This window comes from Castanea sativa, chromosome 11 (genome assembly GCF_040712315.1).
Source record: "Castanea sativa cultivar Marrone di Chiusa Pesio chromosome 11, ASM4071231v1".
NCBI lineage: Eukaryota > Viridiplantae > Streptophyta > Magnoliopsida > Fagales > Fagaceae > Castanea > Castanea sativa.
In genome coordinates this window covers 15868141-16012319 of record NC_134023.1, presented here as the reverse complement: position 1 = coordinate 16012319, position 144179 = coordinate 15868141, and the positions used below count along the sequence as shown (strand labels likewise).

The following is a 144179-nucleotide window of genomic DNA, read 5'->3' as shown; positions in this document are numbered from 1 at the left end:
TAATAGATATATTTAAATTTTTAGCTTTATTCAATTCCATTATGAAAAATATAAACTAACAAGAGAACTCTATCAATCCAAATTCAAGCGATATTATCACTAGCCAACATGATTCAAAGATTATGTGTAGTAATGAATAATATAACCCTTCTTCTACCCTTATAGATCATATAAATATTAATAATATAACTTGAAATAGTTGTTCTTGTCAAACTATTGCAAAGTTATCCATAGTTATAGAGTCAAATAAGAATTTTAATCACACTAGAACTAATTTGAATAATTACTTTAGCAAAGCGCTATGGTTTGTGAGTGATTGATCATTACAATTTGAAGGTGAGCTAACAAATTGTAGCTAATATATTATTTTTTATAAAATATTTATAAACATAACCTAATCTAATCTATAATATTTATAAAAATGAAAACATTTGACTTTGGGTTGACCTCAAAATATTTTGTCATATAAGATTTTATGTGCTCACAATTTTACATGTAAATATTTAATATATATTTTTCAATTAGACTTAAATTTTATTTTATTTTAAACTCTCAATTAAATGATAAAATAGATAGTTCAAAGTATAAATACACAATAACAATAAATTCCATAATTATCAAATTTCAAATTTATATACAAAATAAAATTCATAGAGAGAAAACCAAAATTTTCATACAATATTTAAATAAATACTTTATAAACATAAACATAAACATTTACGTATTCTTATACATATACATTAGAATTTTTTATAGGCTAAATTAAAATTACATACTCTAATTTTGCTAGTTTTCAATTTAGTTTTGTAACTTTAATTTCTTCAAATTCTATCTATTCTATTATGTTTTATTGTTCTTTCCTCTGTACGTAGTGTTCCTTTTTTTTTATATTACATACTCTAATTTTGCCTAATTTTCAATTTAGTTTTGTAACTTTAATTTCTTCAAATTCTATCTATTCTATTATTTTTTATTGGTCTTTCCTCTCTACACAGTGTTCCTTTTTTTTATAATAATAATAATAATAATAATAATAATAATAATAATAATAATAATAATAATAATAATAATAATAATAATTCGATAGTTTGGGGAGGAGAGATTTAATAGTATGCCTTATTTTAAAAAAAACTCATTTTTTTCAACTTTGTTTTGATATGCAATATTTGACAAATTTGGAAGAGAATTTTCCATATTATCATGATAGTAAAATTGGGATACTTTTTCTTTTCCCACATGAAGTTCTTATAAGATAAAACTTAATTATTAGATAAATGAAAACTTAATAAATTCACAATCATGTAATTTTTAACTAACCTAGCCACCTAATCATTTTCTATATATTTTTAGTTGCAGCTTGGAATAAAATACATGGAAGAAAATTATCAATTGGAAATTTGGGATTAACATATACTAGAGTCCTTATTGAATTCAATCAATCCTATATTGCTTTAAAATTAATTGAAATTTTTGGTAAAAAAAATAATAATAGGAGTTATTTTTCAACAAATGTTTAATTTTAAAAAAAAAATTTAAAAAGTGCATATATCCACATATATAATATCAGTTACCATTCATCATCATGGCGTATATCTTTAAAATTGTCAAAAATACATCTTAACCATGAAATAATCTTTGTAACTTTGCCTATTTCAACACAAATTGAAAGAATCCTTCCAAATATAACCATTATAAAATGATGGACTCCAGAGTTATCGAGCTTATAAGCAAATGATGTAAATATAGGGTTAGGCTAAAATGATTGAATTTGTGGATGAATAGCCTTCTTATAGAAAGAGGAAGGAATGTTTAAGATAATCTATCTACATCTATATCTATATAATATAAAACAGAAAGACATTTGACTTTTTGTTGACATTCTCATGGCAAAACAAATGAAGTGTTTGGTGCGTAATTTATGAATGAGAAATTTTCAGTTCATAAAACTCAATCATCCCTAAATTTTCAGTTCACTACCAATGCATATTTTGTTGGGAAATTGCCTCAATTCCAATTGTGACTAGGAATGTTAATTGGATTTCCTAGTTGAAGAAGGAAATATTAATTTAGGTTTCCTTGGTGTGGAAAGAAAGACTATTCTTTGGAATTTTTTTCTTAAATAATATTAAATATCAAAAAATTTAGTTAGTTGTCTCGTTTCAAAAGAAAGTTGAAAACTAGCATCTCGAGGATCTAAAACTTGAGTTTCAAGATAAAACTCGAGTTGTTAAGGCTCAATTTGTAAGTGACTAGGTCTGAGCTGGAAAAAAATCCACGTGGAACTCGAGTTTTTAAGACTCGAGTTCCACCATTTTACCAAAACTCAGAAATATCACCAGTAAAGAGATTTCCTTGCAAGTACAGGTTGCGCAAGCAACGAGGTCAGAAGGAAGTGAACTAGTGAGAGCGTTTAGACGAAGACTGAAAGTGCGGAGATGAGTGAGGTTTCTGAAAATGCCGTTGGGAAGTTGGCCTAAGAGGGCCACACCAGGAAGACGGAGCACTGTGACTTGGTTTTGCTCACAATGGTGGGCGACTCTTTGTTCTTCTTCGGCGCTGTAGATCATCCACCAGATCTTCTCCAACTAGATCTTCAGAGCTCCAAATCGTTTCAGATCGTCCTCTGTTCTTCGGAGCTCCAGATCGTTTCAGATCTTATTTTCCAGATCGTGTCTTCTTCTTCCTTTGGATTTGTTTCCATTGTTCTTTAGATGCTTCTCGAGTCTAAGAAACTTGAGTTCCACATGGATAAATTCTTCCATCTCAGCACTAGAACTCGAGTTTTTGAGAGTTGATTTTGTCACTGAACTCGAGTTTCAAAGACTCAAGATGCTAGTTTCCTATATGCTTTCAAAACCTTACTAACTAACCATATTCCATCCCCTCACTCTGCTGGTCTGCAAATTCCCTCCTATTCTTTGGTGAGAAAGAAAAGTTTATTCCTTATTAAAGAAATAATGTATTCATTGTGCTAAAAGGAATAGGAAAAGAAGTCTTATAAATAGAAAATGCTTTGGCTGAAGGGTCCTCCCAATGGGGAGAGAGAGCATAGAATGTGAAACCCAGAGAGAAAAATTAGATTTTTGCTTGGGAGATAGCTAAAGAGGAGAGAGCAAATTGTTGCTTCTTTTTTGCTTTAAATTTGGATGAAGTTTGCTCCTCGAGACATTGCTAGTACTATTGTTGGTGATTTACCAGTCCCTTAATAATATTCATTATGATTTGATTCTAAAAAAAAAAAGTGCAAGAAGGCTCTCAAATTATAACCAATAGAGTTAAATCTTTACTTGTAGGAGTATTAATAAATTATTCATATAAGAAAATTGTTCTATTTAGCTGCTTAAATTATTTGACTATTAGCAATTAATTTGCAATTACCTCTTGTTATTAACAGGTAAGATTGCCATCAAGAATTCATTTTTAAATGCAAAAATTAAAATTAAACGTGTAATGCTGTTGGTATATTTAGGATCAATTGGATTTAAATAAATATTTGAGTAGCATATTAGCGTCAAGAGGCTGGCCACAAGGTATCACACCAGCAATACCCCTTCGTGGCATGTTATTTTATTTTTATAAGTTATAATTCAATTTAGCCTCTTAACTTTTATTTCAAATGTCAACTTGGTTATTAAGGATTAATTTTTGTTCACGATGTGTCTAAATGAGATAGTATTGTCCTTTCATCTAAATGAAGTGTTTAAACTTTTTTTATTTTATTTTTTTTCCTAAAAAAAAACTTTTTTATTTTTTTTATAATACTTATTAAAGAACAAAGTTTAGCTACAAAGCTAATAATAGCCTAAGACTATAACTTTACTTAATAAAATAAATGTCACTACATATTTTGAAAATTTAATCGTTGAATTGCATGTTCTACATAATCTTAATACACATGCCAAATTTTGTGTCAATCGAATATTATTTACTATAAGCTTATATATTATGCATAATTTTCAATTACAAAAACTTGCAATTTAAACAATTTATTAATGACATAATTATTGATCTTTAATTTTTTAGAAAGTTTGCAAACATGGATGATATAAAAAGAAAATGTGATCCAATAGTGGATTTCTCAAAATTCACCTCCAATAAAAAGATATTGAGTAAGATTATAACCTTAGACTATAACCAATTTTGTAGTTAAACTCTGTCTCTTATCAAATAGAGAATTGCTATGTCTACAACATTTTCACAACAAATCTTAAGTAGCAGATTGTTATCGACTATTATTATTAGGCAAAAAAGTAATGAAAATATTTTGTTTAAATAAAAAATGTAATGAAAATATTGTAGAGCTAGTATTTCTCTATCAAATAACAAGATCTATTGAATGGTATATTTTATGAATATTTTCAATAAAAAGGCCGAAATTGCATCATTTTAAATGAATACGAAAGTTCATACTTTTTCTCTTTATGGGCCTAATTTCCGAACAGTAAACCTTAAACTCATAAAACGCATTAAGATCCCATCACCTACACATTTCCGACACAGTAAACCTTAAACTCAAAAACACGTATGAAGAGCCCATCATGGCCCACCCGTATAATAAGGAAACATCACCAATACAAGCCCATAAGGGCTCAATGATAATAAATTAATAATAGGCAAAATATCATTTTCATCCTTATATTTTAGGGTCATTGTCAATTTGTTGCATGCATTGTCATTTTGGTTGCATTTAATTCCGTCTTTGTTATTTTCATTTTCTAGTTAATTTGGCCTTTATATTTTGATTGCAGTCAAATTAGTCTTTGCTATTTTCAATTTGCTCTTAATTTGGTCCCTATTTTCAAATGGTAGTAATTCTAGATCCAAATAAGGATTTGTTTTAATTTTTGAATTAATATTTGTGTCTTCGTGAGTTCCAATTAACTCAACTAGTAAAGTCTATAATAGTTATATAAGAGATTTGAGGTTCAATCCCTGCCTACACAAAAAACTGATTGGTGTCTTGGTCTAATGATAATGAACTATCATCAAGAGAAGGCGTCATAAATTGAAACTCTAAAAAAAAAAAAAAAAAATATTTGTGTTTTCGAGAATTGGAGATTAATAAATTTGATTATTTTTTATTTGTTGGAGAAAGTGTATGAAATTTGAGATAATCATAGATGGTGTACATAACCCCAAAAGAGCATCAGATGCACTCTTAGAGTCACATTCAAAGATCACTTCCCTTATACCCACATCCCAAGCAAACAAAACCCTAACCTCCTAGCTTTTGGTTCGATTCCCAAAGGTCTCAGCGCCTGGTAAATTTGTTTGCTTAAAGCTGCTATTACCTCTCCTTCATAGTCTTAGATAACAACACCCACCCCAGCTTGGCAAGATTGACTAAAAACCGCCCATCCACATTCACCTTGTAGCTAGGTGCAATCGGAGCTGCCGAGAATTCCTGCATGTCTTCCTTTGGCAGGGAAATAAAGTGGTTTGCTTTTTGAAATTCATCCAGCAACACCTGAGCTTTTTGCACTACCAGATTTGCAGATTGTCGTGGGTTTCCATGTCGAGCTGCATTTCGATTATGCCACATTCTCCATGCAATCATAAATAGCATCTCTAAAAAGTCATTCCCCACATGCTAGATAAAAATGAGATGCCAGACCAGATCAACAAATTCATTGTACCTGACTTCTTGTGCTTTGAAGATAATGCCAGGCTGGACCCATATTTCATGAGCTACTTATCAAAAAAGATAAGGTTTAGCTACAAAACTAGTAATAACCTAATATTATAATTTTACTTAATAAAATAAATGTCACTGTATATTTTGAAAATCTAACCGTTGAATTGCATGTTTTACATGCTCTTAATACACATGCTAAAGTTTGTGTCAATTGAATATTATTTACTATATGATTTATAAGCATATATATTATGCATAATTTTCATTTACAAAAATTTGCAATTCAAACAATTTATTGATACTATAGTTATTAATCTTTAATTTTTTAGAAATTTTACAAGCATGGAAGGTATAAAAAAAAGATGTAATTCAATTGTGGATTTCTCAAAATTCACCTCCAATAAAAAAAAAATATTGAGTAAGGTTGTAACCTTAAGTTACAACTAATTTTGTATCTAAACTATGTCTCTTATCAAATAAAAAATTTGTTATGTTCACAATATTTTTACAACAATTTATTACCGATTGTTATTACTGGGCAAAAAAATAATTTCAGTAGTGGATTTAAGTTATAACCAATAACAACTTACTACTTAAGATTTGTTATAAAAATATTGTTTTATGTTTATTTTTTTTTACTAAAAAAATATTATGAAAATATTGTGGACGCTAGTATTTCCCTGTCAAATAACAAGATATATTGAATGGTACATTTTATGAATACTTTCAATAGAAATTTAATAAAAAAAAATGTTAGTTAATGGATTTGGACAGAAGGTCCAAATTGAATCATTTTAAATGAATACGAATGTTCATACCTTTTCTCTTTATGGGCCTAATTTCCGAACAGTAAACCTTAAACTCATAAAACGCACTAAGATACCATCACCTACACATTTCCGAACAGCAAACCTTAAACTCATAAAAACACGTATTAAGAGCCCATCATGGCCCACCCGTATAATAAAGAAATATAACCAATACAAGTCCATAAGAGCTCAACAATAATAAATTAATAGTAGGCAAAATACCATTTTTCATCCTTATATTTTAGGGCTATTGTCAATTTGGTGCCTGCATTATCATTTTGGTTGCATTTAATTTAGTCTTTGTTATTTTTATTTTCTAGTTAATTTGGCTCCTATATTTTGGTTGCAGTCAAATTAGTCTATGTTATTTTCAATTTGTTCTTAATTTGGTTCTTACTATTTTCAAATTATTGTAATTTTAGAGCCAAATAAGGATTTGTTTTAGTTTCTGAATTGATATTTGTGTCTTCTAGAATTGGAGATTAATAAATTTGATTTTTTTTTTTTTTTGGTATTTGGAGAAAGTGCATGAAAATGCACACAAAAATAAAAGTAATTTGATGATAATGACCAAATTGATTGGAAGTTCAATATAATATGTACGATTGCTACCAAAATATTTTCTCCTTAATAATAATATCATGGTTATTGTACAAACCTTCCACACACGCTAATATGCTTCTAGGGTTGGCGTTTGGAAGAGCTAGCCGGAAACCTTCTATGCTTAAAATCCTCTAGGATATATTCTATTATTATACCTTTTTCTGGATAAGTGAATATATGCTATTGTGCTACCAAGAGAAGCTAAGAAAAAATTCGAATAACTCATTTCCACTTCATAAAGCTTGATTAAGGATCAAGTGTGCCACTCATTTGTGATTATCACATCACTAAGTTATCTCTTCCCCCCCCCCCCTCTCTCTCTCTCTCTCATTGATAATAGAGAGATCTAGGGTTTTCAACTTAGAGGTATAGATGGATTTGATAAAAGAGGACTGCCTCTTAAGTTGATTCAAAGAGAAAGGTAGAGAGTCTAATACACTAACTTGTTTAACAAAATTAAAAATGCATTACCAATATGGTGAGACATGAAAATTTAGCTGTTCAAGTAAACTTTATTATTAATTTAAAAGTAAGGATAAAGAATATAATGAAATAAAACCAAAACAAAAACCATTAATACAATTCCTATCAACAACAAAAACAACAACAACAACAAAAAACCATTAATACAATGATGAATAACCCATTTCATGATATTCATTCATCAAGCAGTGGGTCCATCGATTCCAAAGATCGAGTTAGGACAAAGATCAACAATAAGAATGACATATAATTGCACCATGGAAGAAAGAAAATTTGAACCATTACAAGTTCTCAGATGCAGTCACAACCTAACATGAATATCCTTTAAGCTTTCTTTCTTTCTGACCAGACCGAACCTTGAGATATAGGTTATAGTTGCATGGGCCTCTTCAAGAAAGATAGAGCTCAGCCAATTCTTCCAAGGACTCAGAGCTAAGATTTGGGTCCGCATTCTCTAACATCCACAAAAGATGGTCAAATAAAACAACTTCGCACTTGACCACCAAAATATTATTCTTCTCCTCTCCTGCTTTTTGCTTATTGGTCTTGTCTATTAGAGCATTTATAAGAGGATGGCTTAAATACTTGGAGCTAATGACGTACCTCTTTCTTGTGCTTCCCACGAATATAGTTTCATGGTGCTCATGATCATGATCATGATCTTGCATGTGGTCACCACCACCCCATAATTCATCTCTTGAGGATTTGGACCTTAGGCTACTATATGATGAAGATCTCCCTAGTTGCCTTGACAAGCTCTTGCACTTCCTTAGTATCATATTGATCTTCTTCATTTTTTTTTAGAGAGGGAGAGAGAGAGAGAGAGAGAGAATTAGATAGGAGGAGACTTAATTTACACTCACAAAGTGTGGAGTACTTAAAAGGGTAAGAGGGAGTGGGTGCAAGGTCGTTGTTTTCCGGTGCTAGAAAAAATTGTGGGGTCTATTTTACAACCGGACAATTGTTTAAGTGACAAAAACAAGTCATCTTTTTAATTTGATGAATTCATGGTGGGGGCTTTTACACGCACAAACTGACATACATAAGCTACTGTAACTAGTCAGGCACCCATAGTACGAGCCCATTGTTTTTTCTATCTCCCAAGTCAATTAAGGCTCGGATTGGTGAGTCCAATCGGTGCCTGCTTGACTCAGTACTTGACCCAGTCACAGGAGAGAAACCAAGAATGCAAAGGGTTTGGTAGAGTGACACTATAAACATTAATAACTCAATTAAGAGGCAGTTTCGTTTTGGATATACAACTTCCTATTTTTTGGGTAAATGTATAAGAAGTTTAGTGATTACTCTCTATTATCTATACTATTATTTAAAGAGCTTCTTTTATTTGAATTTTTTATTTTTTGGTTAAAAAATGTCCCTATAGTCTCATGTAGAGACAAAATTAAAGGACAATTCAGTAAAAATGCATAGCTAACTCCTACTAAAATATTGCCTAAAAAATAGGGTCACTCACCTCATTATTTTTAAATTGATTTATTTACTTATAAATTAGATTTCTAAAATAAAAATTATATATATAATAATTAAATATAGTTTTTTTCTACAAAATAAGACCACTAAAAAAAAAGCCTCATCGCACGTGCGAAGTGCGTGTGACGAGGCTTGTCATTGTTTTATGACGTTTAGAAAACACATCTATTTTATTTATATCATTCATTATTATATGTATAAACACAATAAGATTCGAAAAATATATGACGTATAATATTCTATTATAATTAATTTTCACCGTCAAGTCAAAACACCAGTAACTTTATTTTCAATGTAAACGAAATTTGAATCTAATTCTTTTAATTCGATGATGTTGAGAAATTTTACCAATCAAGTAAATTAGACCCACATGTTTAGCAATAAAATAGTACGCATGTGAAAATGACATTTCTTGCATCACTTTGAAAAATATTTGGTTCATTGTATTAGATACTAGAATTTGTATTGTACTAGATTTTGTAATACCTATATTGCAAGGACACTTATCAGTTTTTAACTTACAAGCAATTAAGAACTTGACTTAATAGCCACAAGATGTACCCCGCTATTGACACTTATCAGTCAATTGACACAGCTATATTTCAGAGAAAATAAATTCAAGGCTGCCTTTTTCAAAACTAAAATATGCCGGAAACAGTCTTCATTCTAGATTGTTTTTTTCGGTTCTTACAGTAAAACATAATTTAAAGTTTTTAATGTAACCCAGCTGTACCACGTTAATGAGAACTTATGAGAATCCTCTACTTGCTCTGCCTTTCCATGCTTTGACAACAACTTTGCTTAAATCACAAAGACTTTTTGTAGACTTTTAAAGATAAGTTTTTTTTTTTTTGAGAAAGTTTTAAAGATAAGTTATTCTTATCTAAAATAGGGAAAAAGTTTTACCACATAGTAGAAATTTATGTTATGTGATTTGAAATTCAACTTTTGAATTTTTTATAATGACATGACATATATAGTCTAGCAAGTTCTATATCCTGCAATATATACAAAAGATTTGCTCAGTCTATCTTGTAGAGAGGGATTTAAAACACATCATTCTGCGATGATGATCGATGAGATAATAAAAAGTATATATTGTAAAGGGTGCAACTTGTATTTGTATTACAGAGCATGTACTATCAGTGAGAGAAGGCCACGAGAGAATGGTGTCCCACAGGCATGGAAGCTTGACTAAATGCTTCGTCTTCAATGGTCCAGTGAAAAATTCTATGCACGTGGAGATTTTGTCACAAAGCCAAACCCTTCCACATGGCTTCTCCTTAATTTTGGTTTTGGTATCCAATAAGAGTTTTATAAATTTAGGAAAAACCACAGACAGCGGTTTGCGCCGATTGCGCACAAAAGGCATGTCTGAAAATACATATACATACATACAAATACAATACAATACAATACAACCTAGGCATGGGGAGTCCCTAATTCCCTATTCACATTTTAATATATTTATGTAATGGATAAGATCATGTCATATCCAACATGTAAAAGATATTGGATAAGAATAGGCTGTATGTTTGGTTTACCTTTTTTTTTTTTTTATAAACTTTTTCTTAAAATCAATTTGATAATTATAAAGAGTGAGTGGATTTGAATTTGAACATTTTTTGTTGAAAATACTATTATGTTTTAGTTAAGTTACAAGCCACTTGACTTTTTAAGTTTATTAGTCTATATACAACATTTTAAAGCTTTTTTTTAATAAAAATTTATAAATCAGAAAATAAACCAAAAGCTAGATTTTTTATTTATATATAAAGTTTTAACCTATAGCATTAGTTTCTGATAATTGTGTTATTTATCATCAAACCAATATACCAATTGGTTTTTAGTATAGGTGAAGATTGAATTCTAAATCTCTTATTCAACTATCTAAAATTTTACCAATTGAACTAACTAGAACCTCCAAAATCTAGATTCTAAAATGTTTGGATGCAGCGTTTTTTTATATGTTTTTATTTTGGCTTATTCATATGTAGTTTTTTTTTTTAATTATGGTTTTAAAATACAACTAAATAACTAATTATACTTTTAAGTAAATTTAAAGTATCAACACAAAGGTGATGCAAAAACAAGAAGAGAAATTGTTTTAGAGCTAGCGGGTGACTAAAACAGCAGCTGAAAATGAGAGTGCTGTAATTCCAGGTGGAGCAGTGTAAATACACATAAGATTGAGAAAAACTATATATAGTACTAAGCAAGATGAATATTAATTGATGCAACTCAAGGTTAAAAGATACAAATCATCAGAATAATGAAAATTTAATGAGCATTTGGATTTTGTGGAAAGTTAGGGATAGGGAGAAAGTGATGCAACAACTGATGTTTTTTTTACTCTTCATTCTTCATTTTTCTTTTGAATTAAGAATGCTATGGATAAGGTTGACCAATTGCTGTGGCTAACTTTGGCTGACAAGCCTGGCATAACAAAGCAATAAGAGCTCTTGATGGGGAAAAGGACCAACACTAAGAAAAAGCACAAATCAAGCTCCAAAAGTTAAAAAGAATGTGATGGTTTAAAAGTGGTTTGTGAAGGCAAATGAAAATTGACATTGCATAGGGGTTTCCAAAGTTTTAGAAACAGAAAAACCTTTCTTCTTCTTCTTCTTTTTTTCGCTGCATAAACAAAAAAACAATATGTTTCGTAGGGCCATTGGTTAGATGCACTTTTAGAATGAAGTTGACTGGTTCCAATAACATCTACTGTATACCTTATCGCAAATATCTTAACCTTGTAGAAGAGTGTATAAAATTTTTAAAGACTACAATAGAATTAGTCCATGAATCAAAGAATTTAACACAACTGAAATATATAAATATATATATATTAGAACAAATTTTTACACTTTCTATTTTATTTTATGAAATAGTACATGTACACATACATGCACGTTGGCACTACAAAAAAAAAAGGAGGCTTTAGCCGTGTTTCCCATGGGAAGCCTTGATAGTCAAGTTGGGAAAATTAGTGATCAATTTCCAAGGAAATATGGAGTAAGGAATAAGTTTTAAAATGTTATAGTAGATTTTGCAATAGCTTGTGATGTGAGATATCAATAAAAACTTGGTTCAACAAAAAAAAAAATTTTAATTACCTTTAAAAATTGAATCAAAATTTAGATATATATTTTATCACACAATATATGTTAAAAGCATTAGATATTTGTATTATAAGATGCAAAACAAAGAATAGACAAGAAATTTAAAATGTAGAAAAATTTCCACTCCCTCCTTCTCCATCCCCAATGTCTTCTATCTAAATTATCTTTAAAAAAAAGGTAGAAAAAATTTGAAGAGAGAAAAGTGTGTGTGTGTGTCTATATATATATGAGTTGAGTTCAAGTTACATCTAGTGTAACTTTAAGCAATGTTACACTACCCAATAACTTGTTATTGAGTTCATATTTTGGAAATCTTACCATTAGATTGCATGTTCTATATGTTTTTAACATGTATGCTAATTTTCATGCTAATCGGATGTTATTTACCATTTCATCCATAAACTCATTTTATGTATTATTTTAAATTACAAAAACTCGAATTTAAACAATTGATTGATAACATAATTATTGATATTCGATCACTTCGAAATTTTGCATATATGTAGATAATTTAATCTAACGGTGGATTTGTCAAAATTTGCATCCTATTAAAAAATATTGAATAGTGTAATATTACTTAGAATATATATAACTAAAGATCTCATGTGGTAAAACATGAGATTTCTCCTTTTTATTTTTATTTTTTTCAACTTCCACCTCTCTCTCTCTCTCTCTCTCTCTCTCTCTCTCTCTCTCTCTCTCTCTCTCTCTCTCTCTCTCTCTCTCTCTCTCTCTCTCTCTCTCCAATTGAGTAAAATACCGTAAAGTCTCACTTTAATTCAACCTCCCTCTCTTGACTCTTTCACTTTCCTAGCAATTCCATCAGCTATTCAAACCCTTCAAAATCACTGTGCACTCTTGATGTGGTGGTCACTCTACAAGTATAAATGCTTGTGAGTTATGGGGAGTAAGGGCCGAGGTTCAAGTCTCCAGGAGGAAGTTTCACACACATATACACTTAAATTATGCTAGAGTAAAAATTCTATCTTATGTCAAAAAAAAAAAAAAAAACCCTTCAAATGCCCACTATTTGAAATTTCCTTCAAGTTCTAACATAGTTATATTTTAGCATATCTCTAGCGTACATTAAATAGCTTTTACAATATGCTCCTTCTCTCTATATCTCTCTACTTGTTTCTTTCAAAGCTTATCAATTGCGATCACGACAAGAAGAATAGGGCTACACTCAAACCAGTGTAGGTATACCAGTTCCTTTAGATTCAGCTATGCTAGAATCTTAATTTCCATCCATGGTATCCGTGGAGACAATGATGTGAAAGGTTACGCTACTATGCCATTTTTTTTTAGATAAACTCAATCAGGATCTTGCGTGCATCAAATAAATTTATAATTAATATTATTTAGAGATATCGAAAATATAAAATCATTATAATTTTCTAGTATTTTGTTGATTAATCTAATAGATACAATTTCTTTTAGTTGTCTTGTGTTACTTTAAACAAAAATTAAATTAGTAATTTTGAATTTTAAAAAAAAAATTTAAGTAAAAAATTAATATTTAAAAATATAAAAAGCCTCAATTTAGATTCCTTTCTCTTCGAATTTCATCGAGTCAACCCTATTTTTAGCAAAACATTGGAAAGAGTACGATAATTTATAACATATCCCAAATTAGTATGGATTGGAAGCTCTTCGTAATTTTAGTTGTTGTCTTTGTCAACTTCTTTAATCAATGGACTCTTGATAATCAAATATGTATATGACTGATTTTAGGATCCTTGTATGACATCCTATTTTCCTAATTATCTTTGCTAACATATTTGTTTTCCTTGTATTTTTGACACTCATTGGAAACTAACAAGAACTGTGTTAAATTTGTCTTGTAATTGATTCTACGTTAAACTTTAATAATGAATATTAATTATAGTTTGAAAAAAAGTTTAAAAATTATTTGTTTAAAAATTAAAACATTAACATAAACATAATAATTTATTTGGATTGAATGAAACAAATTGTTTATTTATATTACCTCCTTGATTTCTATATATGTTGCTCTGTGTGTGTGTATAGTAAATGTAACCAAAAAAAAAAAGAAAAGAAAAGGAAGGATCAAATAAATTTATAATTAAAATTCTTTAGAAATATCAAAAATATAATTTCATTATAATTTTCTATTATTTGGTTGATTAATTTAATAGATATGGTTTCTTTTAGTTGTATTGTATTACTTTACATAAAAATTAAATTAGTAATTTCGTGTTTAAAAAAAATAAATTTTAAGTAAAAAAATATTATTTAAGTAATATTTAAAAATTTAAAAAACCTCAATTTAGATTCCTTAGTCCTCAAATTTTATCGAGTCGCCCTTGTATTTAGCAAGACATTTGAAAGAGTACAATAATTTATAGTAAATCCCAAATCAATACAAATTAAATTTCTCCGCAGACTTTGTCAACTGCTTTAATCAACAGACTCTAAATTGATAATCTAATGTGTATATTACTGATTTTAGGTTCCTTGTACAACGTCCTATTTTTCCTACATATATTTGCTAACATATTTTTTTCCATATACTTTTGACAGTCATTCGAGACTAACTAAAAATGTGTTAAATTTGTCTTGTAATTGATTGTATGTTAATCTTTAATAATAAATATTAATTATAGTTTGCAAAATAAATTTAATAATTATTTGTTTAAAAAAGTAAAACATAAACATAAATATAATACGTTAATTGAATTGAACGAAACAAACTGTTTATTTATGTTACCTCCTTGAATTCTATGTTGCTCTATTTGTGTGTGTATATATATATATAGTAAATGTAACAAACACAAATTTTAGAAAAAGCAAGCACCAAATAAATTTATAATTAAAATTATTTAGAGATATCAAAAATATAATTTCATTATAATTTTTTAGTATTTGGTTGATTGATCTAATAGATACGGTTTCTTTTAGTTGTATTGTGTTACTTTACACAAAAATTAAATTAGTATTTTTGTGTTTTAAAGAAATAAATTTTAAGTAAAAAATATTATTTAGGTAATATTTAAAGATTTTAAAAGCCTTAATTTAGATTACTTAGTTCTCAAATTTCATCGAGTCACCCCTGTATTTAGCAAGACGATGATCTATAACAAATCCCCAATTGGTATAAATTGGAAGTTCTCAGCGGACTTTATTAACTGCTTTGATCAACGGACTCTTAAGTAATAATCTAATATGTATATGACTAATTTTAGGCTCCATGTATGACATCTTATTTTTCTTAGTTATCTTTGCTAATGTATTTTTTTCCTTGTACTTTTGGTAGTTGATTAATATTTTCCAATGATAAGTGTCCAAAATTTCTATTATGACCAATTTTTAAATTATAACAATCTCATATATAAATTTTTTTAATTTCAAATTTTATTTATTTTCAAATTACATATAGAATATAAAATATTTTTTAATGGGTTGGAAAGTAAATAACATCCAAATTAAACAAAATTTGATATGCATGTTAAGTATGAATAGAATGTGTAATACAACAATGCAATTTTCAAAACATTAGCTAAATAAAAATATTACAATTAAATGATATAATAAAAAAAGTATAAATGGCCATTCCCGATGAGTCAATTTAGATGATCCATAACTAATCCAATTTAATAGATTTGAGTAATTACTCCCATATGTTTCCTAATTATTTGAGTTAAGCTTTTGGAACTATTAATGACTTAGGTTAGGTAGTATTATTTTTATTTTTATTTTTGAGAAGGGACTTTTGGAACTTAGGTAGTATAATTAAAGAGAATAATATGTCCACAACATATTCACAATACTTTTACAACAAATCATAAGTGACAAGTTGTTATTAGTTATTACGGATTAACAAAAAATTAATTTAAGTTGTGGTTCAAATTAAAACCAATAACAACTTACCACCTATGATTTGTTGTAAAAATGTAATAAACGTAGCACTTCTCGTAATTAAATAGTTTGGTTTGTTACCTCAGGGTTTTCTTTTTCTTTTTTTCTTTTTTTTGCTAATAAATAGTGAGAGGGGGATTCAAACCCTAGACATCAGACATTACAAAGCGTGGCAAGTTATAACTCCAACCTTAGTGTGTTGTCCAAATTGAATAAAGTATACTATGGGCTTTCTTATTGAGTAGTGGCAGAGCCACTTGAGGGTAGAGATATTTTTAAAATTCTTAAGTAGATATTGGTATATACATATTGGTTCCAAGACTTGTTTTGATCATTGAGTATATATATTTATGGTCTTCAAATCTTAATTAATTAAGATATATATAATATTAATGTTAAATTATATGATTTTTATATGAGAATTTAAGTTTACTCATTCTTTTCTTCTTCTTTTTAAAGTTTCAACCTATAGAGTCCACTTTTGATGATATGTCTTTATCATTAGACTAAAACATCAATCGGTTTTTGATATAGACGGGAATTGAATCACATATCTCTTATTCAACCATCAGAGATTTTACCAATTGAGCTAACTAGAATCCACTTCCTCATAATCATTTGAATAGAAGTATAATCATATTTGTGATGAGTTGTATATATCAATTACTTAAACTAATTTAACTTCATGAAATTATACTAATGCAATTAAATTCTTAATTTATATCTTGAGTTGCGTTTACAATACTATTTTATACTTATCATACATAGTAGGAATATATGTATATAAAGAAAATTTTACTTAATCATCATTTTTTTTTTCGATTCCCTTAAGGACAAATTCCTAGTTCTGCCAAAATCCTATCACCTCTCAAAAATCCAAAAAATGATTCGGAAACTTTTATTGACACCAAGAAGCAAATTAAAGTATAACTAGGTAACCAACTTGTTAATGATCAGCTCAGGCTTGATTTTATTAAGAAGGTTTTTTTTAATAATTTTATTTTGTTAAGAAGGTTGTTGATTTTGACTTTCTGCCCATGTACCAAGTACCAACTATTAGCTTAACTCTAGCTTGGCTTTATTCAACAATGCCAAAGCTTAACTGTCTAGATTCTCTATCAAAAAATTTAAAAAAAAAACCTAGATTATTATTTCTTTCTTTCTTTTGGGTAAACGAGAAACTCATGTACTCCTTCAAAAGGCCAGAACTAAAGTAAGCCGGTAGAACTTATATAAAAGGTGTCTAATTCTTTATTTTATTTTATGTTTGAACAAAATTTGGCTACAAATTAACTTGGTTGTAATCAATAACTACAATCTCATTCAATATCTTTTTATTAAATGTAAATTTTGATAAATCCACAATTGGATTATATTTTCTTTTTATATCATCTATACTTGCAAAATCTTTAAAAGATCAAAAATCAATAGTTATATTAACAATCAAATGTTTAAATTTCAACTTTTTGTAATATAAAATTATGCATAAAAAAATGTGTATAGATTGAATAATAAACATCCAATTGACACAAAATTTGATATTTACTTCAAAAATATAAAGAACATGCAATTCAATGGTTAAATTTCAAAATATTAGTTATATTAATTTTTTTTTAGTAAGAATTATTGTCATTAGCTAACTAAGTTTGTAGTCAAACTTTACCCTTTTATATTTCTTATTGATACAATAGTTTATCAAATCTATGGTGTTCACTCCATCATGATTGATTTTTATCATTAAATCAAAACACTAATTAATTTTTTGCTTATAATAAAATGAAAGCTTAGATCTCATATTCAACGGTAAGATACATTAATAGTTGAAGACTTGAAGTAACTGATTATCTAATTCTCAAATAAAATATTCATCCATAAGTGGGTTATGACTTATTATGAAGGATTACAAAATTTTCTGCTTATTTGCAACCATTTTTAACAAGAGCATCTACTGCTCAGTTAGTTTCTAGTTGTTAGTTCTAGCTTGAGTAGTTGTGGGTTGTGGCTGGCTTATATCGTTGGCAATTCGAACAAAATCCAGTAAATTACGATTCGCATATCGGTATATGCTAATATTGGGATATCACTTGGAAAATACTAAAAATATTAAAAACTTATTACATTATTTTTACAAACTAATTTGACAACCAAATACAATCAGCGACGGAGTCAGGACTTGGAGTTAGGGGAAGACTCTGTTGCTGGTTGTGAGTAGCGATTTCAGCCACTGGCTTTGTTGCTACTTAATCGCTGAGATTTTTTTTTTTTGGTCTTTGTCTCTTTGATATTGATGCTTGTGTCTATTCCTGGGTAAAGACAAATTGATTGATGGACAAAATTTAGATACAAAATTGATTATAAACTAAGACTACAACATTACTTAATGTCTTTTTATTAAAGGTGAATTTTGACAAATCCACCGTCAGTTTACATCTTCTTCTTACATCCTTATGCTTGCAAAATTTCTAGAAAATTAAAGATCAATAGCTATGTCATCATTAAATTTTTTAAATTGCATGTTTTTGTAGTTTAAAATTATGCATAAAATATAAACTTATAGATCATATAGTAAATAATAGTGATTAACACAAAATTTGACATGTGTTTTATGAGCGTAAAAAACACGCAATTCAACAATTAGATTTTCAAAATATGTAGTAATATTTATTTTATTGAGTAAACTTAGGCTACAACCAATTTTGTAACTAAACTTTCTCCTTGATTGGTTGGGCTTATTTTTATTTTTATTTTTTTGTTTTATTATTGATAATTTTTGTTGCTGGACTATTTTTTTGGACTTATATATTTTGCTTTTCAGATTTTGGATCTATACATATTTTTTTATGGTCTTCAAAATGAGAAGAATGCTAAAATTTAAAACTTTTTAACAAATTGCTGATTTGGTAACTAGTTATTGCTAATTAAAAAACTGGTATAAATTGTGGGTCTCAATACAAACCAATAAATACTCACTACCTCAACAGCTTGTAAAAATGTTATAAAAAAGTTTGTGGCTACAACTTTTTTTTTGTTGAGAAAGACGTGGCTATAACTTTACTCTTAAAAGAATTAATAATATTGTTAAAAAGGGGTAAAGTGTAATTTTTATATAACAAAATTGCTAAAATTAGTATCTATGTGTGTGTGTGTGTGTATATATATATATATATATATATTGTTTTTTATAGTTGGGGGCCATTGCAAATTGCAACCCCTCCCCCACCCCCAAAGTAAGGGAGTGGCTCCATCCCATAATATAATAATACCTTAATTATTATTTTTTTGTTGATGTCATATCTGTTTATAAACATTTTATAGTAAAATTTGTAGTTTCTTGGAATGAATTAAATATATAAATAAGGTTTACATTATGATTATTCTTTATCATCAAGCTAAGACACCAATTGGTTTTGAATGTAGGTAATCCTTCCAAATCTTTTAGTTAACAAAACTTTACCAATTGAGTTAATTGGAACCCAGCGTTGTAAAAGTTTTATTAGCTCATGGCTGGATTAATATTTGAAACAGAGACTATGATAATAAAGCTAGCTAATCAACATGAAGTGATATTGGGCATTATAATTGCTTGGTTATATAACCTTATTATCATGCATGACAAAAGTAACACTGTCACTATCGATCCGACTTGATGCCCAATGTGCCGAGATGAGTAAACGTCACAACAACGGTTCTTGCTAAGGTTGGAGAAACCCGGGAAACAAGCTCAGCCACAGCACCTTCTGTTTGTGTCATTGTCCTATCAATCAAAACTCAAGAGTTTGTCCATTTTCTTCTGGATGGATAAGATTTGTACAAATTATTATTATTGGTATTAAGAGGATTCACACTACCTAAATACCACTACTAAGACTTATACAAATACCTTAATAACAAGTTTATCAAAAAAAAAAAAAACCTTAATAACAAGAAATTTTTTATTTTTTTTCTTTCTGGTCTGGAAATCTTAGGTTCTGATTTTTATTTATATATTTTGTCAAATGATAGGATATAAATTAATGGCATCCTCATTCTAAGATGGAGTTATAAATCTTTACAATGCTAAAATAGACTTGATAATTTTTTTTTTTGTTTTTTTGAGGGCAAATAGAAATGATAAGTTGATAACTAAGATTAGTGCGGAGCTTTATTTTGAAGAAATTTTATGTTCACAACATTTTTACAATACTTTCATAACAAATCTTAAATGACTAGTTATTACGGATTATTATTAATGGGCAAAAAAGTAATTTCAGTGAGAGTTCAAATTAGAACTAGTAACAATTTATCATTTAAGATTTACTGTAAAAATGTTATGAAAATGATATGATCATAGCAATTCTCTTTATTTTGATTGGTTATGATTGGATAGATTGATAGATATTGCCCATTTTTACAAGGGGTATGTTTTCCCTTTCTATGAAGGAGCAGAATAAGATCATTTAATTGGAGCCAGAGATGGACATGAAGTGTTTGATTAAAAAAAGGAAAGAAGAGGGAGCAATAATCTGGCACAAGCAAAAATTTAGAAAAAAAATTTGGAAAGAAATTTGTCATAAGAACCAATAGGACAGTGTGGTATAAGAATAAAAGTTTTTTTTTTTTTGTTTTGGTGAAAGTAAGAATAAAAGCTTCAGAACCATTTAAAGAAGCTTCTGTCATCTATTTGAATTCTTAGATCATGGATATAAATTTTTAAAGAAGCTTCTGTCATCTATTTGAATTTTTAAAGAAGCTTTTTTATTTGAATTCAGAACCAGTTTGTGATGCACCATAGGATTCCCATGTTGTGAATTTGGCAGCTGATTAATATTTTCCAATGAGTTATTTAAATGGAAAATTTAAGTGTCCAAACATTCTATTATGACCAATTTTTAAATTTATAATGATCTCATATATAAATTTTTAATTTCAAATTTTATTTATTTTTAAAATTACATATAGAATTTAAAATGTGTTTACAGGTAAGAAAGTAAATAGCATCTAAATTAAATAAAAATTGGCATGCATATTAAGTAAATAGAATGTGTAATAAAATAGTGTAATTTTCAAAATATTAACTCAATAAAAAATTAAAATTAATTGCTGTAATATTAACTTTAAAAAAAAAGATGTAATATTAACAAAAAGAATGTGTTAAAGTTATTACCAATTTTACAAAAAAAAAAAAAAAATTACAAATTGACATGGTAATAACTGTAATTGGTGTTACATCAACAATATAATAAATAAACTATTTAACTACTTTTTTTTTTATAAATAATATTGTGTTTAAAAATAGACACGTTAATTTGTAATATTCTTAGTATTCCTCTCAGCAAAACATTACACTAGGTGCAACTTAAACTTAACTCTCTCTCTCTCTCTCAAAAAATGTATATATATATATATATATTGAAACACTTAGTATGAACTTAACCAAGTAGGATTTTAAGTGAATTCCTGCTATAATTTTATTTTAATCCTCCTGTATTAAGTTAAGGGCGGAGAATCGAACCTCGGACTTTTTCATCGAAAAAAAAAAAAATTTGCCACCTAATTTAAGGTCATTGGCAATTGCATTGAATGTTAGACGTTACAATTGACCATTAGAATGTAATATTTTAAAAGTGAAGTGACATTATATTAATCTTTAATTTCATTTCACACAACCATCCGATAGAATTTACATTATATACATTACACATGTCTTGCTTTTTATTTATTTGAAATAATTTTTAAGATGAATTTTTAAGACTATTGAATTATATTTAATAGGCCTTGGCCACTCTCCCTCCTTCAAATTACTTAACACAGAAAAAATCTTTGTATCTTTTCATTTTAAAACCAATCAAAAGAAATCATTAACTAGGTCTATTAACAAAGCAAGTAGTTCAAATGATAGTATTGTTTTGTATTGTATTGTACCTGCCCTTTTGGTGTAGGCCTAAAGTGTTTGTTATCCTAGATTATTTGCACCTGACTTTCATTTATGAATTCCAGTATTCACCCAAAAATAAAATAATCAAAAGGACTAATGCCTAAGGTTAAGGATTGATTGGATGCATTAATTAGAAAGAACATGCAGCTTTTTCAAAGGACAGTGAAGGTCAGGAAGTGATTGAAATTTGATACATCAAACTCATGTAGCCCACCAAGTTGTGTTATGAAGTGTGATGGAAAATATTTCCAAATTTTGGGGACCCCTTTGCATCAGTGTGAAAACCTGTTCCATCATTATCAAATAAATAAGCACAAGGGGACCCCTCCACCAGCAGAGCCTGCTAGGACATGGTATGCTTTTAGGAAAATCAAATGAGGTTTGTATCAACTTTGCTTCCAAGTGAAAACAGCTAGGATTCTCACTTGCTTAGAAGGAAATGCATCATCAATCACATCAATGAAGAGTTAAAACAGGGCAAAGATAAGACCCCTGACCAATGAGAAAACATCAAACACAAACCATATCCAATCAGTAAAGAAAATGACATCTGATCTTCAGCCTGTTCCATATTAGAATCCTCTTATCTAACTCTAATCATATTTTGGTTTGCGGTTTACAGTCAAAAAACATGGTTTCTTCAAGGAGAGTGAAGCATAGTATTATTGAGAGTGTGATTAGTGTCCCTATAGCATGCTTAATCATAGACAATTGTGTAATTATTGGGATATATTGTCAAATCACTTAGAATCTTCCCAGAAGAATGAGCACAACTGCTAGTGGATGAACAAGAAGCAATGAGAAGAAAAAAAAAATACAGCATCAAAGTACACCAGAAATCAAAAGGAATTCTCGCAAACAGAAGAAAGAGGTTCGAATTTATTCTCACAGAAGAAATTATTGAAATAGAAACTAATTATGCCCCTCAAGGTTGATAAAAACCAAAGATACACTGACTTCACTTTGATTTTCCTTTTTCTAGTTTCCTTTTCTTTTTATCTAATATGATCAATTTCCTAATTGTGAAACCTTGAAATAAAATCAATTCAAATATTTACTCTACATGAACTAGTATCGAGTTTCTTGCATGCAGGTGAAAGAATACTCCCCCATATTCAGCATTTTGATCATCGTATGAATTCTCGGACCGCCAAAATTTTTAATGAGCTATAACCTGGATCACTCGCCAGCTTGTTGGGTTGAGGAATAACCAAATAATTTGAGCCACAATAATACAGTCGTTATACATTGAAACGAAACAGCATTACATCTCCTTCTTGTACAATGTAATCTTTACCCTCAGATCGCAACTGCAATATCAAAACAATACAGTTAATCACAATGGTATTGGAGAGTTCTTTTTTTCTTTCCTCTAATGTGTGTGCATGCCATGTTCTACAAATTGCAAAGCCCTTGTCACCAGTAACCCTCATATGCTCACTGTACATACATACCATATGTCATGCATGTTTTCAATCAATGAAGTTTTAAAATTTTTTTTTTTTTTAATGTTGCTACGTATAAAGTCATATCTTTTTATTATAAAATGTTTGAGGAAGATCTCTGAATTGGAAGGCTGAAGGAACAGATTTGTATCTCCAGTCACCCGGATTTGGAGACATTGATGTGCACGAGAGGAACAAATAACCCAGCAATGAAAACGCCAAGAAATCATTGAAGCCCTCTATTTTTGGTCCAAAGGCAGGTCCCATCCACAGCAACCATCACCTTCCCCCTCCCCCACCCAAAAGAAAAAAAGAAAAAAAAAGAGCTTTGGCAGCTAGGGTGAAGACAAGACTCAATCCTGACTCTTTGATACAACAACAGAAAAACTAGAGGCTTTAGCAACCAGGCAAGCCAGCACCTTCAAAATTATTGAAGTTTTACAACAGCAACTTTAATGCCAAGAAGAGGGAAAAGCAGGAGAAATATTTAAATATAAATAATCAACAAAATCTACAGAAGACTGTGAAAGTCTCAATGCAGCCTTCCACACAAGCATCTTTTCTGACTTTCGAGTTCTGAACATAATCCTTGGCTTTCTGTTTCAACACTAACTTCTATTCCATCTACTAATGCACACATCTAGTACAAACAATGGGTCAATAAGTGAGGAGTCAAAATTTTTTGTTCAGTTGGTGCATAAAAGTAGCAGTAACAATTCCAAAGAAATCAACCACTGCCCCCTGATATAAAAGTGTTGGGCTATGTGGAACTTAGTTTATGTTTGATCCGGATTACAGCCCGATCCAATATAAAAGTATTACGATTTTTAATGGGAGATTTTCTAAGGCTTAATCCATAGAGCGGAAACTTGGGCTGATAGGCCCAAGCCAGAAAATTTTGGCCCATTTTCAGCCCATTGTGAATCTGTTGTGTGAGATATAAAGACCGTTGCTTCAAATTAGCGTTTGGGGTGTTGAGTTGGAGAGAAAATTTTAATGCCAGACTTTGTATAATTCCCTTAAAATAGTGAAGTCATTGCAACTCCGTTGACGTAGGCAAATTGTCGAACCAACTTTTTGCCACGCCACCCTCCTTTTTCCTTCTGCAATCACTTCTATGGTCAAGCTGTTTCCTGCCCAGTCAAGCTTTCCCAGTTCACGGTTTTTTCCAAAAGCATGTTCAGACCCCTTTGATTTGAAATTCAGCTGGGATTTCCTTTGAATTCCTACCGGTTTTGTTATACCCACATTAAATGCCTCTGTACTGCTCTGAGAACCTGCGACTCTACCTTCTAGAGTCATCAAACCAGCCAAGCTCACCGGGTTCTGTTTCACAATTGGGTTTTGCTTCTCAAATTGATTTTTTCTTCTGACCTGCACCTCATGCCCATGCACCGCATCGGCAAAGGATGTAGAAGATTTAATCCCTGAGTTATTCTTAAGATGCTGAGCCACAAATTTGGACTGCCCAATCCCACTATTCGCATAGTTATCAGGTTCCAACATCTTCCTCAACTCTAACCCAAACAGCCTCCATCCATTCTTAGCTCTGCCTACTGGAATAATAAAACTCCCTACTCCAATAAAGAGGCATCGGTGGCCTCTTCTCTTGAACGGTTGGGGATTGAGGAGCGGAGAAGCTGGAATGTTCGTTTTATTCGGAGACCTAATGATTGGGAGATGGGTGGAGTGGATGATTTTCTCCGAACATTGGGTTCTAATCTCCCTCCCACCGAAAATGTAGATCGTATGCGATGGAAGTTAACAAAGAACGGGGTCTTTGATATTCGTTCGTTTTACAATAAGTTGAGAAGCTCTGCGCCTATTATCTTCCCTTGGAAAGGGGTTTGGAAGGTTAAGGCTCCTCGGCGTGTTTCTTTCTTTGTGTGGACTGCTGTTTGGGATAGGATCCTTACAGGGGATAATTTGAGGGGAAGAGGGTTGGATTTTGTCGATTGGTGTATCATGTGTCGTAGTAATGGGGAGACGGCGGATCATTTGTTATTACATTGTGGAAAGGCTTCTCGACTGTGGAGTTTGGTTTTTAGATCTTTTGGGTTCTCCTGGGTCTTGCCTAGATCGATTGCGGATACTCTATTCAGTTGGTGGAATTGGCCTGGAAAGCATTCGTCTAGCATTTGGAATTTAGCTCCTTTATGCTTGACGTGGTGTCTCTGGAAGGAGCGCAATAGGAGGACGTTCGAGGACATGGAAAGCTCAGACGACCAGCTTTTGGCCTCTCTTAGTGGCACTCTGTTTGATTGGTCTAAGGCTTGGGGACTCACCTCTAGTGATTCTCTCCCTATGTTTCTTAGTTCTCTTCTGTGTTCTTAGTTTATTTTCCTCTTTTCTCTTTTTCTCTTTCTCTTCCCTGTGTACTTTTCTCTCTGCCTTATGTCTTTTGCATAAGGTAGTGTTCTTGAATGCATATATTTTTACCTATCAAAAAAAAGTTTGATTGCATTTTGTGTGTTATTTTTTGTTTCTATTTTTTGCATCTCACATATCTGGGAATTCGTGTACATTCCCTACATATTTAACAACTATAGGGGTCATAGATCTTTCATAATATTAACATGACTACTAGATTCATTACAAAATTCACTTTTCCTCCTAGGTAGATTACTTGTTGAACACACTGGAATTCACAACTAGTCCAAACATACGAAATTATCAACACAAAATGTTTTCACAAACTTGTCTAATTTCTAACTTTTCCTAGATATGGAAATTCTGTAATATTTTCCAAGGCACATACATCCAGAGTGCAGATGTATATAAACTTGATCAAGCAGAAGATATAGTTCTCCCTCAAGTATAGCTCTCAGCCAAAAACTATTGATCCTTGCATGATCTCATTCTCACATGTTAGCATGAAGAAGTGCATCAAGGGAATAGAACTTGTGATTTTGTACAGTACTGAAGCTAATGTGGTTCCATGTGTCTTTAAATTCTTCTTATCCATTAGCAAGTAATTCATTTTGAATTGAGAATTGACAGACTAAAACCCATCATTAACAGATGATATCCAATTTATTCAATACTAGACATGATGAGTACCAGAAGCTCAGAAAGAAGTTTTCTTTTTGTCTTATCTTATGAATTTATTAACCAACAAATAAGGTAAATGTTCATATTAAAGCAACCAACTCACAAGTCCCTTCTCCCTTGCAGCAGCAAGTGAACCAGCAGCAACAAAATCATTATAAGCCACCTGATAAATCAATCAGGTCGTCATTATACATACTACCAGATATTGGGCAAAAATAATACGCCAGGAAAGGATGATAGTTTTTGACCCTAGAACATTTGCAGATACTTCAATAAACAATTGAATTCATATTCCATTTGCCCGTGGATAAGCAGTCAAATTCTAGAGTGCCTACTAGTTAACTGAGAAAAAATTGCCATATTAATTAATGTTTTTTTTATCATAGCTATTGTTAGAAAAATAAGAAAGAGAAATATATGTGCAGTTTGCAACACACTTTTGGTAGATCCATAATTGAAGATGGAGTAATCAAATATTGTTCAGTTAAAGTGAAAAGCTTTAGTATTAGTCTGAAAGAGAGATTTCTTTCCATTTAAACTACAGTACCTCCATAGACATAGCTGTGTATGATTTCATTTCATGAAGATATTTTTGTGGAATGGGACAACTTTCCTGCTAAAGACATGATAGAACATTGCGCTTACCCAATTTCTGTACTAGCACTCTTCTAGGTAATAACAATGCAAGTCTTTGTGTGGGTGGCAGTGGCATAGCACTTTGTACAATTTTCTATATGAACTTGTTTCTAGTTTTCTATTTTTAGGATACGTAGTGATCTTGTTACCAGTTTTGTACCTCTTGTACATGTCGAAGAAAAAATATCAACAAAAACATAACGCAATAGTTTCCACTCATAAACAAACTTGTTTGTATCACAAATGAGAGTGTCAGGCTAAAAACACTATAGGGCAGCCTTGAAACAAAAGCTATGGACATCAAGTCTGACAGAAAAATCTGGTGCATGATCTTTAAATCAGCACCAAAACACAAGGAAAATAATGATCTTTGAGGTTGGCGTAAGTTACTAAGATTCTATAATAAGTGAGAAAAGGCTAAGCTTTTGTTTGAATTTGGGACTGGACTATTTGTGAAAGGCTACATCACAGCAAGGATAGAGTAACTTTTTCTCTTCTTTTAGAAAGAACAGAACATCACACTAGGTAACCTTGACATCACACCACATTAAAGAACTATAAGGAACCAAAAGAACTGCCCATTCTGGTCAATTACAAGAATACATCATATGTAAAGAAAATGATCTTAGGCAGCAAGCAAACAAAAGCTAAGACTTGGACCAGTCAAGAGCCACTGAACTTGACCAAAACTAGTAACCACGCCCGTTAAATGAAAGCCAAACATCGGCTACCTAGCATCTGGGTCAAATTGAAAAGGCTAAAACACCCTTTACCACAAAATTTCAAAATCACGTTTACAGTTATAATCCTGCAGTTATTACCTTACTCAAAAGACTCTTGATTTTTATAAAGTAGAGAAATCCATCCCTGAAATCATACTAATGGTCAATAAAGTTTAATTCTCTCTTCTTTTCATGGTCCTCTGCAACCTGAATCACTATATACCTAAAGTTCTGCAGCTGATTGTATTTGACCCTGAAGATAAGTTCCATGTCACTAAAACAAAAAAGATATGATATTTCTAGAATCAAGATTACATGCCCACTAAATTTCCCTTTGGAAATTTACTGAAATTTAAGTGCTAAAATTTTAAGAGAGATGCCAAAGAATTCTCATGTTTGTTTAAGTTGACCGTATATTATTATTTCATACAATTCTTTTTTTAACAAAAAAAAAAAAAAGCAACAGAAACATGTTTAAAGATAGGTAGTTAAAACTTCTACTTCTGATACTTACCGTCTCAGCTCGAATAAAACCTTTCTCAAAGTCTGAGTGGATAACTCCAGCAGCTTGAGGTGCAGTCATTCCTAAATAAATAAAGAACGAAAATCAGACGACAGTCTGACCATGACAGCACAGATATGAATATAGAGTTCAATATACTTTGTTTAAGCAATCTCAGGTTTATCCAATTGCAACATAGGACCTTGGTGTAGAGACACTTTTCTTAAGGATACATATCCTGAATTTTATAACATAGCAAGGAATAGAGATGCAAAGGTGCCAGATTATTTAGAATGGACAAATGGTGGCATTCATTTAAACCCACTTTTACTCTGATCTTGACATCATTGGAAGCTTGAGTCTATGGAAGAGGATCTATACATTGTTTGTATTAATTCAATGGAAGAGGATAAGATGACTTGGCTTCCATAAACAAGCCAGGGTTTTCAAGTCAAAACTTATTATAAAGCCTTGAATTGGAAAGAAGGTTGGGGGGGGTGTAAAAAATCATTTCCTTGGAGAAGCATATTGAGAACTAAAGCTTCACCAAGAGTGGCTTTTCTCATATGGACAGTGGCCATGGAAAGATCCTTACAAGAGATAGTGATAATGAACTCGTTTTGATTGGATGCATGCTCTAGCCAGCATCCCACCTATGTCTTTCGTCAATTTTATTGACTTTCTTGTGTTGCAATCTGTTTTCTTTGGAAAGGGCTTTGACGCATCCTTTGTGTTATTCCCTTTTTTTTCTAATAACACCTGTAGTTATATTTAAAAATAAATAAATAAATAATAAAAGAGTATGTGCAAGGCAGATGGGATTTCAATGGATCACTTACTTTTACATTGTACCATTGCTCATGAACAGTGGGACTTGGAGTTTTATTTGTTTGGGATTCAAAGGGTGACACTGAGAATGATGATTAGGATTTTGGAGTGTTGAAATTTTGACAGTCATTCCTATATGTTTGATGTAGTATATTTGGAGAAAAAGTACGGTGTATTGTGATGTCCCAGTTTGTGTGGATATGAACTATGAAGGCATTGTGTGGGCTTGTGTTGAGTCCCACATCAAAAAGGTACTTAGTCAATTTGGACTAAATAAGCAATTGGGAGAAGCTCCAACTGTAACTGGTACTTTTGGAGTATATCATGGATATGGCTAGTGTTTTCCTTAGATCATGAAAAATACGTTTGAGAAAAGATTAAAAAAGGTAAAGAGATTGAAGCATCTAGTCCTAAGGACTCTCCATGAGTGGACTAAGGCCTCTCCACAAGTTTTCTTGATTTCTAGGCATGCTGAACTTTAGAAATTACCTTTTTTTCTGTACTTTATACATTTGGTTTAGGGAAAAACTTAGGTATGGTACTACATTACATTAGGTTCTCCAATTAAATTCAAATACTTGGTTGCATTATCCAATAAAACACAAACAATGTCATCATTTTCAAGGAAAATTAAATTCAATACAAATATATGGTTGAATTTAATTGGGGAACCTAATGCACTACACCTTAAGGTATTGTATCTAAGTTTTACCCTCTGGTCTATACTCTTGCGTACATCTTGTGTACTATGGTAGCACCTTTTGCATTTTATTAATGAAACTCATTATTACTTATCAAAAAATATAGAATGTCTCCCATATGAAGAAAGAAAGCCACCAAAAGGGGAAAAAAATCTCTGAGAGAACTACTTATCAAAATATATATATATATATATATCTTTGAGAGAACTATTGGTCATAGTAATTCTCTTTTGATGAGTTTTCTTTCATGTCTGACCAATTCTTGAGACAAATGTTTGTGCTTGTTTGGAGTTAGTCAAGGGCCACTAAAAGGAATTTATCATCATTGTACAACATTTTGACAATAGCAGAACAAAAGCTAACCTGAAAGTATGGTCCATGCTTTTGTTTCCTGCACAAAACAATTATTAAAAAACAAATTGTTAATATATAAAATGAATATAACATTCAAAAAACTCTTCCCAAGCTTATCTTCGTACCTTCTCGCCAGAAGTGAAGTATGTACGCATCCCTAAAAGGCTATAAGTTGCCCTAATTAGGTTTCCAAGACCACTTTCACTGACACCAAGAGATTTTAAATACTCTATCCTTTCTTCATATGGAAGTTCAGTAAGCTCTGACTCAACCTGCAAGTAAAAAAGTCACTAGTTTACTTGCCTGATGACATAGTTAAGATAAGGAAGACCAAGATCTGCACAGGGTTTATCAAAACAATTAAAAAGACAAACATTTTATCTCACGCTCCTTTTGTTGGTAGTAAAATGTTTTCTGAAAAAACATCTCTCATTTTCAAGTGTTTGTTTTATTGTAAAATCTGCTCAAACCTGAAAATGATTTCAGTTGACCAAAAAGTCCTTTGTAAAAATTTGTAAAATGTTTTTTACCAAATTTTTTCCACTAAAATATTTTCCAAATTATTGAGTTTGCACACGCCCCCTTCCCCACCCACCCACCCACCCACAACCTTCTCTCTTTCCAATCTTAGCTAGCCGAGTCCCTGCCTAATGGAGAGGAAGTCATCAGTGGCTGCACTGGCCATGATCAAGTTCCATGGGTCTGCCACGATCGAGAGCCTGCCCCACATGGTGAAGCTTTCTTCGATCTGCTGCCCACTGTGAACACAAACGCACCGCCGATCAATCGATCTACCGCCCATCGCAATGCAAACACCCAAGCCGATCTAGGTTAGTGCCAACAACAACGTTGATCTTTCATGCTTCCCGATCTGGGTTCACAACAGATCTTTTTTTGGCTTCCCGATTTGCATTTTTGAGTGGTTGGTGGGATGGATTTGGTCTTGTATGTGTCGATTTGGTGGTTTGTGCTTATATTTTGTGGGTTGTGAGATCACAGAAAAGCTTTTTATTTTACAACAAAACAAATGCCAAAAATGATTTTCAGAGCATTTTCAAGAACACCCCCAAACACCAAAAAAATGTTTTCAGTTGAAAACATTTTACATTTGAAATTTTTTTTAATACAAAACAAATGAAGCATTAGAAGAAGATGCATTCAATCTCCATGCCCTAGCTCATGCATGCACAAGCCCACCCACATGCTCAGATGCCCAAGCTGAGAGAACTATTACTAGTTAAAATTGTAAACGTTTCTGTTCAAAAGTAGTCAGCAGACCTGTGCTGAGATTGACACCAGTCCAGATTGTAATTCTGATGCAACATTCATCACTTCTTTGACATGAGCATTATTTTCAGGCTCAGCTAGATCAGTCTCAGCAACATTGGCAACATAGATGATTGGTTTCATTGTTAACAAGCAAAGATGCTTTATAGCATCCTTTTCAAACTCTGTCAAAGTTACTGATCGTGCTGGTTTTCCATCCATAAGTGCCTGCTGAATCTTTTCCAAGGCAGACTTCTCTGCTTCTTCCTAGGAAAAAAAGATCGCAACACTTTAGGTTAACATATTTCAAAATACAGAAGGAGAGAAAGGAAAAGAATTTGGTGGGGGTTAGGAGAGGTTGAAAATGATAACAAGCTACTTATACTTGTATTTTAACTAGGAAGAATGGAAAATCATCTTACCTTTACTTTAGATTGTGAATCCTTCACCTTGCCTTTCTTGAGTTTCTCCATTCTTTTCTCAATCTGCACTTCTTGTAAAGGATACAATTTAGTTCTATCAGTTCAGCTCACCCTTCTGAGCTATTAACATATGATTAATGACAACTAAGAGCCCATAAAGATGATCAGAACAAGGAATGTCTGTTCACTAAACAAAAGGAAAAACTTTCAAGCAATGTTCTTGAAGGCAAAAGGCAATTGAGGGATTAATACCGCATCCAAGTATACAAACCCTGGAGTTGTTGCACCAAGCAATGCATCAGAAAATGAAACTTTTGATAGCAGAAAACAGTTATGTGGTAATAGGAGAACTATTAGAAACAATGTTCAATCCATTATAATGAACTGACTTAAACTATTAGTTATTAGAACAAAAATTTCTCTGACAATTTCATCTGTGATCTGCAACCAAGTAAAGAGGATTTATGGGATGAGCACTGACATAAAAGGCTTTATTAGTACTTTTAGTGAAAAGTTGTAATATATGCCTGCTGTGTTTAATTCAAACTAAGGTTAACCAGGTAAATATTAATAGTGAAGGAAAGTATTATTCCAAGTTGGGAAATGACTGACAATTATGTGTGGAGTGGCTTGGGGAGGATTTGGGTTTATTGGAAAGGAGCTAATAATTAGAAAATTGAAAATCTGAGTGTCTGATAAGGAAGAAGTTATGAAGGGAGGTTTACGCATAGGAAGAAGTTATGGTTGGATATCATTACCTTCAAGTGACAAGTTGGAACTATGCCGTGGGTTCTTACTGGGGATTTTTATAGCATTAGAGATCCTAGTGAAAAAATAGGTCATAACTATAACTGTTAAGATGAAGACTTCAAAAAGTGTCTTTGTAAGGCTGACTAACATACTATCCTTTTATGATGAGGCTTTACCATGGCACAATATAACAAGAAGATGCATCACTAGGATTCATACAAGATTAAGAGAGATCCATACATGCAGGGAGTTTTAAAAAAGGAGGGCCATTAGGACTAAAAGCATCATCGTTCAACACCTATTAAAAAGACGGAACCAATGTGGAGCTATAAATTCTGCTGAATTTTAACTTAATGTAACGGTAAAAGTAAAATAGACCAAGCCAAGTTGCCCAAACTGTAGGTGCATTTTATAAACAAGTGTTTGGCCTTCCCAAAAGAGGCAAGAAAAAAATAAGTTTAACAATTCCTATATTCTTGTAGGTCTTTGAGACAGCTATCTTTTTTTCCATAATCTACAAGCTTTGGACAGCTAGTAAGAAAAGTCAAAACAAAGTCAGGACCACTTATAAGCTAAAATTAGCTCAAGTTCCACAAATATCAAAGAATCTTGGAGATCTCCTGCACGATATGCAAACTGTATGATCATAACAGTAAAATCATGCAAACGAATAATATTTCTAAGGGGAAAAAAGGAAGAAGAATCCAAAAAAACATGACGTGTAGCGATTTGAATGTAAAAAGAGGAAGTGGTAGTTCTATCAGAAGAGGAGAAGTTAGAGAAGGCAAGGCTTCAAACAGAATTTAAAAAAACCAGCCTTTTGGAAGAGATTAGTTGGAGGCAAAAATCAAGAACACTCTACTTGAAGGAAGGGGACAGCAACACAAAGTTCTTTCATCAAATGGCTAACTCACATAGAAGAAACAATGTAATTACTAATCTCAAGGTTGATGGGGTCTGGACTTCTGATCAAAAAAGTATAGAGGATTGCATTATTTAGTTTTGATGATGTAGAAGTTTTTGGGGTAGTTAAAGACTTTGAAGGGGATAAAGCTCCTAGCCCAAATGGCTTCTCTATGGCTTTTTTCCAAACTTGCTGCGATGTTATCAAATTAGATCTCATGGAGATTTTTCAAGTTTTTTTTGAGAGAGGTCAGTTCAAGAAAAGTTTAAATGCAACATTTATCTCTTTGATTTCCAAAAAGTCAGATGCAATAGAAGTGAAAGATTTTCGGCCTATTAGTCTAATGGGGGGGTTTACAAAATTATTGCTAAAGTATTGGCTAATAGGTTGAAAGAGGTGATCGGGGATGTTATTTCGGAGTCTCAACATGCTTTCGTCAAGAATAGGTAGATTCTAGACTCATGTCACATTGCAAATGAATGTTTGGACAGTAGGCTGAGATCAAGAATTCCGGGGGTGTTATGCAAGTTGGATGTGGAGAAGGCTATGATCATGTGAACTAGGGTTTCCTAATGTATATGCTTGAGCGGCTTGGGTTCCCCGAAAAATGGAGAAAATGGATTTTTTACTGTATATGCATGGTCAAATTCTCAATTCTAATTAATGGAGCTCCATGTGGTTTCTTTGAGAATTATAGAGGCTTACGACAAGGTGATCCTTTGTCTTCATTATTATTTGTTGTTGTTATGGAGGCAGTTAGCAAAATGATGGATAAGGCGATGACGGAAGGTCGATTGTCTAGATTTAGTGTGGGTACCTCCACAGGTGATCACTTACAGGTATCTCATCTTCTCTTTGTAGATGATATGTTGGTTATGTGCGATGTTGATACCGACCAGATGCTGTTTTTGCACTTGATTGTGTCATGGTTTGAGATTCTATTGGGATTGAAGATTAATTTGGATAAGTTTAAACTAGTTCCTGTGAGAGTGGTTCCAAATTTTGAGATGCTAGTAGATGCGTTGGGTTGTAAGCAGGGCTCACTTCCTATGAAATATTTAGGCCTTCCATTGGGTGCAAAATGGAAAGACAGAGCAGTTTGGAATCTCATCATTGAGAAGGTGGAAAGGAGGTTAGCAGGATGGAAAAGATTGTATCTATACAAAGGAGAGAGACTTACTCTCATAAAAAGTACTTTATCCAATTTACCTACTTATCTCCTTTCCCTTTTTCCAATTCCAGCAGATATAGCATACCGTATAGAACAACTTCAACGAAATTTTCTTTGGGGTGGTCTGGGAGATGATTCTAAACGTCACTTGGTGAATTGGTCCAAGTTATGCTCTCCTATCCAATCTGGGGGTCTAGCAATTCGAAACTTGAGATACTTTAACGAAGCACTATTGGGAAAATGGTTGTGGAGATTTGGGTATGAGAGAGAAGCGCTATGGAGAAGGGTTATAAGGGCTAAATATGGAGTTGAGGAGGGAGATTGGTGCTCTAATTCGGTTCTAGGCTTTTATGGGGTGAGCTTATGGAAAACTATCAGTAGTGGTTGGTCTACTTTTTCTCGCTACATTCAGTTTCAAATTGGAGATGGGACTAGAGTGAAATTTTGGCATGATGTTTGGTGTGGGGATCCCTTTGAGTATGCGTTTTCCAGATTTATTCAGAATCAGTAATGATAAGGAGGCTTATGTGGCTGATCTCATGCAGTTTCCTAATGGGGTTCTTTTTTGGGACTTCGAATTCCTGCGAGAAATCCATGATAGGGAATCAGATTCTTTGTTTGTTTTTTGGAATGTTATATATGGAGTCTCATTGAGAGGTATTGGTGGGGATAAGATGTGTTGGACACCTGCTAAGAGCAAAGGTTTTGCGGTAAGCAGTTACTATCAGGCTTTGTTGGGTGTATGTACTCAATCCTTCCCTTGGAGAAGTATTTGGAAGCAAAAGGTTCCCTCTTGAGTAGTATTTTTTGTTTGGACTGCAGCTTTAGGAACGATCTTGACTACTGATTATTTACGTAAGAAGAAGGTGTTAATTCTAGATTGGTGTTATATGTGCAAAAGTAATGGAGAATCGGTAGACCATCTTTTACTACATTGTCCTATTGTTTATGAATTGTGGTCTATGGTGTTCACATTGTTTGGTATCCACTGGGCGATGCCAAAGACTATAGTTGAGCTCCTTGCTTGTTGGCAAGGAAACTTTGGTCATCATCGTAATGGTGTTATTTGGTTGGTTGTCCCTCATTGTTTGATGTGGTGCATTTGGCAGGAGAGAAACAACCGGTGTTTTGAAGATTCTAAAAGGACTATAGCTGGTCTAAAACTTTTTTTCTTTAAAACTCTATCGGACTAGATGTCTATCATAGGAAGTCATTCTATTTCTTCGATCTATGATTTGATGGATGCTTGTAGTTTATGTATTTGATTATGTTAGTCCTCGGCTGTATTCTTCCTGTATACTCGGGTGACTCATTATTAAGTACTTGAATAAAAATTCTTTTACTTATCAAAAAAAAAAACATGATGTGTACAACAAGGAAGCATATCATATAAGCAAACTGTGTATATACATTTTAGCTGGTACCAGACAAATCATAGTAATACCAGGAAACAAGAAATTGAGATCAAATTCAACATGATACTGCCCACAAATGATTTTAGTAAGTTTGACGAGATAGCTACTGATTTTATGTCAAAAAGGCACATGTAGAACAAGCTATAATTAGCAATTACCTGATCCAAATCTGAGAAAACAAGCTCTAAGTTGATAACTTCAATATCAGATTTTGGATTGACATTCCCATTCACATGAACAATGTCATTATCCTCAAAACAGCGTACAACCTGAAATAATAATCATTAGACCATTTATAACATAAAACAGATATGTTTTTTTTTTAATAAAATCTTTATGTTACTTATAAAAAATAAAATAAAAAACATAAAACAAATATGTAGTAACAAAAAGCACCATCTTAATAAATTAAATTACAAGTGTACTAATAGCACCACCTTACTCTAAACAAAGTTAGAATATTCTCAAAACATTCCTTGCACCGATTTCTAACATGAAAATTTTCGATGAGTAAAAATAATTGATTAAAAGTTAACGCCAAGATAAAAGAGCGACACCCTAGTCCACTGAAAAATAGAATATCCATCCTAGGGCTGTTCATGGATCCACCCAACCTGACAAAACTGATTGATTCGACCCATCCTGATAAGGCGCGGTTAGTTTCATCTATTACTTTAGCCAGGAGTGGGTCAGGAACTGTCAAATCCAATCTATATCGGTCAAATATAGAGTCAAGGCATCCGTCACCTGATAACCTGACCCAACTGTATCCCCTAGCTTCCACCATGCCTAGCAATTTCAATCTGAAATTTAACTTTGCAACCATAAATCTCATCTCACCTGCTTGCTCCAGCCAAATCTACTACCTCCACCCTAGATCTCATCTCTCCTCACCACCTTTGTCCCTCAATCTCGATATACATCATTCCATCTCATTTCACTCGAGTTCACACAGGTTAGGGTTTCTACTTTCTTTCCTTTTTTTTATTGATAAGTCATACACGCATCCAGTGGATCTTGAACCCACAACCTCACACTCCACCTAGCACTTGCAAGGGGAGGAAGTGTCAGTTGAGCTAGAGCTCATTGGCATTAGGGTTCCCAATTTCTAGATAGAAAATTTTGGGGGTTTTTTCTGTTTAGTTGTGATTTGTTGGTAGTCTTGCAGGTTTTGGTTCTGGTGAGGCAGAACTAGGTTCTGGTGTTATGCTGACTGCTGAGTTGTGTGGGTGTTTTAGCTAGGCATAGTTGGTGCTAGTGGTGGTTTTGAATGATCCATATGTAGAGAATTGAAGCAACACTGGCGGTGTATTTGGATTTTGCCTATTTCAAATTACAATAGTGAGTTGGTGTTTGATTGGGCCTATTAGCTTATGTGGGTAAAGGGTTGTTGAGGAAATGAAAGAATTTTTAGGGATTTTGGATTGAAAGATTGTGATTAGGAGGATTGATGGGTTGTTTTGTTCAAAATTATAGTTTTTTCAGGTTCTAATTTTGATTTGGTAGGTTTTACATGTGTAAAACAAACCAGCTGAATACCTAATTGGCACAACCAACCAGACCACACTGACCGTTTGACCAAAGCTGATAAGATCAACCTGTAGGCACAGTGCCTCAAATGAAGTGGCTTAGAAAATGTCTCATTGATGAGGTTGGTGCGGTGCAAAAAAAAGGCCAAAAATCCGACCACACTGCACCAATTACAACTCTACTCATGCCTATGTAGTCAAAACCAAGTTCAAACCAATTGTCTTTTTCCCACTAAGCAGAAAGTCATCGACATCAGATTTTACCTCCAAGTATCAACACCCATTTGCATCATACGGCATCTTAATAACCTAAGTAGCACAAGATTCTGAGAAACGTTCTTCTAAGATATGTCACAACCTTCGAATTGATTAGACAAGTCCAAAGCCAGACATTTTATTTCTCTTTTTTTCCCCCTTTCTTGACGCAATATGCCAGGCTCTTCATGTCTCTTTTTCTTTCTTGCAGAAGCAAATAATCTTGTGTTTTTCCTCTTTGAAAATCTATTCTAAAAAGAAAAAGGTAATTCCCTCCCAACATCAGTCCCATCCCCCCCTGGCCCCCTTTTTCCTCCTTTAACACAGTTATACCAAATTAATAGGGTACAGTTTTGCGGGCTCTCCAAGTTTTATTTTGGCACAAAAATTGAAGGCTTTGAAAACAGATTTAGGCCCTATTTGGTTGGGGTGAAAAAAGGGAAGATGGAAAAGAAGGAGAGGAAAATAGGGTGGAAAATTGAATTTTCCCTTATTTGGTTCAGGAGAGAAAACAAGAGGGAAAGAAAATGGTGTGGAAAAATTGGGCCCACAAAATTTTGTCTTCCCAATTTGGGAGGAAATCTAAGGAGAAAAGATTATGTAGATAGTAAATTACACAAATGCCCTCATCTTTACACGCAACATGTCTCCATGTTCTCCTCTTTCCTTTCCTTTTTTTTTTTGTGCCTTGTCCTCATTATATTCCACCTTATTTATTGCTATCTGATTAGACCCTTTGCTATTTGATTATTTATTTATTTTTTCCCATATATTCTCAGAGTTCTTCACAAGGAACAGTCTCCAAGTTCTTCACAGCTGTAATTTTTTTTTTTTTTTTTATTCATTTTATCCAGTTTTTGCTTGCTCTCATCTTTGGTTTTTATTTATAATTTATACATATTTTTTCACACTTATTAGACCCTTTGGTATTTTGTTATAACAAGGACTTAATAGTCAATTCATATAAACTATATTTTTCATCCTCCCACTTTTCTCTCCAACCAAACAAAAGAGTTTTTCACCATCTTACTTTTTCACTCCTCCACTCCTCCAACCAAACACACATGAGGGAAAACCAAAACTTTTCTACCCTCCCATAATTTTCCATCCTCCCACTTTTCCTCTCCTCCAACCAAACAAAGCCTTAAAAAGGTGGAACAGGGAGGAGCTTGGTGATTTGGCTTTTAGAAAGAAGAATTTGCTGACTGAACTGATGGGTTTAGATGCTAGAGAGGAGTTGGTGGGTATATCGAATGATGAACAGATTCGTCATATTCAACTCAAAGGAGACATAGAACAGTTGGCTTCTCTTGAGGAGATTTCCTAGAGACAAAAGTCTTGAGCCTTGTATGTGAAGGAGGGAGATAATAAAACTCGTTTCTTTCCTAGATTAGCAAACTCAAAAGAAATGCGAATCAAATTAAGAGGATTGAGGTGGATAGTGTTTTTTATGACGATGAGTCTGATGTGCACTCTCAGTTAGTTCTCTTCTATTAGGGGTTGTATGAGGAAACTGAGGTGGGGCGCTCTACTATGGGTGGGTTAGATTTTGCACGTATTGAAGAGGATGAGAGGTTGTCCTTAGAGAAGGAGTTCACGAAGGAGGAAGTCGTCCAGGTCTTGAGGGAGATGGAGGGTGATAAAGCCCCTGGTCTTGATGGTTTCACCATGGCTTTTTTTCACAAATGTTGGAGTGTTGTGGAAAAGGATGTCATGGATTTTTTTTGATTATTTTCACTGGCACTCCGTGTTTGAACGGTCTATGAATGCTTCATTTCTCACTTTAATTCCTAAGAAGTGTAACGCCGCTAACATTAAGGACTTTTACCCTATTAGTTTGGTGGGTAGTGTGTATAAGCTGCTGTCCAAGGTTTTGGCTAACAGGTTAAGGGCAGTTTTGGATAATCTCATCTCTAAGACTCAAAATTTGTTTGCTGGCAGAAGGCAGATTCTGGATTCAATGCTCATTGCAAATGAATGCCTGGATAGTAGGTTGAAGAGTCGAGTACCGGGTGTGGTTTGCAAGCTTGACATTGAAAAAGCTTACAACTGTGTGAATTGGTAGGCCTTGTTCTATCTGTTGGGCCGGATGGATTTTGGGTTGAAATGGAGGGGGTGGATTAAAACTTGTGTTACTTCTATCCGTTTCTCAGTACTGGTACATGGATCCCTTGAAAGTTTTTTCGAAAGCTCTCGTGGGTTGAGATAAGGAGACTCATTATCCCCGCCTTTGTTTCTCTTGATAATGGAGCTTTTAAGCAGACTTTTGAGGAAGACAGAGAAGAGTAATCTTCTTCGGGGTTTTCATGTGGGAGCAATGAATTATGTTGGTGTGCGTATTTCCCATTTGTTGTTTGTTGATGACACTACCTTATATTGTGATGTTTCTAGAGAACAAATGATGTCCATAAAGTTGTAGTTGTCTTGTTTTCAGGCTTTTATGGGTTTGAAGGTCAATGTTGGGAAAAGTGAGACTGTCCCTGTTGGGGTGGTGAATAATCTAGATACATTAGCTAATATTCTTCATTGTAGAGTAGGCAGTTTGCCTAGGAAATATTTGGGGATGCCGTTGGGAACTTCTTCTAAGACAGCTTTGATTTGAAATCCTATTTTAAAGAAAATGGAGAAGAAAATATCAGGGTGGAAGTGTCTCTATCTATCTAAGGGTGGTAGGCTCACGTTATTGAAGAGTACTCTCTCAAGTCTTCCAACGTACTTTTTATCTCTTTTTACTATTCCTAAAGCTGTGGCTGCTAGATTGGAATGTATTCAGAGGAATTTTCTTTGGCGGTCTTTTGAGGGGAGTTTCAAATATCCTTTGGTGGCTTGGAAAAAGATGTGTTTACCCATCGAATTGGATGGTCTGGGGATAAGAAGTGTAATGTCATTTAATCAAGCTTTATTAGGGAAACGGCTGTGGAGATATGGTCATGAAGTAACCCATCTTTGGCAGAGAGTTATCTCCACAAAATATGGTGAGGGTCAAGGGGGGTGGATTACTAAAGTTTGGAGGAGGACTCATGGATGTGAACTTTGTAGAAGCATCTATGAAGCACAGGTGCGTTTCCGGATTCGGGTGCGGGAACTCAACAATTTTTGAAAAAGTAGGGTGCGGCAATTAAAAAATTATTAAAAATATTTTTATTTATATTTTTAATATATTGGTAAGCATACTTTTTCACATTATATAAACATCTACCAAAGTTAAGAGCAGTAGTAGATAATAACTAAAACATGATATTCATATTACATTATTACATTACATTACAGCTTATATAAAAAATTATTACATTACGTTTATAGCTCATATATATTACTTTTTCACAGATTCACAATCACAAAGAGTAATAACTATTAACTAAATAAAAAATCAAACCCAAGTCACAACATTATTACATTACAACTTATATAAAAAAAATTAAAAAAAAAAAGTAAAAAAATCATATCACACTATCAGAGACACATTGAGTAACAGTCAGAGCATGTGAGAGCTATAAAAAACTAAGATTGAAAGCTTGGGATTAATACCTGAGCTTGAGACTTGAGAGTGGGTTGCCGGGTCAGTGAGGATGTGAGTGAGATTGTGTGAGTGTGAGATTGTGTGAGAGAGGGGAGACGGAGAGCAAAGGCAGCGAGCCATGGCATGGAGCACAAAGATGAGAAACCAGAGAGTGAGAGAGAGCTGAAGATGAGAAGTGACAGAGCTGCGGACTGAAGATGATATAGAGTCTTGTTGTTTTTGTCCAAACGGTGCGTTTTGCCCCTTTATTTTATTTCAGCCAAATGGTGTGTTTCGCACCCTTTTTTTTTTTTTTGAATTTCAGCCGAAATCGGCCGGTTTGACGCCGGTATCGATGGCTACCGCCGATACAGACGCGGATCGACCCGATTCCGCGTGCGTCGACGCGAGTCGTGAAAAAAAAAAAAAAAAACTGGACGTGCAAGCAGTGGCATCCCTCGCGCATCACCGCGTCAGGCCACGTCGAAAGCAGGTGCGGCAGGCGTTTTGCCATGTCCGTGCATCCCAGAGAAGCATTCATGAAGGGTGGGAGAGCTTTTCTAAGCATCTGTCTTTTGTAGTGGGTGAAGGCACTCGTATCCGCTTCTAGTATGATAGGTGGATTGGTGATAATACCCTAAAAAATCTCTATCTTGAGCTCTATGTTTGTTCCGCTGCCAAGGATGCTTTTATCTTTGAGGTTTTGTGGATCCCCGAAGAGGGTACTATTAGAGTGTGGGATTTGAAGTTTTATAGAGCTTTTGAAGACTGAGAGCTAGCTACATCTTATTCTCTACTTCAGTTTATCCAAACTCGTATTCCTCAGGGTGATAGGAGAGATACTTTTTGTTGACGGCTCAAACGTGATGGTAAGTTTGACGCCCGGTCTTACTACCATGCGCGATTCGAAGTACTCCGAATTCTCTGTTTCCTAGGAAGGGTGTTTGGAAACCAAAGGTTCCTAAGCGAGTGGCTTTCTTTTTGTGGACAGCTACTCATGATCTAATTCTCACTTTGGATAATTTCATGCTTAGGAGCTAGGTTGCACGGACACGCCATTTTTGGCGAAGTGTCCGTGTCTGACACGTGTCCGAGACCGAAACCGGTACGATTCGCCGAACTACGGTGTCCGAGCAGTGTCGGTTTTTTTTTTTTTTTTTCGCTTCTCCAACACGGCGCCGATGCGGCTCCGACACGGCGCTGACACAGCTCCGACATGTTCGACACGCCAGCAGTGAAAAAAAGAAAAAAAAAAAGAAAGGAAAATCACAAATTTTGACGGATGGACCTACCAATACCGTCAATTTCATGATATACCCTAAAACAAAAGTCTGAGAAGTGAGAACTCATTAGCTTGAAACCCACATCTCAACTCTCAAGCTCTCACTTCTTCTCCCTCTGACCTCTGACCGCTGTGCCACTACCCTCTATCCCTTGCCGGAGCTAGATCGGGCCGATCGGCAAGCTCCATAGACAACTCAGGTCCGATCGTCCCTGTCCCTTCCGATCTCTCTCTCTCTCGGCGTGGACAACTTAGGTCCGACCTCTTTAAGGGTTAAACTTCTCTCTGTTTTTTTTTTTTTTTTTCTTTCAGATATTTGTTTGGGTGAATGGGACGGGTTGCTAATAACGCTTATAACTTATAACGCTTTTTTTTTATTTTAATCCCACTCCCACGGTCACTGTGTGACCATGGGAGTGGGATATAAATTATATAATGTTGTTACATTATGTGCCCTATAATATAATGTTATTAGTTGTTACTGCTATAATTTTATTTATTTATTAAAGTTAAATTACTTAAATATTATAGGTGTTTTACTAAAATGAATACTGAAAGTGAAAAATCAACTGAGTCTATTTAAACTTTTGGTTTGTACTCTAAACATTTTATGTATATTGTTGTATTACTTTGAGTGTTAATTTGCTTATTTGTAATTCTTACATAATTTAAATTTTAGACGTAAACGAATTTTATGTCTAAAAATATTTAAAAATATGCCTAAATATAAAATTTAATTAATTATTTAATTGCCGTGTCCTTGTTTTTCAAAAACTACCGTATCGCCGTGTCCGTGTCCGTGTCCGTGTCCGTGCATCATAGCTTAGGAGTCACCCTTTGGTAAATCAATGTTGTATGTGTTGTTGTTGTGATGGGGAATCGGTTGACCACCTCCTCCTTCATCGTTCTGTTATACATACTTTATGGACTTTTATGCTTCAAGCTTTTGGTATACATTGAGTTATGCTAGGATCAGTGGCGGGATTGTTATTTTATTGGCATCAATGGCTTGGGAAGCATAATTCGAACATTTGGAATTTGATTCCAGGATGCTTAAGGTGGATTGTTTGGTTGGAACGAAATCGTCGCTTCTTTGAGGACAATGAGAAGACACTAGATGAGTTAAAGGTTTTATACCAGAATAGTCTTTTTGAGTGGTCTCATTGTTGGGGTTTTATAGATTATTCTTCTCTCTCTAAGTTTATGCTTTCCCTTAGATTAGTTTCTTGATTACCCTCTTTTTTATGCTGTTTGTTTTATCTTTTTCTTGTTGTTCATCATCATGAACAACTTGTACTCTTCCTTATTTACTCATTAATAATAGTTCTCTGATTACCTATCAAAAAACAATTGGTCCTAATTATGAGATTTGAAATTTATTTTATTTTGAGGGTTTTTAAAGGATACAATTGTTACCTTAATTAGGTTTGGTTTCCCTTCCTTATTCAATGTAATTTAGGACCTTGTTCAAAGGCCCTATAGGAAACATTATTTATTATTGAATTTGATGAATAATATGGAATTGATATTTTTTTTCTCTCTATCTTGGTGGTGATTCCAAGCAGCCTTAAGTGGTGAAGCCTAGGGTTGTCATGTTGTTCCCTTTTTCTTTTCTTTTCTTTTCTTGTCTTTTCTTTTCTTTTTCTTTTTCAATCGGCCTACATCACTAAATAGTTGAGGATTTCAACAAAGGGAGGGAGATGTTGGATATCTATCATTCTACAGATATTGGGTTGCATTGGATTATGCCTAAACAAGTGGTGAATTTATTTACTTTTGGAAAGAATGGTTCGGTAGGCACCATGAACAAACATATAGAATGCCTCCTTTATGCATCATGTGGTATATTTGGAGAGAACATAATATGTGTAGTTTTGAAGATTGTGGGAAAACAACTTCAGAGAAAAAGCTACTACTATTGAAGACCCTTCATGATTGGATAGCTACTACTGGCGTTTTTCTTTTTCAAAAGGTGACATGACTCTCGGGAAGGCCAAAATGATTTATCCAAGTCAGCTATCATAGAAGAAAACATCCTTCTACTAACTTTTATGTTTGTTTCTGTAAAGATCATAGACATTTGCATCAAATAGAACTTGCACCCATCTTTTAAGAACATGATGCCTGCTTTAAGCATCACTAAAGATCTTATGGCCCATAGTTTAAGAAGAAAAAAATTAAGCATATGACTTCATTAGCAAAGATGACTCGTAATAGTAGAGCATAAACATTATTTATACCTACATAAATAAAAAGGCGAGCAGCTTAGCCAAAAGATTGTCCAAGGTGAAATTATGCTAAAAAAAAAAAAAGATAAACTTCAGAAAAATTGATGTTATCCTGTATTGTAATTCAAGAACTTTGTTCCCACCTCAAGTCATTGCAAAAATTGATGTTATGCAACATGACAAATTTGTTAAATAAAAAAACGCTGAGGAAAACAAAGATGATAAATCCATAAATAAAGACGAATGTGTTATAAAAGGCAAAAACCTGAAGTATGGAGTCCACTTCACGAATGTGTGATAAAAATTTATTACCCAAACCCTGGAATGAGAAATTTAAAAAAGAATGAGTTGATGCATAACAAGCTAATTGCAGTAAAATATAAAAGACAGAAAATGGTCATACCAGAAAAAGAAAAAATCAACATAGGATATTGGATGACACCAAAAGCAAACTAGAACTGGTAAAAGACAAAGTATGTCACCTCGCCTTGACTGGCACCCTTGACAAGCCCAGCAATATCCACAAACTCAATGGATGCTGGGACTGCTCGTTTAGATTTGCTAAGATCAGAAAGAACTTGAAGCCGCTGATCTGGAACTGCAACAATCCCTACATTTGGCTCTATTGTGCAAAAAGGGAAATTAGCAGCTTGAGCCTTTCCATTCTCAACCTACACATATACAATTACTATATGGTAATATTATGTATACCTCAAAACACTTGATTATGAACATAGAAAACACAATACCCAGAACTTCAATATTAATCATCAAGCAACTTGATCAATAAAGTAACAATACAAGAACAAACAAGTAGCTAAAGTGTACAATGTAAAAGCTACAAGGCCCAACAGTTGTGAGAGATGTGTTTTTAGATCTTTTGCGATCCCTTGGGTCGTACCAGAGAGAATGATTGATCTTTCGTTTGGGTGGAGGAGCTGGATGGGAAAAGATTCGCCTGATATTTGGAAATTGGGCCCGGTATGTTTTAGCGGGTGCATAACAAGCGTACATTTGAGGATATGGAGAACACGGGGGATCAGCTCCCAGCCTCATTTGTAGGCACTTTGTTTGATTGGTCTCAAGCTTGGGGTTTCAAGACTTAGAGATTCTATTCTGGTGTTTATAGAGTCACTATTGTTTTGTACATAATAATTCTTTTGGCTACTTTGTGTGCTTTTTGCATGAAATAGTCTTTTTTTCTTCAATGAAACTATTCTTACTTACTAAAAAAAAATGCAAGAAGTCATATAAGTGACCATGAGAATGACTTCGTTAGCTTCGTGCATACGTTAGCTTGTTACAGCAAAACCCCATCAAAACATAACTCTAGTCCCGACAATAGAAATTTAGAATGTCTTGAGCATTGTTTTTGTCTTAGATCTAAGATTTCATCAATAAATCAAAATATGTAGAGATATTGTCTAGCAACAATTTCAAATTACCAAAAATCTTCTTTTTTCTCTTTTGGGTTAGCTAATAAGATTTCAAATTATCAAAAATTGTTGAAACCAACTAGAGCTAAACTGAAACTAACTAGAGCTAACATTTCCATTGCATTTTGTTACATTCTAAGTTAACTATGTTATCTATTTTGTTCAATTAACATTGTCTGTACTAAATTCTTGGACTAAAACCCTGACTCCATCACTGAACACATACACATACATGTTGATTGTAGAGAGAGAGAGAGAGGAGAAGGGGCTTACGACGGCGTTGAAGAGAGTGGATTTGCCGACATTGGGGAGGCCAACGATGCCGGCTCTAAGGCTCATGCTTATTTTGGCGGCTGAGGAAGAGAATCGCCGCCGCTGAAGAGAGTGACACTTCTCTGCGAGGAGGAGGAGAGAGTGGTTTCTTGACAGAGATGATGACTTCAATGGATTCGCCAGTGCCGGAACAAGGTGAAGGCACGCGACTCTCGCCATTGTTTTGCTAGAGAGAGAGAGAGAGAGAGAGAGAGAGAGAGAGGAGAGAGGTTTGTTTATCTATCTATCTATCTCTCTCGAAAAATAGAGGGAAAGGAGGGCCACGCTCTTGGATTTGGGGTTGCAAATTGTCTACGGTTTAAACCCTGCGCAAATGACCCTTTTCTACGGTTTAAACCCTGCGATTCCTCCCTATAAGTTTTGAGGTGGTCCGGTTTTTGTAAAGTTGCTCATTTCAAAGGAATGATAGTTCTAGAGAAAGGATAAAGTTTATCTTAGTTGTAATTTAAGGCTATAACTTTATTTAATAAAATAAATATTATTTTATATTTTAAAATTTTAATTGTTAAATTGTATGATGTTTATGCTCTTAATATATATATCAAATTTTGTGTAAATGAAATATTATTTACTATATGAACTATAAATTTATATTATTTTAAGGCATTGAATATATTGTTTCAATGTGTTAAATTGAATAATAAAAAATGTGATATAAAGTGAATTGTAAAAGGCGTGCTAAAATAATAATTATATATTAAAATGGCATATTTTTGCAATAGCTAATGCGTAAATATTCATTTTTGTAACTATCACAATCCTTTATACAAAAAATTAAAAACAAAAACTTTTTAGCACCAAGGTTAAATGATATTTTTATATAGGTTAAAATTTCACAAATTAATCATTGATTGCACGGTCACATCACAAGTTGTGAGTATGCAATTAATGATTATTTTGTGGTTTTTGTGTGTGCAAAACAATGCTTAGAACATGGTTTTTTTTTTTTTTAAACACAACTTAATTATCATAGACTTTTTTTTAGAAGCTAATTATCATAGACATGCATGTATATAATTATCCCAGATTCATTTTGATTGGTCTATAAAGATTGAAAAAGTCTAATGGTGTAATAAAATTTTACAACATTTTCATAACACTAGTTATCAACCCGCTTCAGTTCAAACTAAAATAATAAAGATTATATTGGAACTCACTACAAATCAAAACAACATTATTATTTATTTCATTTAGTTAGGGTGGGTTAACAACTTGATTAGTTGCGAACATGTTGTAAGATTTTATTATGACTGTATAAAAAGTTTAAACAATTAATTACAATTTAATTGAAAGATTAAATTGCATTAGTTTGAACATTAGATAATTTCAAGTGGATAATGCCAAAATTTTAATTATTTTAAGATTAAGCTAATAGTAATAGTGATATTGTCAGATAATGTATTTATCTTAACTAATTGCTAATTTGTGCAATGCACATGAAAGGTATTAAGTACTCCTATAATATATGATTTAATCTTGGTTTATTTATGAACAATTATATATTATGAAAGGAAGAAAAAAAATTCTTATACATGATTAAACCTAAATGTGATGTGTTGTTTGGTAATAAATTTCTTCAAGGAAAAGCTTGAAAAAGCTTTTTCAATCAAAGTAGTTTTGTTTTCCCAGAAAGCAATTTTTGGTTATGTGTGTTGGAGTTGGATTGGGTTTTGGAGTCTCACCGAGAATTAAAATATGTCTTTTGTTTTTGTTTCAATGTGATCATGTTATGGATTGATGATAAATAATGTAGTGAGGAAAGAACACGTTTGTTTTAAAAAAATGATAATGATAAATTTGAGTTTAAATTGGACTTATTAGAGAGATAGAGTTTCACTCATTGTTAAGTTTAGACTAAACAAAAAAAATTTTATTTAAATAAAATGATAATTGTATTTAAATATTGTACTGACGTGAAAAATTGTGAGAGGTTCAGAGGCTTCGGATATATATATATATATATATATATATATATATATTATTTAAATAAAATGATATTTAAATCTTGTGCTGACTTGAAAAATTGTGAGAGTTTCAAAAGTTTCGGTTTTATATATATTTTAGACACTTCGGTTATATATATATATATATATATATATATATATATATATATATATATTAATAAATAAAAGTTTTTCTTGTGGAATAACATAATCAATAAATAGTTCCAAATGGCTAAAAGTCTAAATTATCTCTAAAAAATAATTTTATATTTGTTTATTTGATTTTTTATTTATTTAAGAAGCTCACAAAATACTTAAACGAGATCATTTTAGCAGACTAACATTACAATTTGACAGATTTAAATGAGTGGACTACATTGAATAACAATAAAGTTTGATGACTAAAATGAGTAAATCGAAACTTAAAAGGCAAAATTTAATTTTGGGCAAATATAAAGGATTTTTTTTTTTTTTGGAGAAGAAAATAATTGCTGTCATATTTTTCAAATAAGTAAATCAGCGAACACAATAGACAATAAATCTTGGAACAAACTTCATCCAAACTTGTAAAGGAAAAGAAAGCTTTGCTCTTTGGTCTAAGGCATGTGCTACTGCATGAGTTTTCCATACCATTACTCCGTAAAAGAGTAAATCGCAATCTTAGAATCTCCTTCAAAAGAAGACTGATGGAATCCTGATTCATGGACAAAAACTGTAGCTCTCCTAGCTGCCAGTAACTCCAATGTCACAACTGATGGCAGCTCTTTTATTTTTTCTGGCAAGGCAGCCATGACCTCACCTGCAGAGTTACAAATGATCACTCCAAGACCAGCTTCATCTGGTTCGTCCAACATAACACCATCAAAGTTTGTCTTGATAGAATTTAAGGGAAGGGGACAACATTTTTTTCCTGCATAACTCGTCTGCCACTATGGGATTTATTGGCTTGAAGTTTAAAGCCCCGAAGATACTCCTTTGTAAAGCTTGCAATCTTGTCCAGGGGCAGTGAAGCTTCTCGGAGTCGAGTCTTGTTTCTGTGGTACCGTAGAGACCAAGCTGTCACTGCGAAGAGGGGGACTGCCTAAGGTTTTTCATGAAGCAACTTCTGCTTTATCTACCAAACCAAAATAGCGGGCAAAGAGTTGCTACATGATTTCCACAGGAAGTGCTTTATCTTACCCGGAGTTTTTAGTTTCCATATTTGCTTCCAAAATTTTTTCTGAGCAGCAGAAACTACTGGTCTGTCCGATTCAAGAGCAGAGGACTCCATGAGTGACTTGTATCCAGATTTCATTGAGTAATTTCCAGAATTTTCCTTTGGCCAAATGAGGATGTCAGGTTATGGAGTGGAACATAGGGGCAAAGATTTGATATGTTGAGCTTCGGGGAGATAAAAACATAGATCAATGAGATGAGAATTCCACCAACCCGTGTGAGAATCAATGAGAGTGTCAACACTGGCTTTGGGTGACAATAAATTTGGGGGAGAAACTACTCTACCTTCTACAGAATTTAAAAGCCAATGATCAAGAAAAATATGAATGGACTTACCATCTCTAATTCTCCAACGAGCCTCTTTTGCAATAATTTTTCTAGAGTGCAAAATATTTTTCCATGCAAATGAACCTGAGGCTGACTTTGCATCAAAAATGGAACTATTTAGAAAGTATTTTGCCTGGAATACTCTATAAAATAAGGAATCTATGTTGTGAATTAGACGCCAGACTTGCATGGCCAACATTGCTTCATTGAATTTGCATAATCTTTAAAGCCTAATCCCGCTTCCAATTTTGGTTGGCATAAGACTTCCCATTTCTTCCAATAAATCTTCCTTCTATCACCCCTTGACCCTACCAAAATTTTCGGATGAGCATCTCAATATATTGACATAGACGTATAGGCAATCTAAAGCAACTCATAGCAAAAATAGGAATAGCTTGAACCACGGACTTCAATAAAACTTCTTTTCCAGCTTGTGAAAGGAGTTTTTCCTTCCATCCTTGCAATTTTTCCTAAATCCTATCCTTTATATAATTTAGACTCACCTTTTTTCTCCTCCTTACCACTGCAGGCAACCTCAAATATTTTTTGTACTCTTTAATCTCTGAAACTCCAAAGAGATTTTTTAATAGCTCTTTTGTGATATCATACACAATCTTAATAAAAAAACGTAGTCTTATCTAAGTTGATCTTTTGTCCCGACACTTTTTCATGTTTGCCTAGATGTGATTTGTAATTTAGCAAATAATTTTTTTTTATGTAAAATGAATAAAATGATGCAATGCTAATGCTTGTTCCAAGACTATAACTGGTCCAGAGGTAAGAGGTAAGCAACTCGCACAACTTGGTTCAATGAGCGTGGACTTTTATTGAGATTGAGATTGTATACATGTTGAAGTATCTCATGTGTCCTCCCTATAGAACGGGTCTCTCTCAAGAATGTGGATTCCACACCTGTGAGACCCACATGTCAATTTAAGAGACTTGCTCCATAGAGCTGGCATGAGAACTTCACCCATGCACAAGGATAACCCATTTGAACTTCCATCAAGACCAAACACACAAGGAGAACCCACTTCAATGTTCATTGAGGCCATGAAGATAAACCAATTTGAAGCATTTTTTTATTGATTATATTTTTATAGAACAGTCTATAATATATGAACCTGTTGTGGTGGATAACTCCTAAGCATGAATTATACTGCAGAGACAAAGTTCTATCACTAGCTAAGGTAATTATTTGGATATGTTGGTAACAGGTAAGCTTGAAGGCAATTCCCACCCTTGTCGGGGAAGATGCCAACCATCTGTCCTTTCCACGAACACTATCACTAGGGTAATTATATATTTTAATCCTAATGGATTTACATAGTTTCTAACACCTTATGAGAAATGTGAGGGTTTAAAATTTCTAGCAAGCATATTAGGGTCATCTAAAGACTAAAATATTTCTCACAATGTACGGTATATGAGTGCTACAAATACTCATGAGAATAATCAAGTGCTTCCTGAATATCTTGATTGGCCTAAAAAAAAAAAAAGAAGAAGAAGGAAATTCTACTAAGATATCACCCTATTGCCAAAGTTTCAATATATATGAATGCTATTTCTAAATTAATTTTTTTTTAAAGAAACACAATTGTGTTATTTATTTTAGTTAATTTTATTCATCTGTCATAATTTTAAATTATGATTTAACAAAAAAATGAGCTTCATGATAGTCTTAGTCATATAACTTAAAAGTAATTTTTAAAGAATTTTCATGACTTGTCATATTGACAAGTAATGTTATTTGTATTTTCATCTAAAACTAGCATTATTCCTGTGCGATACATGGCTTGATGAAGAAGATTCATATGTAAGTTAAATTTTTTAAAAATTAATTAAAACTAAATTATTAAATAATAGTAATATTAAATTATAAAATAAGTAAATAATTTTAATAAAAAGTTACTTTAAGTTCTAATTTTTTAGAGTTTAGACTTTGTTAGTGTTTATCTATTTTTATATTTTAAAATTATCTTTGTGTTTTGTGTTAATTTCTTAATATGAAATGTGGTTTGAGTTTGACCATTCCTATTTATGTTATGATTAATCTATGCCCTAGCTAGCACAAACAATAATAAACAAAATAGTTCTCAATACCCATTTTTTCCTAGTGATAGTCTAATTAAAAAAATCGACACACTCATCAATTAAATACAATAACCCAAACCCAAAATCAAAACATACACAAGAGAGTTCAAAAATTGAGAATAAAAAAAATCTTACATAAAAGAACGGAGAACTTAAATAGTTGTCCACTGTTTTGCTTATTTATAGTAAATTAAAATTCCTCTAGCATAATATCATGCAAGCAAATTCACAAGCAAAGAATAATAAATAAGATAAACTTCTTAGATTAAAACATAAGCGTAGGTTACATCTTTGGGAAAAAAAAGTGAAAACGAAAAACAACATGGGTGAGTTGTGTGGGATTTAATTATACAGATATGACTTATTGGTTAAGAGAGATGGTGTTAAAAAATAATGGTTGAATATATATATATATATATATATATATATATCCTAATAAAACATTAATATAAGGGCAAATTACAACTTACCCACTTGTGGTTTAGCCGAAATTTAAGTTGCTTACTCGTGATTTGAAATTTGACACTTTAACTATCTGAAGTTATCTCAGTTAGGATTCCATTACCCACCTCTATTAAAAATGGGGCTAAATATGTATTTTTGCTCTTTTTTATGTCTTTCTCTCCTCTCAAAACATTTATAAAAAAAACATAAAAGAATAAGAGAAAACAAGATAAAAAAGCGAGGGTTTTGTAAAAATTATGAACAAAAATTATTACCACAATAGAAGCTTCTATCAAAAATCATATCCATGAAAAACAAATTCCTTCATTCATTTCTAAGCAACCAACTAAGCTATAGCATCTAAAGCTTAAATTGTTCATAATTCTCTTTTGCTTTCTCCTGTTCATAAATGCTGCAGAGTTTGGATTAGAGGCAGATGGGTGCAAGATAGTATGGTGCGAAGATGATGGCCCAACCATTCAGTTCCCATGCATTTTGGCTAAAGGACCAACAGCCAGAACACTGTGGATACCCTAAGTTTGAGTTATCTTGTACCGAGGACAACTATACCATGCTCGAGCTGCCACCTGGGATGCACGGACGCGGCACCGGAGTTGTCGCACCCGCGTCTGACGCGGCAGGACTCGCTGACGCACGAGGGACGCCGCTGCTCGCGCGTCGATGCGGCGTCCGGCCGCGTCGGCCACGTGGCATCTGCTTTTTCCCGCCGACTCGCGCCGACGCGACGTAGACTCGGTGTGATTCGCGCTGACTTGGGCGGAATCGCGCCGAATCGGTCCGTATCGGGCGTATTGGCCGTATCGGGCGAAACCGCCGAAATTTCCGATTCAGCCCGATACGGCCGATTCAGGTCGAAATTCAAAAAAAAAAAAAAGGTGCGAAACGCACCGTATGAACTTAAACCTAACCCTACTTCAGCCAAATCACCCCACTTCATTCTCACTTCACCAAAGAAAAAAAACTTCATCCGTGCTCTTCATAGCTCTCTGCCTCTCTGCCTCTCTGCTCTCAACTGTGTGCTCTGCCTCTCAGCTGTGTGCTCTGCCCTCCATCTCTGTCTTCACTCTTTGGTCTTTGCCTTCAAGCTTCAGCCCTCCATCTCTGCCTTTAGTCTCTCCGTCTCCCCTGTTCAAGCTTCGGCCCTTCACTTTCAATCTCTCTCACGCATTCTCAACTCTCTCTCACGCATTCTCAAGTCTCAACTCAGGTATTGATATTAATAAAGCTTTCACTTTCAATCTTAGTTTGATTTGTGATTTGTGAATGTGATTTGTGAATCTTAGTTTGTGAATCTGTGAACTTGTGAATTTTCTCAAAGTATTCTCAACTCAAATTCTTAGTTTGATTTAGTTAATAGTTATTATTTGTGAATTTATGAACTTGGTTTGATTTATTATTAATTTATTTAGTTAATAGTTATTAACTTATTATTTGTGATTATGTGATTTCTGAATTTGGTTTGATTTATTCTAAATTTATTTAGTTAATAGTTATTATTTGTAGGTTAAATTAAATCTATTGAATTTGCAATGGACGAAGTTACTAGCACAGAAACTTCACCTTTGTCTAATCAAGAAGTGCCAAATGATGAATCTTCTCTTTGGCAGTATGTGACTAAAGTAGAAAAACCAGCTGGTGCATCTGTTAAATCAAGGGGAAACACATACTTTAAGTGCAATTATTGTGGTGTAGTTTATATGGGATCTTATTCTAGGGTTAAGGCTCATTTGTTAAAAATTTCTAATAAAGGAATTAAACCGTGCCCTAAGGTGACACCGAGTCATAGGCTGGAAATGCAGCAAATGTATGATAAAGTTAAGAATGATAAGTTAGAGAGAGAACGGAGAAGTCAAATTCCCTTACCCCGCCTCCCTAGTGCCGTGGGCCTATACCTATTTCCCAATTTCGGAGACATGAAAGGAGTGATAGTACAAATCCGATTGATGGTAAGAGGAGGAAGGTGGCTGTGAATAATACTTTGGAGAAAGCATACCAGAATAATGCTAGACATGAGTTGGATAGTATAATTGCTAGGATGTTTTATACCGCTGGGCTTCCGTTTAACTTTGCAAGGAACCCATATTATCGTAATTCCTATGCATATGCTGCTACTCATAGCATTTCGGGTTATGTTCCTCCTAGATACAATGCTTTGAGAACAACACTTTTGCAAAAAGAAAGAACTCATGTTGAAGGACTTTTGAAACCAATTAAGGACTTTTGGCTTGAAAATGGTGTAAGTATAGTTTCTGATGGATGGTCTGATCCACAAAGGAGGTCTCTTATTAATATTATGGCTGTATCAGATGGGGGTCCAGTGTTTATAAAGGCAATTGATGGGTCAGGTGAATTCAAAGACAAACATTATATTGCTGGGGTGTTGAAGGATGCTATAAAAGAGATTGGACATGAAAAAGTTGTCCAAATTATCACTGATAATGCTAGTGTGATGAAGACTGCTGGATCTCTTATTGAAAGTGAGTATCCTAAAATATTTTGGACACCTTGCGTTGTCCACACTCTCAATCTAGCTTTGAAGAATATTTGTGCAGCAAAAAACACTGAAAAGAATGAAGTTACATATGAGGAATGTAGTTGGATTACACGTATTGGTGATGACGCATCCTTCATACGTGTTTTTATCATGAACCATTCAATGAGGTTGGCAATGTTTAATGAATTTTGTCCATTAAAACTGCTCCAAGTTGCTGATACTAGATTTGCTTTAGTTGTTGTAATGCTAAAAAGGTTGAAGTTGATAAAAAGATGCTTTCAAGCCATGGCTATTAGTGACCAATGGGCTTCTTATAGGGAGGATGATGTTGGAAAAGCTTAAAAAGTGAAAGATCTGATTCTAAGTGATCTTTGGTGGGATAATATTGATTATATCCTTGAATTCACAGCACCTATTTATGATATGCTACGAATGGCCGACACAGATAAGCCTTGTCTTCATCTTATGTATGAGATGTGAGATTCAATGATAGAGAAGATGAAAGCAGTAATATATCGGCACGAAGGCTTGAAAGATGATCAGTATTGCTCATTTTGGAGTGTGGTGTATGATATACTCATTGATCGATGGACTAAAAACTGTACACCACTACATTGCTTAGCTCATTCCTTAAATACTAAGTAAGTACATTTATTTTCTATTTTCTTTAGTTCCCCTTTCTAGTAAAACACACATTTTATTTATATTTGTTTTTTAATCTTTAACTCTAGGTATTACTCCATTGAATGGCTTTCGGAAAATCCAAAACGCGTTGCTCCACATCGAGATTATGAAATTTCTATGGAAAGGAGCAAGTGTTTAGATCGATACTTTGAAGATGGGAATGAATTAAGTGTGGTGAAGTTTGAGTTTGCAACATTTTCAGGAGGGAGGTTTCCTTCACCAGCTGCCTTGACAGATATGTGGATCTTACAACCTTTGGTTTGGTGGCAATACCATGGCACTGCATTTCCAACTCTTCAAACCCTTGCCCTTAAGCTTCTTGGACAACCTTGTTCATCCTCATGTGCTGAGAGGAATTGGAGCATATACAAATTCATTCATTCCTTAAAAAGAAACAAAATGGCTCCTGCACGTGCTGATGATTTGATATATGTGCATTCTAATCTTCAACTTTTGTCAAGGCGCAATGAGGAGTACATACATACAACAACAAAGATGCGGCACATTGGAGGAGACTCTTGGAATGAGAGCGACATACATGGAGGAGCTGGAATTCTTGAGAGTGCAACCCTTACTCTTGATGAGCCAGAGTTGGAGGCCATAGTTATTGAGAATGTTAGCACTAGTGCTACTACTAGTGAAAGTGAAGTTCGAAGTGAATCTATTGATCTTGATGATGAAGATGTTGGTGTTTGATTGTCTTGTTAATTGTCTTTTATTTAGTTTTAGTTTCAAACTTATGAGTTGTATTCTAATTTCTGAACATCATGGAATGTTTTAGTTTCAATCTTGTGGGTTGTATTTAATTTATGAACATCATGTTTTAGTTATTATCTACTGTTGCTCTTAAATTTGGTATATGTTTATATAATGTGAAAAAGTATGCTTAGTAATATATTAAAAATATAAATAAAAATATTTTTAATAATTTTTTAATCGCCGAGTCCCGCTGCACCCGCACCCACCTTTTTCAAAAATTGCTGAGTCCCGCACCCGCACTCGTGCTTCATAGGTTGCCACATTATTCAGGGAAGTTTTATGTAAATAGTATCAGTTATACAGGTAAGTGGATTGATTTAAATGATCTAGATGGTTGCATTGATCCATGACTGCTTTGAATCCCTGATCCAACTTCATCTCCTTTTGAGTACAACGTGTATAACTACACCTTCTTCAATTGTTCAACTTACATAGATTCAACTTGGAATGATTTTATACGTATCCAAGCTTGCTTAATGTGAGGAAGATGCTACCTTTGTGCCGCAATCTTTTGGTTTGATTTAAGCTTTAGATACTATGGCTTCGTTGGTTGCTTAGAAATGGATGAAGGAATTTGATTTTTCTGGAGATGATTCTTGACAAAAACTTTTATGGTGGTGGTTATGTTTGTTCATAATTTTTACAAAACTCTCACTTTTTGATCTTGTTTTCTCTTATTTTTTTTTATGTTTTTTATTTTATTATTATATATATAGAAATATATATATATATATATATATATATATAGATATATAGATAGATATATATATACATAGATATATAGATAGATATATATATACATAGATATATATATATATATATATATATATATATATAATGTTTTGAGAGGAGAGAGACATAAAAGAGAGTTAAAATATATATTTAGCCTAATTTTTAACAGAGATGGGTAACAGAACCCTAACTGAGCTAATCTCAAGTAGGTAAAGTGCCAAATTCCAAACCACGAATAAGTAACTTAAATTTCGGCCAGACCATAAGTGGGTGAGTTATAATTAGCACTTAATTTAATAAGATGCAAACCAAGGAAGTAAAAAATAAAAACAAAAATGTGGATTGTGTGAGATTTAAATTTAGAAAATTTTGATAATAAACTTTTAGTTTGAATAGAATTCCTTAGTAAAGAGCCTTGTAACTTGATATCCTACTAAAATATTAATTTAATAAGGTGAAACTTGAGGAAAAAAACAAAAATATGAGTTGATTTAAGTTTAGAAAATTTTGATAATAGACTTTTAATTTGAATAGAATCACTTAGTCAAGAGCCTTGTAATTTAATATCCTAATGAAATATTAATATAATAAGATGCAACTTGAGAAAAAAACAAAAAATAGAAATAGAAACGTGAGTTGTGTGAGGTTTTTTAAGTTCAGAAAAATTTTATAAAGTATGAATAAAATCTCTTAGTCAATAGCCTTGTAGCTTAATATCCTAATAAAATATTAATTTAATAAGATGCAACTTGAGAAAAAAATAACAAAAACAAAAACAAAAATGTGAGTTGTGTGGGATTTAAGTTCAGAAAATTTTGATAATAGACTTATATTTTGAATATAATTTTAATTTTTTGAAATTTAAATGATAAAATTTTATCTAAATTAAACTGTTATTAAATATTAGCCTCTAAGCACGCATGTTGTGTGTGCTCAAAGGCTTTTCTATTTTTTTGAGTAAAGGTTAATAAGTTGCATCATTATAATTTATAAATATATATTTTTTTTCAAACAAATAAATTTTAGGAATTCTTTTTTAGAATTCAAAATGAAATTTATTATTTAACAGTTATGACCCTATTTCTAAATGAAGTTACTCTTCATTAATGAGGGTATTTTTGAACCACAAAAAAGTCTAGTTGAAAGAGGGAAAATCCTCTTATATATAGTATAATTTACCCCTTAATTTGAGGAAATATTTACTATCAAATAATATAAATTTAATTTACTAATTAATTATTCTTAAAATGTTGATAATAGACTATTAGTTGGAGTAGAAACCTAGATGCTAAAGTTTTATTCTTGGTCAAAATAAAAAATAAAAAATTAATTTACTAATTAATTGTTCTTAAAATGTTGATAATAGACTTTTAGTTGGAGTAGAATTTAAATTTGTAAAACTGAGATGATAAAGTTTTATGCTTAGTCAAAATGTGGATTTTCTTTTTGAAAAAGAAAATATGGGTTGTTGCGTGAGATCTAAGTTTAGAAAATTTTTTATAATAGAGTTTTAGTTTGAATAGAATTTAAATTTGTTAAAATTTAAATGATACAATTTTACCTAAATTAAATAGTTATTAAATTTATTCTTTAATTTGAGGAAGTATAACATAATAAATAATATAAAATTAATTTACTAATTAGTGAGAGTAGCTACTGGTCGCAACTACAGTTTCTAAGCCTAACTTTTAGTCGAAGTAGATTTTAAATTTGTAAAACTTAGATGATAAAGTTTTATCCTTAGTCAAAATGCAGATTTTCTTTTTGAGAAAGAAAACATGGGTTGTTGCATGAGATCTAAGTTTAGAAATTTTTTATAATATAGAATTTAAATTTGTTGAAATTAAAATGATACAATTTTACCTAAATTAAGCAATTGTTAAATTTATCCTTTAATTGGAAGAAATATATCCTAATAAATAATATAAATTAATTTACTATTTAGTGAGAGTAGCAACTTGGCGGAACCACCACTTTTAAGCCCAAAATTTATATAATAATAATAATAATAATAATAATAATAATAATAATAATTTTGGAACATTTTTAATATCAATTTAACAAAGTTTGGTCAATTGTTTGTCAAGAGAGAAGATGTTTTTTTCCTTCAAAGGAGAGGAGTATGATTACTCCAAAACTTTATATTAAAGCCTTATAAGCGAATCAGGTTGGGTTACATTTAGGTTTGATCTAACTTGGTTCAAATCATACCCTATTTTCTTTTTTGTTTGGTAACATGCAGGCTATTGGGTTTGGGTTCAATTTCGTTTCAACATATAATATATTCCCAATTTTTAATGTTACGCCTAACTAAAAATCTTGGTCAACTTGAAATTGATTTTCAAGTTGACTTGAAATTGCCCTTACTATGAATTTCAAGTTGACTTGAAATTGCCCTTACTAAGCCTCACACATACTCAACGTACCCCCAACTTGAACCTTAACCCACCCCAAGTTAGTCAACCCAAACACTGAAAAAAAAATTCAAAAGCTTTTCTTTCTAAAGATTAAAATTGACTAAAAAAATTAAAATGAAGAATACCAAAAATTCCAAAAGCATATACCTTCTTTTCCTCCTCCAATCCCATGAAAGAAAACACATTTGATTAAGAAAAACCTTACATCATCCTCCTAAGATACCCTTCTAATCCCATTGTGGTCCCTTTTTCTTTGACACGTCTCCTTTCTACAAAACCAAATTAATAAATGCAACCCTTCAACAAAATATTAAAAAAAAAGAACCCATTTATTTTAAGAGAGGAAAAGTAGGGGTGGTAAAATTGGACACAACCCGCAAACCTAACATGACATGATACGAAATTGGCAGGTTATGAGTTGAGGCTTAATGGGTTCGTGTTATATTCGGGTTGATATGATGAACCCGTTTGATAAACGGATTGGGTTAGGGTTCAACCTATGGAACCCGTTTGACCCGTCTGACCCGTTTAATTAAATGAAATTTTACCAATATATCATTCAAACTATAGGTATATAAACTTATTAGTTGTTGTAGTTTATTTGATTTGACGTATTGTGATTGATTATTTATGATATTAAGATATGCTTTAGTTTTGAATGATTATTTGTGATATAATTACTCATTAGTTCTAAATTTTATATTTAAAATATTTATTTGCTTGTTTTTCCATAAATATTTTTCTTCATTTTGATAAAATCAGATAAACAGGTCGACACGACTGATCCATTTAATAAATAGGTCGTGTTAGGGTTGAGAAATCTTGACCCGTTTAATAAACATGTCGGGTTAGTGTTGACCCATATAGTCGAATACATATGAGTTGATACGACACGAACCCGACACACGAACACGAATTGCCACCCCTAAGAAAAAGGCAGTAAAGGAACCCCAAGGATGAAAAAAGAAAAAAAAAAGAAAAAGAAAAAAGAGAAACTAAAAAAGCCAACCAAATAAACAAATATACAAGCTAAAAAATTTAAAACAAAAAAGGCAAAAAAGAAAAAAAGAAGAAGAAGGAGAGTCCTTGCCTCTTCTTTTCAACTTCTTTTTTGTTCCTTTTAAGTTTTAACTTGTTGCACAAAAAGCAACCAACACCCGAATAAGTGCAGGACACAATTATTTTTAAACACTTCTATTTTGCGACCTACGTGTAAATCTTGAATGCCCACATACACAAAGTAATGGAATGCCGGCGTACCCACAAAGTAATTACTAGGAAAAATCTATTGAGGTGGCCCAAAATGATGGGTAAGAATTTTGAACACAAGACTTTTATTTATTTATTTTTGAGAATCGTGAGGTGGCCCAAAATGATGGGTAAGAATTTTGAACACAAGACTTTTATTTATTTATTTATTTTTGAGAATCGAACACAGGACTTTTATTATGGTTATAATTAGTACTCGATAAAAGTAATGTAAATGATAAACTTATTTCTAGATTTTATGCAATACCTTATAAGCTAGGTATGCACGGGATGAAAACTTAGCTAGCCAATCATATAAAAAGAGTACCCTTTAGTTTTCTAATGGTTGAGATGTAAAATTAAGTTTTTAGCTTTTCATCTCGGTCATCCAAAAAGTCTTGAATAATATACAAAACATGGGTGATTGTAGGGTATTGCATGAGGTTTATCTAGACCTTGTTCAGTTCATAACAATTTTTTCAACAAATTTGAGATAATAAATTGTTACTGGTTCTAATTTGAACCCATAACTAAAATTAATTTTTTTACTTGCCAATAACAACTCACTGCTTAAAATTTATCATGAAAAATATTGTGACGTAACATTTTCCCTGTCAACCATCCTAAAGAAAGAAAAAAAAAAAAAGTTTGTAAACCCTATCACCACTCACGACAAGAAACAACAACATCAACAACAACAACAATAACAATAACAACTGCACCCTTTTTTATTTCTTTGGCAACAATATTTCATCTCCTCTTTCTCTCTCTCTCTCAATCTCTCTCCTGTCTCCACCGTCCAACTTCTATTCTTTATTCTCCTATCAACAATATCACTATCGTTATCTCTCTAGGGTTCCTCTCTCTCTTTTAAATAACTGTAGTACTCAATTTCACTTCACAGATCTTCTCACCTTCCTCGTTAACATTAAGCATAAAACCCCATAATTTTTTTTTCACTGTAGAGGGTTTCCATTTGTACCTTTTTCAGATTCCTAGAAAAATTCTTACTTTAATTCCTTTCATTTGTAGATTTAGTTGTTCTTAAGGTTTTTCAGTTTCTGGGTTTTGATTTATAGTTCAAAAGAAAGAAAAAAGAAAGAAAGAAAGAAAGAAAGAAAAATTTTGTGGGTATGGATGGGTTTGGTGTTGGGGGTGGTATTGAAGAGCCTCCCAACCCTCAAGATCTTAATCAACATGGAGACAACAATCCTTCAGGTTTTGCTTTCATGTTTTTCAGTTTCAAGTTCTGCCTTCTTTTTTTTTTTTGGCTATCTTGGGTTTTTATTAGATCTGGTTTGGCTTAGATTAATTGTCTGTTTGGTTGTTTAATTATTTGGGTATGTTTTAAATGAGGATCTTAAAATATAGTTCTAGTCAAATGGCAGTTTAAGGTTCAGTTTGGTGGGTTTTTGAGTTTCTGGCTATGTTTTGTGTTACACCATTTGTTTTTTGTATAAACTGTTAATTCATGGTCAACTTGAATTCTATTTTTGTTGTGAAGTGAATGTGACAGTGGGTCTTGGGTTTTAACAGTTTTGTGTTTTTCTGTGTTTGTTAGCAAAACATTTTTAATATGTTTTGGGAAAATTGGAACATGTTTGTGTTGAAAAACTGGTTAAAAGAATCTCTGATTTCCCTTCTGTATATGCATATGTGGGTTGTGTATTGTTCTATAATTGTGAATCGTTAATTGCATTTGTAAATTTCTTTCTTATATTTGGAGCTTAGTTTTTTGAACAAGAGTTTGGAGAATTGACATGTCTTTTACTTGAATTTGTCTGTGATGCAGGAGGTACATTATTTGATGCATCGCAGTATGCATTTTTTGGCAAAGATGTTGTTGAGGAAGTTGAGTTGGGCGGGTTGGAAGAGGAAGAGGATATGTTGCCTGTGGCTGGGATAGAGGAGGAGGAATTTCTGTATGATCGAGAAGAGGTGAAATAATTTTCTTTTTCTTTACTTCTCTCCCCTTGAACATTTTCTTTCTTTTTGCCTTCTATTTATGGTATTGGATCATTGAATGTTACCTTGGAAACTATTCATATGGAATGTAAGTTTGTTTTGATATTTATTTGGTTTAGAGTTTACATCTGTTTTCCCCCCCTTCAATTGGGTGATGCTTAAGGGTGTTGTGGGGTCACTTCTTGTATGAAGGAATTGATTTGGTAAACCTGGAAATTCTTTTGAATGGAATTTGGCTTCCTTATGCTTAATGTGGCAACATGGAAGAAAAGGAACACTCACCTTTATTGGAGTTGGAAGTCTCATTTGTTGAGTTGAAATTCCTGTTTTTGAGATCATTTTTCTAGTGATCCCACACTTTGGAAAATAGTGATGCAAATTTACTTGTAGGGTATATATTTTCTCTCTTTTATGTAATTCATGCGTACACCTTGTGTTCATAATATTTTCTCCATGTCAATGGTAGTTATTATCTATAAAAATAAGTGTAATTCTTCATTGCAAAGGCCATCTATGATATTTTATTGTGTGGGAGTTTTACATCTAAAATAGTGTTCCTCAATGTTGTAATTCTTTAGTGAACTTTGTGGATGCATCCTGTGTACATGAGGTTTTGTCCTCTACTTTCTATAACAAAGTGTTTTTAATACTATATTCTTAGCATTTTTTATAAGTAATATTACTTTCTTTAGCATGATTTGTTCTCACTCTTCTTTTTGTTGGTGGGGTGAAAGAGTTTAGAAGTTTTGCTCATACAAATATTATTTTAATAAGACCATAGTTATTTATAGCTGGCTAGGTTTTTTAAGAGCCCATACTGAGCGAGGCACTGATGCAGCCATGAAGCCGTTGTGCTGCACCAGATTAAGTAAGTGCCTCTCTCTGCTCATGTGAGGCTGTTTTGCCTAGATGCATGTCGATCTTCAAAGATGTGTGTTCATTGAGGTGATTAGTGCAATAGAAGGCTTGCCTCTTGGCATTAGAATTTGCTTATTAATCTATGATATGCATTTTTCCCAAATGAATTTTCTATACTTCATTCAATATTTTGGGAATCACTGTATGATTTCTTCTGTATTAGCTTCAAATTTCATTCTTTGGAATTTTTGTAAATGTATGCTATGAATGAATGGGAAATAAAAACCAGTGGGGATTTTGACTTGAACATGTCTACAATGAATATATGATCAGATAAGTATAACCTTTATATTTTGCCATTGCTATTGTGACCGTTGCTGTGGGCCTGATCAACAGGATTCTGAGTTACTGTTTCTTCCAGTGGAACATAGTGACTCTGATTATGTTGAGCAGTCTTGTGGGGAGGAGTATGGGACTTTGGATTGTGCACCTTGTACCAGTGGGATCCTAAGGAAAATATGGAGGTTGTGTTGGTAGAGGATGTTGAAGAGGGTGAAACTTGTGGAGGCTGATTTAGAGCCTTCGGAATGGTTGTCCTGGAAAATGAAAGGTTTTCGTAAACTTGTGGGTTTTCCAATTGTGAAGCATGAGGCAAAATATTTAGCTCTTTTTCGACTGCTTGAGCAAGAATGGGTTGATTTAGAAAAATCTGGTATTCCTTGGTGACCTGTTAATTTGGGGAAAAAGGGGATTAGGGAGCTAAAAGGGCTGATCTCTATAGTTAATTATGATGGGCATTACACTTGAGCTAGTAGGGGAAGAGGCTATACCAGTGTGTTGGGTTCAGTTAGTGATTATGCATGAGTTTGAGATTATTATCATGGAATGTTAAGGGGTTGAATAATCCCCGTAAAAGGGTTGTTGTAAGGAATTTACAGAGAGTGGAAGTGTGATATTGTTTGCTTCCAAGAAACTAAACTGGATTCTTTGAATCTTGCTATTGTTAGGACTTAGGAGCTTATGGTGTAGCCTTTTTGGTGTGGGCTGTTTTAGATGCTGATCACACCGGAGGGGGTGTTTTGTTTGTTTGGGACAGAAGGGATTTTGAGAAGGTTGATGTCGTTGTAGGCCGATTTTCAGTTAGTGTTATTGAAGGGAGTAGTGGATGGTTTTGACTGGGCTTTCACGGGAGTGTATGGTCCTAATGAGGATGGTCACAGGGGCGCATTGTGGGAGGAGCTTGAAAGGGTGTGCTCTAGGTGGGTCATTCCTTGGTGTTTGATTGGGGATTTTAACATAATAAGATATATTGGTGAGCGACTTGGCTGTGACTCTTATAGCTCGACCATGTGTGCATTCTTAAATTTCATTGAGAATAATAATTTGGTTGACTTACCTTTGGAAGGGGCATCCTATACATGGTTTAGGGATTCTGATGCACCATCTATGTCCAGAATTGATAGGAATTTGGTATTAATCGATTGGGAAGATCTGAAGATCATTTTATGGATGTCATTCAGAGGGTTCTTCATCGTGTTGTTTCAGATTAATGTCCTCTTCTGGTGGTATTTGGTGGTTTTAGTCATGGTTAAAAACCAGACTAGTCAAAGAACTGAAAAATGGGTCTGGTTCCCGGTTGAACCAGCTGATCTGTTTTTTTATTTTAATTTTATAAAAACCATGGTTTTAGTTTTGGGGGGGGGGGGTGTGTTGTGTGTTCGAATTGGAAAATATGTGGTTTATAGCAGAGGGTTTTGTGGGGAGATTTTAACAGTGGTGGAACGGTTATCACTTCACAGGCTCTCCAAGTTTTATTCTTGCTAAAAAATTAAAGGCACTTAAAGAAGATCTGAGGAAGTGGAATAAAGAATTTGGGGATTTGGCTTTTTAGAATAAGAGCTTATTGATTGAGTTATTGGGCTTGGATGCTAGAGAAGAGTCATAGGGTCTCTTGCATGAGAAAAAAACCCATAGAACTCAGATTAAAGTTGAAATTGATCGGTTGGCATCTTTGGAGGAGATTTCTTGGAGACCAAAGTCCCATGTATTGTGGTTGAAGAAAGAGGGAGACAACAATACTTGTTTCTTTAATAGATTAGCTAACTCCTGTAGAAGGGCTAATCATGTTAGAGGCATTGAGTTGGATAATTTGTTTTATGAGGATGCGGAGAGTGCATATTCAGGTGGAGCAATTTTATCAAGAATTATACAAGCCAATTTTATCAAGAATTATATGAGGAGACGGAAACTTGGCGCCTTACTGTAGACGGGTTGGATTTTGCGTGTAATGAGGAAGAAGAGAGGCGTATGCTTGAGAGAGAGTTTACTAAAGATGAGGTTATTTAGATGTTGAAGGAGATGGAGGGTGATAAAGCTCTTGGTCTAGATGGGTTCACTATGGCTTTCTTTCAAAAAAGTTAGAGGGTGGTGGAAGGGGATGTTATGACTTGTTTTTTTGAGCATTTCCACTGACATTGTGTTTTTTTGAGCATTTCCACTGACATTGTGTTTTTGAGAAGTCTCTAAATGCCTCTTTCCTAGCCATAATCCCCAAGAAATATAATCCTCTAAACATCAAAGATTTCCGGCAGCCTATCAGCTTAGTGGGAAGCGTGTATAAGCTGTTGTCTAAGGTCTTGGCTACTAGATTGAGGGTGGTATTAGACAAACTCATTTGTAAGGCTTAAATTCTTTTGTTGGAGGTAGGTAGGTCTTAGATTGTAACTTCCATTTGGAATCCCATTTTGGAGAAGATGGAATGGAAAGTCGGAAACCCTCCGGGTGGAAGAGATTTCACTTATCAAAGGGAGGTAGACTCACTTTGTTGAAGAGTATCTTGTCAAGTCTTCCAACATGCTACTAATCTCTTTTTATTACTTAAATCTGTGGCTGATAGACTAGAAAGAATTTGGAGGAATTTCTTGTGGGGGGCTTTGGTGGCATGGAATAAGGTTTGTTCACCTATTGAGGTTGGTGGTTTAGGGGTCAGGAGGCTTTTGTGTTTTAATCAAGCATTGCTAGGGAAATGGTTATGGAGATTTGGGAAATGGTTTTGGTGGATATTGGAAGAGAGGGGGTCCAACATTTTGTTTCCTTCTATTTTCTTCAGATTAAATTAGGGAAATACCCTTACTTCCATGCCATTTCCTATTCCCTCTTTCCCTCTCCTTCCCTCTCAACCAAAAAATATGTTAGTTTTATGTGAATCACAATGGCGGCATTTGAGCTTCTAATATGCCTTTTGGTGAACATGCACTGGATTGAGGTAGAAATTATTTTAGAGAAGTTTTAATATTCATCTTTCTCTGATGAGGCATTTAGTTATACATGTGTCTTTATATGATTAACCAGTTCTTGAAAGAAGCACTTTAAAATGAATCTCGTGTATTGCAAAAAACTGATTTTTTGGTTTGCTCATTTGGCCTTGAACCATTTGCATTAGTGGTCTAGTAATTAGATATGTAATTTTTAATAACTATTGTTTTAAGTGCAAGAATTCAAGGGAACTGACTCATCTGTCCTGATTTGCAGGGTGAGGATTTACGATCTCTGTCTGATATTGATGATCTTGCTAGTACTTTCTCAAAGGTGAGATTACTGGATATTGATAATGGTCATGCTGGTGCTAAAGAGTATAACTTTTTATATTTATAAATTTTAGATATGAATTTATCAAACAAAAAAAAAAAAACTTATGATATGAAGTGTCTTAAAGACTTATATTACTGTGTATCTATTTGGAAAAAGCTGAGTTTGAAACTGTCAGAAACTGCCTCTGCCTGGAGTTTAGTCTCATGGAACCTTTGCAGGTTTCTCTGAATATAGGATGTCTGTCTCACCTTTTGCAATTTGAGATACCAAATCCCTTGTCTTCTTTTGCTAATAAGTCAATTAGTAGGTGGGATATTTAATTTCTAGTGAAGCTCTTATAGGTGAGAGCAAGCAGATTAGGAATTGGATGATATATATATTTTTAAGTCTAAGGCCACTCCTTCTAAAACTGATTACATTTCATGATCTGTAGTTATGGTTATGGTTGTGCTTGTGAACCTTTTTTTGTTTTGTTTTGGAAACAACTTATTTAGCTGAAACTGAAAACTTTTTGCCAAAAATATTGTAGATAAAGTTAAAAGGTAGCTAAAATAGTTCGCCAGGGCCCATGAATAATCCAAAAAGTGTAATGGAACCCATGAATAGTAGAAAAAATAAGTTGAATAGTAGCAAAAGAAGCTATAAATAGTAAAAAAAGCTGGCTTTAAGCTAATGCCAAACGCAACCTAAAAAAGACTTCACTTGTAGATTATCTTGTCAAATAATTTTGCCATAGCTAAGGGGGACATTTTTCTTTATTGGTTTTCTTAATCCTCCAACATGTCTTTTACACACATACGCATATCCTTGGGTCCTTGGACCACACTTTTTTTTTTTAATAATAAGTAAAAAAGATGTATATTCAAAAAGCCCTTTTATGCAAAAAGGGCTCAAAGCAAATCAAAGGTTACAAAAATGAGAAGCAAAAGAATGAAGAAGGTAATTAATTACAAAGAAGAAGAGAACTAAGGAACAAAGGGAGAAAATCACTAGATGTGAGTCTCCAAGTCTTAGACCAGTCTAAAACAAAACCACTAAATGAAGCAAGCAATTGGTCATTAGATCAGTGCTAGTCCTCAAAAGTCCGCTGATTACGCTCCCTCAAAATACCCCACATCAAACACAATGGAACTAAGTTTCAAATGTTAGACGAGTGCTTCCCCAATCAATTCCACCAACCAAAAAGTCTGAGCCGATCTTGATAGAACCCGCGAGATCCCAAAAGTTCTAAAAACAAAGCTCCACAACCAATGAGCCTTCTCACAATATAGCATCAAATGGTCCACTGTCTTCCCACAACGATGACACATAATGCATTAGTCAACAAAATCAAAACCCCTACTTTGCAAGTTATCACCTGTAAGAATCTTATCCCAAGTTGCTGTCCATACAAAGAAAGAAACACATTGGGTTACCTTAACCTTCCAAATACCTTTCCAAGGAAAGACAACAGAAGAAGAACCTTGCAACCTATGATAAAACGAGCGGATGTCAAATCCCCATTCTTTGTCAACTTCCACCTTTCCAGTGAGCTCTTGCTCAAATAGCACCTCCTTCTTATGTAAGAGCTCGGAAGAGGGTGAGGTTAAGTTCAAGACACTCGTGTAATTTTTAACAAAAAAAAGGGGGGGGGGGGGTGTGGTTTGGACCACCTTCAATAGATTAGAATCTATTGCATACCTCTTGGGCCAATGAGCTCTAGCTCAAATGGCACCTCCTCCCTATGTAAGCTATGTGGAGGGTAAGGTTATGGGTCTGAGAGTATGAGACCATGTGCATGTGTAAGTTACCAATAAAAACTTGCATACCAGTTGCTTTCCCCTGTTACCTCCAGTTCCATTGTGGTAATGAATATATGGGTTAGAATGTTATGTATACCATAGTGGTGTATGTAATATTAAGACTGTATCCGGAAATGGTTACTTTTAAGAAAAAAGTAGAGTCAATTTATATTCTTTTAGCATTTGGTTTACATGTAAACTTAGTGGTTGGATGTCTGTGTCTATAGGGTAATTTTGTATTATGTTCAAAATGATGATAATATTGCCTTCTTATAATTTGGTTTATCTTTTACCCTGCATTGTTATATGATGAGTCTTGGTATGTATAATCCTAGTGTCTTCTATTGTTTCAGTTAAACAAGGCTGTTAGTGGACCAAGAAGCACAGGAGTTATTGGTGATAGGGAATCCAGAGAAGGTGAGCTCAATAGTTGCAGAATCTTATGTTGTTTACTACTGGTAAAACTTGAATTTTTTGTCAAAGTTGGTTATTTAGGAATCCTCACATCTTTTTCATTGTTTTTGATTTATATAATTTGGCATAAGTCATAGGAACTTCTTATTTGTTCTCGCTTTCTTCTGACTTCTTTCAATCTATGTAACTTTTTGTTCTTATAATGTTGCAATAACCATTATATGGATAAGGTAGCATTTATTGGTAGCTGGATAGGTACAAATATAATTAGGGAGATCCTTGATATAATTTATTGTTGGTCTGTGCCATTAGGTGGAACACAGAACTCTGAGTAGAGCATTTAACCTCTGGTTTTGCTGAATATCATTAAATGCACTTGGAACTTGGAGGACTTATAAGTTGAAGTCACAACATTATACTTGAGTTATACAATAATATAGATTCAGTTGGTTAGAGTTAGAGTTAATTTGTGGGAGTTTTACATATCAGGAAAAAAATTGTGGGAGTTTATCCTTTTTTCTTGATAGGTAAATAGTTTGGGGGGGGGGGGGGGGTGGGGTTCGAACCTTTGACATGGGGAATCACAAAGGATGCCACTGTCCTAGGCTATCATTTGAACTCTAAAAAGTGTGGGAGTTTATTGATAATGTATTTGGATATTTGCTTGTTAAAAATAGTGGTCAATGCATTCTGCTCCCATTTTCATGCGTGTGATGAACTTTGGTGGAAGCATTGTGAACTATTGGTTGGTATCGAATGGTACCAACACATATTGGGCGCAATTTGTGGGATGGGATTGGTGGTGAACCTAAAATGCATTTAGTTAATTGGGCCAAGGTTTGTAGGCCTTTGCAGGATGGGGGGTTGGGTATAAGACAGTTGGGTAATTTTAATTCTGCCTTACTAGGTAAATGGTTGTGGAGGTATGGAACCGAGACTGATGCGTTTTGGAGGAGGGTTATAGAGGCAAAATATGGGAATATTTGGGGTGGTTGGTGTTCGAAGAAAGTGACAAGTCCCTATGGGGTAAGCTTGTGGAGATATATTAGAAGTGGCTGGTTGAACTTCTCTAAACTCCTGGTTTATGATGTGGGGGAAGGTACTAGAGTGAAATTTTGGAAGCATGTGTGGTGTGGGGATTGTACTCTCCAAGAGGCCTATACGTAGCTTTATTGTATTAGTAGGTCCAAGGACTCCTCAGTGGCTGAAGTTATGGGGTGGTCTGCTGGGAGGTTTCACTGGAATGTGCTATTTCGTCGTCCTCCACAAGATTGGGAAGAAGAAGCCTTTGATCGGTTTATGGGGCTACTCTACTCCTCGTCAGTGAGAGGGTTTGGACCAGATAAGGTTTGTTGGAAGTCTGCAAGGAATACAGGATTTGAGGTTAGAGATTATTACAGCTCCTTCTATCCTCATATTCCTGTCTCCTTTCCATGGAAAATGATATGGCAATCGAAGGCTCCTCCAAGGGTAGCCTTCTTTTCTTGGTCTGCTTCCTTAGGTAAGATCTTAACAACAGACAATCTTCGTAAAAGACGAGTGATTGTGCTTGACTGGTGCTTTATGTGTAAGAGGTGTGGGGAGTCGGTGGATCATCTTCTACTTCATTGCACCATAGCTTGGGAGCTGTGGGTCTACGGTTTTCTGCTTGTTTGGTATTCAGTGGGTTATGCCTCGTACTGTTCTTGAGGTGTTTGAGGCTTGGCAAGGAAAGTTTGCGAGACATCGTCACATTGATATTTGGAAGTTGGTACCTCACTGCTTGATTTGGTGCATTTGGCGAGAGAGGAATGCTAGAAGTTTTGAGGGTTGCGAACGCTCTTTGTTGGAGATTAAGTCTTATTTCTTACACACTCTCTTCGAATGGAGTGTGGTTTTTTCTCATTTTTCCTTTTCTTCCTTCTCTATTTTTCTTGACCGTTGTTCTCTTGTTTCATGATTTCTGCATCATTAGTACATCCCCTATGTACTCGGTTTGGCAATTCCTTTATTATTATTAATAATACTCTTACGTTATTTATCAAAAAAATTTGTCCCCAAATTCTGGTTACTAATCATGAAAGTGGAGCTTCTCTAACTCAAGTTAAAATTATTTTAAATAAAATATTGATATTACTTAATAATTATATTAGTGGAAGACTGTGGAGCATAAGCCTGAGGATCATTTACTGGTTGATGTCAATCCCCCTGTAAAGTTTGGTCATATTGTTGTCAACTTGGGATTTTCTTTAAATGGGAAAATGCATTTTCACCAAATAATTCCAATACATATTGGGAAGTTCTAGCCCAAGAAGGCTGGGAAGTAATAATGAAAATGAAACTTCCCTGACTCAAGTGGAAAGTATTAAATTATATCAAGTAAATCTGACAGGTCCTAACTATTTTGTTATTGAAGACTATTGGGAGTTTACTTATCAAAACAGGAAGACTATCATATATATATATATATATTTGAATTACGTGGAACCTCACCACTGCGGGGCCCTTGGGAGCTTGGACCCACTCTTGGGGAATAAAGCACGGATACATGATCCCACCTGCTAGACCTGTGTATCATGTAATCTAGGGGAACTAGTGGGGTTTGAACCAGGGATGTTTGGGTCTACAGCTCATCCCAAGCCTCTCACCACTATGCTGCACCTTGGTGGATAAAAGCAGGAATACTATTGGGAGATAATTCTTACATTGGTAGGATCATTCTGTAGTTAGCATGGTAAGTGATCATTGTAGTCTAATAAAAACCTGTGATACAATAGATATAAAAAACATACATTTTTTTGTGACAAACTGAAGGTAATTGTTGAATATATGTAATTTGAATATATGTAAGGTCTCTAAGAGAGAAAAATGTTATGTATTTAAAATAAAGGTACAAAAGAAAATTAAAATTATACTAGTTCAAGTGAAGTCCCAGTAGGATTGGCAAGTTGGCATCTCAACCATGTCAGTTGATTTAGGGTGTCTTAGTGTGTGTTTTTTCCTTTTTGATTTGGGGGGGGGGGGGGGGGGTTAAGGGGCAAGGCTATGCTTGTAGCAAGAAAAAAAGTGGGTTGAAATGAAGCGGTGATTATGGTGGGGGCATACAAATAAAAGTAAAAAAAGTTGGTCTAGGCTTTAATGCTTTATTTGTCATGCCAATGTCTGACCTAAAGCCTGAAGTTTCTACCAGCCTTGGCAACCTTGAGATATCTATTCAAAGCCTGCCCAAGTATGGGCTGTACCAGTAGGCTGGAGGCTGCAAGGGTCTAGTCTTGATTGGGATATCTTTACTTCTTGCCAGTACTATGCTGCCAACATGTCACTGTTGCTTCTGTCAGCACTGCTGGCTCTGTTGCTACTTTTCTGTTGCCATCCACATTTACTAACATCCTTCAATGACTGATACCTAGTACTGTGTTAATGGCTTTCCTAGTTAAGAAATTTAGTTGTAACCTGTTCTTTATCTAGTCCAGTGTTTGTGTTCTGCACAAACATAACATGATTTGAAATAAAGGCCTTCAAAATACTTTGGCTGGAAAGTTGCACTTTGACTCAAAATGAATGGTTTCGGCTTACCCATTTTGCATGTATGTGAATATGAGAAATATGCTGCCCAGAATTGGTTTTTTTCTTCTCTCAGTTTTGGGACCAATATATATGTACTATATTTTAAATATAGAAAGATGATTTAGATGGTAATAATTGGACTATAGCCAAAAAGAGCAGGAAACACGCCAATGAGCCCTCACTCAAATGGCATTTCCTCCCTTTATAATAGCAAGATGGAGGGTGAGATGGGTTCAAGAACCACTGGGTGTGTAACTTGCCAATTAAAAAAGAGCAGGGAACACATTAATAGTGCCAATGAATAGCTCCTCATGCAAAACAGTAAATGTTTTTAAAAGCTCCTGGTTAGCCTGTGAATTCCTAAGAAAGCCATTGATGAAGTGCTCTCTAAATAGAGATGCAAAAAACCCATAAAGCTCCTAGGGAGATAGACTTACACTGATGTTCCCGCATCCACTTCCACTTGCTTTATTGTCTTTTAATTTATTTATCTGGTCTTTCCAAATTGTCTAAAGCCAAAGCAAATAAGCAAAGTTTCCAAAGCATGTGCCCTAGATGAAGTGGAATCTGTACCCAATCCCAAATAGGGACGATGGCTTTGTGAGTTAAGTTTGTATGTAATTGTGTCCTCTTCTTATGTTCATTTTGTGACATTGACGCTTTTACATTCTGAATTAGCTGGAATTTTTTTGTAAGTTTATGGCTATTATTTACAATTTGTTATTTATTTTTATTTTTTCAATTAGAGCAAAGTCGTCATGATTGTACGAGAGAAATGTTTACTTATGTCCACTGCATGCAATATAAAAAATCGTATTTGTACATTGTCAGCATGCTATAATGACAATGCACGTTTGGCTCGTGTCCTACTATGTAATATTAACATTCAAAGCTTCCACACAAATGTCCAACTAACATCAGGTTTTAGTCAACTTATAAAATTGATTTCAAACCAAATGTGATTCAGTTAGATCTAGAGGTAACAAAGTGTTAATATGTGTGGCTACTGGATTGGTTTGCTGAGAATCCATAGCCGATCCAAAATTTTTGGACTAAGGCTTGGTTATTATTGTTTTTGTTGTACCAAACAGTTGGATCTAGGATTGATGAACTGGCAGTATGCTGGAACAAAACTATTGGTGCAATCTCACTGCTGCTTGAAAATGAACCATGAACAATTATTCTGCTTATTGCTGGTGGTTAAACATTTTGGCTGATATCTTATTGAAACAGATTCACCACACTAAGATGTAGCTCATCGCACTTTGTTATCTATTTAAAATTTTCCAATGAGCTTAGCTCAATTGGCATTTCCTCCTCCCACATAATGGGATGGAGGGTGAGGCCATGGGTTTAGGACCCATTGGGTTTGATTGTAACTTACCAATTTAAAAAATATATCTATTAACACGACTTAACTCCATGCCATCCATCTTTGCTGACCATTTCAAGGGGCTACAAAATTATTGGTTGAGCCAATTGGTGGGTAAATCAAGCTTTTAAATCAGAAGAATGGGACCTGTTTACTCTCCTTTTGGCAAAAATTAAAGTGTCTTCTATGTGACAATATGACTTTTTTCTTCCAAGTGGCTTTGTCAATTGAATTTTCTTTTTTTCCGTGTGACCTTTCTTTTCAGGTTCATCCGTTGCTGAATGGGCACAAGGGGATGATTTTCCTTACTGGTTGGATCCACAAGTATTTGATCCCGAAAACACTCAGGACGGCAAGCGATGGTCATCGCAGCCATCTGGACGCCTTGCAGAATCAAAGTCTTTGTACAGAACATCTTCATACCCTGAGCAGCAACAACAGCAGCACCACCAACACCACCAACATTTCTCCAGCGAGCCAATTCTAGTGCCAAAATCTTCTTTTATGTCATATCCTCCCCCTGGTGGCATGTCTCCTCAGGCTTCACCAAACCCCCACTCAGGCCACCCGAATATGCCATATCTTGTTGGTGGACCTGAGATGGCATTATCTTCGTCAAATTTGTCTCCCTTCTCTAATTCTCAGCTTCAGTTGACTGGTTTACATCATGGTTCAAATTTTGGTGGAAATATGTCTCAGTTTAGTCATGGTCTGAATAGCCGACCACCAAATCAATGGGTTAACCAGTCCAACTTTTACCCTGGAGAGCATTCCAGCCTCGTGAACAATTTGTTGCAACAACGGTTACCTCATCAGAATGGGTTAATGCCACCACAAGTAATGGCACAACCACAGCCACAGCAGCATAGGCTGCACCATCCTGTTCAGCCATCATTTGGCCATTTATTGGGGTTTCAGTCACACCTATTTAATCCTCATCTTTCTCCAGGCCCACCCTTAACGAGCAAGTTTGAAGCAATGCTTGGAATGTCTGATCTAAGAGATCAAAGACCGAAATCGGCTCAGAAGGGGAGACAGAATCTCCGGTTTTCCCAACAGGGTTTTGATACCAGTAGCCATAAGAGTGATATTGGGTGGCCGCAGTTTAGATCAAAGTATATGACATCTGATGAGATAGAGAGTATCCTTAGAATGCAGCTTGCGGCAACACACAGTAATGATCCATATGTAGATGACTATTATCACCAGGCTTGTCTTGCTAGAAAATCTGCTGGGGCAAAGCTTAGACATCATTTCTGCCCAAATCAACTGAGGGATCTTCCTCCTCGAGCCCGTGCTAATGCTGAGCCACATGCTTTTCTCCAAGTTGATGCTCTTGGGAGAGTTCCATTTTCATCAATTCGTAGGCCTCGCCCACTTCTTGAAGTTGACCCTCCAAGTTCATCTGTTGCTGGTGGCACTGAGCAAAAAGCTTTGGAGAAGCCCCTGGAGCAAGAGCCGATGCTTGCAGCTAGAGTCACAATTGAGGATGGCCTTTGTCTTCTTCTTGATGTAGATGATATTGACCGTTTCTTACAGTTCAATCAGCTTCAAGATGGTGGAGCCCAGTTGAGACGGAGGCGGCAAGTCCTGCTGGAAGGGCTGGCAGCATCGCTTCAACTGGTTGATCCACTTAGCAAAGATGGCAATACTGTTGGGCTTGCTCATAAGGATGATTTTGTGTTCTTACGATTGGTTTCTCTTCCCAAGGGGCGGAAGCTCCTTGCAAGGTATCTTCAGCTTCTACTTCCAGGTGGTGAGCTCTTGCGAATAGTTTGCATGGCGATTTTCCGTCATTTAAGGTTCTTATTTGGTGGCCTTCCATCTGATCCAGCAGCAGCAGAAACGGCAAATAATCTTGCAAAGGTTGTTTCACTGTGTGTACGTAGCATGGATCTTAGTGCTATCAGTGCCTGTCTAGCTGCAGTAGTTTGTTCCTCTGAGCAGCCCCCACTCCGTCCTCTTGGAAGCTCAGCTGGAGATGGGGCTTCCCTGATTCTTAAATCTGTTCTTGAGAGGGCAACTGAACTCTTAACTGATCCTCGTGCTGCTAGCAACTATAATATAACTAATCGGTCACTTTGGCAAGCTTCATTTGATGAATTCTTTGCCCTTCTCACTAAGTACTGCATAAATAAATATGATTCCTGGCTTATGCAAGCACAAGCCCCTATGGCTGTTATTGGGTCAGAGGCAGCAAGAGCTATTAGTAAGGAAATGCCAGTTGAGCTGTTACGTGCAAGTCTTCCTCACACTGATGAGCACCAAAAAAAGCTACTGTGGGAATTCGCACAGCGCTCTATGCCTATAGGTGGATTTAACAGTAATGGTGGGGGAAGTACTGGTGGTCAAATGAATTCTGAGTCAGTGTTGAGTTGATGGAAGCTGCTTGGATATCTAAGTAGAGCCAATGGGGGACTGAATCTTAAAGAAGGATAGTCATGCATGGGTCCAGAGATCTTGTTCTCTCATGTTTCCATGCAACACATTTTTCACATGGCAGCAGTGCATGAGGTCAAAGCATGAAGACCATCTGCTTGTGAGAGTTTAGTCCCTTATGGCTAGTGTTTAATTGTGTTTACCAGATCGTTCCATACTGGTGCTTTCAGAAAACTAGTAAGCAGGCCCTTGGTGTTTTATGTCAACTCTCTGCTGATATTTTCTCACTCACGCTTTCTCTCTCCTTTTTTTTTTTTTAAATTGACAGGAGAGCTTATTTTTATGCTCTGTTGTGGTCCAGGTGATAGTAGAGTTGTAGGAAGTTACTATGTACAGGTTTAGGTACAGGTCGATGTCCCATCTTCCTTTACTATTATAAACAAGGATGTGGGATTTGTTTTATGTTCACATCAACATGTAAGAGGGTGCATGCTATTCCTGGTTGGAAATGGCGCTCAAGTATGGAGCTGATGATTGGAATAGGTTTCTGAACTGAAGACAGCCAATGATAATGGGTGATTGGTTGATTATGGGATCTTTCTCAATTGGAAAACAAAACCTGTAATGATTCATACTTTCTCTTGGTCTTCCTTCAAACCTGTTTTTGTATTCTGTTTGGTCTCTCGTGTTTTTTTAAAAAAAATATTTTTTTAGTACTTTCTCAAGTTGTATAAATCTTTTACAGACTAGTTTTACATTCGTCAACCTTATTGGTCTGACCGTGTTCTAGGTCAGCCGATTAAGTTATGGTTTGGGTTTCGCGCTTTAGTCAATAAATTGCTTTTTATATCGGCTCTTCCAGTCTTATTGTTCTAGTTTGTGCTTATTACTGGTATGCAAAGTTATGTTTTGACAAAGGTGTTGCAGCCATCTGTTAGTATGTAATAACCAGAATAAAGCATATATTGTGTTGCTAAACTATATAATCAAGGTTGTCAAAATTGAAATCTTACGCAAGATCGTTGAAGGTAGGTAAGATTGTAGATCGTACGATTGGATTATGAATTGTAAGATCTTAGATATTTTCAGATTTAAAACAAAAAACACATTGATAATGACTTTGTATGTTGAATAATCATGTAAATTATAAACTCATCTATAAAAAAACTAAGATTTGCATCATTTAAAGTAATTTGCATGTCATACATCGCTATGTCAAAATAATAATAATAATAGTAATAATTATTATTAATAAAAAAAGAAATTTTGATAGTTTTGTCTTTGTATTCATTTCAATACAAATTTTAAAAAAAAACACCAAATATAAATACAAACCATAATTAACTCGATCCTTACAAGTTTAGATAAGGATTATAAGTTTTACATAGCATTTAGAACGACTAGTTTTTTACCCAATTTGATCCATCTAACCCATTTTCCAAGTTTTTTTATACTAACGAAACAAATATATTTAAGTTTTGACCTAATGTATTTAAAAAATTTAATAAATATTTAATTAGCAGCTAAATACCAAAATATTTATCAAAACATATGGAAAATATTTTCCAAGTTTTAAGTTACAAGTTTGAAATCCAAAATAAGTTAGCAAATGGAAACTAGCTAACTACAATATGAAATTCAAAAGCAAAATGAATATTAAGGTGAAATGAACATTTAATTATTCCCATTCTAAGGTTCTTATAACCACAATCCTAAATTCCTAATCATCATTATTCATTTCATTATCTATGTAAACATTATATATTTGTATACTAGAGCTACAAAAGACATCTAGATACAATTTCATACTCAACTATTCAAGTTATATCACTCAGCAACAATTAAAGAGCATGCTCAAAAAAATCAATTAATCAATATACAAATACAAGCATAACTGATAAAATTATATATAAAAAAATATTTTAGTAATATTAGAACACAAATTAGTATATTAATCAAATAAATTTAACAATATTATAGCTTAAAAGTCAGTAAAGCTAACATCAAATTCTTCATTTAGAAAAGATGAAGCATTCATTCATTTTGATTATAAGTGAACTAGAAACTAGAAAACATTTGCTTAGGCAGTGGCGACTCTAGGAATTTCTTCCGGGGTGTTCCTCAACAAGCATAAATTACACGATCTGATAAAAATAAAATTTTATATATTGACAACAACAACAAAAATCAAAAAACACGTAAATACATACATTTTATATATTAATAAAATTATTAATTATTGTTGTTTAATTGTTTCATTAATTTGTTTGTCTTTTATAAACTATAATTTGTTATATTATTGTTTCATTAATTATAAAATTATTAATTGTTGTTTAGCCTAACATAATTTAATTTGTTTGTCTTTTATAATGTATTGGTTAATTAAATTATTAATTATTGCTTTACCCAATTACACTGCTTTAATTATTAAATTATTAATTATTAATTTAGCCTAACATAAAATTATTATAAAATTATTACACTGCTTTACCTAATTACCCGGCCCTATGTACCTATTAGCCCATCCACCCCTCACCCCACTCAATAGACAAGTTTGTCTGATGCCCCAAATCACAAGAGTCAACTGCCAATCAAAAAATTTCACAATTACAAATCACAATAACATTACACTAAAAGACAATTAATATCTCACCGATTGACCGACACCGACATCAACACCAATACCAACACACACACACACACACACACACACACACACCAACCAACGGATAAGAATCATGAGATAAAGCCAACAAAAAAAAAGGTAAAAAAATAGGCAAAACATTAATAAAGTGTTAAAGCTTCACTGCTTCAGCCAATCACAGATTAGATAAAGTTACTCTTTAAAGAATAAAGAGAGAGAGAGATAGAGACACATTCATTTTATTTTCATTTCAGATTTTAGATAAAGAGAGAGAGAGAGTGAGAGGCTGAGAGAGAGACAGGGAGAAGAAGAGAGAGAAATACCTGTGTGATGATGTGCGAGGCTGCGAGCGATCTAAGGGGAGGCATTGCTCAACTTGCTTTGTTGCTCAGTTTTAAGTTTTTAGGTTTGCACTAAAGTTTAGTGATTTCTGATGTTTTTATGTTTGCTTTAGCTTTAGTGATTTCTGATGTACTGATTTGAGGTTTCTGATTTTTGATTCTTTTTTGAGAATCCGTGGGTTTGCTTCCTCTGTAATTTGTTGGGCTTGCCGTCCGTTGTTTGGGTTTGTTACAATTTTTTTTTATTTAGATTTTAGTTGAAATTTTTTTTGTTTGGGTTTTTTTTTGCTTGAAAGTAAAACAAATTATTTTTTCTTTTTTAATTTGAGGGTGTTCCTGATTTTGATTGAGGATGTTCATATTTTTTTTAAGGGTAAACAAATAATTTTTTTTATAATTATTATACATAAATTTTTTTTTCAAGTTAGGGTGTTCTTGAGAACACCTTGAGCATAACGTGGCGCCGCCACTGTGCTTAGGTTAACATAATTTTATAAAAATAAAATAAAAAATCATACCATCACAACATGAAAAAATAAAAACCCTTAAATCTTAATCAAAACAAAAAATTTATCTCATAAAAAAAAGCATTTTTTTTTTGTTTTTGTTTTTGGTAGGATCCCATACGATCCTACGATCCTATACGATTCTACACGATCCTACGTACGATCTTTCCATTTTTATGATCCTTGTGCAATCCTAAATGTTTTGGTAAGGTGAGATCGTAAAATCGTGCGATCCTATGATCCAGATCGTAATTTTGACAACCATGCATATTATAGTGATATTGTGTTACATGTAATATGGGAGGAAGGATACCATGTTTATATTGAGAAACCACAGGGGTTTAGTGGTTTTATTTTTGTGATTTAGTCCTGTAACTCTTGTTAACTATTAAAAATATAAAATTTAATTTTAAAAAATGATTAATATTAAAACCAAAAGATTGTTTAATACTAAAATGATTTTTTTATACTAACAAGTAATTTAAATTCAATTTTATAAAAAAGTAAAAATACAAATTATACCTTCTAAGTTTGGTCAATTTATCAAGTTGTACAAGTTTCATTTTTTGTCATTTTGGTCCTATAAGCTTGCATTTATATCACTGTTAGAGTATTTACAATGAGAATGTTAAATGCCATATGTTGCCTCTATTTAGCATTTGTCTCTCAAAAACCTCCACCATCCGGAATTGTAAAAACTTAGAATTGTAAAAATTTTTCCAATACTGCTACAGGCCTTCCTACTTTTATGATGGCATTGTAAACTTTTGAATTTGTTTTTTAATCTATTTTATTCTTTCTCTCTCCTCTATGTCAGACACATTTTCTTTCTCAACTCTCTCTCTTTCCTCATCTCAGTATTTCGTCTCCCTCTCTCTCTGTGAATTGCTCTCAACTGTCACTCTCTCTCTTTGTGTTGGTGGTTGGGCCTCCACGTCGGTGTGTGGGTCATGGGTTAGTGGATCGGTGGGTTTTGGAGTTCTAGATTCTGTGGTTTTTTTTTTTTTTTTTTTTGACCGGTGCTTAAAGGAGAGGTGGGTATAGCTAAAGTGGGTCATGGGTCGTGGCTCTCTCAAGTCCGGTGTGGGTCGTGGGTTGTAGGTCTCTCAAGTCCGGTTGTGTTGGTTGGGTTTTGAATTGATGTGGATCGTGGCGGGTCGTGGCGGGTTGTGGTGGCTCTGGGGCCGAGGATCGTGGTGGATCGGCGGCTTTCGAGTTATGGGTTTTTTTTTTTAATTTTTTTTTTAGCTGTGACCAGTCCTTAAAGGAAGATGTGGGTATGGCTGAATTGGGTATGGCATTTTGCTATTGGTTTGATTTGATTTTGGGATGGATTTTTTTTTTTGTGTGTTCATGGTGGTGGAGTTGGGGGTTGTTGTGGTAGTGGTGGAAGGGGGTGGGGTTTTTATTATGGGTCATATGTGGGTTCATGGTGGTGAAAGTGGGGGGTTGTCATGGTGATGGTGGTGGTGTGGCCATGGGTTTCGATGGCTGAGGTTTCTGGGTTTTGTTTTCTCTATGGGTTTCTGGGTTTCGATGGCCATGAGTTTGTGGTTGGGGTTTCAAGAAAACAACATTATGGATGGGTATACTTAGAGGAAGCTTCTATATGTGCTTGAAGATGACTTTGGTTTTCAACTGATAAAAATTAGTTTGGGTACTGAGTTTTGGAGATAAAAATCAGTTTGGGTATGTTCTTTGTGGTGGTGGTGGTGGTGGTGGTAGCAGGTGGTAGCAGGTGGTTGCAGAGGTGATTTGGGTTTTAGGTTTTTGTTTTTATTTGGGTTTTGGGATATATTATTTTAATTGTGTTGTATTGTAAAATAAAAGTTAGGATGCTGGAGTATTGTAAAATTGTATGATATAATTGATAAAGTAGCTTTTTGAGATGGTAAAATAGGATAAGATACAATTTTCGAATGAAGATGCTTTTAGTCAGTGAAGGAATAACCGTATTAAATAGAATTTAAGAGATTAAAATGAAAAAAAATGAAAAAAAGGATCAAAATGACAATTGGCCAAAATTCTTTGAAGGAATAAACGTATTAAATAGAATTTATAAGATTAAAACGACAAAAATGAACTTAAAAGGATCAAAATGACAATTGGCCAAACTTAAATAGTGTAATTTGTATTTTTTTTCCTAAATGTTAAGTGGATGATATTGTCCTTCAATTTCCTTAGAACCAAAGCCACAAAATCAACAAACTTTTGAGTATCTACATACTCACTTCCAAAAGCTCTTGGAGTCAAATGCCATACAGTTTGAGCCACTTCATAAGAGTAAATCACCTGGTCTACAGATTCAAAACCATCCTGGCACAAGGTGTATGTTGAAGTATTAGACACTTTCCTTTAGCATAGATTATGTCTCGTTGGCAAACCATTACAGCAAATCTATTGTGTCTCGAATCCCAAAAATTCTCACCATCTGGTAAGCACTTTTAATGGTGAAATCCCTGCAAGTTGTGCCATTCCATATCAACACATCCATATGAGCTTAGGAAGTCTAGGGAGGCATTTTGCAGAAGGAAATTTGGTGGGGATTACAGAATCACAAATAGACAAAGATTAGTTACAAAATTAGTTGTAGTCTAATACTATAACTTTATTCAATATCTTTTTATTGGAGGTGAATTTTGACAAATTTACCATTAGATTATATCTTCTTCTTATATCTTTCATGCTTGCAAAATTTCTAGAAATTAAAGATCAATAGTTATATCATCAATAAATTATTTAAATTGTATGTTTTTGTAGTTTAAAATTATGAATAAAATGTAAGCTTATAGATCATATACTAAATAATATCTGATTAACACAAAATTTGATATGAAGAGCGTAAAGAACATGTAATTCAATGGTTGAATTTTCAAAATATAGAATAGTTTTTATTTTATTGAGTAAAGTTATAGTTTTAACCTACAACTAGTTTTGTAACTAAATTTTGTCTATCACAAATTACAGGCAATTAGGGATGGCACTTGGCAACCAGTGTTTTTTCTAAATATGAATTTTCCCCACCTAAACCTACTAGCTCCCAGGATAGATGTGATTTCTGTGATAGTATAGATGTCCACATTCTTACTAAAAAACAATGAGATCATGTCACAGTTAATTTTTGCTCTGAACCCTTTTCATACTAATCTCTTGAAAAATGTGACACTCCCTATTTGTTGTGCAAAATAAGATGCCATCATCCGTGAAAAATAATTGTGATATACATTGTCCTCCCTTACTGATGGCCACACCACTTACCTCCTAAAATAGAGTATATTATATCTATTTGTCTTATAGTATTTGCATAAAAATAATAATAAAATAGTAAGGCCTCTCACAATTTCACTTAGGAAAAAAAAAAAAATAGAAGACATCTTTTTTTGGAAAACAGAATATCTTGTCTCTCTGTCTTTCAATGTAAATTTTTTAATTAAGGCTCAAATTTTGAATAAATAAAAATTATTTTTAAAGTATTATAATCTTTTCGAATGTTCAACATTTTATTAATACGTTTTTGCTATGTTTGCGGTAGTTTAAGAGTATAAATTTGTAATTTTTCAAAAAAATTACTCTTCCTTCCTCTCTCTATCAAAATTAAAATTAGAATTAATAATTTTTGAGAAAATTCATTACTGAAGTCCAGCATTGCAAGAGAGACAATAACCATATAAAATATGGTATTTATAAATATATGAAAATAGTTTCAATTAATGTATGAAATTATATGAAAATGTTGGGTTCTTTTTTTTTTTTTTTCTAATTTATATCGTTTATAAAATATAAAATAATAATAAATTATATATTTGCATCTAGCCCCAAAATGTGTTGAGCCAGCCCTATTTTTTTGCAAACTGTGAATTTGAGCAAGGTTTTGAAAAGAATCTGTTTGAAATTGAATTGAGATATTCAATAGAAATGTCATTGTTTAAAATTTACAAGTTTTTAAATACTTGTTATTTTATAGGGAAATTTTTTTCCCTCTCTATGTGATTGAGGTGTTCAGGTAGAGTAGCAGAATTAAGATAATGCAACACATTATTAGATATATCATCTCCAATTAAATTCTAGTAATTTTGGTAAAAGAAAGGTGGCATACCATCCGGCCCGGGGGCCTTTAGCAGGGCCATTTGGTTGATGGCTTGCTTTACCTCCAGTTGAGTGAACTCAGATGAGAGCTTGGAGTTCATCTCCTTGGTAATCACTCTCTAAATTGAATCTGTAGCTGAGGTACAAAGTTGCTGATTGGCTGATTGGAGTAGGTCCTGGTAGTATTGCACAAGACATTCAGCTATGCCCTCATTGTTCTCAACCACATGGCCATTGGAGTCCTTCAATTTCCGAATTAGATTTTTCCTCTTCCTTTGTGAAGCATGGCTGTGAAATTTTTTTGAATTTCTATCTCCAAATTTTGCCCACATGATTTTAGATCTCTGGAACCAAAGTCTATTTTCCTTATCAACCAAGTTGGCTATATCCTTCTTCAATTCTCGGACCTGTTGATTATTTCCAAATTTCATGGCTGATTTTTCAGCCTCTTTTAATTCCTTTCTCTTTTGGCTTAATACCATTCTGACATTTCCAAAACAGTCCCAGTTTCATATTCGTAGTTTTTTACCACATTTGTCTATTTTACGAATGACGTGATCATGAGCATCCTCGTCTTCTCTTGACAGCCACACCACCTCTACAATATCTGAGCACTCACGATCAGAGAGCCACATTTCTTCAAACCTGAATGGTTTAACAAATGATGGAATATCCAAACCATCTATGGTGATCCATAGTGGAGAGTGATCTGAAAAATCTGAATGCAAATGGTGAAATTTTGAACCTGGAAATTTCATGAACCAATCATGGTTGGCCAACCCCCAGTCTAATCTCTCCCACAGTGAGTGTCCATTGGCAAAGTGCTTTCTCCATGTGAATCGGTCTCCCAAATACTTGAGATCAAGAAATTCGCATTCATCTATGACATCCTTGAAAAGTTGCATCTGAGCTTGACTTCTGTTATTGCCTCCCAATTTTCCCGAGTTTATTATGATTTCATTAAAGTCTCCAGCACAAAGCCAAGGAAGGTCATGTCTAGTATTGAGAAACCAAAGTTTATTCCACGCTTCAATTCTCTTGTGTGTTCCTGGTTCTCCATAAAAACCTGTGAATCTCCATGCTTCATCACCACCTTTATTGATTATTGAATCAATGTGATATTTGGAAAAAGAATCCACATGTACATCAATGGAGTTCTTCCAATAGAGAGCCAAACCCCCCACCACCTCTAGGATTTCTTTCCATGTAGAACAGATTATCAAAATTAATATTTTTTTGAACTTCTTTTAGCCTAGCTTCATCCGCCCATGTTTTGGCTAAGAACATGAAGAAGGGATCTTTAGCTTGAATCAATACTTCAAGCTCTTTTCCTGTACGTAGGTTCCCAAACCCGCAACAGTTCCATACTATGACACTCATTGTGCTTGGCGGGGCTGCTGGGCAGCTTCAACTATTGAGTTTTGTTGACAATTCAAGCTCTTTTTGTAGCCGTAGGGTCCTGTAGTGTTTCAGTCTCCATAGTGTTATCATGTGCCAATTTTTTCCAAGTTCACAAGGTTCTGTTTACTAGATTGGGAGATGATGATTTCTCTGTCACGTGAGGTGCTTGCTCTTGAATTACTAATGAGTGAGCTAGCAAGGAGGGAACTAGCTGCTTCTTAATGTTTGCTGAAATGTGTGAGGTACCAGCTTTATTGTGATCCACGTGTTCTCCACAGCTGTCAAACTTCCCAATAGCAGCATCTATTTCCTGAATCTGAGTTTCAAAATCAACATGATTAGTATGGAAGGAAGATAAATTTGGGTTGGAATCAAATACCTCAAATATCGAGTTGCTATTATTTCGGGAATTTGGCGTGATATGCTCCCCCGTATTCGAAATTTCCATATCTGTCACTTGTATCCGGTCAACTCCTTCATTCTCACTGAGTTCAGGCCTTGAAGTGTTATCTTTGGTTGATCTGGCCGCCATCTTAGAGGACTTCTTGGCAGTTGACGGTTTGGAAGGTTTTGTGGCTCCACCCAATCCATCACCCATACCAGTAACCACAATGAATGGAGTTTTCCTCGGGTTGTAAGGCACAGCTCTCAGCCATGGTCCATACTCATAAGGTTCCATGTTCGCTAAGTCTTTCCTTGCTAACCAGACCTCGCCCATCATGTGAAATCAGACCACACCAATAGCAGAAATTGGGAAGTTTCTCGTATTTGAATGAAACCCAGATTTCCTCATTATCATCCAGTGCTATCCTTTGACCTCAACAGAGAGGCTTTGAGACATCGATCTCCACATGAACACATAAGAAATTGCCCCCCCACCAACTCAATGGGATTCTCACGTGGTGTTACTTGACCGAGTGTTTCTCCTAATTCAATTGCCGTCTCTGCATCGAGCATATGCACGACAATCCATATAATTGCACCCAAAATTTCAGTTTAGTGAACCTTAAGTACCTCGACGGTATAAAACCATCAAATCTTTGTAGAAGGACTACATGTTTATCGAAATTCCATGGTTGATTGGCGAGAACCCGTTCTGCATCTGTTTCAAGTTCAAATACAAATAAGAGAATGTGGTCTCCCGCTTTGCGCACTTTGAAGTCCTTTTTGGCTCTCCATAGGGGTTTAAATGTGCGACCTATTGCTTCCACGTTAAGGGCTCTCTTTGTAAGAAACTTGGCAGCCAATACATAGGGTCCGTTTGGATAGAACTTATTGCTGAAAACTGAAAACTGAAAACACTGTAGCAAAATAATTTTTAAATGTGTAAATAGTACTGCGGGACCCATTTTTAATAAAAAATTGCTAAAAACGTACATGAACAGTGCGCGCACAGTACGCGCACTGCGCGCACAGTGCGCGTTGTCCCCCCCGCAGCAGAAAAAAAAAAAAAAATCAAAACGCAAAACGCAAAACGTGAAAACGTGTATCCAAACTCCACCATACTCCTTGCTTCGTAGATTTTTGGACTTCGACAGACTAAACTTAACATCTTCCTCATCTGTCAACGAAAGTTTTTTCCAATCGTACAATATAATTTCCATGGGGGTATAGCGAAGTTGAGAGGGTATGAGAGAAAGGAGTAGACCACACGTAAGAAGGGCGGAGGTCAAAAGAAACCCTACTGCTAAGAAGGATTAACAGAGGGGAAAGTTTATCATTTCGGGGAAGATAATGGGGTTTTACACTCTAGCGTCTCAGAGAGAAACTAGGGTGAGAAAATCTATTTCCTTAGGTAGGTTGGTTGAGATTCTATTATTAACGTGTTACAATAGCGTTTTTGATAAAATACATTGGTTTAAAAATTTATTTTCTTCTTGTCATGTAGTATTAATTTTGTATAATATTTCTTCTCAAAAAATAAAAAAAATTCGTATAATATTCTTCTAAAAAAAAAATTGTATAATAAATAGTGTTTACTTTATTTATCAATATATTTAATTTATAATAAATGTAAACTAGAAAATATCAAATTGCTTATGAAAAGCTGTTATAGTTTGCTTATCTAAGTAATAATTTTAATATATTTATCAATATATTTAATTTGCTTATCTAAGTAATAATTTTATATTTTAAATAAAAAGTTATATTATTACAGTATAAAAGCTGAACATATATTATTTTAATTTATATTTAAGTATTAATAAAAAAGCCCTACACATATAATATTGAAGTCTCAAATTCTATTCCGCCGACTCCAACTCTTATTTTTTGACTACCGTGACTCTTCCCTTTCCCGCGCTTCTCTCTCTCTCTCGTAAACCCTAATTCCGTTCTTTCTTCGGTCCGAGTTTGAAAAGCTGGTAACAGTTTCGAATTCCATGGACCTTATTTTCTGTTTGTTTGCCTGGAATATTGCTAAGAATAACAGAAAATTCACAATCTTACAACTTCTCAGAAACCTCTTGTTTTTCTATTTCTTTTTAAAAAATTTTAGTAGGGTTTTTTTTTTTTTTTTGGTGGTGATTTATCTTTTATATTTGTTTGTATTTATATTTTTGGTGATTATTGAATTGGTTGAGGAATAATAATGACATAAATTAGCGTGTTATATTATTATTGAATTATATGTTTGTTTTGGTAGCTGAAACTTTGAGATTCATGAAATAATTGATAGCACATAGAGTTCAGAAACAATTTTAATATAATGGTTTTTTTTTTCGTAACTTAATGTACTAATGTTACCTGAACTTGCAGGTGAATCCGAGACTTTTATTGTATTGCTGTGAAAACGGGTTAAGGTGTAATAGTTTGATGCAACCATGAGCAAGTTGACCAACAGGGAACTAGAAGGAAGGTCAGAATCAGTTGAGATTGCAACTTAGTCTTGCCGTTATTCGTAAATTTGAATGTAAAAATGTGATAGGAAGTGAATTTTTCTGTTGACATTGTGTCATTGGCTGTCTCAACTGGCTTTATCTTTGGTGATAAAATATGTAGTTCTATTGATTTTGTTCTAATTCTGATGTCATTGTTAGTGATCCAAATAAAATGCCCTCAACCTCTCTTTCTTTATGTCAATCTTGTTCATATTGGAGAAGTAGTCTAGGAAGCACTGACACAGGCAAAATTGCCAACATACTAGTGTCGAACATGTATCCGACATGACACGTATTCAATGCAGACACATACGTGTCAAGTACACACTCACAAAGAAAAAAAAAATCATTTTTTTAAATTCAGTTGCTCTATTTTGATGTTGAATCATGAATGTTACTTATTTGATCTTTTTATTTTATTTTTTGGGTGTTTAGTTTATTTGAAATCTTTTTTTGTACTTTAAATTAATTTTAGATATATTTCCAAATATTTCATTGTTGTTATATACTTTTAAATCCAAAATATACATAACTTATTTCAAATATAAAAGATATATAGCTAAAAATAAATATTAATTAATTAATTAATTATCGTATTCTTGATGTATTGTATCCTAGTTTTTCAAGAGATGCCATCTTACCATACTACGTTTCATGTCGTACTATATATATATATATATATATGCTAAATAGAAAGTGGTATTCAATCATTCTAAAACCTTATATTTACTCAAAAGGGAAATTTATATTAATTCATATAGTTAGTATTATTATTTTTAGTGGTATGTGCTGCAAATAGAGAGTATGGCGGCATGGTATGTGATTTTTTGGTCTATTTTTGATTTTTTGTTGATGTTATAAACATGGAGTTCACTCTCGTTTTTTAGCATTACGGCTAGACATAGTGGCTTGAAGGGTATCTTATCAGCAATGTGCAAAGATGAAAATGAGTGCCTTCAAGATAAGCCCAAGGAGATCGATATTGAGGAATGGCAACATCTAATCTCGTATCTTGGATCAGAGAAATTAAAGGTAAAAAAATAAAATGTATATTATTACATCAAAGGTTTTGAGTTTTTTGATCGCTATATGTAACGAAATATGATTATTTCAGACTATTAGTAAAAGAGATGCGCAGGACAAGAGTAAGCAGGTATCCCAAAAACGATGCTGCAGCAAAGCATTTGCACAATTTAGCTATGAAAATCTTCGGATTTTGTAATTATAATATTAAAAACCATAGAAATTGTATCATTGTTTTTGCTCATCATTGTTGTCAAGAGATACTAATGTGATTACATTTGTTTTACAATACAGCAGGCTCTAGAGACTCAGCAGGAGCCCGCCAATCCTGAACTATGGTTGTTAACCCATTGTCCGAAAGGGCAATGGATTGATGAGACCTCCAAATGCATATATGTATGTATATTACATTTTCCTTTTGCATGTATAACATTATCTTGAGTTGACATATTTTTGTATTTCAGTTCTCAAGAAGTGTCCATTCATGTCTCTAGTACAGGAGGAGTTCAGTTGCAGGATCAATGAGATGGAAGTTGCTCAAAACCGAGCTTTACCTGTTGATGAGCAGGATGAAATATTCCAGTCAATTGTAGGTTCAAGATCAGGCCATGTCTATGAGCAGGAATATATGGCAAGGACTTCTACTTCCATGGAGAGCTTACGTGCTGAGCTTGATGCACTGACTCGCGTATCAGCTGATACACAGGCGGAATGATGAGCTCAAAGCCCAGGTTCAGGAGCTGCAGAGGCAGTTGGAAGCAGAGCGTGCTGAGAGACTTAAACAGATTGAGGTAGAGCGTGCTGAGAGTGATAGACAGATGGAGGTGATCCAACAGAGTATGAGGGAGGAGTTCATGAAATTATTAGCCAATTTTCAATCTCAGGTATACATTTAAATCTTGAGACAATACATTATAACCATATGCTTTGTTTATTTATTTATACTCTTGAAAACGAAAATTCTAGGAGTGGCACCACATAAAAGTATATTGTCTCCTTGTCTGTGTGAAAATGACTCCAGGAATCACGCAGTAAATTCGTACATTTTTCAGACATTCTATATTTCATGCATTCATTTTTTTCTAACTATGTTTTATTGGCTAGCTGCCAGTTTCAGTTGTACTCTGTGCTCTTAAATGCTGTTTTCAGTTTTCACCTGTGATCTTTATACTGCTCCTAAGTGTTGTTTTAGACTTCTAGTTACTTGTTACAGTATAATCTAGTAGGATTCTGCTTGTCAATTTCATCAACCTTTGTTTTTTATCTTCAAGGAACATTGTGGTTTGTTGGCATTTCCTTCTTCACCATGATCTCTTTGCACATAACTTTGTTGGATAAGCTAAGAAAGTTCCTTGGTTTTATTATGAATAATATAGATTAACTTTACTGGAACAAGAAATGTGTTGCAATCTAATGCATATCTTGTTTTGCAGCCTCAATGAAGACATATGTCAAAGGAGGAGACAGAGCTGGAAGATCATCTTTCTTATAAGTCAAAATTGCTGGAATTGGTATTCGTTGACAGGATTTTTTTGGATGTTCACCAGTGAGCAATTATTGACTAAATTTTGGAGTTGATATCTCTTAAATGGCTAACTATGTAAATGACTTTGCACTCATTGTTGGTTTATCTCTAAATCCTCTTTTCTTTTTTGCAATGACAAACAGAAATGGCTAAAGGTTTGTAATGCATGTCTTTGGGTGGTTTGATGGGTAGTTCCCGTTCAATTGGGTCAAGTGACTGAGGGGATAAGTTGGTTGGTGGACTTATTTTTGACACATTTATCGAGATTGGTGGGAGCTTGATTGCCAAAGTCTTGAAGTTCTCTATTGGTATGCTGAGCATGTTCCTTTGGTCGGATTTTGTTCTGCTTGAGCAGTTTCAATAAGAGCTGCTGGGTTGGTACCTTTTTATGTCTAGGTAGAATGGGATCTTGTTCTGCCCAAGTGCTCAGCTATATGTCCAACAAATCATGGGTATGTCCGCAGGCCCAGGCCCAGAAAGGGATCATTGGGCTTCAAGTCATATTTGGGCTTTCTAGTTTCTTTTGGTAGTCCCCTCCAATCATGTCATTTCAGTTTGATCTTAATAAAGTATTTTAGAGGCTTGGGAGATTATTTCTTGAGGAGAGGTGAGATGGTCACTTTGACAGGGCATTGGTAATTCTCTCATAGGCATAGAAGGCAAATGTGGGTGATGCAATATGCTTTAGTTTTCAAGAAAAGGCATGTAAAGTTGTGTTGGCTTTGTTTTTAAAGCAGGGTAATGTTACTCTAATTATAGGGTAAATTATAATTTATTCCACGTGAGTTGGCCATATCACGATTTACTTTGCAAAATATTAATTGCTATATTTAACTCTTAAAGTTTGGACTAAAATGAAATCATTAAAGTGTAATCCAAATTTAACATTTTGTTCACGTGTGGATGTGAGAAATTTTAATAGGACTTAGCTTAATGACAATACCCCCACATATAAAAAGAAAATTCCATTCTCCAACTTTTATCATAATGATAAAAAAAAAAACGAAAGTAAAAAAAAGAAAAAAAAACAAGGACAGATGAACTCAGAGTAGAGATTGAGATTCGATGAAAAACAATTGGATTTTTGACAAGATTTTAAAACATGTGGAATTTTGATCTGGCCAAGAAAAGAGAGCACAAAAAACCTCACACTAACGTTAGCTTTGACCTCTTTTTCTAGACTCTGACAATGGGGTAGGATTGGACTGAAGGATGGAGTTTCACCCCTGCCCCGCTTAGCTTTGTCTTACCCCGTGCCTGCTGCCCCTTTCCTCAAAATTTTACTTTGAGCTAATTTGTCACACCCCGCTCCACACCTATTAACATTATTTTATTATTATAAAAGTTGTTTTTATTAATATAAATATACTTAAAATTACAATTAAATTTATTATATCAAATCCAGCTAATTTTTAGTAAGGATTGAATAATATTATCCAAAGTATGTAATAAGAAAATATTATATAAAAAAAATATCTTAATATTTTCATGCATTTAAATATTTAGTAATACAAACTAAGTTTTTTTTAACACTAGTAGAGTGGAATATGGTGAGGCTGAAAAGCTTAAACCCAGCCCCGACTTGTCCCGGGGTGTGGGGAAGAAATCTTGCCCCATTCTCGTCTTACCATCTTTGTGGAGTGGGAAAAACTCGTGCAGGACAAAACAGAGTGGGAGGGGAAAAATTGCCACCCTAGATAGGAGGCTCAATTCTTCAATTGTGGGTGCTAGGTTTTTCATTAGTTGATTTTTTTGTCCCTTGATATTTTGGTAGATGAGGTGGAAGGATTGGAACTCTGGACAATGGCGATTAAGCTACAAGGTTCTCAGCCATTAGATCAATAATTTTGAAAACCCGTTAACTAATGGAGTTGGAAAATCCTTGATGATGTAAGAGATTAATGTAGGAGGTGCCTATTGAGTTACAAGACTTTAAGTAGTTTCATTTTAGGTATTCAAAACGAATGATGGTGTGTTGCATGTCTTATTTATTGGTTAGAGAAATTTTGGCATTGGAGGGTGCAAAGAGGGACTATTTGCACCAAATTCTCAAAATGAATTACTCTCTTAGTTGTAGCTTATTTGACTTTTACACCTACACTAATCGATTTGATGATATTTATAAAATGTGGTTGGTTTGGCACGGTATATTGCAGTTTTATTATGGAAAATGAACTCCATAGTATCCAAGAAGAAAACATTGCATTGAAAAGGCTAGAGATGTAATTCTATGCTTAGTTTGTTTCGCTGTAAAATGTTTTTAGTTGAAAACATTTTCAAGTGTTTGATGTGACCTAAAAAAAAAAAAAAAAAAAATCTTATATCACAAGTTCACAATGCACCAATCACTACCACTAGTCCAACTTAAGAAAACCCATCCCCCACAAGTAGGGGTGTTCGTGGTGCGGTACGGTGCGGTGCGATTTTGGGTCATTTTTAGCACCGCACTTTGCGGTGCGGTTTAGCTAAAACCATAATTGCACTACACCTTATTTTTGCAATCACATGTGCAGTGCGGTGCGGTGTGGTGCGGTATGGTTTAAAGTTTAGCAAAAACCATAACCGCACCGCACCTTATTTTTGCGGTCACATATGCGGTGCGGTGTATAAAATGCAGTTTGAATGAATTGAAGTTGGGATATTTTTCAAATTTTTGGCTTTTTCTATCCAGCCTAAAACTGAATTTTCCCTTTGTTTTGGTCCAAGTTTTAAACTATTGAGATAGTTTTTCTTTATTTTAGGCTGGCTTTTCCTAATCAACACTTTGCTAGGGTTATCAAACTTTTTTTTTTTTTTTTGAAAACTAGGGTTATTAAACTATTAATAATATATTTAATATTAAAATTAATTACATATATATTAATATATAGAGAGGGTGCGGTGTGGTGCGGTTTGTATGGTTTTCTTATTATAAAACCGCAAACTGCACTGCATTATGCGGTGTGGTGTGGTGCATTATTACTTGCGGTGCGGTGCGGTGCGGTTTGCCATTTTGCGGATGGTTTTGGTGCGGTTTTTCCGGTTTGTGCAGTTTATGCGGTTTGGTGAACACCCCTACCCACAAGATTTGCACAAGAGTACCAATCAGATTGGCATAAGAAGACTCAACCACCAACAAAATCAGACCTAACCAAAATCGGTGTTGAATGCAAATCCCTAGTGTTACTGATCTCAAACCTCTAGTGTTGCTATGCATAACAAAGACTCCATCGTGTGGAGCACAAATGAGGAGGGGGGGGGGTTTGTTGTGTCTACATTAAGGCGAAAGAGAAGAGGGGGTGGGGTGTAGGGATGTGAGCTCAAACAATTTGGAAAATGTTATACGGAAAATAATGTTTTTTTTTTAGTTCAGAAGATGCGGAAAATAATGTTAGTAAAACATTTTACTATAGATATTCCGGTCAATAAAAATCATATTTAGGTTTGGCCAAATTTTATAAGGAAACAAACATGTGAAAATGACAGAAAACATTTCACAAGCAAACAAAGAGAGCTATATATACATAGTTTGATGTATTGTAGAATATCACTTGTGGCAGGCAAAAAGTGTTGTTAACAGAGTATATAGATTTAACGTGCTACTTTCTACTCATACAATTCATTTTTAGAGGTAGGATGCAAGGTCATCCTTTAAGTACCCATTTTATGATAATTAATGATAATCAGACTAGTTTATAGTGTGAAGGGAATATATTCAAGTGGAAAAGCCTTGGAATGGCTAAGTGTTCATCCTTGGGTATAGTTGAATCTAAGGAAGATGTTACAATTGGTCCGTTTCTCTCTCTTTTTCTCTTTTCTCAAAAGAATCCTTCTCTTTGGTCGAGGTGCTTCTTGGCTTTGTATAGTTAGCCAAAATGCATCTAGATTCTAGACTCTATATTTGGAGGATTAGGATCAAACTTTCTTGATACTTGTCCCATCAAGGCATTGCTAGAAGGTTTTACACCAAGGTGTGAGTTGTGTGAGCACTATTCATGGTCATTTTCCTATTAATGCGGCCAGCTAAGTGGTTGCAATGCATTTAATGTGGAGGGGATAGTTGCTTTTTCCTTCCTTTTTCTTTTCTTCCTTGTTCAATGCCAAGTTACCCTTTTCCTCCCTCAGGTTGTGCCGTGCTTCCTTCACCCCTGACTTTTGACTTTCAGAGATTAGGTAGGAGTCCTTCGTGCCCTTGTTAACTATAGTAGTTCAACATCTTCTCAGGTTAGGTGAGTACTTTCCAAGGGCATACCGCATTTATTCCACGAAGTTTACCTTCTCAAAAATGCTGTTACCTATCTTATTAGCTGTTTTGGATTCTCATCCCCCCACATCACTCCTTACCAATCTGCTCCAGTTCAAAGACCACAATAGAGACTATAGCTCCCCCTTGGTGCGGTGGTCACTCTACAAGTATAAATGCTTGTGGGGTGTGGGGGGCAAGGGCCACCCGGGATTCAAGTCTCCAATAGGGATCTTCACACACATATACACTTAGATTAGGCTAGAATAGAAATCTTATCTTATATAAAAAAGAAAAAGAAAAAAAAAAGAAAAAGACCACAATAGAGGGGAGAGAGAACTGCTTCTAGTAGAACATTACTCCATTTATGTTTTTTTTTTTTAAATTTTTAATTCCATAAATTATTTACTTTTATCAACACAGAGATTTAGAAATTAAAAAAAAAAAAAACTGTTTTGAGAAACTTGTTTGAAACAATTAATTAATATTTTTTTTTTGAGAAACTCGTTTGAAACAATTCAAGATAATTCCATTTTTTGCCGGGTTACTCTATGAGTTAATGGACAATTGACCTGTAGGATTTTATGCCGCGTGGTGACCCAACCCTGAAAGGCTGAAACTCCACAATTATATCCAGTCAGTGAAAGGAATACGTACTCACTTCAAATTTGACTCTATATGGAGATATGGAGAAAAGACATGGTTCTTGCTTATTACGTACCTTAAATAAACATAATATTTCTTGAGATTCCTAATAGAACCATAGATAGCCACTGATTTATAAAAACATTGAAACGCCAAGAAAATTGTAATTCTATAATGTGCTCAACTAGGAAAGGAATCCCATCTCTCAGTAATCAAAGAATTCCAGACTAAAAAATAAGATTACTCTTTTGGTTCGATATAAATAGGAGAGACAATTTAAAGACAACATATGGTGACAACCTATTTCGGCTAAACACAAAGTGGTAAGTGATAATATAGGATTTTTTGGACTAAAAATATTTTTATTTCTAATTCTAGACAACACACATGGTAATTGGTAACAATTTAAACAAACTCTAATGTTAAGTTTGGAATAAATTTGCTATCGACTTAGTCAATGCTCCTAAGAAAAAACAATGGAGGAGAGTGGAATTGAAGCCTTTGATCGCCTCTCCAACTTGCCTATAGCCATCATTCATCATATCATGTCTTTCCTTCCAACTACAGATGCAACTCGTGTTACCATCTTGTCCAAGAAACTTAATTTTGTAAGCCAATCTTACCCAATCTTAGATTTTGATGAGCCTTTATACAACAACAGATTGTCCTTTTCAAGGGGAAAACTTGTTTCGTTCTTGGATTTCATGCGACATTCACTTAAACGTTGCTCATCAAATTTCAGCAACATACACAAATTTAGGCTTTGCTTCATTATGCAACATGACAACAAACCAAATAAGCGAATCAATAAGTCAATTTGTTTTCCCATGCATAATCTCAGAGAGTTGGTTCTTAAAGTTATAGTTGAAAGTGTTCCTGATTATTATTTTTATCGTTTGCAAAAAATAGTAACTCCTATGTCAATTGTTGTATTGAACTTAGAAGGCTTTGAATTCAAGTTTGAGGATATGATCTCGAGCTTGACTTTGGTTGAAGATTTGACACTTAAGGGTTGCCATGTATCAAGCAATTTTTCAATTTTAAGTGCCAAGCTTATAACTTTAAAGCTCTGGGGTTGTGAAGGACTAGAGAATATTATGATTGATGCATTCAACTTGCAATCTTTCTCACTTTTCAAACCAACAAGCTCTTCTGAAATCAATATTGTCGATGGTAAGAGTTTGAAGAATTTAGTTTTACATAATAAAACCATTACAGATGACTGGCTTGAAGACCTTGTCTCCAAACTACTTTTACTTGAAAATCTGTCAATCAGCAGCCGATTTCTGAAAGAAATTAAGATACGTCATCAACAGCTTAAGCTTTTTGACAAGTGATGAGTGGTTCATGAATTTGAATAGCTTTTTGAGTTTCTTTGGCCATTGTAAAACATTATCTTTAGTTTCATCTCACCAGGTATTATTCACAATCTATAATCCATAATTTATATGTTAATAATACATCTTATATATTCTTTACAAATAACTTTAATTTCTGTTCCTGTTTTCTTTAGAGCTTAATTTTCCCGGAGGAGTTGAGGGATAGATTACGATCTCCATTGTTAGATCTCAAGCATCTACAAGTTGAATTGATTTCACCATCAAAAGATTTACCAGAGTTGCTGGACAGCTTGCTTTGGCTTTCACCTTATTGGAGACCATGCTTATTGGTTTAAGAAAGAGAAAAACTTCTTCATCCCTAGTGGTTATATATATATATAAAATTTTTTTACTCAAGTGAATTAGAGTATTAGACAACTTATGTTTTCTGTAAATTTGAATATTGTCAATGGTTTTGTAGGCGTACAGTTTATGTCCTCCTTTTTGGAGTAGGATTAGGGCCTGACAAATTCGCTATTGAAATTTTAGGGTTATATCTTATATAGAATATTCTGTAATCTAGCTAGAAAATAAAATCTAAAAAAAAATATATATATATATATATATATATATATATATATATATATATATATATAAAAGCAGAGACCTCATGCGGGAGTGCATGAGGTCCTGTCAAGTGGCATTCTAATTTTGCATTTAGCATTTTTTTTACGTCTTTCATTAAATTTTTTTTATTGTTTGTTGATGCTCATTTTAGGAAGACTAGTAGGAAGAAAAAGCCCAACAACATGGACAAAAGAGAGTTAGTAATTGAATAGAAAAGCCATTAAGCTCAAACGGCAGGAATAATGGATCATAGGTCCATAAAACAAACAAATGGATTTTGAAGAAGCAAACAGACTTAAAAAGGCTCGGAAAGAGAGAAATAACAAACCCATGGGTAGTATGTGATGTAGAAAAGTGAGAATGGGCCATAGCGGCCACAGCGGCCACAGTGAGCCTGAAGTAATGCAAGTAAAGAAAGTAAGGGGTAATGGAGAGTCTATAAACCCCAAGGATGAAGGATAGAGAAATTGGGTCAGGGAAGCTCAAGGAGTTAGTAAAAGCCCATGAAAAACGCAGAATTAGAAAGGGCCAAGGATGCCCAAGAAAAGTAAATGGGTCAAGGATGCCCAAAAGGAAATAAATGGGACATAGGAGCCCACAAATAATGTAGTAAGAAGCCCAATGATCATACTGGGTCATCAAAAAAGAAATAAGCAGCAGGCTTAAAGAGGCCCAACAGGTTTGGGTCAAATAACATCATAGCAAGAATAGCAGAGTGATGTGGCAGGAAATAATAGCAAGTCCACAGGAAAAAACAAAAAGTCGCTTGAGGGAAGGAAAACCCACAATCAAGCAAAGCCTAGCTCCCTAAAGAAAACAAACCAATAAAGAATGAGAAAACAGGAAAGTAGCTCACGCCGTAAGAAGTCAAGGACGGATGACAGAATGTGCAGACGGGCCTTCAAACCGCGGAGAACGCATGAGCAGTAGGTAGGTTTTGGACGAACATGGAAGTAAAGTTCGCGCAAAGCCCAGACACCACCAACCTGTACCCAGCCAATACAGGAAGTAGTGGGTCATGAGTCAGAAGAAAGAGGGCAAGGTCTGGCGATGAGGAGAGGGAAAAACCTATTCTGTAGTTCCTGCTCAGGCTCTTTTGGGAGAAGTGTCTTGCTGGGATGACATACTGCCCAAAAGAAGTAAGGACGAGTTGGAACCATTAGGTGCATGCCATGAGGGATGGAGAGAGAGAGCACCCACGCTGTGGCAGGTAAGAATGTCACGACAAGTAAACAAACAAAATAGTCCTTTTTGTCTGGTGATGTGGAGTGGTGCGGCCAACACAGATAAATATTGCTGGCTGGGCAACTGACCAATCAGTAATGGTCGGCAAAGATACCCACACCAGACAAAGGTGGTTAAAGGGTAAAATAGTAAAAGCCAGTTGCTGCAGGAATTATATAAAGGATTCTTGCCGTGCACAACAAAGGGGGGAGAGCATGAACAGAATAATAGTAACCTCTAGGAAAGAATCACAACAAAGAAGCAAGCATTGACAAAGAAAATGAAAAGAAGAGAAAAGGAGAATTAGAAAGAACAAAAAGGAGAGAACATAGAATGACAGACATGCATCAAATAGGTTAATTCACTCTCTCCCTCTAAGCCCCTGCTCTCTACTAAAAAATAAGAAACTCTTCTAGGCATAAACCATTTAGCTCCATTCCCTTAAAGCAATTAATTTCTTTTTGAGGGAGATTATTTGCATTAAGGAAATGGTTCCCTTCTTGGTTCCAACCCTATAAGATAGTTTAGCACGACAGGCTAATATTCTACTCTTTCATTCAATAAAACTTATTACTATCCTTTCCTCATTTAGTTCTGTTGTTTTATGTATGGGGAGTCCTTTGTTACCCCCCTTTATTTATTCTATCTAAATAGTGAACACATTTCTTTTGTTATCTTTATTATATCTATCTGTTGTAATTTCTCATAGCAGTTCTGCCTGCTATGGGCATGTGATCAAAAATCTTGACAAACGAGGCATAGTTTGTGCACAAGTCGGATCAAGGTGGGTTGCAATTGGACCGGTCCCAACTTCCTAATCCAGAACATTTTTGGGCCTAGTACAGTAGGAGGCAGCCCAGCCCAACATTATAAAAAAGCCCACCACACTGTTGATCAAAAGATTACATTAACTTATTTTACTGTTATCTCATTAATATCTCATTAATTGCCTAACCTTACATCACACCTAGCTCTATTCTTCATGTCCTTTAGCATACCTATTGTTTTAGTGTGTTAAAAAAAAAGATAAAAGAAAAGAAAATAAGTAAGGACCAATAGTAATAACTAACCAGATAAAGCATTGAAGAGACATAGAGAGACACAAAAATGTTATGAATTGTTAAATAAAACGTACTATTTCACTATATATTACCAAAATAGAAGACCTGAGACTAACAAAACATTTGAAAGAGAAAGAAAGAAAAATATGAGAGGTCACCACCTTCGTTATTGGCCTCCCACCACAATCAAGACGCTGAAACCCCTACAGATAATTTTTTTTTTTTTTTTAAATTATGGGCTTAAATATGATTTAGATTTATGTAATTTGGTTGGATAGTTTTTGTTTTATATATATATATATATATATATATATATAAGTAGAGAGAATATTTGGTGCGCAATATAAAACCAAATTTTACCATGGTTTATTTTAAATCATCTATAAAACACATGCATATACACTTGCCCACATCATGACTTAATATCGCACTATCAATGAGTGGAAGACGGTTAGAGAGTTTGATATATTTTCATTTCATGGTATGAAATATATGAATATAACACAAATTAGTTGATTTTCACAGTCCCATTACTTTTTTGCATTTGTATTTTGTTTCATGATTTAAAAAATAAATAATATTATCTTAAGAATGCTATAAATATGCAGTGAATCTATTAAACAAATTTGTAATATTATAAAATGTATATGTTTGTTTACTCTAATTTAGTTTATTTTTTCTTTATAATATTTGTACAACATTATTAAAAATCGTCTTACATAAAATATCACAAAATTATCCGTGCATCGCACAGGAAACTTACTAGTTGAATCTAAAGACTAAACTTATGAATTCATACGTATTGTAACATTTCTTATTATTGTCATTTGAATTTTTTTTTTTGTGCTTTAATAGAATTTATAGTCCAAAGAAACTTCATTAAAGAAAATATCATGGCCTTTTCTAAAAACTTATTTCTTATGTTGTTTCCCTAAAATTTTTAATTAAAGACCATAATTTGTTTTGAGAGAGGTTGTGAGAGAGTTAACCTCAATCTCACCCTTCGAATCCAAAAGTAAATAGTCATTTAAAAAAAAAAAAGATATGATAGAATTTTAGCTTGTAGTATCCACTCCATGATAAGTTTTTTTATCCATTGGCCTGGATACTAATTGTTTTTTAGTGTACGCGAGGTTTGAACACCAATTTTCTAACTTGACAACTAGAGATCAGTTGAACTAATTGGAACTTACGTAAATAGTCACTTAATAGTTGTAAAATATTGATATTTTTTAAAACTTTTTAAAGTGGTGAATGGAGATTCAAATTATGGAGTACCCATATTGTAAACTGCAGGCAATCCTATTAACTACAAGACTTATAGCAAATATTGAAGAATTTTGAAACATGGATGGCAATTCATTGTTGAATTTGCAGTTCCAAAATAAAATAGTAGAAGCTGAAGAAGAGGATTCATACTTCAGGGGCCTTCTAATTGGAGACATCATCTTAGAAAAGTGATAATTACCAAATTTACTGGTTATGAGGCTGTGCTAAACTTCTTCCTCGAGAACACAATAACGGTGGAAACCAAGGACGAAAATTAGGGATGAAGCCAGGACTTGGAGTTAGAGGGTGGCTTTACTGCTTCTTGTGTGCAATAGCTATGGTCTTTGACTCTATGTCTTAATCACTTAGGATTTTTGTTTATTTATTTATTTATTTTTATATACAAGATATAGGTTCTACTCTAGCCTAATCTAAGTGTATATGTGTGTGAGTCTCCCTCCTAGAAACTTGAATCCGGGTCCTTGCCCTCCATACCCCATAAACATTTATACTGGTGGAATGACCATCGTATCAAGGATGCATGGTGTTAAAACTTTCTAAAGGGCAGGTTGTTTGTTTTGGGTAAAATAGGTTGGTTGGACTTAATTTTTTTTAGCTTTATTTTTGGTAATTTTTGTTAATGTGCTAATTTTTTTAGGCTTTAATATTTTGTTTTAGATCTAGTCTATTAATTTTTATGACATTTAAAAGGTAGAAAATGCTAAAATTACAAAAAATTTACAAATTAATAATGTGGTGAGTGGTTATTGGTTAGTAAAAACTAAAAAGTGATGTAAGTGTGCAAACCAATAAAAATTTGCTATCTCAATAGTTTATAAAAATGTTGTTGAAAAGTTTTTGACCATAACATTACTCTTAAAAGAATTGATGACATTGTTAAGGGGGGCAAAGTTTAACTTTATTGAACAAAATTCATAAAATTAGTACCTATTAATGCTCTGTTTGTTTCAATAGAAAACCTTGTGTAAAGATAGTTTTCTTTATTTTCCAATGTTTGGTAGCATAAAAAAATATAAGTCAAAGGAAAACTATCTTTGGTCAATATAAAAAGTATGGCTTATTTTTAGAGATTGTTTTCCATTAATTTTTTTGGAAAACAACCCTATCTCACAACAAGCCAAATAAGGGAAGTTAAGAGATTGTTTTTCAACTTATTTAAAGTTGCTACCAAACATTGAAAAATGAGATAGTTTTTATAGAAAATGCTTTTTAGAAAATGACTCATTTTCTAGAAAACATCATTATTGAAACAAACAGAGCGTAATATACTACTCTTTCCGTTCTAATTTGTTTGTCCTGTTTCAAATATCCAAATTTTTATGGGGAAAACATATTTATTGTTTTATCAGCTATATAAAAATGTATAAGTTTCTAAAACTACCCTTAAATAAGTTTATCAGAAATGGTTTTGGAAATAAAGTAGGGGCATAATAGGAACATTAGTAAATTAATGATTTTTAATTTTAGAAACAAGACAATATTTTGGGATATCTCAAAATGGAATAGAAGAAAAATAAATAGAGACAGAGAGAGTAATTTAAAAAAAAAAAAAAAATTTGGAAGGCCATTGTTCAAGTCCATATATAGCTTCGTCCATGGTGGAAACAATTACTAACCTCTAAAGCTCCAAAGTAACCTAGGAAATATATGTAGTGAAATTTCTCATGTTAACAATCAGAATACAAGTGTGATTATGATGGTAATTTAATTTTAAGCTCCTTTACAAAGATGTTATCCCTTACATTCATTTGTCATGTTTAGCCCTAGTAAAATTGGGCTCGACCTGTTAACTTGAATCAAACTGAAGGAAATTACTCGACCTGAACTTGAGAATTTTGCAACCTATTAGTAAACCGTTTTTCCTGAATCAAGTATGAGTCAAGCTGTCTAACCCGCGACTTGATCTATTTTTAAACGTTATATATATATATATATATATCTATCTATCTTAGACCAGACAAGTTAGCAAATCCTTCTAATTGCTAAACCATTTAAAGGAAACGTAATATTAACCATCCAAAAGGTCATGACTATGCTGAATAAAATAAAAACCACCAAAAAGTTTTCTTCCTAGTTAGACCAATATAAAAATTTAAAGCATCAAGTTGGTTAGAATGAAATAACATCTCTATATCTAGGGTTGTAAATGAACTAAGTTGTTCATGAACAACTAGCTCGAGCTCGGCTAAAAAAAAAAAAAACTTGTTTATGTTCATTTATTTAGAAAATAAGCCAAGCTCAAGCATTAAGTTTAGGCTCGATTATTAAACAAGTTAAGATCAAACAAAATAATGTGTACATGAACAAGCTTGTGAATATGAGAGCTCAATTTAGCTATATATATAATATAATATTTTTATATGTATACTTGTCTAAATATGTATTTATATAGAATTGAAATTAGATTGTATAAGTTTGTCAATAGGTTCATATGATATTAAATTATTATTTGTAACCTATTAATTAATGATAAAATTCATAAAATTATGTATAGGTAAAATATTTTAGTCATGATTTCACACTATATAGGAAAAAATAAGTTAATTAAATAGCTTATGAATAAACTCGAGCTTACTCGACAAGAAAATGAGTCAAGTTTGAATATAAAATCTTGTTTGATAATAAGTTCGAGCTCAGCTCATGTTCGAAAAAAATTAAATGAACAAGCTTGAACATTTAATACTTGGCTTGGCTTGTTTACAGTCCTATTTATATTTTTTGGTGTGATAAAAAGCTTAGAGCATTTGTCTATAGGCTCTATACCCTAAATTTCTATAATAAAACTCATTAAAAATCCTTGCATTTGTTAATATCTAAATTTGTTTTTTGAGACTTTGATGGGGAAAAAAACCCGAGTGTTAACATAATGTGTTTCAAAAGTATCATAGATCTTTAGCTCACCAAGTGTATTTTTTTGGTAAAGAAAAACAAAATCCACTCTTTATTTTTTGATTAAAAAAAAAAAATCTACTCATGAACGACATAGATTGTAACCCAAGAGCCCTTCAGGTTCTAGCTTCACCTGACATTGATTACCAATTTTTGGCTTTTTTTTTTTGGCTATCCAAAAATGTGGAAAAACCCATAAATGGGTGGCAACTCAATAATGAACAAATTCTTGGCTCGGAAAAAAGTATGCTGGCTGGAATGCTGCTATTACTCTTCCATCCTTCCCCGCGTGGTTCACTGGTTCCACTGAAAACTCTAATTTTTTTAAGCAGAGCATAGTGCGCTTTAGGCACCAAAGCGCCGAGCGGGAAATGTCTCTTCTTTCGTTTTGCTTTATTCAATGATTTGAAGCACTTGTTTTCTTATTAATTCTAGGGGTGGCAACATTCTTGAATGAAGTCTATCCAAACCTCAAATTAGCATAGATCTTGACATTGATAACAATATATATATGTTTTTAATGAGATATTAGAAAATTAAGTAAATCGTTTTCTTTGCAATTATAACCAATAAACAATGGATTTTACTATTTTTGTTGTCTTACATTTTCGATGTAATAGTAGAAGAAAATATTGCTTTACAGTAGAGCTTCTTCCTCTTCTTTCTTGGACGGTTTCGTACAAATTATTTAGGTTACATTAAAAACTGACTATTGGACGTTTTAGTTAGGCATTAAAGCCGGACAAAAATCTTCATAAATTTTGGGGTAAAATACTCCGACATCCTATAAACATTCGAGTAATTTCACTCACACCACTTGAATTTTTATTTTAACTAATTCAGAACGTAAATTTTAGCTCAGTAAAAAATAAACCCCATAACTTTTATTTTAGACAATAAAAAGACTCCCTTAAACTTTTATGATGTTGCAATAAAACCCCTTCATTTTCATTACTTTTTAATGATTTGGTGCAAAAAAAAAAAGGTTTAAATCGGCCACAAAAAAAAAAGAAAAAGAAAGTTAAAGGGGTCTTTTTACTACAGTATGAAAGTTTATACACTAAATATGCGAAAGAAAAAGTTAAGGAGCCTATTTACTATAGGATCAAACTTTATATAATAAATTGACTAGAAAAAAAGTTCAAGTTTCTGGTATATTTTCCCTGAAATTTTAAACAAAAGTTCACTTGGAGTATGAAAATGAACTTCCAAACCTCATCGTTTGTTCAAAATTTGGTTTTTTCTTAAAAAAAAAAGAAAGAAATGCTAACGAATGTCCTTAGGACATTAGTTAATAATCCATTTAAAGAAAATTTTTATGAAAAAAGAAAAAAAAAACAATTAATATTTTAACAGCTTTTTTCATTTCTTATAAAAGTGATATCAAAACTTTCTTAAAATGAATTGTTAATCAATACTTTAAGGGCACCAGTTAGTATGACCCAAAAAAGAAAAAGAAGAGTAGATTGGTATCACTTCACTTGCTGCTCGAATCATAAAGTTATCAAGTAATAAATTCATTAGCGGTAAGCACGTCGATTAAAAGCAGCATGTGCAGGGTTCAGAATACTAGATCAAAATTACATAAAACAAGGGCCATAATAAATGCTCACTCAGATTACGTAAATCAAGGTCCATGCTTCACACTCTTTGGGAGAAAAAAAAATATAATCCTTACTACAAAGTCATTGTGGATCTCATCAAACAAAAGAAAAAAGAAATTAAAAATTAAAAATAAAAAAACAAAAAAGTCATTGTGGATCTCAACGAGTACGCCATTCAAATCCACCAATGACCTGTTATATATATTGAATCTTCTTATGTTAGAAATAAGTGATGGCATTAGTTAATATTAAACACAATTTATTTTATTGTTTTCAATTGTTGCTATAAATAGATGTGATTGGTACCTAATAAAAATGATATAAGTATTGAGCCAAAGCAAAAATAATATTCTTTCAATGACAACTTCCTGATTTAATGTGCTGTTTGTTTCAATATTATGCTTTATATGAAGATAATTTTTTGTATTTTGCTATATTGTGTAGGATAAAAAGAAATTGTTCAAATGAAAACTATCTTTTAATTTTCCTTATTTAGCTTGACATGAGATAGAGTTGTTAAAGTTGTTTTAACAACTCTATCTTATGCAAAGTTAAATAAAGAAAGTTTAGATAGTTTTCCAATTTATTTTAAGGTATCTACCAAATATAAAAAAATGAGATAATATTTTTAGAAAATATTTTTTGGAAAGTGATTTATTTTCCAAAAAAAATGTTAAAGTTGAAACAAAAAATAATACTCCCTACTAAGTGATAAATATAAATTTTTTGTCTCACTGTTTGTATTATACTTTATATTCAATCGATTATAGTATTGATTTTATTTTTCCAATTTTAACTCTGGTTATTTTATAAGGAAAGTCAAATGAGTATATGGCAAGTAGTAATTAGCGGATCATAAAATAAAACACAAAGAATGGATAGAAGATTAGTATTCACTAAGACCACACTTGATACATTGAATGAAAATTACATTAAAAATAGTCATATTTATAAGTTGTTACGTATGGAAAGCTTAGTTGTATAGCTATTATTTAAAAAGAATAGTTATTCATTTTAAAAAAAAAGTTGTAATAACTTGGTTGTAATTGCTATTTTTCAAATTGAGAAATATTTACTCATTTTTAAAATAGTTGTAATAGCTATTTATTAGTGCATTTAATTGGTTTTAAAATTAATATATTTCCAAAAATATAAATTTTCCTTATATATCATCTTTTACTATATCATCTTTTACTAATTTTTCAAACTTATGAATATTAATAGTTATTCCATTATAATATTTTTTATTTACAGAGATTAAAAATGTGAGGAGGCCCCATGTTGTCTAATTGTCTAATTGTCTGTAGAAGTCATGTAGTAGATAAGCGCATAAAGTCAAGAAGACAAAGCGATGCGGATTTGAGCTGAACAAAATGGAATGCCACCTAATTATTCAAACTTATGCATATAAAGTCTTCATAAGAGACAACTTTTGATACCAGTAAAGCCAATCAAAGCATCTTTCTTCGCCCATATTTTCTGCTTAACTTCAGGATAAATCAAGAATTTTTCAATCTCTCTTTAGAATTGACAAGCTCTCTCTTCTACTAGGCTCAGTTTCCCAGAAAATCAGAATCAAAAAGCACAAAAAAGCTATCTCTATTCTCTTCTATTACTAGTAGTAAAAGAACCACACTACCACATAGAGCAAAGAAACTTTTCTTGATTATGGGGGTACCACATCTGTTTCAGTCTCAAAGATCTCCAACTTCAAAACGTGCAGCCCAAAACAAAGCCTCAATTTTAATCATTAATGGGTTTGTCTATTTTTGTGGTGCATCCTTGCTTCTTTCTCTGGTTTGGTCCCTATTGTCCATGATAGTCCCTAACCTTAGTCTTGAAACCATCATATCCAAAACAAGGTTCACATACTCTCAGGGCCTTAACCAGTGCTATGACCCTCCTGATACTACTTTCTATGATGACCCTAATCTCAGCTACAACATGGAGACACCCATGAAAGACTGGGACAAGAAAAGAAAAGAGTGGCTAAGGCATCACCCCTCGTTCAATGCTGGTGCACACAGGAGAATCCTGATGTTGACTGGATCACAACCGTCCCCATGTAAAAACCCGGTTGGAGATCATTTGCTTTTGAGGCTGTTCAAGAACAAAGTTGATTACTGCAGACTTCATGGCTATGACATCTTATACAACAACCTTTTGCTTCATCCTAAAATGAATAGCTTTTGGGCTAAGTACCCGGTCATCAAAGCTGCCATGATGGCTCACCCGGAGGCTGAGTGGATCTGGTGGATTGACTCGGATGCAGTGTTCACTGACATGGAGTTCACGGTCCCATTAGAAAAGTACAAAAACCACAACCTGATTGTGGATGGTTGGGAGCGTGAGATCTATGAGAAGAAAAGCTGGACAGGTCTCAATGCTGGGGTGTTTTTGATCAGGAATTGCCAATGGTCCATGGACTTCATGCATGTATGGACCAGCATGGGCCCACAGAGCCCTGATTTTTATAAGTGGGGCCAGGTCCAGAAATCAATCTTAAAAGACAAGATGTTTCCTGGGTCAGATGATCAAGCAGCATTGATATATCTTATTCTGAAACAGAATGAAAAATGGGCAGACAAGATATACCTGGAGAATGAGTATGCTCTGAGTGCATACTGGTTGGCAATAGTGGATGAGCTAGACAATTTGACCAGCAGGTACATGAAGATGGAGAGACGGGTGCACAGGTTGAGGCGGCAGCATGCCGAGGTGGTGAGTGAGTGCCATGGTGCACTGACAGAGCAGTATCTTAATGATGCAGGCCATAATAATAGTACCTTGAGAAGGCCGTTTGTTACTCACTTCACCGGGTGCCAACCATGCAGTGGAGAACACAATCCCATGTATAAAGGAGATGCTTGTGTGAAAGGAATGCAGAAGGCTTTGAATTTCGCAGATAATCAAGTGCTTCGTAGATTTGGTGTCGTGCACCCGGACCTTCTGAATTCATTTGTGACTCCCCTGGAGCTTCATCTCCCAGCTTGAATGAACAAGATGGATATTTGCACTTTATATTGTTTCGTTTTCCTAGGATGTTTGTAATAATGTCAACCACATTACAGGGCAACATTGTAACATAATTTGTGGCCCATGTTTTTATAGCAGCAAGCAGTATAAGTCACAAAAGCTGTATTGGCATTAGCCTAGCTAGCCAGTTGTAGCAACTACAATTCACACCCAATCAATCAAGAGAGAACATCACTGAACTGTGGTGAAAAGATCTTCGCATACAATTTTTTTTTTTAATTTTTTATTTATAGGTAAATATTTCATTGATTAATTGCGAAGGGAGTAGTCCATGTACACAAGATGTATGCAAAAGGTACACCAACGTTAAGTACTAAAAATACAACTATCAAGCATCTCAAGAATATTGGCAAGAGAAAAGAGACCAGAAGCATTCACCCACTTAATAAAAGATTTGGGGAATGAAAGCTTTCACATCAAGAACAGAGAGAAAAGAGACCAGTAGCATTTTGGGGAATGAAAGCTTCACATCAAGAACAGATTTTTCACAACCCTCAAAACTTTGGGCATTTCTCTCTCCAAAGTGCTGCTATACATTATACTATCAGCCACTGTATATTCATATTACTCATCTATTTTGGTGCCTAAAGCACTGCTGTACACTCATCTTGAATTTGACGCATGTATAACCTTTTTAACTTCAAAAGCTATCCATTTATACAATGTCTAGGGTCCATTTGAAACATTCCAATCCTTTGCGGATTTTCGGCTGCAGTTGAGATGGAGTCCACTTCTATTAGTTAGCCCAGCTGTTTATGTGCAAGAAAGGGATCTTTGTTATTACCTGCCCACAAAATGTTTATATCAAACACTGCAACTTCTGAAAATAAACAAATACTTTATCATGCCGAAAAGTAAGGTAGGAGTGCCTAAAAAAATTATGCCATCCATTTTGATTCAATATATTTCAATCCATAGCTTTTGAAGTTGGAGATTGTCTACCTGAACAGCGAAAAAAATTTATTCCAATGGTCCAAGGCATATTGCATAAGACAAAAAACATGAGACAGATTTACTAAAATGAAAACTTGCTTTCGTGCGTGCGCACATGCATTTGTGTGTGTGTAGAGTTAAAGAGAGGGACACTCACATAGTAGTGCATCAAAACTGCAAAAGGAGTCTAATCTCAGGTTACAAAATGAATTTTAAAAGCCATGAAGTATGCTTTATGAAACTTAACAAAATCAATAGGCATACAGAACTTAGAATCTCCGTGACCCTATGATTCTACAAGATTTGTTCTTTTCTTGTTTCTGGTATAGAAATTTAAATTCCTGAACCATAAATCTGGCTTTAAGTTAAAGATTGGTGTGAATGTTCACATGCATGCATTTATATATATATATATGTCTCTATGTATACAATTTATCCCCAACAACTATAATGTATCTGAAATACCTAAAGAACCCAGAACATTATAAGAAAAAAATTAACAGAATTAAATCTAATACTAAAATAATTCTATAGAAAAACTAGTATAGTTCTAGAAAATGTAGCAAAGTTGTTAAAAACAGATAACATATGGATGAGAACTATTGCGGGACAAGAAGAAATATTTTCTTAAAAAAATTTAATGCTTGATAATTTGATTCATACAAATATTGAAAGAGCTATATTAGTCTAATTGGGTTCTTCTATTGAAAAGTCAACAGAATTGTTGATTGATGTAGAATTTACATAGTCCAAAACACCAACGATTTCAAGCAAATAGCCGAATAGAAATGTTAGTTCCTTCTAGTTACGGTTTTATATTAGCATGTTAATAAAACAATAACTAGAAGTAACTCTATCAAGAAATAAAAGACAAGGTAACTTCTTGGAACCAAAAGGGGCGCAAGTAGTCTAACAGTCCTGTTTATTATGGTATTTTTCCTCCCTTTTTTTAGTTTTTGATAAATGACATAACTTTATTAATGAATAAAGAGATCCAAGTACATGGGGATTTTGCCTACCTTTATTTACTCGTTATAAAGCATGTATGGTCATGGAAGTAAGAGGAATTATAGGTCTTGCAGCAAAGAAAAAGGAGAGGAGACAAACCAGCCTCCCATTCCATGGTACAAATGAGCAACGTATTGAATAGCTTCATATGAATCCTATCCTTAGTTTAATCTAGACAATCATAAGGAAAGTAAAAAAAACATGCCTTCTCATTCATATCTTGAGTAATATTTTCAACAGTGATGGTGAAGATTCGTCGTGAGGAAGTGCCAGTTTGGAGGACATTGCTCAAGTTATAACAAAAAAATCATAGTTTTTTTTCTAAGAAATCTCACTGAAGAAGTAAAATTGAAAAAACTACTCAACTGATTTAGAGATTGAGAGCTTCAATCTGATGGCAGATGATGAAAACAAATCTGATGTGGTGATTGAGATTTTTTATCTGATTCCAGAAATTCTCTTCCATCTTTTTCAAGTTCAACAGGGCGATCTGCATGGCTAAACATAGAAAAGGGAGAGAATAAATTTCTCTGTAACTGTAACCCAGTTAGGATTTTGTTGAAGAAGTACTGAGAAGAAAGAGAGAAACCAAGATCAAACAGGTAATGTGATGCAGGACAAGCCAGAACAATTCAACACAAAATTAAAAGACAGAAAAATAAAGGAAATAAAGGATAGACCTAGGATTCAGAACCTTGGCTTGATTGGAGTTAACACCAAGCGAATATAAAACCACTTGGAGTTAGAACCTAGGATGGGCTGGAGTTAGCACTAGACCATGGAGACAATTTCAACATAAATATTTTATACATCAAAATAGTCTCTCTTTGATAGAAGTATGATACTCCACTCATATAGGAACACTAAAACCTAATTCTAACTGGCGTAGGAAAATCCTAATTGCCTTTTTACAAAAATACCCTAGACTTATAATAAAAATAGTAATTAACCTAATTAATAGAAGGGCCTAAAATATAAATAAAATTGATGTCCAAAAAGAAATAAAACTAAAATTAATATAGTTCTTTTCTGAATTTCCAGTAGACTTTCCCGCATCAAAATGGCTAAATGGGATGAACAGTTCCTGCCCCAGTACAATAAATAATTTCATAGTGTTTAAAGATAACAAAAATTAGGAGTGTGTGTATTCAGGTACTGTATGATCAACAGTTTCCAGCAAGGCGCCAAAAAAAGAAAAAGAAAAAAAGGAAGACAAACACCATTGAATGCCAACATGCCCTAAAAAATCAAAACAGAATAATGTATCTTATTTTTCTAAAACCAGAGAAATCCACAACTTTCTCAAATCCGGAAGTTTTTCTCAACATTTTCTTCTCAGATACATAAATTGTAGACAAGAATAAACTTGAAGAACTTGATTCCCACATTCTTGAATTAAAAAGATGTGTCAACCACAACTATTAAAAAAAAAAAAACAACTACTTTGCACATCAAAATGCATACCCCGGAGCAAACTCTACAAAAGTTAAAGAAGGAAGTCTCATATATTCTGCACTGGCTTGCTTTATTGCACCCCAGAGTTGCAGATTATGCCCTCCAAAGGTAGGAGGTGGAGGAATGGGGAAATTTTCAGTAATGGCTTTTTTGATAGATAATTAATAAATGAGGATTACATAGTTATGGGATGAATCCTATAATTTATAATAGCTTTAGGTGGCAAAGAAATGAGGATTACATAATTAATAATTATGGGATGAATTCTACCAAGAAGAAAATGCAAATTTTTGAGAGGTTAAACCATTTATATATATAGAAGGCCTACACCAAAAAGGCCAAGCCTTATATTGACTAGAGGAACCTGCCTGTAATAATAATCAATAAAACAACATATATATATAATGCATACCTGACATCCCTTCACATTTTAGGTTCTCAATAGCATCAAATCAAACCACACTGTTGTCAACACTCCAATCCTCAAATTATCTCAAAGCAGACAAGATCACCTAGTGTTACTACCACCCTCTTGAGAAAGTCTTACAGAAGCAACACGAACCATGTCGACTAGCATATCATCCAATGCTTCAAGTTCACCAGAATCATGTAGTTGGCGATAAAAAGGAGCAGTGTAATTAGCTGCAACTTCAGCCAACTTCCACAGTGAAAAATCAGCAGCAATTTGGATTATTTTAATAGACAAGGGTCTGGCAGAATCAAGACAAGAAACAATGACATTTGAACAGTCTTCCTTAAGATCTTCCAAAAACCAGAACTCAGCAAGCCAACAAAGCTCTACATATGGTCGCAGCTTGCGCAACTTTTCTTCAGTTTCCATATAATCCCATAAACATCCAGAGGGAGGACTTGACAGCTCACTAGAATAGAACCAGTTCACTAATTTCACCAATGCTTCCCAACTAACAGGGGCCTTAATGGTTCCCAAATGGCTGCACACATAAAATATGTCTTGAGGGAAGGGACCAATGATAGGAACAAAGATAGAAAAGGAATAACAAAACTTAAGAAAGGAAAGAGAAGTATCTGCTGTCTCTTAGTGTTAAAAAATAAAAAAAAGAACAAGAAAAGTAAATAAAAAAGAAACAATCACATGTATTTATTCATTAAGGGATGTTCCAAAACACTACAACATCAAATCAAATACAAGAAAAACACAGTACCTGCTGCCCCCGCCTTCCCATCCCCACACCCTCAACATCAAAGGAAAGTAAAAAAGAAAAAGAAAAGTTACACATACTTAACATACTTGAAGTACCCTAACAAGATAATACCTGACACAAACTAATAATCCGCATCACAACCAGAATGTGAAAAATAACGTTAGTAAAAATCTGCAGATAAATTAACAGAATATGAACATCATTTATCCACAAAAAAAAAAAGAGTATGAACATCTATTCACCTCTCCTTCATTCCTGACTGAAACAAAGCCCGCATATAATCACAGCTTGAAGACAATATAACTTTGTGAACATGTATATGTGGCTCTGATAGAGAGCAAAAACTGCATGTCCAGCACATCAGTTCAGTTACTTTAGCTTCCAAGATGATGTCCCTGAAATTAGAATAAAGTTAATTAGAACCCCTACTTTTAAGAAAAATGAAATAGTCGCAATGGAAAAATTCAATTAAATATCTTATTAATCAACAAGATCCTACTAAATATTAATGATTCACTTCACTAGGATATGAAAGAAACTGCACATTATAAATGATTCAATATGGTAACTGAAACAACTGGTAGTCAATCACTAGAGCCAAAATATTCAGCCACATTCAGTTGTCCATCAGGCAGATGTTCCACAGTTGCATTGTCAATCCAGAGAGCTTTTTAATTGGAAAACAAGGGGGCAAAACAGTATATGTAGGCCACCTGAAGGTTGACCTCAACTAAACTCTGATGCAAGGAGCAGCAAAATCATTTATGATTTTAATTTTGAATTTGAAATTATTTTTGCTTTTATTCTTAATTTTGAATTAGGTTTTAATGTAGAGGATTTTATGGCATATAATTAGATATTTTTCATAATAGTGTAATCCCTAAACCCTATTAAACTAACACTCTTGTAATTGTGACGGACATTAGAATTTGAATAAGAATTATATGAGTTGAGAATGTGTTTGTCCCTCCCTTGGTGCTGATGTCAAACACACTTAGGTGCTGATTCTTAAGGTTTATCATTTTTCACTTTGTTCAATTTTCCCCTTTATCCCCCATTTGATATTTTCCGGCATCAAACTCCTTGTCAAATTCAGAATTAGTGCCAGGGTTACCCAGATAAAAAGAAATGCTGTTAAGAAGCAAAATCAAGATGTCCCCCAACAAAAGATCAGTGAGAAAATCATACGAGAACTGAAATCCAGCTGGACCAAGAGCCAGAGAAAGATCAGAGCTAGGGAAGGGAGTGCTCCACTTCGGATGTTTTCTACAAAGCAGTTGTAATAGATGCTGTAGATTACAACGTTTAGCAAGAGTTTTCAGCTTCTTCACAAGTTCCTCTCCTGCTTGTGCATATCCCAAGTAAACATATTCCAACAACTTCATCAGTGCATCATGATCAACATGAGCAGATAAACGAATTTCTTTTTGGAACTCTCCATGCACCTTCTCTGTAAAGTCTTTTATTGAAGAACCATCAAACGTTTTCTCATTAATAGGCAGTCCTTTAGGAGGCAGCAGAGCTGAACATCGAACTGCAAAGACAACACCATGGACACTCAAAGACTGTCCCTTCGTAAGAATGAGTTGCATATCTGCATATTCCTTCTCATTAAGTGCTTTCCCAATCCTTTTCCCCAGTTTACTTGGAAAGCCATACACTCCAAAGTAACTAAGGACATAAGCAGCATACCATCTGAGTCCAGGAGAAGATGTGTGAATGCAGATCTCCTGGAGTTTGCTAACTAGTTCAGTTTCAGTGTATGTCATCTCACCAGCATATATGTTGAGGTTATTTCTTATGGAACCAGAATTGTGCATCAACTCAGCTAGCCCCCACAAACTATAGAGCAAAGGAATGTCCCCACCTTCCCACTCTTCCGTACAAACCCAGCAACAAATCCTATCATGGAATGAATTTTGCAAATGAGGAGCAAAGCTCTGCCTTTTTATGTGGATGTCATTGTCTAAGCAGCATTTTACAAGGACCAATAGTGTCTCTATCCCTTTACTTTTGATAAGATGCCTCCGATATTGTGGCAGACCACAATAACAAGTCAAACCTATCAAGTTAATGACAAGTTTAAGTACTGGCATTCCAATGTTCCTCTGAGAGGCTGTATAATTTAGGGTACATAATATATGTATCAAATACTCCTTGCCATTTGGCTTTAATATTTCAGATAGTATAACTCTGGCGCTCAAGGCAATGTACTTGCTGGGAGAATAAATCATCATCAGAACTGCCCTTGACGCTGACTCACTTTTGAAAGTATCAACAACATCGTTTTGGTATACTTGACGCCATTTGGAAATAGCATCCACAAATGCCAAGCTATTAAGAAGCAAAAAGAACAGCAATCAGAAAAATTAATTAGCACCTAAAGTCGCAAACAATAGAGGTGAATAAACAAATGGTAAAACACCAGAAGTTAAACAATATCTTCATCCCAAAAGACAAGGAGAAAAGAAGGCATCGTAAATTAAGTAGAAAATCCAAACTGAGTAATATTAATGAATTTTAATGTGGGGAAATTACCATGTACATGTAATAAGGATGTCAAGATAGAGTTCATTTCTAAATATTTTGGGATTGAAATCTTCCCCACAGTGTGTTGCAAGCCATCCAAGAATATCCCAGACATATCCCCTCAAAACAAGAAGATAATTGTCACTGAGAATCTCCTGCGCTATGGAAATTTGCTGTTCCAATGACGCAAATTCTTGATATGAGTTCTTGTGAAAATCTTTTGAGAGAAGACCAAGAAGGACTCCGTCAATCCCTTGTTTCCAAAAATAAAAGTGATGTTCCCCTGCCCAACGAGTTATCAGAGCCAAAGAGCAGGCCTCCACTAAAAAAGAAACTTGATCGTCAGCAGCCTTTCCAGAAAGAGATCTCTGTTGGCTGATCCCACACATTATGGCTTTAACAAAAGGCTCACAACAAAAGCTCATTACTTTCAAACATGTTTCTTCATTTCTCTGACCAAAAAATGAAACAAAATAAGTGTACATCATAAAGATGTAAGTATCTCAATAGCATGTCTTGCAAGAAGAAAAAATTACAGATATTACCACTAAACATTGGGCAAGTCTAAATCCCTCCACCTGAACAGAATGAGGGTGTGATCTGTCCATGCATTGCACCATCATCTGCAATAGTGCTTCTCCATTTTCTATAAGATTCATGGCAGCACTACCACATAAAGCTGGTAAATAGAATATGAAAATTTCAAAACTTCAAATTTCAAAACTAATAAATGGAAAAGGATGAAATTTAAAATTACAAGTATCATTACCTAAAGCAGAATACAACTTCAAAACTGCAACTTTAATAGATGAATTTGGTGTTGTGTGTATAGACTCTAAAGCTTTCATCAATTTAACATCACTCCAAACAGGATACCTAGATGGAGGCCACCGCCTCAATATTGTACTCAAAAGTGAAGCCATCTCTTGGAAATATTCACTTAGTATTATTCCTCCAGAAAAATCATGTATGTTACTTACAATATGAGCAACAGTTTCTGTTTTCTTCAAAATCCCCCAAATTGCTTTCTCGCTTTTAGAACTCTGGTTTGACAAAATCAGGTTCAAAGCAGTAGCACATGATACAGCCACTTCTACTTGTTGTAAATATAACAAGGATGAGAGAGGATGAACAAGATCTAACAAATAAGGCTGCATTACTGAACTGGGTAAAACATTAACCAACTTTACTACCACTTTTGCTGCTATATTTAGTATGGCTACATTTTTAAAATGAAGAATCCATACCAATGCCCCAACCATATCGGCAACTGAATCCTGGAATTGGACCACAAAATATGAATGTAAATACTTTAAGAATAACTTAAATTATCTGGAATCAGGCATTTCCAGAAACCCCAAGCCCACCATATCAAATAAGAATAAATTTGTGGTGGCCTGGCTTTTGAGACCTTGATAAATGAGTCATATCATGTTCATATATATCATACTCCTTAATGACAACAACAACAACATGAGTGAGCAGTGAGACTTTCATTTTTACTATATTTAAATGAGTCATGTTGTGTTTATAGAAATCATATAAGTCTTTCTCGTTCTTTGTCTTCTTTTTTCTTCTATCTTCATTTTTTCTCTGTTGACTTTTTTTTTTTTGGAAACACACTATCAACCTTCCTAAAAAATGCCAAGATGTATTTTCTAGTTACAAATAAATTTGATATGTCCATATACCATATTTCCACATCCATTTTGTTTGTTGAATTATATTTTATTTTTATTTTTATATTTAAAGAAAAATATATTAAAATTTTAAAAAGAAGTGTCACCTGAGCATACAGGAAGTATACATCAGGGATTATAAATTTGTAATGCCAAACACACTGTTAGGGATAATTTTAAAACATTTACCATACTTTTTTTTTGTTGATAAATTAAAACATTTACCATACTAGATTCTTTACTAATAAAAAATAAATAAATAAAAGGATATAAGGACAGCATAAAGACTTCATACATGTATATGGAGCACCATTGAAGTAAATACAAGGTGTACATTTTCAACAGCTTCAAAATTGTGATAATGTGAGAGCTTAAGCTTTAGTTTACCATTATATAGTTATAGAATACAAAATACTAAAACAAGATTTCAAGACTCAAAATTATTCAAAAGGTAAAAACAATTACTATGAATTATCCATAAGCACAGAGATTCAAACAAAACACTGTGTTTACCATCAAATGTTTAAAAATGTGGATAAATGTGAATACCTTTACAAGTGGATGGTGTAGTGTATCTCCAGAAATAGAATCAAGAAATGCAGCAATTGAGCGAACCACATGTCTTTGCACCTCAATATCCATGCTCATCCATTTCCTCGTCTTGTCATCATAAGATCTGCCAATGCACAAAGAATTACAGAAGAAGAATGTCATTTAGAATTACATAGATATTTCGAACGGCGAAAAAAAAAAAATTTTTGCAAAACTGGAAATGAAAAAATCAACCAAACCTGAGATGGTAAAATGACCATCTCTAACCACGAAAGTCAAGCCTAGTATCATTAACTAACTGTTGAAGATTTCATATTTTAGCAATGTCAGTGAACAAAAGAGGGAAAATCAACACAGATATTTACATGATTTGGCACTGTGCCTACATCCACAGGAGTGAGCGGTGTAGTACCTCCAAACTCAACTCTGCTCCGCTCTGCCCATGAGGCATCTAGGCTAGAGACCATTGTTACTTCCACATTCAGAATCTTACCCATTATCTCTAACACAGACTATCAATTGGTGAACTACAATAGAAACATATCAGTAAACCCCACAACAAATACTTGTGCTATACTGCAACCTCATTTGTTGTCATATTCCTTTGGTGTCATACAGTTACAGACTCCTTGAAGCCTCTAAAGACTAACAACTTTGGAAATAACAGATACCCATCTGAGCTAATCACTCAATTTTTGCAACAAATTAATGAAATTCATGGAATTAAAAAAAAAAAAAGTCATAAAGATAAACAATGTAATTTCCATAAATTTCTTTCTTTTCTTTTTTTTTTCTTTTTCTTTTTTTACAATTCAAACAGTGTAACTTTGTTCAATTATTAATAGTTTCTTTTACATATCAGAATTCTTGAAGCTTTGAGAATAGGAAACAAACACAAAACAATACACACTGACCCATTTGCAAAAGAAAGCTCAAAATGGGTATTCTTAAAAAGGAAAGAAGAAAGCAAAAAAGAAAATTGAAGGGGGTTGAGCACCTGGTACCAAGATTGAGAGCATGGTAGAGACGCTGATGAAGAGTGTACATGTGACCACTGATACTGCGATTGTTCTCTGATGCCCCATGACCATGTTTAGACGATGATGATCTCATTTTTTTTTTTTTATTTTTACTTTTTGCTTTGTTTTTGTAATGGGTTTAAAGTTTCAAGAAAGAAGAACTGGGTTTTTTTCAAGAATTTGGTTATAAATGGGAGAGGGAGAGGGAGAGGAGAGGAGAGTGAGAGGGGAATATGAATTTTTGAGGGCAAATCATTTGTACTTGTCATGCCTCGTGTGGAAACCAATAAGGTATAAGGTATGAATAAGTTTGGGTAAATAACAAATTTCGTCATGGTTTTTAATGGACTATCCATTTTTTATTATATAAAAATGGACTATCCAATTGGTAGAATATGATTGTTGTAAAAAAAAAAAAAAAAAATAACAATCTCATTAAAAAGAAAAGTTCAATAGTTACAATGGGAATCACCATTAGAAAACCTTATCACACACACAAGCCTCTGTGCACGTACTAACACAAGTGCTTAGAAGCTCTTTTTTTTTTTCCTCCTAAACAAATAAATCAAAATCATATGCAACAATCAAATTATATAAGTAATAAAATGATAAAAAAAAGAGAGTACTAAATGAATTACCTCATAGGATATGAATAAGAGGTTATAGTTTTAAATTTCGTAAGAGAAATTGTAATTTTTTTTTATCTTTGAATTAAAATAAGTAGTTAGCTTATATATATATATATATATATATATATATATATATATATATATATATAGGATATGAATAAGAGGTTATAGTTTTAAATTTCGTAAGAGAAATTGTATTTTTTTTATCTTTGAATTAAAATAAGTAGTTAGCTTATATATATATATATATATATATATATATATATATATATATATATATATATATGTGTGTGTGTATTTTACCAACGTTAGAGAAAGATAGAGTTGGAAAAAAAAATTGTATTATACTACTATACTTTTATTTTTATTTTTTATATACAAGATATAAATTTTACTTTAACTTTGATGATGCGAGAAAATCGGTAAATTTTGGATCTTCGGACTTGAAAGAATGCGGATTAACTTTCACGGCTGAAAAAGAAAGAAAAGCGTATCGAAAAGGCGGCCAGGGGCTGTAGGCCAAAATCCTCCGATGGCAAAGTTAGTTTTTTCCTCTAAGTTATTCGAATTCCAACTTTTTTGGAGTAAAAAGCTGAACATACCTTGGCCTTGTACGACGACCTTTATATAGTGTTCTTATAGACGGTTATTGAGACGGGAACCTCTCTTGGATTCGAGGAGGCTTAACGCAAGCTTGCCATGCTTAACCGTTTAGGAGTTATACTTCTATTCCACAACGGGTACATGACCGTTATGCGTGGGATAAGGGATTGTCACATTATATTCGGAGATTCCACAAGTATGATACCCTCGTCACGGAATTCCTTCATCGAGCGCGCTGTTAATTCTAAGTGTAACATCCTAGTCCACGAATCTTTATATGGACGAGTCCTCATAAGGTAAGTGTGCGCATCCCATGGACGAGGGATGTAGCTTCGCTATCACCCTGCGGACGTCCTTGTACGATTACTCTCGTCTTGAGGATAGCTTCTGGACGGCTGCGAAGGTGGTGACCGTCCAAAGACGGGTTGAGTGTTTTCATCCCACATCAGTTGCCCCTCGTCCAGGAGTTATATGATGTATCAGCAGATTCTAAAATGCACCACGTGTCGCATATCCATAGGAGGTTAGTCAACTGGTTTACTCCTCTGAGGCATGCGCCACGTGTCACCTTCTAATTAGGTCCGTCGTTGCGGTTACCGAGACTTTTACGCCTATAAATAGTGGTTTCTCTCTCGTGCCCCTCTCACTTTTCCAAATTTTACGCTTTGACACTCTCGTCGTCGCTTCGTCTAAGAATATCCTCGGCGTCCTTAGTGTCCCTCGTCTAGTGCGTGGTAATGTTTTTATTCTTACTTTAGAGTTCCTTGTGAAGTGTTAGTACGTTTTCAATGGCCTGCTGCTGGTCTAGCGACGGTGTGGTCGGGGCTATAGACCGAGTATCACGACGGCTCTAGTTGTGACACCTCTAGTAACGTCGGTAGTAGTAGTGGTCACACGGCGAGGAATACACATGCAGGTGTTCTGGAATCCACTGTAGAAGCTTTTCAAGAGAATATTAGGACGGGGGCCGGCCTGCGGGGCGACACCTCGACGAGCTCCCCCTCGTCCTCCCCTTTAGACGAACGAAACCGTATATAGTTGTGCTTTAGAGGTTCCTTCTAGGACGGACGAGAGAAGGTTAGATTCCACTTAGGACTTGGTTTCAAATTCTGATGATCTAAACCTAGGCTAGGCTGTTCGAGGTGAGTGGTGTTGCCGGCCTCGTTTTGGAATAGGTGTTTATGAAGCCTATTTGTTAGGGGGCTTAGACTTCCTTTAAATGCCTTTGCTAGGGAATTACTCACTAGCTGGGCTTGGGAGTGTATCGGCTTAACCCCCGACGCATGGAGACTAGTTGTCTCCATGCAAGTCTTATGGATGGAGGTGTTTGACGGGGACCGTCCTATTACCGTGGACGAGTTCTTGTCTTGCTATAAACCCTCCGAGATAAATCAATCTCGAGGCTTCCATCGGTTTACGACGGGGGCAATGATTGTGGGCTGATTAAGTCTTTGCCCTCGTCGACGAAGCGGAAGACGGAGTTTTCTTCGTCTGCGGTTTCTGGGCGGGGCATCCCGTTGAGATTGGTAGAGACTCATTTGCTCCTTATCTTTTGGAGACATAAGGAACCTTCGTCCAGAAGGTATGTTACGTTCTTCTTTTTTTTTTTTTTTTTTTTTTTATATTATAATTTATGTTTGGACGATGGTCTGACATTAGTTTATTTATTAACTTTACAGCCCTTGGACGACCCTATTTTAGCAATTTACATCGTGACCCCGTCCACAGGGGCCCGTCTACATCCTGAACGAGACTTCCACTCGTTAGTGACCCTTAAGCGTCTACACAAGTGGGGACTCGGCCCTGAACCGTCCGTCGACGCCTTAGCACACGAGCTAACCACCCGTAGACGTGAGTGTTGCACTTTAAGACATGTCTTTTCCATTTTTGTTTTATTATTATTTATATGTCTTTTCTAAAGTTTTTTTTTTATTTTTTTATTTTTTTTATTTTTAGGAATGGCAACCATGAAGGGAAACAAGGGGAAGGAAGTCGTCGACGAGGCAGCTAGATACGAGCCTCGGCCGACCTCGTCTTGTTACGGTGAGAAAAGGAAAAGCTTGTCCAAGCATGTGGACTTGACTAGCTGCCAAGTCGTCGGGGGAAGAAAGCTAAGTACGGGTCGTCCGGGCACCGCTAGGCACCGAGCCTACTTCCCAACCGCCGCGTCCTGGTCCTTGATGTTGACTCGTCCACGCCCCAAGCGCCACTCCGGGTCCAAGTCCCCGCTATTGACTCGTCCCGGCCCCTTCAAGGGATTTCTACTAACTTATTGGGGAACGAGGATGCGGCAGGAACGTTTTCAAGAAAGGCTGTGAAAGGCGAGGACGTGGGCTGCGTGCTACAACATGTCCTTGAAAGATTTCGAGCATTACGGCGTCCACGATCTCTTCAAGGTGACTATCTTTGCCTCGTCTTGATTTGCCCATGTTTGCCCGATATTGTTTCTATCATCTAAACTTCCTTTTCTTTTATGTAGGCTATGTCCAAGTTCATAGCTGCGTCCGAGCGAGCGAGTTGGACGGGACGAGGATCCTTCTAGAGAAAAGAATAGAAGAGATCAAAAACGGCGTAGGACGTGGGCGGAGGTGGCGAACAAGGCCAAGGACGAGGTTGAGGAGTTCAAGGTTTTGGTGGGGGAGGCGAAGTCGACAACGCCAAGAAGGACGAGCGTCTTGAACTTCTTGAAAAGGAAAATGACGAGTTGAGCCAACTTTTGAAGAAAGCTAAAGACGAGGCGGTGGAGGAGTTCAAGGCGTCCAAGGAGTTTGCGACTGATGGACACGAACTATGCGAGCGGGGTTTGAGGACTTTAGGATGGACGCTATGGACGGCTTTCCCGGAATTTGACTTTAGCGTCATCAAACTCAACCTTCTTCTTGCTACAAGTTCTCTCGTCCACACGGAGTTCGAGACGATGTCAACGTTGAGGACGACGCTTCCACCCGAGACCGGCCAGGACGACCACAATGCTTGATGCCCCTTCCCCTTGAAGAAGTTATTCTTTGTTTAGCTTTCTTCTTTTCTCTTTTATCTTATTTAAAATGTATGCGAGAATTTGAAATGTTATTCGAGTACAATTTTCCTCGTCTAGAGTATTCTAGACGAGCTTATGAACAATGTATTTCTTTTGTTTACTTTATAAGGGTTTTTGGACGGTGGCCGTCTACTTTTCAAGTTAAAGAATATCTTTTTTGTTTGTCATAATTTATTTCATTGTCCTTTAAACTACGCTCTAAGTGTTGAGTGACCGTCTACAATCTTTCTATGGACGACTGCATTACTTTGGCCCGTCCCTTAGGCAATTTTTATTCGCTTTCTCGTAAGCAGTTTATAATGTTATGTCTTCTCGTCTTGACGAGTGTTCGTCTCTGGAATGTTATATCTTAAGGCTTACTTTTCCTTCTTAGACGAGTGGGCCTTGGCCTTTCTCTCTTGCTTTATCCTTTTTAAAGGAAAGCGTTGGACGAGAAGGCCTTAGCATTTTTTTTTTCTTTACCTTATCCTTATTTAAAGGAAAGTTTTGGACGAGAAGGCCTTAGCATTTTTTTCTTTGCCTTATCCTTATTTAAAGGAAAGTTTTGGACGAGAAGGCCTTAGCATTTTTTCTTTGCCTTATCCTTATTTAAAGGAAAGTTTTGGACGAGAAGGCCTTAGCATTTTTTCTTTGCCATATCCTTATTTAAAGGAAATCTTTGCCTTCGTCCCGAGATTTTATTTGGCTAAGGCTTTTGCCTCGTCCGTGGATATTATCAAGGAAACTGGAATTCAAGTACATAAGAAATCCAAACCATATTATTACATGAACATTGTTCACAAACTTGGCACGCGCTTATAAGCTAGTGCCTTATTAAGATATCAAGTACATAGCATCATCTTTCATAAGCTAGAGTACGTAAGTAGTGCGAAGTTTAAGAACTAGTGCACTTTTATTCATAACACACCATAATAGTAGTAAAAGCACAAGTAAATAGAAGCAAACAAGCAAATCACAACTGAAATTTTGCCAACGACTTCCCTCGTCCCCGCTCATCCTTGATAGTACCTTCGCGAGATGTTCCACGTTCCAAGGATGCCACAACCCGCGCGTCCGGGGCTTCCGGGTAGTAGGACCCCCGCCTTTGCGGTTGATTACCACTGTAGGGTCCTTCCCAAGTGCGTCCCGAGTTTTCCATGTCTTGGGTTCTGGTCGCCAAGGAGACCACTTTTGAGGACAAGGTCCCAATGCGAGCCGTCTGGGCTTAACCATGGCGTCATGCTTTGTACGACCATGAGATTTTTGTACCTTGCCGTCCTTTGTTCGCATCCATTCTTACCTCATCGATAAGATCGAGGTCGAGGCGAAGTTGTTCCCCGTTGTCTTTCTCCTGATACTCCATCACTCGATGACTTGCCATGTGGACCTCCGTGGTATGACGGCTTCGCTCCCGTAGGCTAGTTTGAACGGGGTCTCACTGTTGGAGTTCGTGCGGTCGTCCTATAGGCCCGAAGAACACAGGTAGCTCGTACGGCCATATCCCTTTTGCCCCCTCATGCCGAGTCTTGATGATTTTCGAGCGGGGATCGGTTTGCTACTCCTTGCCCATTTGCACAATGGATGGGAGGGTGAAGAGTAGTGATTCTTGATACCAAAATGATTGCGAGAAATCACGAAGGGTGCGTTGTCAAATTGACGCCCGTTGTCGGATACTAATACCACGGGTACTTCCGAACACCGCATAGGATGTTCTTCCATACGAAATTTTTCACGTTGTTGAGTGATTGCTACGAAGACTCGGCACAAACACCCTTGGTAAAGTAATCTATTCCTACCACCAAAAACTTCATTTTTGGGACTCCTATGGGAAAAGGACCTAGGATATCCGGTCCCATTGTGCGAAGGGCCATGGGGTGTCATTGGGAGTCGATACTCGGACGGCTGTACGGGCACATTGCTATCTCTTATTTGGCATTGATCACATACCTTGACATAGGCTTTAGCGTCTGCCTGCATTGTTGGCCAATAGTAGCCGGCACGGACGATCTTATGGACAAGGGATCTTGCCCCTGAATGATTTCCACACGATCCTTCATGAACTTCCCTCAGAACATAGTTTGACTCGTCAGGAGCAGGGCATCTTAAGTAGGGTTGAGAAAAGCCTCGCTTGTACAACACCTCGTTTATGATGACATACTTGGCCGACACGACCCTTAACTTTCTCGCTTCATCCTTGTCTTCGGAAGCCTCCCCTCTTTGAGATAGATTATTATTGGACTCATCCAATTTTCTCCTCCTCCCTATCTCTTGTATGTCGGGGGATGTCTATGCTCGGCGTATGTCTTGAACGTCGTCAAAGCTCGTCACGACTCTGCCGAGGCGGCTTTTGCCAAGGCGTGCCGAGCGTTCTCCTCTTTGGGAAGTTGAATAAAACTTATAGTTGAAAATTTCCGGGCAAGGCGTTTCACTTTGTTAAGGTACTTCTTCATTCGATCTTCTTTGACATCACACATCCCATTTACTTGGTTAATGACCAGTTGAGAGTCTCCTCTGATTGTTAACGACTCGCCACAGGACTTGGCCAATTCCAACCCCTTGAGTAGAGCCTCATACTCAGCCTCGTTGTTGGTAGTCAGATACTGCAGACGGGTCGCATACTCCAGCTTGTCACCCTCAGGGGACTTCAGTACAATTCCAATCCCTCCTACATACATTGTGGACGATCCGTCTACATTTACCACCCACATTTCATTTCCTTCGTCCTTGGTCGGAGTCGTCTGGCGGGGAGTAGATACTGCAATGAAATCTACCAACGCTTGCGCTTTTATTGTGCTCCTCGGGAGGTACACGACATCGAACTCGCTGAGCTCAACGGCCCAACGTACCGCGAGTCCGGCGGCTTCCAACTTTGCTACGTCGCCTTTTTATGGGATGGTACGTCGGGACGTTGATGATGTGTGCTGAAAATAATGTCTCGGCTTCCTAGAAGCCGTGACTAATGCGAAGGCTAGTTTCTCCATCATCGGGTATCGTCCTTGCCCCTCTCATCGCGTGGCTTGTGTAATAGACCGGCCTGCGGACTCTTCCCTCGCCTGCGATCAGCGGCGAGAGCTTGCGTGTGGGACAACCTTGCCAAGTACAAGTACAACTCTTCCCTAGGTGTAGACGGACTCGGCAATGGGGCCGTCATTAGATACGTCTTCGGGTCTTGGAAGGCCTTTTGACACTCGTCCGTCCATTCAAAAGCCTTCACGAGGACCTTAAAGAAAGGTAAACATTTGTCGGTAGCTTTCGATACAAACTTTGTTGAGGGCGGCGACTCGTCCGGTAAGAGGCGGACTTCCTTGATATTTCTCGGTGGCTCCAGTATTTCGGTATCGCCTGGATTTTATCCGGATTCGCCTCAATTCCCTTTGTGCGACACCATAAACCCCAAGAACTTACCCGAAGCGAAACTTCGAAAGCACACTTGCTCGGATTTAACTTCATGTGGTACCGTCGCAATGTGTCAAAAGTCTCTTGAAGGTCTTCAAGATGTTTATCCTTGTCCTGGCTCTTCACCAGCATGTCGTCCACATAAACCTCCACATTTTGCCCGATTTGAGTACGGAACATATGGTTAACCAGCCTCTGGTAGGTCGCCCCTGCGTTTTTCAAACCGAAGGGCATAACCTTGTAGCAATACAACCCTTGGCTTGTGATGAATGAGGTCTTCTCCTGATCCGCTTCATTCATCGAATCTGGTTGTACCCGAGAAGCGTCCATGAAGCTAAGTATCTTGTGACTGCCGTCGAGTCCACTGGTCAATGCGTGGCAATGGGTAGCTATCCTTGGGGCAAGCTTTGTTGAGATCAGTGAAGTCCACGCACATACGCCACTTGCCATTGGCTTTTCTGACCATGACTACATTCGCCAACCAGTCTGGGTAGTGAACTTCTCGGATAAACTTCGCGGCGACCAACTTCGCACCTCTTCCTTAACGGCATTATCTCGCTCGGGAGCAAAAACTCTTCTCTTCGACGCCTTTGGTTTCGAATAGGGACACACATTCGAGTTTGTGGGTAATGACGTTTGGATCAATTCCGAGGCATGTCCTCGTGACTCCATGCGAAGACATCAAGGTTTTCCTCGAAAGCCGGACCAAAGCGTGCTTCGCCCCCTTTCTTCCATGCTCACCCCAACTGCGGTAGACTTCTCGGGCTGGTCATCGTCCAAGGGACGTCCTCTAATGTCTTCGGTGGGCTCGGCCACAACCCTTTTCCGTCTATGCTCATCGTACGCATATGCTCGTCCATGGCCGGCATGGCTAGGTAGCATTCTCGGCACCGCGGCAGTGGTACTCCTTGTGCACAGCCTACTCAGGTGCTCGGTCGGGAATTTAATGGACAAGTGGTAGGTAGAGGTTACCGCTTTCAGTGTTGTTCAAAGTTGGCCTTCCAATTATTGCATTGTATGACGATGCACAATCAACAACAAGGAAATTCACCTCTTTGGTTATCTGCTTTGCGGATACGTCCCGACGACTACGGCAACATGATGGTGCCCACACGAGTTGCACCTTCGTTCCTCCAGAATCCTACCAACGACGAGTTCACTAGTCGAAGCCGATCTCGTCCTAGCTTCATCGTTGGAACGCGGGGTAGTAGAGAATGTCATGACTGCCATTGTCTATCAATACCCTCCCCGGTCATGTAGTCGGAGATGAGTAAGGTGATGACTATCGCGTCATCGTGTGGATGGTGAATTCGTCCTGCCTCCTCGTCGAGTGAAAGTAACGGCTGTTGGTCTACCTCCCTCGTCCCGATGGGTCGTCTAGGCTTGTTGGATGTTCTGCACCACCCTCGGGTACGTCTTCCTTGATTTGGACGGCCCTTGCCCGTCGAGCTTCCTCACTATAATTACCCTTATTTCTCCTAGTGGGGGGTGTGATGATTCTTCCACCTTAGCCTTCATTTTCTCATCTCTCTGGTCTCGTCCAAGGAAGTTCCTCAATTTCCCCTGTCTAATGAGATTTTCTATACCGTTGCTTCAAGTCAAAGCACTCGTACGTATCATGCCGTGGTCCCTATGAAAACGGTAGTACTTGCTATATTACGCTTGTTGGGGTCTCCCTTCATTTTGTCTGGCCCTTCAAGGACGGATCATCCTTGATACGCATAAGGACTTGCTTTCTAATGGCATAGTCGGGGGCGTGTATTGCGATTCCTTGCGAGAGGAACTGGCCTTCTTACCATCCTTATCTTTTCTCTCGTCTACTAGAGACCTTTCGGACGAGGTCCACAGTCTGGTAGCGATGGTGGCCCACCTACGAGCGCTCGCCCTTTTCTTTTCTTGGCTATGATGGCGTCTTCGGCATTCATAAAATTACGGGCTGAATGGACAAGCTCGGCCATAGTGCGGTTCTGCTCGTAGAGCTTATGAATAAACAAGTCGAGAATTGACCCCGTTGTGGAAAGCGGCTAGCGATAGCTTGTCATCCATCTCGTCCACCGTTAAGGCTTCTCTGTTAAAACGGGTGATAAAAGATCGCAAACTCTCATTGTCCCCCTTGCTCTATGGTCGGCGAGGCTAGAGGAGGAACGCTTGTGACGGTTGTCCTCCAATGAAGTTGTTGACAAACGGCTTACTCGGTTCTTCAAATGATCCCGAGTTTGGGGGAATCTTCTTGAACCACACTCGCCGCGATCCCTTGAGTGTGGTGGGAAAAGCTACCGCACATGATCTCGTACGGGACCCCCTGCGGGTGCATGGTCGTCTTGAAAGTTGCAATGTGATCGCGGGGGTCGCGATTTCCATCGTACGAGTCTAGAGAAGGCATTTTGAACTTCGGGGGTGAGGGTGACCGGCGATGGAGGCTATGAAAGGGGAGTCCGTTCGGTGGACCATATCATCTGCGGGTTTGCTCGCCTCGTGTTTTCCCTCATTTTATCCATGGCTTTTCTCATACGGTCCATTTCTTTTTCCAAGTGCGGCACCCTTCTTGAAGCGGTACCCCTTGTTTGATCTTCGGACTCTACATTCTCTCCTCGCTGACTTGGGGCCCTTCCCTCCATGTGTCCTTGACAACGCCTCGTGAAGTTGATCTCCTTATTCAATTCACAGTTCCGACGCGTCGGATTACGCACGCAAACGGCAGCCATGGATTGTATGTCTTTTATAGAAGGCGGTTGCACTACGGTGCTGATGCGATCACGAAGGGGATTCTTGCGGAAGCATCCCTACTCTCTGGTGGCACAAGTGGTAGCCCTTGATCTTGTTCGAACCATTCAACCTTTTGTACGGGATAGAATAACAAGTTTACGCGTCCCCACGCGAGACGGCGCCAGCCCCGATGATGCCAAGAAAATCGGTAGAGTGGATGCTTCGGACTTGAAAGGACATGCTGGTTCTTTCTACGGCACGAAAAAGAAAGAAAAGCGTATCAAAGGCGGCCGGGGCTGCCGGCTCAAAAATCCTCCGATGGCAAAGTTAGTTTTTTCCTCTAAGTTATTCGAATTCCAACTTTTTTGGAGTAAAAGCTGAACATACCTTGGCCTTGTACGAGCGACCTTTATATAGTGTTCTTATAGACGGTTATTGAGACAGGGAACCTGCGGATTCAAGGAGGCTTAGCATATTTGCCATAACCGTTTAGGAGTTATACTTCTATTCCAAAACTGGTACATGACCGTTATGCGTGGGATAAGGGATTTTCACATTATATTCGGATATTCTCCTAAGTATGATACACTCGTCCTGGAATTACTTCATCGAGCTCTCATGTTAATTCTAAGTGTAACATCCTAGTCCACGAATCTTTATATGGACGAGTCCTCATAAGGTAGGCTGTGCGCATCCCATGGACGAGGGATGTAGCTTCGCTATCACCCTCTGGACGTCCTTGTCTGTTACTCTCGTCTTGAGGATAGCTTCTGGACGGCTGCGAAGGTGGTGACCGTCCAAAGACGGGTTGAGTGTTTTCATCCCACATTAAACTTAATCTAAATATATATGAATATGAAACTCCCTCCTAGAGATTTTAAGTCCGGCTCTTACCTCTTATACCCTACAAATACTTATACTTGTGAAGTAACCATTGTGCCAAGGGTGCATGGTAGTTATAACACTACTATATGTGCAACTGTGAGAGCGGGCAAGATAAATTTTTAAAAAAAAAAAAAAAAAAAAAACTGTGTAAAATAGGAATGTGTAAAATCTAATATGATTCTCAACTAAAAAAAAAACCCTAAAAAGAGTTGTTTTATTTTCTTAAAAAATGTTGTTTTATTCTGAAATTTGAACTTGACAAAGAAATGTGGAAGAGAGAGAGACGTGGGATTCAAAAATTGTTTTTTAAAACTTATATAAAATTTATGAGTTTTTAAATTAGCATTTTTACATCTCTAATCCTATTATTTAAACTTCTTAAGCAAGATGAATTTAATGGTATTTTGGACATCTAAAAAAAGGAATCCAAATAGAAGAAGCCCCTTAATTAGTACAGTAGTGTGTATATTTTCTCAAAAAAAAAAAAAAAGTAGTGTGTGTGTGTGTATATATATATAGTTATAGTTATATCAAACTAATCTTTTGAGTCACTTTACTATATTAAACAACAACCCAATAATTTCGTTTAACAACAAGTAGAACAACTCAGAACCCAAATTTTAGTAAAAACACAATTTAAAGTTGATAATACGAAGAAAATTAGTAGGCTGGATGTTTCGGATTTGAAAGGACTACTGGCTGTCTTGATGACCTGAAAAAGGAAGAAAAGCAATCAAAGGTGACCGGGGTCGCCAACCAAGAACCCTTCGATGACAAAGTTAGTTTTTCTCTCTTAAATTTTGGATTTCCAACTTTTTAGGATGTGTAAAAAACCTACCTTTGTTTGGTCTGAATGAACGTTTATATAGTGTCTTAAAGACAGTTATCAAACTTGTAACCTCTCTTGGATTTGAGGAGGTGTGAGGGTTCAAATTGCTTAGGAGTTACATACTTCTTACATAACGATCACTAGAAGTTATGCGTGTAATAAGGAGTTGTAATACACACTCAGGAATTTTCCTAAGTGTCAGGGCCTTGTCCGAGGGTCCTCTAGTTGAGTATACCTCGCTTAGAGGGAAGGTCATTCTCCTATAAGCGACCTTGTTCAGGACGAGGTTTATGGCTTCCTTGGCCGAGACGGCGCGGTTTTGTCCCTTAACTACGCGAACCTTGTCCAAGCTTCTTTCTGCACGGACGAGATAGTTATGGACGAGGTTCCTACAATCCTTGCTTTACTGACCTTGTCCTGGACGAGCTTCATGGACGATGCTGGAGTTGGTATTATCGTACCTCATCAGTTGCCCCCTTGTCTATGGGTCATCTAGGACGTGTGTCATTATGTCAGCTGTTATGTGTTCCACGTGTCATGATCTAATTGGTGACTTGGTCATGTCAGCTCGTTTTTCGAGGGACGTGCCATTTGTCACATTTTGGCTGGTTGCGTCGCTTTGGGTACTAGGGCTTATTGCCTATAAATAGTGGAATTCCTCCACTACCCTCCTTTTCTGAAATTTTCTTCTTTGACATCCCTCATCTCAGTGCCTCGTCTAGAAGTTCCTTGCGTCCATAGTCTTCCTTCGTCTAGATCCATGTATTTTCTCCATCCTCGTCCTCAGGTTTTAAGCTTTCTTAAAGAATGTCTGAGGTAGCTCTTTCTTCGTCTATCAATAATGTTGACAAAGCGATAAACGACTATTATAACCGTAGTAATTTTAGTGGATCTAGTGATAGTAGTAGTGATTGCAATAGCAGTAGTGAGGGAAACACTACGGACGAGTATACATCAGGTGTCCGTGGGATTCCCTTAGAGGTATTTCAGGAAAACCTTAGGACAAAGGCTGAGTCTGGGTCTAGGGCTGGCACAAGTGCTCCCTCGTCTTTTGCGCAAGACGAGGAAGAGGTAGTTTATAGTTATGCTGTTGGGGTTGCCTTTAAGATAGATGAGAGAAAGTTGGGGATTCTTAAGACTTGGTACCAAATCCCTGAAGATTTAAATCCTAGGGTATCTGTGCGTGATAAGTGGTGTTGTCAACCTCGCTTTGGCGTTGGCATTTATGAGGCTTACCTTTTAGGGGGTTTGAGGTTGCCCCTTAATGCCTTTGCCAAGGAGTTGCTTTCTAGGTTAGGTTTAGGCATATGCCAGTTCAACCCAAATGCATGAAGGCTAATTATTGCTATGCAAGTTTTATGGAGGGAGGTGTTTGAAGGGGATCATCCTCTTACTGTGGACGAGTTCCTATTCTGTTATAAACCCTCCGAGATTAACCAATCCTTGGGCTTTTATCAGTTCACAACCAGAGGGAAAGATTATAGACTGATAAAGTCCTTAGTCAACTCAGATAGGAAGTGGAAGACGGAGTTCTTCTTCTCTGGCTTTCGGGTTAGACGCCCTATTGAGGTTGACAGGGATCTATTTCCTCCCTATACAGGAGAGTTAGGGAACCTTCATCCTGAAGGTATGCTTGGCTGTCCCTTCACTTTTTGTTAATTTTTATTGTAGTTGTCTAATCACCTTCCTTTCTTTTTTGTAGGTGCTAGACGGCCTTATTTGAGCAGGTTTTACCTTGAACGAGTTCAGAAAGCACGTATATACACTGATAGGATGTTCCATTCCTTGGTAAGCCTTCAACGTCTTGCCACTTGGGGGTTAGGTCCAAAGCCGTCCACTGAAGCTATTGACCACGAACTCACTGTCCGTAGACGTAAGTTCTTTCCTATCCCTTTTTTTTTTTTTTGTGACTAACGTCTTTCTTTTTAGGAATGGCAACAATGAAGGAGAACAAGGATAAGGAAGTGGTGGACGAGGCAACTGGGCAGGGGGTGGAAACCTAGCCTCGTCCATCCACTAGTGATAAGAGGAAGAGCTTATCTCTAAGTATTGACTTGGAGAATCTTCCAAGTAGGCGTAAGGATAAAAGGGCTAAGCATAGGTCGTCCAAGGCTAAGGACGCTCGAACTTGGGACGACCAAACCTATTCCCGTCCTCTTCTCCCAAGGTCATTTCGTCCAGATTTTGGACGTTGATTCAAAGCCCAAAGGTCCTCCGTCTATGCAAATCCCGTCCACTATTAATGCGCCTGCCTCGTCTCAACCCCCTCAATAGATGCCCCAGAACCTTCTTGAAAATGAGGACTTGGCTTGGGAAAGGTTCGAGAAGGCTGTTATAAACGAAGACGTGACGGCATGTTATGACATGTCGTCAAAGGACTTTGAGCACTCTGGTGTGCATGACCTTTTTAAGGTATGTACTTTTTATATATGTTTACCTCGTCTTATTATAAATACACATGCATATGTTGCAATAAAAATTTTAATTTGTGTAGGCAATGTCTAAGTTCATCACTGCGTTCAGGAAAGCAACTGAGTTAGACAAGATGAGGATTCTGCTGGAGAGGACAGTCAAGAAAGGGAAGGACGAGCCTAAGAGGTGGGCTGAGGTGGCTGGCAAGGCCAAGGACGAGGCAAAGAAGTTGCAAACCCATATCAAGGAGTTGGAGACTGAAGTCAAGGAGAAAGATACTCGTCTTGACCAACTCTAGAAGAAGAATGATGAGTTGAGTGCACTTCTTGAAAAGACTAAGGGAGACGTAGTTGCAGAATTTAAGTTGTCCAAAGAATTCACCAATCTTCTGGACACCAACTATGCAGCTAGGTTTGAAGATTTCAGGATGGAAGCAATGGAAAAATTCCCTGAGATTGGCTTTAGTCTCATTAAGCTTAACCTTGGTGGGGCTGCTTCAAGCTCCCTCCTTTAGACGAGCTCAGAGGACGTTAATGTTGAGGATGTTGCCACTATGAAGCCACCTCAGGACGACCACAGTGCTGACGCCCTTCCTGTTGAAGATGAGATTTTTAACTTAAAAGTGTTATTGTAATTTTGTTTTTCTTTTGGCTTGGTCCATTGTTTTTTGGACCCTTATTAAGATGTATTTGAGTACAATTCTCTTGTCTAGAGTGTTCTGGATGAGTTTATTAACAATTGTCTTTTAAGGCTTACTTTGTAAGGGTTTTTAGACGGCGGTCATCTACCCTTGTTTTAAACTTTGATGAATGCCTATTTTTATCCAGTATTGAATTTTATTGTATGGACGAGTTTATCCTCTGTTTTCATCATTGAATGTTATTGGCTTTTAAACAGCTTGAGCATTCTAAGTGTTGAATGGTCGTCCATGCGTTTTTCTTATGGACGACCTACCTATGCATGGACATCTTTGTTAGCCATTTAAATTTTTCTAAGTGTGACTCATCTGAGAAACGACAATGATGATTTTGCCAGTCCTTTACCTTGTCCTTGGGCTAGGCAGTTGGTATTCATCTTTCGTCAAGACGTTTCTAGTGTTTGACTTGTCCTAGAACATCTGAGTGTCTTGGCCAGATGCTCGTCCATGGACTAATGCTTCATTGTATTCCCTTTTCTTGTCCGTATATTTTTAGACGAGTATGCCTTAGCTTATTTTTCTTTACTTTACCCTCATTTCAAGGAAAGCTTATGAATGTTACATCCCTACGTCCAGAAATTTTCATTCGTCTTAGGCTTTTGCCTCATTGTGGGTACTATTATGGAAATTAGATTTATGGATCAAATACATTAAAAATCCAAACCATAATATTATATAAACATTGTCTACAAATATGGCACATGCTTAGAAGTTAATGCCTTAGGAAAATACTTACATACATCACCTCGTCTTTCACAAACTTGTCTGTAGACAGTGCAAAAGTTTAAGAACTAGTGCACTTTTATTCTTAAAATACACCATAGTAGTAATAAGAACACAATAGTAAATATAAATAAACACGTAGACCATAGCTGTAACTTCGTCTTTGCTTCCCCTCGTCCAAGCTCATTATTGATAGAACCTCCTCAAGTGCTCCACGTTCCAGTGATGCTCTAACTTTCGTCCATCCAAAACTTTCAAATAGTATGATCTCTGTCTTTTGCAGTTGATTACCCTATAGGGTTCTTTCCAATTGGGTCCCAATTTTCCATGAGCTAGATTCCTGGTTGCCAAGGAGACTCTTTTGAGAACGAGGTCCCCAATGTTGAAGCGCCTGGGTTTTATCATGGCATCATGCTATTTAGCCATAAGATTCTTATATCTCGTTGTCCTTTGCTCTGCGTCCATCCTTACCTCGTCAATGAGATTGAGGTTAAGACAGAGTTGCTCTTCATTGTCTTTCTCCTGGTATTTCACCACTCGATAATTAGCTATGTAAACTTCTGCAGGTATGATCGCATCACTTCTATAGGCCAGCTTGAAGGGGGTCCGCATAGTCGTCCTGTAGGCCCAAAGAACACCTAATAACTCATTTGGCCATATCCCCTTTGCCCCCTCGAGCCGAGTCTTGATGATTTTCAGTAGGAATTGGTTCGCCACTTCTGCTTGTCCATTTGCCTGTGGGTGGGAGGGCGAGGAATAATGATTCTTGATTCCAAACTGTTCATAAAAGTCTATGAAAGGTGCGTTGTCAAACTGTCATCCGTTGTCAGATACTAATACCCTAGGTACTCTAAACCTACACAGAATATTCTTCCAAACGAAATTCTTAACGTTTTGCTGAGTAATTTTTGCAAGAGGTTTGGCTTCCACTCACTTGGTAAAGTAGTCAATCCCTACTACCAAAAATTTCATTTGTCTCGTTCCTAGGGGAAAAGGACCTAGGATATTCAGTCCCCATTGTGCAAAGGGCCATGGGGCCATCATTGGGGTCAGGTACTTTGACGACTTTCTAGGGACGTTGCTATAGCGCTGACACTGGTCACATACCTTGACATAGACCTTAGCATCTGCTTGAATTGTAGGCCAGTAGTAGCTTGCACAGACGACCTTATGGACTAATGATCTTGCTCTTGAGTGATTCCCACATGCTCCTTCATGAACTTCCCTCAAAACATTGTTTGACTCGTTCAGAGCCAGGCACCTTTAGTAAGGCTGAGAAAAGCCTTGCTTGTATAGCACTTCGTTTATGAGGACGTATTTAGCTGCCCTGACCCTTAGCTTCCTAGCCTCGCTCTTGTCTTCTAGAAGCCTTCCATCCTTAAGATAGATTATTATTGGACTCATACAATTTTCTTCCCCTCTTAGTTGCTTTATATCAGAGAGGTTTATGCTCGGCATGTATTGGATTCTGTCGTACTCGTCCATAACTCCTCCTCTCGAAGTTGCTCTCGCCAAGGCATCTGCTTCCATATTTTCCTCCCTTGGGAGTTGGACAAAACTCACTTCTATAAATTTTTGAACAAGCCGCCTCACTTTGCTTAGATATTTCTTCATCCGATCTTCCTTAGCATCACACATTCCATTCACTTGATTGATGACTAGCTGAGAATCTCCTTTGAATATTATTGATTCCGCCCTTAAGGAATTAGCTAATTCCAGCCCTTTGAGTAGAGCTTCATACTCAACTTCGTTGTTGGTGGTTTGATACTGTAAACTGGCCGCGTACTCCAGCTTGCCACCTTTTGGGGACTTGAGTATGACTCCGATCCCCCTTGCATATAGTGTGGATGGATCCGTCTACATTGATAACCCACATTTTAACTCCTTCGTCTTTGTTTAGCTCCTCCTGGCTGGGGGAGAACTCCGCAATGAAATTTGCCAACGCTTGTGCCTTGATCGCACTTCTTGGTTAGTATCTAACATCAAACTCACTAAGTTCCACCGCCCACTAGATTAGTCATCCTACAACCTCCAATTTGTTCATTACCTTCTTTAGGGGATGATTCGTTAGGACGTTGATAACATGAGCTTGAAAATAATGTCTTAGCTTTCTAGAAGCCTTGATCAAAGCAAAGGCTAGCTTCTCCATCATTGGATATCGTCCTTCCGCTCCCCTTAGCGCTCGGCTTGTATAGTAAACCGGTTTCTGAACCCGTCCTTCTTTTCTAACCAACACCGAACTCACAGCGTGCGGGGATATTGCCAAATACAAATATAGTTCTTCACTAGATACAGATGAGCTCAGTAAAGGTGCTGTTGTAAGGTAAGTCTTCAAGTCTTGGAAGGCCCTCTAACACTCGTCCGTCCACTCAAATGCCATTCTGAGGACTTTAAAGAATGACAAACACTTGTCAGTAGCTTTCGAAACAAACCTATTAAGGGCGGCAACTCGTCCGGTAAGAGATTTGACTTCTTTGATGTTCTTTGGTGGTTGCATATTTAGTATCGCCTGGATTTTGTCCGGATTCTCTTAAATTTCTCTATGCGAAACCATGAACCCCCCAAAAACTTTCCCGACGAAACTCCAAAAGCACACTTGGTTGGATTTAATTTCATGTTATACTGCTGAAGTGTATCAAAGGTCTCTTGAAGGTCGTCTAGATGCTTTCCCTCGTCCAAGCTCTTTACCAACATATCATCCATATAAACCTCCACATTTCGCCCGATTTGAGGATGAAACATGTGGTTAGCTAGTCTTTCGTAATTCGCCCTTGTGTTCTTAAAACTAAAGGGCATTACCTTACAGCAAAATAACCCTTGGCTAGTAATGAATGAGGTTTTTTATTGATCTGCCTCATCTATTTTTATTTGGTTGTAGCCTGAGAAGGCGTCCATGAAGCTCAGCAACTTGTGACCTGCCGTCGAGTCCACCAGCTGGTCAATGCATGGCAATGAAAAACTGTCCTTAGGGCAAGCTTTGTTTAAGTCAGTAAAGTCCAAGCACATTTTCCACTTGTCGTTGGCCTTCTTTACCATGACTACGTTCGCCAACCAGTCCGGGTAATAAACTTCTCGGATGAACTCCGCCGTGATCAATTTCTGGACTTCTTCTTTGATGGCATTGTCTTACTCAGGAGCAAAAACCCTCTTCTTCTGACGCATTGGTTTGGAGTAGGGACACACATTCAGACGGTGAGTAATAACACTTGGATCAATACCTGGCATGTCCTCATGACTCCATGCAAAGACATCAAGGCTCTTCTTCAAAAAACTGGACCAGAGTATGCTTTGCCTCTTCTTCCATGCTTGCCCCAATTCTAGTGAACTTCTCGGGTCTGCTCTCGTCCAAAGGGACATCTTTTAACACCTCAGTGGGTTCCGCTGCGATCCTTCTCTCGTCTATGCTCATCGTCTGTACGTGCTCGTCCGTCACCAACATGGCTAGATAGCACTCTCTGGTGGCTAACTGATCTCTTTGTACTTGGCCCACTTCGTGTTCAGTTCAGAATTTGATGGACAATTGATAGGTAGAGGTTTCTGCCTTCCCACTATTCAAAGTTGGCCTTCCGATAATAGTATTATATGATGATGCATAATTAACAACAAGGAAGTTTACCTCTTTGGTTATTTGCCGCGGATATGCTCCAACCACCACTGGTAATGTAATGACGCCCACAAGCTGCACCTTCATTCCTCCAAACCCCACCAACGACGAATTCACTGGTCAGAGTTGATCTCGTCCTAGCCTCATTTGTTGGAAGGCAGGGTAATACAGAATGTTCGCTGAATTGCCATTGTCTACCAACACCCTTCTGGTCATATAATCTGTAATGAGTAGGGTAATAACTATCGCGCCATCATGCGGGTGATGAACTTGTCTAGCATCCTCGTCCTTGAATGTGATGGCTTGCTCGTCTGCTTCCCTCGTCTTGGGAGGTTGTTTAGACAGCTAGACGTTTTGCACCACCTTCAGGTATGTTTTCTTCGACTTGGACGACTGAGCTTCTGAGGTTCCTCCTATAATGACTCTTATTTCTCCAAGTGGGGGTCAAATTGACTCTTCCACCTTGGCCTTCAGCTTCTAATCTCTTTGGTCTCGTCTAAGGAAATTCCTCAACTTCCCTTGCCTGATAAGATTCTCTATCTGCTGCTTCAAATCAAAACATTTGTCCGTGTCATGCCCATGGTCTCTATGAAAGCGGCAATACTTGTTCCTATTGCACTTATTAGGATCTCCTTTTATTTTCTCTGGCCACTTCAAGGACGGATCATCCTTGATTTGCATAAGCACTTGCTCTAGTAGCGTATTTAGGGGTGTGTATTGCTGATTTCTTGCTGAGGAACTCGCCTTCTTACTATTTTTTTCTTTTTTCTCTTCTGCCCGAGCCTTCTTTGGATGAGGACCTTGATTTGGATAACGCTGGTGTCCTGCTTTTGAGCGTTCTAATCTTTTTCTCTTCTTGGCTATAATAGCGTCCTCAACATTCATGAAATTTTGGGCTGAATGGACGAGTTCGGCCATAGTCTATGGTTCCTGCTCGTAGAGCTTATGAATGAACAAGTCAGAGTTGACCCCATTGTGAAAGGCGGCCAATAACAACTTGTTGTCTATTTCATCCACCGTCAAGGTTTCTCTATTGAATCAGGTAATGAAAGACAGTAAACTTTCGTTTTCCCCTTACTCTATAGTTAGTAAACTAGAAGAGGAACGCTTGTGGCGTTGCCCTCAAATGAAATTATTGACGAACAACTTACTCAACTCCTCGAATGAGCCTACAGAGTTTGGGGGTATTTTGCTGAACCACACCTACGCTGGTCCCTTAAGTGTGGTAAGGAAAGTTCTGCACATAATCTCGTCCGGGACCCCTTAAAGGTGCATGGTCGTCTTGAAGGTAGCGATGGGATCACATGGGTCACGATTTCCATCATACGAATCCAAGGAAGACATTTTGAATTTTGAGGGTAGGGGGTGATTGTTGATGGAAGTCATGAAAGGGGAGTCCGTTTGGTGAACTAAATCATCCACAGGGTTCGCCCGCATTATATTCTCCTTCATTTCATCCATGGCTTTTCTCATCTGGTCCATCTCCCTCTCCAAGTGTGGCACTCTTCTTGAAGCAGTACCCCTTGTTTGATTTTCGGACTCAACATTTTCTCCTCCACCTTCTTGACTTTGGGCTCGTCCTTCCGTGTACCCATCATGGCACTGCCTCCTTAGATTGATCTCCCTGTTCAACTCTTGATTCTGAGGGGTCAATTCCGCCATAGCGGCAGCCATGGACTGTAGATGTTGAATAGAAGGTAGTTGCATGACAGGTGCTGACTGACGATCACGGAGGGGATTGCTAGAAGCATCCCTACTCTCCTGGTGGCCTGGGCTGGTAACCTTTGATCTTGTTTGAACCATTCAGCCTTTTATCTAGGAAAGGCTAATCGTTGAAAACAATCAATCGAACGAAAAGAAAACACTATTCCCACAAACGGCGCTAACTGATGATGCGAAGAAAATCAGTAGGCTAGATGTTTCGGACTTGAAAGGATTACTGGCTGTCTTGATAGTCTGAAAAAGGAAGAAAAACAATCAAAGGTGACTGGGGTCGCCGGCCAAGAACTCTCTAATGGCAAAGTTAGTTTTTCTCTCTCAAATTTTGGAGTTCCAACTTTTTAGGATGTGTAAAAAACCTAACTTTGTTTGGTCTGAATGAGCGTTTATATAGTGTCTTAAAGACAATTATCAAACTTGTAACCTTTCCTAAATTTGAGGAGGTGTGAGGGTTCAAAGATAACTTCCACAACTGCTTAGGAGTTACATACTTCTCACATAACGGTTACTAGAAGTTAGCGTGTAATAAAGAGTTGTAATACACACTCAGGAATTTTCCTAAGTGTCAGGGCCTCGTTCAAGGGTCCTCTAGTTGAGTATACCTCACTTAGAAGGAAGGTCGTTCCCCTATGGACGACCTTGTTCAGGACGAGGTTTATGGCTTCCTTGGACGAGACGGCTCAGTTTTGTCCCTTGACTACGCGAACCTCGTCAAAGCTTCTTCCTGCATGGACGAGATAGTTATGGACGAGGTTCCTACAATCTTTGCTTTACTGACCTTATCCTGGACGAGCTTCATGGACGATGCTAGAGTTGGTATTTTATCATACCCCATCAAAAGTCATATGATTATGGTATAAAAAAAAAAGTCATATGATTATGTATTGTACTATTCATAACTCATAAGCATGATATGCACTTATAATACAGAACTTTTTGGCTACAATACAATACTAATAACTTTTTCTTTTTTTTAATAGAGGAAACGATAGTAAATTTTATTCATAATCAAGGCATACTATTGGGGAGAGAAACTAGGAGCATTGTTCAATCCAAACAATAGCTTTCTCTTTCTCTTGTGCAACACTAGTGGAGAATATCATAATTAGCCCATGATTTTCTATGTTTTTTTTTTTTCTTTTTTTAATTAGTGAAGAAAGATATGAGCGGAGGGCCCATCACTGTTAATTCCAAACCCATCTTAAAAGAAGTATTCTTATCTAACCAAAATGCAAAAACATCCCATTAGCTTTGGATTTGTTACAGAAACATCCATGGGGTTTCAATTCTTCTATATAACTCCCTAGGGTTTCCATATCTACCAAATTGGTCCTTGAGTTTAACTTTCATTAGCTTTTATGGTTGGAAAAATGGCATAACCATCACATGAATACATTAAAAAAAAACTCACCAACTAATTCACATCACTTGTCACGTGATGGTTGTGTGATTTTTCCACCTATAAAAGCTAACGGAGGTTAGTCCTAGGGATCGGTTTGACAGATATATGGAAACCTCATGGTGTTATAAGGAAGAATTGAAAGCCCAGAGAATGTTTTTGTAACTAACCCAAGGTGCTTTTGCATTTGAGCCTTCTTATATCCAAAATAGTTTAAACACTTTTTGAACTTCTTTTAGTAGGGAGGCTAGATCAAATCCACAACAAAGAGAAAGACGGTAAGTAGTTTAGACACTTATATAAAGACATGTCCCCACTTACTTGATAAAGTATCTATTTTTGATAGGCTTGAAACTAACACTAGGTCTCATCCACTTAATTATAAAATAATAGTAATATTAAAAAAATTGTCAAGTTTTCAAGTCATGCTTACCCCAAAAGATTTCTATTACCCCTAAGTTTGTTTGTTTGTTTGTTTTTTATTTTTATTTTTTTAACTTAATTGGAAATACTTAGATATGTTGCTTTATAGCTTGAACCCGCTCCCTCCTGCTTAACCCTTAAGCATTTAGTGTTTGGGGAGGTATTAATCAACCTCACATGCTGTTGGTTACAACAAGTGTTGTTGTGACAACAACAAAAAGAAAATTATATTGATATCATTGGTACTCAGTTGAATTCTAATTTAACTTTCCTTGAGCTGCATATATTTTATATATATATATATATATATATTCCTAAGGTTACAAACTTAGTTACAAACGATTCAATATAAAGTTTGGTTATAAACTTAGTTGTAGCCTAAGACTACAACTTCTACTAAAATAAACTAATATGATTATATATTTTGAAAATCTAACTGCTTGATTGTATGTTATTTATGTTCTTGACACACATGTCAAATTTAGTGTCAATTAGATGTCATTTACTATTCAATCCATAAACTTATTTCTTATGTATAATTTTAGATTACAAAAATTTGAAATTTAAACATTTGATTGATGACATTACTATTGTTCTTTTAAAATTTTTTGCAAGTATAGAGGATGTAAAAATAAAATATACTCAATGGTGAATTTGTCAAAATTTATTTCAAATAATAAAAATATATTGAGTGAACTTGTACTCTTAGGCTATAGTCAAGTTTATGGACAAACTTTGTTCCATGTAAAAAAAAAAAAAAAAAAACTAATTTTCACTCATCCCAAACATAAAGGGGATGAGAAGATTTTTTTTTCCTTCTTTTTTGATAGGTAAAATATCATGAATTCAACCGTAAACTTCTTAGTCAAATTAGCAAATTTTTTAATTTTAATTTTTTAGATATGATAGCAATTCAAACCTAAAATTTGATTTTGTAAAAAAGGAAGGACAAAGTTTGGTTACAAACTTAGTTATAACCTAATGTTACAACTTATAACTTATAGTTAAAAAAATTAACATAGTTACATATTTTGAAAATTCAACAGCTGGATTGCATGTTCTTTATGTTGTTAACACACATATTAAATTTCGTGTCAATCGGATGTTATTTATTATTCAATTCATAAATTTATTTTTTATGCATAATTTTAGACTACAAAAACTTGAAATTTAAACATTTGATTGATAACATAACTATTAATCTTTGATCTTTTGGAAATTTTGCAAGCTTAAAGAATATAAGAAGAAAATATAATTCAATGGTGGATTTGTTAATATTCACATATAATAAAAGAATAATGAGTGAAGTTATTGTTTTAGGTTACAACTAAGTTTGTAACCAAACTTCGTCAAAAAAAGAAAGGGAAAAATTATAACTTTCTAATGTCCATAGCATGAATCATGAAATGGCAATAAATGAATGAATTTTAAGAAGCATGTTTTAAACAGTTGTAATTACTTTGTTGTAACACATTTTTCTTTTTTTAATTTTGTAAAAGAAAAAATGAAAA

General features: G+C 35.2%; 6 protein-coding genes and 1 pseudogene across 11 annotated transcripts; 3 read left to right on the top strand and 4 right to left on the bottom strand.

Moving 5' to 3' along the window:
• Nucleotides 1-7919: 7919 nt before the first annotated feature.
• On the bottom strand, nucleotides 7920-8324 carry LOC142616143 (auxin-responsive protein SAUR78). Its single transcript, XM_075789022.1, has one exon. It carries the CDS (start codon nucleotides 8322-8324, stop codon nucleotides 7920-7922), a length of 405 nt encoding a protein of 134 aa, XP_075645137.1.
• Nucleotides 8325-22761: 14437 nt separating this feature from the next.
• Nucleotides 22762-47012, bottom strand: LOC142614418 (uncharacterized). The gene is made up of 11 exons (XM_075786941.1): nucleotides 46603-47012; nucleotides 45376-45564; nucleotides 45159-45212; nucleotides 36259-36369; nucleotides 31861-31923; nucleotides 31451-31705; nucleotides 30298-30444; nucleotides 30182-30209; nucleotides 28302-28372; nucleotides 26533-26592; nucleotides 22762-23243 (listed from the first exon to the last, which is right to left on the bottom strand). The coding sequence occupies exons 1-11, from the start codon at nucleotides 46819-46821 to the stop codon at nucleotides 23175-23177; spliced, it is 1266 nt and encodes a 421-aa protein (XP_075643056.1). The 5' UTR covers nucleotides 46822-47012; the 3' UTR covers nucleotides 22762-23174.
• A 4302-nt stretch (nucleotides 47013-51314) lies between these two features.
• Nucleotides 51315-51431, bottom strand: LOC142618149 (U6atac minor spliceosomal RNA; annotated as a pseudogene).
• A 10317-nt stretch (nucleotides 51432-61748) lies between these two features.
• Nucleotides 61749-77807, top strand: LOC142615588 (protein PAT1 homolog). Of its 2 annotated transcripts, XM_075788326.1 has the most exons (5): nucleotides 61749-62258; nucleotides 62833-62978; nucleotides 67395-67451; nucleotides 69589-69652; nucleotides 74833-77807. In XM_075788326.1, exons 1-5 carry the CDS (start codon nucleotides 62174-62176, stop codon nucleotides 76944-76946), a joined length of 2466 nt encoding a protein of 821 aa, XP_075644441.1. In that variant the 5' UTR covers nucleotides 61749-62173; the 3' UTR covers nucleotides 76947-77807. The 2 variants fall into 2 exon arrangements, with proteins under 2 accessions (XP_075644441.1, XP_075644442.1); XM_075788327.1 differs by lacking the exons at nucleotides 61749-62258; nucleotides 62833-62978 and adding an exon at nucleotides 63854-63873 and having other exon boundaries at nucleotides 69589-69693.
• An 18887-nt stretch (nucleotides 77808-96694) lies between these two features.
• Nucleotides 96695-97555, top strand: LOC142616142 (F-box/LRR-repeat protein At4g14096-like). Its single transcript, XM_075789021.1, has one exon. It carries the CDS (start codon nucleotides 96695-96697, stop codon nucleotides 97553-97555), a length of 861 nt encoding a protein of 286 aa, XP_075645136.1.
• A 10122-nt stretch (nucleotides 97556-107677) lies between these two features.
• On the top strand, nucleotides 107678-109471 carry LOC142615727 (galactomannan galactosyltransferase 1-like). The gene has a single exon (XM_075788519.1). The coding sequence runs from the start codon at nucleotides 107901-107903 to the stop codon at nucleotides 109224-109226; it is 1326 nt and encodes a 441-aa protein (XP_075644634.1). The 5' UTR covers nucleotides 107678-107900; the 3' UTR covers nucleotides 109227-109471.
• Nucleotides 109472-109721: 250 nt separating this feature from the next.
• On the bottom strand, nucleotides 109722-119932 carry LOC142615725 (BTB/POZ domain-containing protein At1g04390). 5 transcript variants are annotated; one of them, XM_075788515.1, is made up of 10 exons: nucleotides 119606-119932; nucleotides 118606-118732; nucleotides 117147-117654; nucleotides 116923-117056; nucleotides 116387-116829; nucleotides 115037-116182; nucleotides 114091-114243; nucleotides 113077-113617; nucleotides 111576-111707; nucleotides 109722-110052 (listed from the first exon to the last, which is right to left on the bottom strand). In XM_075788515.1, exons 1-8 carry the CDS (start codon nucleotides 119719-119721, stop codon nucleotides 113173-113175), a joined length of 3072 nt encoding a protein of 1023 aa, XP_075644630.1. In that variant the 5' UTR covers nucleotides 119722-119932; the 3' UTR covers nucleotides 109722-110052; nucleotides 111576-111707; nucleotides 113077-113172. The 5 variants fall into 5 exon arrangements, with proteins under 5 accessions (XP_075644630.1, XP_075644629.1, XP_075644633.1 ...); XM_075788514.1 differs by having other exon boundaries at nucleotides 111576-111699; XM_075788518.1 differs by having other exon boundaries at nucleotides 111576-111699; nucleotides 117147-117420.
• Nucleotides 119933-144179: the final 24247 nt, after the last annotated feature.

Coding starts and splice junctions, on each gene's coding strand:
- LOC142616143 (XM_075789022.1), bottom strand. CDS start 8,324: ATGAAGAAGATCAATATGATACTAAGGAAGTGCAAGAGCTTGTCAAGG.
- LOC142614418 (XM_075786941.1), bottom strand. CDS start 46,821: ATGGCGAGAGTCGCGTGCCTTCACCTTGTTCCGGCACTGGCGAATCCA. Junction 36,370..45,158: donor AAGTGGACTCCATACTTCAG/GTTTTTGCCTTT, acceptor TTATTATTTCAG/GTTGTACGCTGTTTTGAGGA. Junction 28,373..30,181: donor AGCATGGACCATACTTTCAG/GTTAGCTTTTGT, acceptor TTATTTATTTAG/GAATGACTGCACCTCAAGCT.
- LOC142615588 (XM_075788326.1), top strand. CDS start 62,174: ATGGATGGGTTTGGTGTTGGGGGTGGTATTGAAGAGCCTCCCAACCCT. Junction 62,259..62,832: donor TGGAGACAACAATCCTTCAG/GTTTTGCTTTCA, acceptor TCTGTGATGCAG/GAGGTACATTATTTGATGCA. Junction 67,452..69,588: donor TTGCTAGTACTTTCTCAAAG/GTGAGATTACTG, acceptor CTATTGTTTCAG/TTAAACAAGGCTGTTAGTGG.
- LOC142616142 (XM_075789021.1), top strand. CDS start 96,695: ATGGAGGAGAGTGGAATTGAAGCCTTTGATCGCCTCTCCAACTTGCCT.
- LOC142615727 (XM_075788519.1), top strand. CDS start 107,901: ATGGGGGTACCACATCTGTTTCAGTCTCAAAGATCTCCAACTTCAAAA.
- LOC142615725 (XM_075788515.1), bottom strand. CDS start 119,721: ATGAGATCATCATCGTCTAAACATGGTCATGGGGCATCAGAGAACAAT. Junction 116,830..116,922: donor GACTTGCCCAATGTTTAGTG/GTAATATCTGTA, acceptor TTTTTTGGTCAG/AGAAATGAAGAAACATGTTT. Junction 114,244..115,036: donor CCAGCTGGATTTCAGTTCTC/GTATGATTTTCT, acceptor TTCTAATTTCAG/GGACATCATCTTGGAAGCTA.